Source organism: Corvus cornix, chromosome 2 (assembly GCF_000738735.6).
Source record: "Corvus cornix cornix isolate S_Up_H32 chromosome 2, ASM73873v5, whole genome shotgun sequence".
In the NCBI taxonomy this organism is placed as follows: Eukaryota; Metazoa; Chordata; class Aves; order Passeriformes; family Corvidae; genus Corvus; species Corvus cornix.
The window spans coordinates 126969900-127112994 of NC_046333.1; the positions used below are offsets into that span (position 1 = coordinate 126969900).

A 143095-nucleotide genomic window follows, 5' to 3' on the forward strand; every position below is an offset into this window, starting at 1 on the left:
GAGCTCTAAAAAACAACAAATTCCCCCCAACACGCCCCCGACAAAAATTCAAAGCAGTCCGGTCTGTAGACCAGGCCCCTTCCTGGGCCGATGGGTAAGAAGCGGCAGGGAGCGGCAGGAAGCGGCAGGAAGCGGCAGGAATCGGCAGGAAGCGGCAGGGAGCGGCAGGGAGCGGCAGGAAGCGGCAGGGAAACCAGCGGAGGCAGGGGCCGTCCCCACGCTGGCCCGCGCTGCGCGGGGCTCCGGCAGCGCCGCCTCCCCGCGGCCGCGCCCGCCCGCGGCGGGAGCGGGAAGCGGCGGGAGCGGAGCGCGGCGGCGCGGCCGTGAGGCGTTTGTGTCCCGGCCGTGAGGCGTTTGTGTCCCCGGCCGTGAGGCGTTTGTGTCCCCGCCGTAAGGCATTTGTGTCCCGGCCGTGAGGCTGGGAGCGCTGCCGGGGGAGGCGAGGGAGGTTTGAAGCGAGATGCGGCCTGCGCGGGGTCCCGGCGGGATGGCGGGGATCCCCGGCGAGCTCAGCCTCATGGATAAGGGCGTTAAGAGGTGAGTGCCGACGGGCCGGGGCTGAGGGCAGGCCGCGGCGAGGGGCGGAGCTGCCCGGCTGACGGTGGGCTCCTCTCTCCGCAGCCTGCGGGACGTGTCCCTGAGCTCGGACCTGCACACGCTCAACGCCCACTGCAACCTCATCGCCAGGATCCAAGGGCTCGACCACCTCCGGAATTTGCAGCACTTGGATCTGTCATCGAACCAGATCCGCCGCATCGAGGGGCTCAGTTCCCTGGCTAACCTGCGCACCCTGAGCTTGTCCTGTAACCTGCTAACCAAAGTGGAGGGTCTGCAATGTTTTTTATTTTTGTCCATTTAGCAAGTTACAAAGGTTTTCTAAGAGTCGTCCTAAAGTTTACTTCTGGAATGTTTGCATATAATTAAGGTTATACTAAGTTAGTATGGATTAGTATGCTAACTATTTTATAAAGTAGATTTTAAGATGCATATATAGAGTCTTTGTAAGCCTTATCATAGCAGAATGCCTTAACTTAGAAGGAAAACCTGATTTTTATATTGTGATTATGGTTTAATGTCATAATTCGTAGTTATGATCTTTAAAGGTTCATTTTTCAAGCTTTGAATTTGATGAAAGCAGAGCATTCTTTTGCAAATCATACTGTTTCTGTTTTTTCCTCATTTTTGTTTAGGACTGGAAAAACTCTTTAATTTAACTATGCTGAACTTGTCATACAATCACATACATGATCTCTCTGGTAAGTGACTTTGCCATGTGCTGTGCAATATAAAGCATTTGCCTCACTTTAATTTTGAAAAACTCGACAGAGTGTATTTTGAGAAGTTTCTAGCACTTCAAGTGCCAATTCACTGAATAATTCTAATAAAGATGGCAATTGCTGCTCCTCTCAGCTTTCAAGTTTCTATCACCAAAGATTGTTCTGAACTGGAATTTATTCTTTGTTTGGTGAGGCCAAGCTTGTTCCGAAAGTAGTACAACAAACATTTCAAACTTACTTCCAAAATATTCCTGTCTTTCAGTTTTATAGAACAAAAATGCAACTTTACGTATGATATGGAAGTTCTCTTCTATATCTCTTTGTTGAAATGGTCAGTTATTGCTTGTAAGATTTTATGCTACAAAATCAAGAGAACTTGTAATGGAAAATTAAAATAACATTTGTAACAATTTTGTTAATGAGCTGAGTTATAAAATGAAACTTAAAGGAAAATGTTTATTTTTATATGCTTTTTAGCAGTCAGAGATTAATCTGTTTCTTTAAAGTTAGTTCACATAGCTAGCTTAACTGTTGTACTTTGTGGTAGAGTAGCATAAGTAATTAACATATGTAGTCAAGGATATGGAGCAAGTGTTGTTCTCTCATTTCCAGTTATGATCTATTATTTACTGGATATTTTTCAACAAGATGCTATTTGTTCTAAACCCCATAGTCTAGGACTGTAGCAGAAAACATTACTTTGTGGTTGTTTGGGTTTTTCTCTGAAATTTACAGGATTTCGATCCCTTCATGGAACCAGGCATAAGATTAGCCACATTGACCTTCACAGCAACTGTGTAAGCAATATTAATCACTTACTTCAGTGTGCAAAGGGGCTGCGCTGTTTGACAATCCTCACACTGGAAAAAAATGGAAAAGCCAATCCAGTGTGTCACACAGCAGGTATGGATCTTATCTTACGTAGATATTTTGTGCTCATTAGGTCAGTAATTTCCCTTAAGCTGTGAGCCATTTTCTGAAGCTTGCAAATTCATTCATAAACTGGCCAGCCTGCAGAAATCTAAATTCTGTCAAAATTAATTCATTTTCCATTTAAAAAAATCTTTTTTTTTCCCCATGGCATATTCTCAAAATTGTAACTTGTATGCTTTGATAAGGCTCAACATTTTCACTTGTGAGTCCAGAGGAGGGCCACCAAGATGTTTAGAGGGATGGAGCACTTTTGTGAGGAAAGACTGAGAGAATTGGGATTGTTCAGCCTGGAGAAGAGAAAGCTTCAGGGTGACCTAATTGTGTCTTCGCAGAACCTGAGAGGAGTCTACAAGAGTCCTGTCCTAGTGTCCTAGTGACAGGACAAGGAGGAATGGCTTCAAACTGGAATAGATTTAGATAAGATATTAGGAAAAAATTCTTTACTGTGAAGTGTGATGAGGTACTGGAACAGGTTGCCCAGAGCGGTTGTGGATGCCCCATCCCTGGAAGTTTTCAAAGCCAGGTTGGATGGAGCTCTGAGCCACATGGCCTGAAGGAAGGAGTATTAATATTATAAGCTGGATAGGTGGAGAATTCAAAGAATGTACGAAGAGTTATTGAACTGTATAGATAGAGGGCAGGCACAGGAAGTAGATAGTCTGCTACTGATAGAGAACACAAAAGAAAGATCAGTAGCACTGTTAGCTTTTCCTTCTTTTCCCCCTGCTTTGGTTAGCAGTGACAGACTCTAGGAACCTCTGCATTTGTTAGCATTTTCATCCCAATAGGTGGCAGGTGTTTCACTAGGCAGCATGGAGACAAGTTGGAGAACGCATGTGGATACATCACTTTCAGTTGCATTATTTAGAGCTTCTGGTTTGGGGGTAGGTTTTTCAGGCCACTAAAATGTTGCGCTCTAAGTTCAAACAAGTTAAATTATAGCATCCTATATTGGTGTCGATTTGTGTGTAAGAAGGGAAAATCTCTTACAGGAAGGTAGAAATGGAGGATTGATACTTTTGGGAGAGCTCAAAGATAATTTCATTATGAAGAGTAGGACAGTAGGAATTACAACAATACAAAATAGCAACCATATCATGAGCATACAGCTGATGTAGGTGTAATATACGTACAGTTAGAAAAGAAACATCAGAGGTGCCTGCGGAAAACCAAATAAGGTTCTAAATAATCTTGTCAGGCACACCCATCATGTTTTACAAATACATTCAGGCACAACAGAAACAGTAAGAGCACTATTGAAGTTATCTGATTAACTTAGAAAATGCCACTAGTTTTCTTCTGCAAGTATTTACATACCTCTTCAAATCTATGTCTTTTGTAGCACTTTCAAAACCACAGTGTTCAGCAGCCCAAATTCCAGTAATTTAAAAATGTTAACTTCAGTGCTTTACAGTTTCATAATGGCTGACTTCATTCACTGAGAGAGGATGAAGTTGTCTAAGCCCTTTTGGAATTTGTTTTTCCATTACATTCATCTGCCCTTCCATTTGGTACAACTGTTTGGGTGCAGTAGGCTGATGTTGAAAGGTTGTCTGTGCAATTGCAGTGTGCTGATGGGGGTTGGGAAATCCTTGTGTAGATCAGGACTAGGCAGGCAGCTTCCCAGTTGATTCAATTTGTAGTGGTGTCTGTTGAAAGCCTTGGGTGGGGAAAGGTGAGACAATTGTAGATAACTCACTCCTTTTTTTCTTACATTAAAAATGCAGTGAATCATTTAAGATGATGAGGTACCTAATATACTAGACATCTCCTTAGGAGCTTGATTTCAATTTAAATGTGGTCTTTTTCTCAAGGTTATAGGGAAGCTGTTCTTCAGTCATTGCCCCAGCTAACAGCTCTAGATGGAAGAAATATTTCTGGTGAACCAGTGGACCTGGCAGAAGAAAACTGTTCAGATTTTCAGTGTTTAGAAGATATTATGGATTCTTTGGTTTCATCTGGGTGCCCTTCATCCAGAGATCAGGTGCCATAGTTTGTGTGTACTGGTTTTAAAAATGACACGTTCTATTTTTATATTGCATGCCCCATATTAATGCTACAAGGGTTGTCTTTTCTTCTGATAGAACCATGTCCCCTTACCACTGGCAACACCTCACATCGACCAGGCACTGGCTCAGTTTCGGCAGCGTACAAGGATACCAGTGCAAGGTGCCACCAGCTCCTCCACAGAGCTGGTCTCATCTTCTGAACCGGAGAAGACTGAGCTTGATAAAATACACAGTGAGATAAGGATTAAAAAAATAGAAGATCAGATTTTACAGATACTGCAAAAGGTGATTTTTTTTTTTCGGTTATTGCACAGCAAGTTTTATTTGTAAGATAAGGTGTGCCTTTCTGATAATGAAACATTTGCTGAACCAGAGTAGAGAATTTCTACTGGTATGTATGGACTGACTGTGCTAATGTATTCTTAATAATTTTGAGAAGCTGGGAATAAAATAAAACAAGTCTTTAAAACTGAAGATTGTACTTTGAATCATGACAACTTTCATACAGTATAAAAACCATAGTGTATGGGACTAGCAGATCTATTTGATCATGATATATTAGAAAATTCTTTTTATGTTTTTTATTTTACCCTGAAGCTGTCAATATCGTAGCTGAACCAGAGTAAAACATGAAATGCACCAGAGTACCTGGACAGTTGGTGAAAATTAATTTCGCCAATAGGTCTACTTGGTCTGATATGTTTGTCAGGTAATATAGTTTGTTTTATTAACATAGGTAGCTTAAGTTTGTTTGGTTTGCTTTGTGGTAGGGTTTGCATGGCTTTTTTGGCTTTAAGTGCTGTATTTGTTTTACATTTTTCACCAACTTTTTATGCCCAAGGATTTTACCAAACTTCAGGTATTTCAAAAGGAAACAACTATATGTTCGCAAGCATCCTGGGTTTACTTTAGCTTTAAAACAACAAAATATTTTAGCAGGGAGGGAAGGGATTGTAAAAGTAAAAAATTGGAAGCAATTATTTAGTTTTTATCAAAATTATTTTGTGTGAACTTTTTTAAAAATAGCTCCTGAATAAGTGTTAGAAATTAGCCAATCAGAAATTGTAACATTTCTATCTAGAACTTTGTTCTCTTCTTAGGTATCTGATAGTTCAAGACAGGAAGCTGCTCCAAGTGCTCTCAAAGCTAAGAGAGACACAGATCCAACTTCTGAGAGTGAAAATGAGAGTGGAAAAGAGAACAACAGAAAGGTCATGAAAGGAAGCAGGATCCCCACTTACCGTAAAACTACCTTATCCATGAAATGTCATGCAAGTCATCTAAAGAAGAAAGTAGCTGACAGGTATCCCAATGTTTACCATATAAAGCCAAAATGAACTAAACTGAATATTGTCAGCATGAGCAAAGTTTTAGCTTGAAACATTTCGCTGAAAGTGGTAAGCTGAGTAAATCAGTTCAGTTAAAAATGCCCTGAAAATGAGTAGCTACTGAGGCTTCATTCAGTCATTTCTCCTTATGAGCACAGTTTCTGTCTTGATGTGAGAAGGAAATAAAACTGAAGATTCCAGAACAAATATTTCCAAATTATAACAGCTTGTATTTCCATCTTTATTTTAAATTGTGGTTACAAAAGAATTCTCCACAGATGGAACTGAGTAATTAAAAAATAAAAATAAAACATACATGGTGTCAGAACAATGGTCAAGAATATGTATCCTTCATGAAGCTGAGTATGCCATAGTGATTTGTTTGATTTATATAGTAAATACCAGAAGTGATGAGTAGAAGACAATACAAATTGGAATATATTAGTTCAGTAAGCCACTGCAGCTCTACAGCTACTCTACTCTTCTAAAATTATTTCATGTCTATGTGTTCATGAGATGGTTTCAAATAGCATCTACTAGTTGTAAGTATCTTTTTAGAGCTGAATGTTTGAATTTAGCTGTTGCCGCTATGGTCTGATTGCAAATTATTTTCTAAATGATTTGAACTCTCTAGTATTCAGCTGCTGCACAGAACTGTAATTTTTTTTCATTTAAAAGCATCTGAATCTACTGTTACTGTTTAAACTCTGCATATAGGGAAGAGAAGAAGAGTTCCTCAAAGTGTCCATGCTCCAATAAGAAAGACTCTCATTTTAAAGTAGTGGGAAGAAAAGCTGAAATACTAACTGGAAGGCAGAGCAATATGGAAAAAGTAGAAGAATGTAATTCAAATCGCATAGAGGAATCAACATACCAAGTAAGTTTTGCATCATTTCAAGTTAAATAAAAGTATATCTTCACCTGAAGCCAAACATATGTCTCCTGGTCAAACTAAAACTGGAGGTGACAAAAATAATTGCATGTAGATAGTGTCAAAAGTAGTAGAGTTCTTGCAGCGTCAACTGGGAGAGGATGTATTTTTTTTCACTTTTATGGGAGTTTTTGGCCTGGTCTCTTGCACTTTCTTCTGTCATCCATGAATTCCAGAGAGATAAAAAAGTCCTGTTCTACAATTATAAATATTGTTTGTCATTTTTGGATATGCTTGAATATTTCTTAGTAAGTTGATGCTTATCACATTCTTGCTAAGGCACTGATTCAAGAACTGGATCAGGAAAAGGAAAGGAGGTGGAAAGCAGAGCAAGCAGAGAAGAAATTATTAGAGCATGTCAGTGAGCTACAGAAGCATGCAAAAGAAGAAAAGAATATTCAGAGTATGGCTGTGTACAATACAGACAGGTAGGGAAACAATGCTGTAGTCTAAGAGTTTGTTACGGGTATTTTTTTAGTTTCCAATAATTCATTTTGTAGGCTTAAAAAACAAGAACAGCTTTAAGCAATATACTTGGAAAATAAGGCATCAAGAAGTAGTGCTAGAATTTCTCTCAGTATTAACTAGTGACATTCCTTTCTGCAGCTTGCTTCTGGTTCTTGTAGAACAGGATCAGTGAGCCACTTTCCTACAGTTCTAGCTGTTACTTTCCAAACAATCTGTATCATAACTGTACCTTCAGTTCAAGCTCTAGTAGCTGTCCCATGTCATACTTCTGCCTTCTGTTTCCCAATCTCCCTTTCCACATATACCTAGAGTGTTCTTTGTTTTTTTCTGCACAGCATATTAGAAAAAAAATGTTTCTAGCAGGCCAGAGTCAGCCCATAGGCTATGTGCTGTGCAGGGCAGGCCTAGTACATCTTCAGAGAGATGGTTGTCCCCGTCCTTGTCTGTTCTGAGCAGCAGCCTTGTCTTCAAAAGATCTCCCTATTTTTGGAGATGTCTGCTCCATTTGTCTTTTTTTAACTGCATTGTATTTATCAAAACCACATTTTCTTTCTTTTAGGAAAAACCAAGCCACATGCTTCCTGAGTTACCATCCGTGACTGACTGAATATTTCCCCTTTTCCCCTTCTTGTTTTAGGTTCACCTCCCACTTTTATTTTATACCCATCTACATTTATACCATCTTCTATAAGAGGCTTATTATGTTTCTCTTCTGTTGGGATAGATCTTATATAAAAATTGATAAAATATTTAGGATATTTCAGAGTTTCTGAAGATAATTATTAAATTACAAATGGACAGTGTATGTTCGAAATTGATGTAAAGCAAAGTCATACTGGAATGTCATTTCCTAAAAGATGTATCTATGAGGTTGTCTCCACCTCAGGTTTTTTAAATTGAAGCTCCATAGAGTAATGCTACACATGACTTAAGTAATAGTTTACATCTTTTTAAACACTTTTACGTGACAGTGCTGTAAATAGTAAAATGCAGTAAAAACCAAGATATGTTGCTACAACAGTTACTAATGCCTTTTTCTCAATGTATTTGGCATCAAACTTACAGGTAAAATGTTTGTAATACAACTGCATTGCATTTATTCTCAGGTTAAAGGAATTGATATTGAAAGAGAGAGATGCCAAAGCAAGACTCCAAGCAGATGTCCAACAGTTGAAAGGTGAAACTGAAAGACTTACTAATGAACTAAATCAGGCAAGAAATAAAGAAGCAGAACATCAGAAGGCCATGCAAGCTTTAGAAGAAACACTGTCCAAGATGGAGACACAGAGATTGCAGCAGCGAGCAATAGAGGTAAATATTTTTCATGAGTAAGTTATACAGTGGCAACAGGGTGGCTACCATAGTCCTGAATACAAAGAAACACTGCATTTTACCAGCATTGAGTCTTGAGTTTTGCACAATAAAACCTGGGGCTTTTTTTCTACATAGTAGTAATTAATAACAGGTATCCATTTTAATTGTCAGTTAATATATTTTATAAATAGAAGTATGTCATGTGATGTGGTCTTAAGATACAGGAGAACAAATCCTAGGTACATAATACTGAGAGTTGATATTTTCTGAAAACAGAGTGTTACAAAGACAAGTTTTTTAAAATATTGCTAAAATCAGTAGAGATCTTACTGCTGGGATGGAAATCTGAGGGTTGTTTGTTCTGCTGATCTAAAGAATTAGATGCTTTTAATTGCAACCAGAACAAAACAGTGATTGCTGAGAACTTCAAAGATTCTGGTTAGTTTGTGTGATGTTTTGTTTTTGTTTGTTTGGGATTTTTTTGTTTTGTTTTTACAGCTAGAGAAGATAATGATGCTTTTGTAGTCAGGGCTCTTTGTTGAGGATACAAATATATAAGATCAAGATGCTGGACCAGATACTGCCACTATTTCTTTCTGAAAAATTAATTGCTGGATTTTCAGTGTCCTCCAATGTCTATTCCTTTTGTTTGTTTATATTCCTATGTTAGTCCATTCCTGTCTCACTGAACTTAAAAAAATTGACTCTTACCACATCCATGAAAAGTCAGTAAACTGACAGTGTGGTGCTCTGGGAAGTGATGTTGTTCAGGTTCCCTGGAAGGAATGAGAATCAGGGAGTGTGCTGACAGACAAACTGCAAAGCACCATTCAAGACACTCTCTACTTTAGGCTCCTGTTCGGGCACTTGAGTGGCTCTTCCATTTCTTCCTTAGCAGCAGATACCCTGGAGCTGTTAGAGAATCTAGAAGTGACCTTCGGTTTAGATCAGGTATCTGCCTGTCAGTTTGAAATGTACTAAATTTAGTGATTTAGAGAACAGAAGAGTGGGATTTGTGTGTGTGTGTTTTTTTCTATCCTATAAGAATGGATACACCTTATTGATGTATGAGGTTTTTATTTTTCCTTTAATGAGTTTGTAGAAATAAGTCATCTCTTTTGGTGGTAGTAGCATTGTTTTTATCAACTGCAAAACTTTATTAAGGGAAAGTCTTTGTTCCTGTCTTTAAGATCCTGTAGCAAATACTCTGTAATAATTATGTTTCAAAGAATAATCATGATGCTCTAGAAACTAAATAGTATTTTTGAATGTTCAGATTTAATATACATTTGGCCTATTTTATCAATTCCAAGATTAAGAAATTCTAGAATATTTCATAGAGCTTTCTCATCTACATCCTGGTAATTACCTTCAGTGGTAAATTACTCCATGTAGCCACTGTTTAAGTCAGCTTCAGTCAGCATTACTAGATGACCTCTTGAAGGGGGATTCAAGATGAGTAAGTTTACTATGCATCTAAATGTGTACCCTGTTTTCAGGTAGTCTTTAAATTTGCATGCGTTCTTGCTTGGCATTTTTTAAGTGCTTCAATTTAGGAGAGAATTGCTTCTGTTCTTCCACAAAACAAAGGAATACAGTGGGGTGTGTCTAAAAGTTACTCATTAAACTATTCATGAAAAGGCTTACCATGTAGAACATGAGAACTTAGCCTTCTGAAGTGTCCTGATTCTGAACTACCATTTAATGAGTAATCAAAATCTTTTTCATAACTTTTTTCTCATCTTTTTGCTTCATGTTGAATCAGAAAAGAGTTTTGTATTTAAAAGGCTTAAGTCTATAAAATGGAATTACTCATAAAAGCTTGCATCGAATAGAAAAAGTGGAGTATGCCATCTGGTGTTTATACTGATTGTACATTTTTTGTAAAATCATTAGAAAGCAGCTCTGTTCAGCAACTCTAAACTGTACAAATCAGAAAGATGGAGATTTTTACAAAAGTGGAGTGTTAAAAAAAGAAATTTCTGTTGAAAACATCTAAAAATGTTTTGTTTGAAACTAATACAAGTATGACAATATGAGAGTTTCTAATTGAGGAAATCATTCTGTCAATGCACTTCTGCTTCTGCAGGACACCTTTAAGTTCTTTACAAATTAAGTAAATGCCCTTGGTTCTTTATTAAGGTCACTTTTTGTGTTGTAGTAAGTTAAGTTAAGACTTTTTTTAAACATCTTGTCTTAAATTTCTTCAAGTGTTACAATATATATTAAGAAAAAACCAAAATAAAACCAAAACCAAACAAAAAAGCTCAAATAAACTCTTAGAAAGCACCTGTTCCTTTGCGTTCTAGTATAAAACATGAAGACTGGATTACAGATTTAAGAAAATCTTGTTCTTGTCTTTATGAATTCCACACAGATGAAACAGGTGCAAGAAGCAGAGCTTAAAGCATCAGCAAATGAAAGAGAAGTACAGTTACTGCGAATATCCGTCCGACAACAGAAGGAGAAGGTAAAACAACTACATGAGCTTCTTGTATTAAGAGAGCAAGAGCGAAGGTATGGGGTCATTATTTTCTTTTCACAAGTTAATAGAGATGCTTGTGTTGCCAACATGTTTTGCTTAAATGTGTTCTAAAGTACTGGTGTGGTTTTGTTTGGGTTTGTTTTGTTTGGGGTTTTTTTGATTAGTGGGAGAGATGGTCTTTGTGAAAATTTTCTTGCTCATTTAAGAATATCTTGTAGATTCCTGACTCATGAGTTCATGTAGGCAACTTCCAGCCTTTCACGTGAATGGTTCTTGTCTTATTATATGGGTGAATTCTTTATTTTAAGTACTCGATCTGTAATCCAGGAATTATCAGATAAAAATAAAATTGTATGTGAATTACTGTCTGAAGAGCTGCATATGCTACAGTAACACAGTGTTCCAAAAAACCAGTCAGCTTCTGCAGTATCTTGCTTGTGGGTGGAGGGTGAGTTACTTGCCTGGCTGTTCTCCTCTTTGAAAATTTCCCTTTTTTTGGCAAATACTTGAGGCTAAGTTCTGTGGTGTTCAGCTAATACAATCAAATATGTGTACAAACTAAAGCAAGAAGCACCGTGTGGTATAGTAATATATAACAAAGGTTATTAATAAAATAAGCTGGTTACATTTGCTGAATTTAACAAGGGAAAATGTATTCAGATACCAAGAAAATTGCAGGTTTAGATGGGAAGAATCTGATAGCTGTGTTTTGAGAACTTCCAATAATTACCTCATAAAGCTCCAAAAGATGTAATGTGAAGGACAGTGGATATTTTATTTTATATTGTTTTGATTTTAAGTAGATGAACAGAGTAGTGTTAAAGTACAGGGTAGATTTGCTTCATCATTGTCCTTTAGGTCCCTCTTGCTGCTGCTGCTTTTCAGGTTTTGGGTCTGAGTGAATAGCACCAGTTGTTGGGTGAGGGTGAAGGGAATGACTGACTGCAGAAGAGGGTGTCTGGCTGTACACGGCTTTTCTCTGATTCCAGTGTCACTTCCAGATGTTTGCTAACAGCAAAGCAAACAAGTGCTAACTAACAGGAAAAGCACAATTGAACAATTTCTACAAACGTTTGAATTAAAAAGTAAGGATATTCCTTTGGGTGTTTTAACAGTAGTCAACAGAATTTTCCTCATGCCAGGGCCATTGTCATAGAAGATTGAAAACTGTCTGTGCGATGAAGGAATTTATCCCATTTATTATGTAGTTCATTATCCTTGTTCAGTAAGGCCAAGGAAATGAATTAAAGCAGCATTGTGAGATCCTGCAGTTCATGTCTCAAGTATGCTTGACAATTTCAGGAAAGAACTTGAAACCCGAGTTGCTTTAAACGGACCTGAATTTCAAGACGCTTTGTCAAAAGTAATGGCTAAAGAGGAGCAGAGGCATGAGCAGCATGTTAGAGAATTTCAGGAGAAAATTGACATGTCAAACCAGAAGTACAGAGAGTTAGAAGATGAATTTCGTTTAGCTTTAACAATCGAAGCAAAAAAGTTTGAAGAGGTAAGACTAAGGGAACATTTCATCTCCCACTACTACTGGGGTTGTAGTTCTCTTAAGTATGCTGGGTTTGGGAGGATATTTTGGGTGTGGTTTTTGGTGTTTTGCTGGGTTGGTTTTTTATCCCTATGGTCTTTGCTCTAAGGATTCATGCAAAAATACTGGTAGAAAGATTTGAAATACCAGTGATTAGAACAATGACAGCAAATGCCAAGTCAACACTCAAAAACCCCAGCATTTTTGTTTATATGTAGAACATAATCAAAAGAAATTTTAAAAACACCTTCTGATGTTATTAATTTCCTTTAAAATATGTTGACCTTCTATTAGAATATATTCAATTACAAGTTTTACTCTTTTATGGTTTGTGTTTTGATAAGGTTATAGTTAAATACATATACAAGTGTATTTAATAATATAGTTCCTTATTGTGTAAATTTTCCAAATTGAATTTTGGATATACATTTTGAAACTCAAATTCGACACTTGCTTGCTTACTAAATTCCTTAGAGAATTTATTTCTGTGGCTAGTATGTACATTTTTTTATATGTTAAATAAAATATTAAATGCTTCACCTTAAGCTTGGTTTTCTTCGTTTTAAATCAGTTTTAAATAGATGGGAAAAGAGGGGAAAGAAAAGACAGGGGGTTTACCCTTCAAGTCTTTCTGTTGCAAGAAAAAAAGGTTTGAATGAACTTTGTTCTTCTTTTGAGATTTTAATGTCAATTTTAACAATGAGATTAAATCAAGGTATTGTTTCCAGTTACCAAGTATGGTTTTTCTGCTCTGCTTCCCATCCACCCATGGATTTTTTTTCTCTGTGTGTGGGTTTTGTTTGTTTGGGGTTTTTTTGTTATGTTTTGTTGGGTTTGGGTTTTTTCTACAAATATGTAGCTGGGTAGAATATGTAGCTGTTTTTCAAGTAGAAGTTTCACCAACAAACCAGGAGAAAACCAGTTTCAAATACTCACTAATTTCATAGACCACTGATGAATTTCTGTGTCTTCACTTAAAATTCAAATGTCACTTGTGTTTATATATGCACACTTTTTTTTGAAATGTTAGCATTTTTTAAGTCATGTCTTATAAAATTTTAGGTAAAACACGGTTTTGAAAAAGTTTCTGCTGACCTAGTTGAACACAAACAAGCCCTCTTTGAGTTGGAACAAAGGGAAAAAGACATGGCAAGTCTGATCCAAGACCTGACAAATATAGTGGAGGAACAGAAAGGAAAAATTGCAGACTTAACAAAATCAAATGAAGAAGCTACAGCAAACCTAAAGGTATTTGTTTCAAAACATTTCAACTACATGTTATTTTTTTGTAATGTTTCATCTATAAAAGTTAACGATTCCATACAAGCTTGATAAACTAAACTAAACGACACAGGTTTCCTGTTGCACCAAAACCCAGTACTGCATGTCAGCCTTTATTCTTGCATCTTGCACTTCTATTTCTCACAAACACCGCTCCCCATATAGAAAAATCTAGATTCATTCTTGTCGTCGAAAGTGCACTCTTTGCCCTTCGAGCAGTAGCAGTTTATATATAATCAGCTGGTCAATCAAAACTATGTTAATATTCCTGACCCCTTGTAAATTCAAGGAAATAGAACATGCTTCTGCATTGGTCATTGTACATGAAGTAGAAATGTAATTGAACAAATAATGCAGTGTAATTGTTAGGAGCTTAGTATCTCCTACTTGTATAATACTAGCAGTATTATTCATTATCTACTAATTGTCAAATTTTAATCTTAAACACTGTGGGCACAGTTGCTTTGTGGTAACATATTCTAGTACTATCCTATTATCCTTAATTAATTCTTAAAAATCTTAAGAACATAACTTCTAAATGGTCGTGTGATCTAGTCCAGCTTTGTGCTAAAAGTTGGGTGCAGTACAACCTCTGCACAGCTGTTTCTAATCTCCCCTCTACATGTTGCTGTCAGGGTGTCCAAACATTATGTTGTTGTACAGAATAGGATTCTGCCAGTCAGTGGTGCTTCTAAGAACAAAATTGGAAAATACCTACATTAAATAGCTGTAATCAGTAAAACAAAAAGTAGCTTGGATAACTGAAAATAAATACTTATCATTGGAAGTGAAAGTTCATCCCAGCTTCTGTCTCCTTCTGATTCAGTTTTTAATATCTTTACTTTCTCTTTTGCTTTTCTTGACTTCTGCATTTGTAATTCTAAATGGGTTTTTATAATGACATTGAGAATTTATAGTGGCTATTTAGAAACCAGCTTTACTGGTTTTTGGAATTGTATGTCTATTTGAAGCAAACATACGTGTTTCACAACTGGAACAAGATGCAGATAGAACCATGAATGCAAGTAGAATATTTCTCAGTGAACTTAATCTGCTGTATATAAGTATTACTTTCCTAATCCATTAGTACTGATTTGAAATTTTGAATGTTGTTTTAAATGATCGTACTGTCTTTTCCCAATGTTTGTTCATATAGTGTCGAACTGAAGAACTTGAAACTCTGATTGAGGAGGACAAACAAAAGGCTGTTCAAGTTGAACTTCTAAAAAAGGAAAATGGAAAACTTATTTCCCAGCTGACAGCCCAGGAATCTGTGATTGATGGACTAAAAATGGAAAGAAAAATATGGGGGCAGGAGTTGGCAGAACAGGGTAAAATAGCAGGTTATTTTTCTTTTGCAGAAGAAATGGTGGTGTTCAATATCTTATGTTTCAAATAAACACTCCAATATAGTTGTAATCATGACAGGGCCCTTGGCTGCCTTCCTGATCTTATCCAGTTGTAAAGATGATGTGCAAAAATAGGTGTTCTGTGGCACACAGGCTGGTATAGGATCTGTAACAGCATTTGTGGGAGTCAGCTGCGAATACAATATATCTGTTTCCTGAAAATGTGAAAATACCATAATGTTGAACAAAGAACTTTTAAACATGAAACTAGAAAAACAAGGATTTGTAAATAATGTTATGTATTACTTCTCATCTAGCAGGGAAGTCTAATATGAAAATTTCAGTATATATCTTAAAAGAGTGTTAAATGCTGGGAGGAAAAAAAAAAGTTTGGGCATTTTTTAATTTCATGTGACTCAGCACCACCTTGTGGTCCTTTGGGGTCTGTAAGATTTGCTGTCAACTATTTTTCAGAGAAGTTTTCAAAAAGGATAAAACACAGACCTTCAGTTCTGCATTTCCTCTTAAGTGTTATCTACCTACAGATTAAATCCCTACAGTGTTTCCATTGGACAAAATAGTCAGTACTTTGGTTTGTAAGGTTCTTACCTTTTCCTCCCCCAGCCCTATCTCCCAACATTCTACATCTTGAAATCATCTATAACATGAGTTGCTGTAATGTGAAAATCCTGTTTTGTCTAGGAGCTCATCTTGCACAAGATCGGGGGAAACTGGAGGCAAAAATTGAAGTTTTAACAAATGAGATTGACACGTTAAAAAAGCAAAAGGAACAGGACAGTGATACCATAAAAATTAAAAACAAAATAGTGGATGATCAGACAGAAACAATTAGGAGACTAAAAGAAGTAAGTGCCATATCTGACAATTTGTGTGCTTAACTTTCACTGCAAGTCTTAATTTTAGCTGTCACAAAGCCCGTGATGAAAGCTGGGTCTGCACTCGTAGTTTACCAACTCACAGATCACAGTCAGGCTGTCAGTGGCAATTCATTTCACTGAGAGCAGAAGAGGGCTTTTTATTAAATTGATGCACAGTGATGGTAGTTTGAATCTCCCACTGAACCATATTTATGTACAGACTTTCTTCTCTTTGCTTTGCTTCAATTTATTCTTGATAATGATTTTGAGAGAGGTGAAAGTAGGATAGCATAATTCTTCCTGAGTGTTTAAAAGAAAAGGAAAAACATTTATTTTACAATATAAATATTTTTTCTTTATTTGTTCTTGTAAAACAGTGTTTTGGCAGCAGAGGTACTATGTTTTGTCCCAGAATTCCATTTGTCTCATTTAGAGACTTAAGACTAGCTTATTAATCAAAATTTTGTAGCATGTTATGTCAAAGTTAGATGCATTACTCATTGTTACAGATTGTGAGCTCAGTGACTTACATATAAGTTGTTTATTCAACTCTTATGTAGAATAAGAGTTCAAAATAACTTTTTTCTTAACTTGCTTTCAACTTCAGATTTGTGTTTTGATGACTTTGCTTTTTATTCTGACTTCTTTCAGATGAAGATTAAGTAACTAAGTAACTGACTATCACTTTCTAAGTGTTCTTCATACATTCAGAAGAGTAAACTTTCACGTTCTTCTCTGCTTTATTCCATCGTAGACTAAACAAATACTCTTAAGGGGTAACAATAAAGTTTATGTGTTCTAAAATACTTGTCTTCTAAAGGGCTTACAAGAAAAAGAGAAACAAGTCAGAAAACAGCATGAAGAAAATCGGGAAGCTCAGAAATTGCTTCAAGTGCAGTTGGATGAAAAAGCTGCTGAATGTGAAAAGCTAATAGAAAAATTAGAAAGACAAAATGAAAGAAAAGACGAATTAAAGCAACTGCTAGAAGAAAAAGAAATAGAACTTGATGACATTAAGAATGCACACAGGTAATACAAATCACAATAATTCTTTGGGATCATTGTGTGCAACACAGCTCTGAAGTTATTCTATGTTCAGAGAGTACTCGCTTGCTATTAAAACTCACAGAAATGAGGAAAGATGGAAGCATGAAAAACTTTTCTGCCCTCCTAAGAAGTGGTATTTGCATTAATTGTAAATATGTGCATTTTATTTTCAGTGCACTGAAAAAGAGGTGGCAAGGTAAAGGAGAGCTGTTAAGCCAGCTGGAGGTGCAGGTTAAACAAATGAAGGAGAACTTCGATTTCAAAGAGAAGAAGTTGATTGAAGAGAGAAATAAAAGCCTTCAAAGTCAAAGGTGAACACTTTATTAGTTTATTTTGTGACTACTCAGTTACTGTAGAGTTGCACTATTAATAACTGCAGAAATGCTCAATTATGTGGTGAAAGAATGCGTTAATACCTTTTTAACTACTTGGTGAGCCCAGTTACAAACTGGGCCTAGAAGGAATTCCTGCTGTAGAGGTGACTTACTTCACGGAACTGGCATTCAGTTACAGCATTCGTTGTCTGAACTTCTTAATTTCCATTTTCTTTGAAAATAACCTCATACAATTGGCCTTGTCCCATCAATCCAATCTGTCCCAATCCTTTCTGTAGAGTCTTCCTGCCCTCCTGCAGATCAACACTCCTGCCCACCTTGGTGTCTGTTAATCACTGTTTGAGTCTGTGACAAACAGACTGTTTCTAAATTACCTGTCATTCTTTTCCCATAAAAATAGCAAGATTTTTAATATTTTCTTATTCCTCTTGTACTGTCAATTTCTTTGATCAGTTAATAGTTAAATATGAGATGATACAGAAACAAGTAGTCATAACCTGGAAAATTATTTCATATGCTTCTGGAATGATGGAGAAGTTTGTTAGACTGATGCCTGTGATAAGTTTAGATTCTTACTATAATTTTTACTTTATTCTTTGGCCCACTTCTTATGGTTTTCTTCCTTCCTCCCAACTACTCTTGAGAAAATACCAGATAGTTAATAAGACTGCATAAAAAGAAAAAAAACAGAACTACAACAAATCGACAGCAAACAACACTAACAAAAAAGCCAAACAAAACCAACCACCTCAAATAGTCAATAGTACTGGGGTTTGGAAGTGTTAGAAGAACAACAGTGAAACTAAAATTTTTGATCTAAATAATTCTGGTTTGTTTCAGAATTTTGTTGTAAATTTATTGTATAAATTTGCATTGCTTTTTGTTCCTACATACTTAAGAATTATCCCTTAAAAGCAGAATGTGCTTGGAGTTAAAGAAAATGCTTCTTTATGGTGAAGGAGGCACTTTTCTATTTCTGTGAGACAGAGGCTCACAGGCCATTCACAGGATCCCACAGTTCATTCCCTTCTTGGGAACCAAAAGCATAAGGAAATGTTTGAAAACAGGTGGAGCTCTTATCCATGTTGACAGTAGCAAGCCCTAATCTTCATATCCTTTGCTAGCGATTAAATGCCTCTCCGAAGAGAATGCCCAGAGTCCTAAACACAGTGCATAAAGCTAGAACATGTACTTGAGAAAACAGGACACCTTCTGATGCCAATATGCAATTGTCTTCATGCTTATGTTATTAAAACCTTATCAAAGGCAGAGTTGGACAAAGCAAAACACTTCAGCTGTTTGCGGGAGTGTGATTTTTTTTTTAATCGTTTTTTTAGGATTGCTGTGGAAAAGCTTCATAAAATGGATAATGCTTTCAGAAAACAGCTTGAGTCAGTGCTGGCAGCACATCAGGAAGAACTCTTGCACCTGGCAAATGAAAAGGAAAAACAAATTGAAGCAGCAAATGAAAAAGTAATTTTAGTACTCAATTTTATATTTATTATATTTGCATTTTTATTCTACAGCTGCTACAAGAGTGGTGCTTGGAAGTCTCCTGTTTCAATCTATCAGGCTGACTCTGGATGGAAACAGTCCTGGTTTAGTACTCAATCTTTGCATAGCAAGAAAATCTCTAGACTTGTTGCCATCATGAAGTTTTGAATTCAAGCAAAGTAAAGCTCCATGCTATGTAGCTACTACGAATCACTAGCTAAACATTTCCTTATCTATACAGGCAAGGGTAATGATGACTGTGCCAGATAATCCATTTAACTCACTTATGCCAACCTTAACAGTTACTGTTTCTGTTACCTACTGCATTCTTCCTTAACATGACAACTGGTGCACTTTTTTCCATAATAACTTTCTGGGTCGATACAGTACTTGCTATTTCCTAGCAGATCAATACATTCTTTTAAAGATTTTGCTACTGCATCCAGTAGCAAGAGTAGTGCATAGCATATTCAAACAGAAGCATATAAGTCTTGCATTACTTATCAGTGTTAAAATTGCCAAGATTATATGGGTTTAGGTGTATTAAGAAAAGCAAGAATTCTGTTTCTTCTCTGTGTGCTCTTTCAGGTTTACTCTGTTGAAGAAGAAATGCGGGAGCTTCTGCAAGAAATGGCAAACAATAAAAAAGCCATGGAAAATAAAATACGACGACTTACACATGCACTGAATGATATTCAACAAGACTTTGAAGATCATTAATATTTATACTAAAAATGGATATTACACAAGCAGTTTCATACACTGCAATGCACTTTGCCTTGTTTTCTAGACAACTAAGTCTGTTGTATATTTTGATAATTCAGGGAGTAGACATAAATGTTTTGACATTATTTTCATAATAAATAGTTACTTCTAATGTTTGGTTATTTTTAACTGCTGTCAAAACGGGTCACAACATGTATAGATGAAAAGCATCATATAAAATTAGGAATTGGCATGTTTAATAAGAGAAAAGGAAGTTGGAAAGTTCTAACCCAAGAGCTTGAAGCTTTGCTTCAGTGAGGTAAAGATTCTTAAAATGAGGAAACCAAGAATGTTGACTCACAGAAGGGCTTGGGTTGGAAGGGCCTTAAAGATCATCCAGTTCCAAACCCCCTGCCATGGGCAGGGACACCTTCCACTAGACCAGGTTGCTCAGAGCCCCATCCAACCTGACCTTGAGTACTTCCAGAGATGGGGCATCCACAACTTTCTGGGCAATCTATTCCAGTGCCTCACCACCTTCACAGTAAGGAATTTTTTCCTATTATCTAATTTAAACCTACTCTCAGTTTAAAACCATTCTCCCTTGTCCTGTCATAACATGCCCTTGTAAATAAACTCTCTCCATCTTTCTTGTACCTGAAAACATGTTTACTCTGCCACTGTTGGAGAATGTACAACTACTGCAACTTAGAGTGGCTTTTTTGGCAGCATAGTTTGGTTTTCTCCACAGCAATAGGCTTCCTACCAGGCTTTTGAAATAAAGGAGATAATAACCTAAGAGCTTCTTATGGAAGCAAAACATAAGCCTTATGTTAATATATTGTTACATTTATTTCTTGGTGGAGGCCTTACCATCTCCACTGTATTTGGGCATTTACTTCATGTGCTTGTTCTCCGAGGATCCTAAACTGTTACTGAACTACCCCCCATCCTCCGAAGCGTTTCATGCTGCACTAATAAAGGGAACCGTGAGTAGTAAAATCATGGAGGTACACGCTGCTACACCAGGTGGAGCTATTTCCTCCCTCCTTGCACCTCGCAGTAGCTGGAGCAGAGTCCTGTTGCTCCAGTGACGGTAGCAGCCCCTAAGCCAACTTTACCATCATTTGTTCGGAACCCAGGCTTTAGCACATTAGCACAGTGTAACTGATTGTGCATTTTTGTGCCCAGAAGCCCCATAACAGTACTTAGTGCTGGTAAAAAGCCCTGGCCTTTGGGTAACTGAGGTGCTGCATTTGTTAACAATTTGTTAATGAAAGCTTGTTATGTAAACCAGAGCTTGATACCAGCTGCCTCTTGTTACGAGGTGCAGCTAAAGCGTGGGCTGTAAAAGGCCTTGAAAACATGGGCACGACTTGAAAGTATAGGCCATGTCAGTGAAAACAACTTCCTGATGATCAGTAACTTGTCTTTGACAAAGCACAACCTTGAGAGCTAGCAGCACACCCTTCGTTTTAAGAATGGAAGTAGCAACAGCAAAGCAAAATAAAAAAAGGCCGCCCAACAACTGAATGAGACGCCTGGAACAGCCTGGGGAACAACCCCCACTGTGGGGAGGCGTGTAGGGCTGGGAATTGTCTAGAGATTGCATGGTCTTATAAAAGGGTAAAATTCCAAATTTGTGGAGGGGACAGAAAGCAGACACCTGCTTCAGCTCTGACTCCCTGCATCAAGAGTTCCTGCACCTGACCCATGAAAACACCAGGAATGAGCCATCAGCACTAACGGGGAGGTGTCTGCACTGTGGTACTCCCAGCTAAGGTAGGATAGAGCTGTTAAGGACTGTTTGTTTGGAATCTGTCCCATTTGTTTGTAATATGTAAAAATTAAGAAATAGTGGTAATGGTTAGCAAGGTGTAAGGACAAACTTTTAACTCAGTTCTCCAAAGGCAGAAGAAAATTATTTCTTGTGCTACAGTATGTGAGGAAATGCTCACCTGGAAAGCTGTTCTATAGTATTTTTACAGATATCATTGGTGCAGAAAGGTTGCACCACTTCAGAGTGCTTTTCTGTCATGTTGATCGAGTGTTTCCTGGGGCACTTCTTTTTTCTTTACTTACTCTTTGACCAAGCTACGCTTTGGGTGAAGTAATTGAATACCTGGAATGCACCAGGAAGTTAAAAGAACTTATTCTTGCCCTGATTCAATTTTTTAATATCTCCTCTGAGTTTTAACTCCAGAATTTTTGTTCTGAAACTCATTGTCTGATTTCATCATAGGGAGTTGTTAACGTTTTTAACATAAATTCTTTCTGTTCCTTGCTCTTGGCTCAGGAATTTCATATTACAGTAGTTGGGAACGTTCATGCGTTAGCAGTGCTAGGAACATTTGTTTTTCTTGCAGATAACTCTGTCTTTGGCATTGCTTCCCTCTTTATGCTTACATGGCTTCCTTAGAACTTTTTAATAAGTGTTGAAACGATTTTACCTTCAAAATGGTGAAATAATAAAGATGTGGTGCAGGTGAAAGCTGTACCAAATTTACGTATTCACAAGGATAAATTTCAACCCAGCATGACTGAAAGATAAAACTTAATAAAATAAATAAAATACACTTAATTAAATAAAAATATAAACAAAATGTGAATGCTGACCTTGTCAGATGCAACATGCTCTCGTGCATCAATCATGACAATTTAAAATCAATTCCATTTTTAGTCTTTGTTTTCATTTCCTGACTAGAGAATGATCTGTTTCAATCAATACTGAGAACGGAATGAGGAAATTGCTGTGTTACTTGAGACCAGGAGGACTGTGATTCCAGGTCCAGAGAGAGCGTGTTAGCATGCACGTTGCCCTGAACATGGGGTTGCACGTGCAGGTACAGCTCCTGTGTGCCATGGCACACCCAGGGTACAGCGCTCCACTGCCGTGTGTGATGCCTACCTGAGGGTCTGCTCTTCCTTAAGTGCATCCCCTGAATTCTTATCCAGTATGGACTTTAAAGCTTCTCTGCTTTTATCCGATGGTCACTAGGGAACGAGTTGTACCTGAATTAAGGCCAAGTATATTTGGACACAAGGGGAAGGGACTGGGTAAGCATTCAAAATTCCCTGTGCCCCTGGCCAGATCATCAACGTGTCCTGTGCCTGGCCTGGCAAGGTGTGAGAACATCGTTTGCAATTAATCTGAGTGCTTTTATATCAAATGCAAACGGTGAAATGAGCGACAAGGAGCCATCGAGGCGGGGACAGCCAGGCTCGCGGGACGTATCTCGCCGACTCCAGGCCTGCGCTACCCGTCCTGGGGGCCCTGAGCGAAAGCCGGGAGCGGCCCGCCAGCCAAGCGCAGTCCGTCTCCCGCAGGCCGCGGGCCGCGCCCCCCTGCCCCGGTCGGAGGCCGGGCCCGTCCCCCGCCCGCGGCCGCAGCCCCGCGGCGACCCCGCGGCCGGTGTCCCGCGCAACTGGGCGGCCGGCGTCACTTCCTGCCGGGCCGCCCCCGTCCCGCCGCCGAGCCGCCGGGGGCCGGGCGGCTCCCGCTCGGGCCGTTGCGGCGGTCGCCGAACACGGTGGCCCCAGCCGGCGGCATGGCCGCGGCGCGCGCCGAGGGCCGCGGGCCGGCGGCAGCAGCCCGCCCACGAGAAAGAGCCTGGGCTGCTGACCACTTCCAGGTTCGTGTCGCTGCAGCAATGGAGGGCCCAACAGGACGCGCGTGGCCTGGCACCTCAGAGCGGATGCGCGAGGGGGCGGGGGGCGGGCCCGGCGGCACCGCCGGGCCCCGGCCGGGCGCCCAGCGGCCCGCCGCGCTGCAGGGAGGCCGGGCCAGCCCGGGGGCCGGGCAGGGCCGCCCGTTCCTCCCTCCTCTCGTTCTTCCGTCCGTCCTTCCCTACCGCCCGCCGCCGGCGGTGGCTGGGGCCTCCCCGGTCGCTGACCGGGCTGTGGGTACCCGGCGATGGCTGACAGCCGTCGGGTCGGCTCAAATACGCGTTTCGGCTTTTATTAAGGGGCATAATTAATGGGTTCCGTGCGTTAAATTTAACTTATTGAGAGTGGTCTTGTTTATTATGCCCTGTTGTGGGCTTCTCAGTACAAGAAAAACAAGGAGCTACTGGAGAGGGTCCAGCAGAGGGCTACAGAGATGGTGAGGGGTCTGGAGCATCTCTTACGAGGAGAGACTGCGGGAGCTGGGCCTGTTTAGTCCAGAGAAGAAAAGACTGGGAGCAGGTCTCATCGGTGTTTATAAATATCTTATAGGTGCGTGCCAAGAGGATGCTGCCAGGCTTTGGTGGTGCACAGTGACAGGACGAGGAGCAATGGCCATAAACTAAAGTACAAGAAGTTTCACCTCAAGATGAGGAAGAACTTCTCTACGTTAAGGGAGGCAGAGCACTGGAACAGGCTGCCCAGGGGGGTCGTGGAGTCTTCTTCTCTGGAGACATTCAAAACCCACCTGCATGAGTTCCTGTGCACCTGTTTTAGGTGACCCTGCCTTGGCGGGGGTTGGACTAAATGATCTCTAGAGGTCCATTCCAGCCCTAATAATTCCGTGTATTTTTTTTACTGCCCTATGTTTCTCCCTGCACTGACTCAGTGTGTGGACTGCTGTTTAAACCTTGCCCACCCCCCTCGATGTCCTTTTAGCAAGAGAAAACGATGTTGAAAAACAGACCATTGCCACCTTATACTTTCTGTTATGTGTGAATGAAAGAAGCTGAATTGGTGTATGAGTGACAAATCATTGTCACCCAGCTCTGCAGCCAGCTCATTGCCTCCAGGGTGTGAGGGCATTGGGCAGCAGCAGCTGGAGCATCTCCAGTGATGCCCTGGGACCAGCCTACCTTGGCGTGGCCCTCATGCCAGGGGGTCACTGTGTTGCAGGAGGGATCCTTGGCACTGTGTCCTGCCAGTTCCCTGGAGCTTGCTGCTGCTCTGGCCCAGGAGCTTGGGCCCCCCAGGTTGTCAGGTGTGCAATGCATTGAGGCAAAGGTATGTTAACCTGACTGGTTAAGGTTGTCAATGAATGGCTGAGGTGTTCAGCAAAGTGCAGCAAGAGGCTGGCTTGGTGCTTTGGTTAAAGTACTTTCTGGAAAATTGACTTATTTTTTAATTACTCTTAGTAGGCCCCAGGAGGTGAATGGTGTTCTCGGAGCTTTTTTTGTGCATCCCTGTTCAGACCGGATGCACTTCAGTGATATTACTGTGGCTACTGAAACTTCAGGGTGAATAGGGAAGGACACTGATAGGTTTTATATTCCTCATTTGGTTATGCTGTGGTCTGGACAAGTTGATGAGCTCCTTATTACTAATTGCCTCTTTCTCTAGCAAAACAGAACGATGACGTTCAGATCTTTGGGATTGTTGTGCAGCTTCCTTTATTGTCTGTCATGTCCTGAGAGATGTTCCAGGTCAATCTGAGAAGCAAAACATACTCAGTTTGCAAGACATCAGGCCCAAAAGCTTGGCTTAATGTGCCAAAGAAGATTGACTTGAACAATAAAGTTGGGCTGCGTAGTGGGATGGAACAATGCTTCTTCTCTTTAGTGAGAAAGGTACCTACTCAGAAGGAATGAAAGGTTGATAGCCACGGAAAAATTAAGTAGGCACTGCAACCAATCACAGACGTTTGTGCTCGAGACCTATTGGAGACTGGTGTAAGAATTACAGGTTAGAGTTTGTTGAAAGTAAATACTAATTGCAGTGCATAAATTGTTGGTACTTTCATAAACAGTGAGTCAGAACATACATTTCTGTGACTGGTTTTCTCATATATAAGCCATATATCTAAGGAAAAATGAAGACCAGTTTGTGTGTTTGTGTTCTGTCAGTGTGCTCAGCAAACTGAAGAACAGGACAGTCTTGAAATGGAACAGAGTATTCCAAGAAATGATTCATGCAGTGAACACCTTTAAGTGTCTCTCTGCTGGCTGGTATTGACCATCTGACGTTGTGCTGCTGATCAGTATTTCTTTAGCAAAACCAGCACTAGGAAGAAAATAAAATTTGGAAACAGGTGGACTTCCAGCTTTGCAATTTAGCAATTGAGAAGGAAAATCTGTTTTATGGGACATTTTCTGGTGATCTTTAATACATCTATAATTTCAGTTTAGTAGGCTGTAAAAGGAAGCTGTGAAAATGTTTTAGTGGTGGACACTTCACTGTAACATCTGAGAAATTGTGGAAGTGAGAATTTTCTTTACTTGAAATTTGAATTTTGCATTTACTTTAAAATCAAACAGCTATTCTAAAATAATGACATACTTATCACTGAATAAGCCTTTATAAAGAAGTCTAGTCATGGAGTTAAGCTTAGAACACTAAAGGATGATATAAAACTAAGTTTCTATCTGCAGCAACCCATGAATTGCAGGGAAGAGCGAAAAAGACCAAGATGAGTGAATAAGGGATAAACCACCTGAAGGAATGCTCTTCATAGCATACAGTGCTTCTGCCTTAATTTCTTAAGTGGCCTTTGTTTCTAGCAGAATGCCATCCCTGCTCTAATGATGGTTAAGTAGTGTTTCTGATCATCAGTGCAAAACATGAGGTATTCTAAAATCTACTTGTTTTAGAAGTGTGTTGGTCAAGGTCAGATAACAGCTGCCTTACACTTGTGGCACTCCACAGAAGAAGAGCGAGCCTATCTATTAGATTTTACATTCCTTTAGTGTTTATGTTGCAATGACATTCAGCACTTTTCCATACAATTTGACAAGAGCGCCATTCAATTTAAAACTCTCACCAAACTGTTGACAACCCTCCTGGGGAGAAAATGTTGTCGTGTGGTATGGGCAGAGTTCAGAAGATGCAGGACCTCTTTCCTTTGACACGTGGAGAGAGCAAGTAGGCAGTGCTGGCCCTTGTGCTTTAAGCTTCTCAGTAGTGACTCTGTCACGGGTGCTCTATCGAGTTCCTCTGCTCTCTAGGGCTAACGCAGCACATCTGCAGCTGAGGATTTCTGCTGCCTTTGTCAGCTCCCAGGGAGCAAAGAAGTTGGGGTGGGGGGGCGGGGGGGGGGCCTACAAACTCTCAATTGCCCCTTTTCCTGGCCTTTCTTTCTTATTTCTGGGTGGGTGGGTGTGCGTGTGTGTGCGTGCCTGCAGCTGAACCTGTGCTGAACAGTGTGTTTTCGGTATTCCAAGAGCTGCACGATCGGAATGCACAGAACCATAGCTCTGTGCTTAGATATTTTATTCCAGCTCTGAACCTGTCTATGAGACACTTGTGAGTGCTTGGCTTGAATACATACTTAATCAAAGCATGAGGAGATATTAGGAGGAATAACTAGAGTTCAGCAGCTTTACATTTGAAAGATTTTATGAAAGAACTCTGAATGTGGAAGCTATGTCCACCTATGTTAGCAGAGTAATTGCTGTAGATAGGCTGAGAAATGATGAGTTTTATACAGTGTTTTTCACAACAAGAGATTTGTCTAAGAAAGCTCATTTAATTATTTAAATTATTAGTGAATGGTTTATGTGGAGGACTGAACTTAATTTCTGATCCATGTACCTGTCAGAAGGTATCACACTGATAACTGCTAGAATGTCAGGGAGGAACTTCTCAATTGCTTTTTAAATATCTGTGAAATTTTTAAAAGATAATTAGATTACAAAATCAGCACCAGAATGCTAGTGAATGTCTGGATTAAACATTTCAGTTTGGGAACTGGTCCCAGCTTGTGTAGGTACTCTTGTAAGTAGCTGAACTTCATAGCAGCGCTTGAACTGTATACAGGGTAGTCAAGCCAAATACATATGTAACTGTGTCCTTCATTTTCCTGTGAAATGAGCCCCTGTCCTGGGGATCTGGAGCTGGTAGGGGTGAATCTGCTGCTGGTGTTCATGGGAGCTGTGCTTGGGGCATACAAAATGCAGTAGCATTTAGAGTGCAACAATTACTTCAACTTTGAAACATTTGAAATTGGACACTCAGAAAAAGTGACTTTAAAAAAAAAAATCTTAAGCTTTGGTTTCGCAGCTCCAAATTTGTGTACATTGGTATCTTTTGCTACCAGTACAATTTGAAAATACATTAAGATTAGTAAAGCATTTACATTCTGTAGACAGGCCTTTGGGAAAATCTCAAGAGGTAATGAAATCTGTCTCCAGAGCAGTTTCTTCATCATTCAAGCCCTGAGTGGTAGACTAAGTCCTAGGTCAATATGTAGAGCAATGGGAAAAAAGCAGAAAGCTGAATAGCAGCTAAGTGTGTGCTGTCCATTCCTTGCACTGAATTATGTAAACAGCTTGTAGAATAACTGAAGACTGTGAGATGTATGGGGTGCTGATTAAGCATTGTGCAAGTGGCATCAACTTTGTTACTTGCTAGATTTTTATGGTTCTCTTGCAGTCATTGGAAGCAGCGTGTATGTGTGCAGCAAAAATAGCAGATTAAGATAGCAGGTGCATACCTGCTGACACAAGTGATCAAAGAGCCTGTTTTCTTGGAGAGAACTAAACTGTGCACTTTATTTGTACTTGCATGTATTTTGTTTGGTTAGATAAGAAAATATTTTAAAAGACTCATACAGAAGACCATACAAAAGATAAACGCTGCTAATGGTGTCAGTGGAAACAGTGTTTAGTGGGTACATCACTGTCAAGGAGAAAGAGCAGTGCTTATACTTCATGGCTGTAAGAGTATTTTTTTAATCTCTGTTCTTTCTTTTTATCCTTTCAACTTTACTTGAGTAGCAAAAGGTAATTGTACTCTTAAGCAAAGAAATTTTGTTTGCCTTCCAGGTTATGGTTGTCTCAAGTTCTACCTTTCTTTCATATAGGCTGCATACAAAAAGCATACATTTAGTAGATTGTTGGAACAAACTGAAATAAATGATTGTGTTCCTGTAGTAGAAATTATTTGACTTTATGTATTAGTTCAAATTCAGAAGTCTTTGCCTACCCTTCTCTTTATTTTTCTTCTCTTTTATTTAATACATACAATCCCATGTAATCATTGTATTTAAGTGTTCCAAGTAATTAGAGTCAGACTCCTTCCTCTCTGTTTTCCCTCCTTTTAGCAAATATTCTTTGAACTTGAGCTGCTTTTCAGGTGTGGAAGGCATGACTAGTTTGTTTGCTTATTTTATCTTACCCCTTTGCATCAGTTACACAAAAATCACCATGGAGAGAAAGAAGTAAGGCAGGAATTGGTTGTCTCTGCCTGACACTGCTTTGCTCAGAGTGGTGAGTTGTGACAGCCCTCAGATGTGCTGCACAGCTGGCTGTGTGTCAGCAGCAACACCCCTGGCAGCTGTACCAGGGTGCTGGTGCTCAGTGTGACAGATTGAGTATGCTGTTTGGGGCATTTGTGCGAGGACAATGGTGGCTTGAAATGCTGCAGCTCTCCTGCAGCCACTTTGTGAAATTACAGCCCTGTTGTTTCGTATCCTGGCACCACTGAATCCAAACAAAGGCTGTAATACCTCGAGTGTCAGTGGAAGGAGTGATAAATGTAGTATGTCCTTGGCTTCAGAGGCTTGCCCCACTGCAGGGTGTCACTGCCTGCCTTCCATACCTTTTCCTGCCCTCCAGAAAGAGCATGGGAAGCTCCTCCATGCAGTTGAATATGCTCCAGATACTGACCATGGTCTTTGCAACCCCTGTGAGCTCCCCTCTCTGTCAGGGGATGGCCTGCTGGCCTTCAGCCAGGGCACTGCTCCATGTGCTTTGTAGCACTACCTGCAGGTGCTGGACTTCAGAATTCATGATGGTATCTGGCTCTTGAAGAACCTTCTCCCTTTGGAATGACATTAGATGGCATTTTTCCAAGGGAGTGGTTTAACTGTCTTTTCCCTCAGCATGCAAGCTGCTGATGGTTGTTCTCTCGACAGGCTGCTGATACTCTTGCTGTGAGGCAGAAGAGAAGGATCTATGATATCACCAACGTTCTGGAGGGGATTGATCTCATTGAGAAGAAGTCAAAAAACAGCATTCAGTGGAAGTAAGTTATGTCAATTCTGCAAATTTTTGCATGCCCAAGAGCAACAAAAATTGCCTCTTTCTACTTCTTCTGACTAGGTATGACACCATAAAATTAACGTAATGCGTTTCAGTGAGCAATATGATGTTGTAGAATTACAATAAATTAACTGTATTTGTTTTCCTTTTAACTTGTGTCTTTGATACATAAAATCAAGTTTAAAGCACACAGAAGAGAAACTTTTAGAAAACTTCTAGTGCTACTTTATAACTAGCACTTGCAATTGAAAAATTCCCTGTGAATGAATCTGGGAGGGGTATCAGGGCACATGGTCTCCACCTACCTGCTCTACCACAGTCCATGCCTACTGTCTCTTAGGCCTCTGAAAGTAAAAGCTCAAGGTAAGAATTATAGGTGAAGGAGAAAGGGCCTGCAAAACAGTTCCCATGCAGAAAAAACTACACTCCGAAAGAAGATAAATTTTTGTAGAGGGAAATCTTAATTTGATCAGAGGTTAAGCATTTTCGTTTTCCTGTTAAAACACTACTGGGAGGGTAAATGCTCATTTCCTTCATATTGAATATTAGTAGATGATACTAATTTAAAAAAAAAATTCCAAATGTTGAAAATAGTCTTAAGAAATTATCAATGCATGTTTGCTTTAGATTTTCACTTGTGGTTTCATGAACCCTTTTACCTTTTTAAGAGGAGTAGGTGCTGGCTGCAATACAAAAGAAGTCATAGACAGGCTGAGATATCTGGAAGCTGAAATTGAAGATTTAGAGCTAAAAGAAAAAGAATTGGATCAGCAGAAACTGTGGCTTCAACAAAGTATCAAGAACGTCATGGATGATTCTACAAACCACCAATATCCTTTTAAATTAATTGTGTGCATTTTGGAACTAGAATTAAGGCAACACCTAAAGGTAATGGATAAAGCATAATGTAGCCCATTTTATCCTGAAGCAAGGTAAGGCAAGTATTTTTTCAGGTTTTGCTTCAACAAAAGAAGATATAAATCTTAGACACATGACTTTTTAACTTCTATGACTGTGCATAACATGAAAATAATTTAGCATATATATAGATGTACAGCAGTAACTTTTAAGTCAATAGTACAATCCTAGTGTCTTATTTGAAATTAGTTATATTGCTTCCAGAACTTGAATTTATACTTTGTTACCAGTGCTTTACATGAGTCTTTTTTGTTGCTTCATTTTGAAAAGATCAAGCTATCACCCAAAGATAAATTGATTTGACAAAGTTCTGAAGCTTGTTGGGTTTCAAACTGGAAAAAAAGATCCTGTATATAAATATCAGAGAGTTCCAGCTGCATTGCTCATCATGTGTTTAGCTGTCTTGCAAAACAGACACCTGAGATTGGGAGCAGGCAAGTGCCCTATAATACTATTGATAAGTACTTAAATTTTCTGGACAGAAACTGTTTTTGTAAAATGGATTTTGTAGCAAAGGAGATTGAAGTTAAATTTTAGGAGAAACTTTCCTTTTGGGAGAGCTAGCAATGAAATTGATCCCCCAGGGTGGAGGTGGTGGAATACCTGTCACTGGAGGTTTTGCAGAAGAGGAAGGAAAAACATCTGTCTGGAATGTCTGAACAGTGGATCAGTCCTACCTTGAGGCAGAGGAATGGGATGGCAGATGACTTCTAAAGTTCCCCCTAGCAGTATTTTTGTGTGATTCTGGGAAATGCTGGTACATACCTGAATTCTGTATTGTCAAGTTAGCAAAGTAAATGGTATTCTTCAAAACAAGATTTTACATGTTCTCCTTTTTTAGAAGAATCACTTCTCATTCAAGCTACACAACTATTTTTCTTTTTGTATTTTCTTTGCAGATACAAGTTTTTTCTTTAAAACACAGAACTCTTGTTATTTGTAACGAGCCATTCTGAAAGTCAAAAATAATGCCTTGATGACACTTCTAAGTAACTATAATAACATTATAGTTTAGGCTCAGTTTGGACAAACTTCTAAAGGGCAACATATACCAGTTTTATATTGCTTTAAGAAAAATGTTCCTTGACATAAATTACATTTTCATATGTCACCCATGAAGATATCTGCAACTGCTTCAATGGTAAGTTGCTGCTAGGCTGTATTTCTACAGTGAGGGATTTCTTGAAAAATAACTTGCTAACTAACCTGCTTTTTCCTTGCAAGTATTTTGAATTTAGAAGTACTCAATAGTGATCAGTACTAGGTAGATGTTTCATAATGTTTGTGGCTACCAAGTTCTGGTATTTTCTAGTTGTAGTCACAGATGGTGTAGAATGGAAGCTCAGCTGGAGTCCTGGTTGTGGATGTCTTTTTTGGTATTCATACTTCTCAGCAGCTTGCCACGGGCCATTAATGGAACCAGAGACAGAACATGTTGGTCCAACCCTCCAAAAGAACCAAGAAGATCCAAATTTCGTATCATTTTCTGGTGGCAACTGTGGCCAGACAGAGCTTGTGATGCTGTACAAGTGAAGGCAGCTGAAGGTCAATGATGGGGCATTGCTACTAAATCTGAAGGATTCCTCTACAGGTGGTTTGAAGAAATTGCCAAGAAATGCTGGCAGAGGTTACTTCCCTTGACATCATCTCCTGATTTTGGGCACCCAAGGGAAGATTGTTGTTCAGCCTCCAGCTAGGCTCAAACCCATCTTTTCTTTGCCACAAGGAAGATTTTTTTAAATAAAAACACAAGACTAGAAAACTACTGCAGTTTAACAAAAATGAGCTGTTACTGAAAAGAGTTAAGTCATTACAAAACATGGAGGCACGTGGCATGGCACTCCCATAATATTTCACCTACGTGTTTCTTAGGAGGCAGAGAAAGAAAAATGTTATTCCAAATTAGTTATGGACAAAGAGGAAATAATGTGCAGGTAGGCAAGTGACTTGCAGTATTGTGCCAGTGCTGTGCATGTAACTGTGGTCCCCTGACTTTACCTAACATGTCTTAATGCGCATAGTAAGCCACAGATGAGTTTGACAGCCATCTGTTACATCCCAGTTGTGCTGCGGAAGCCATGAGCTTAGATACTTGGAAATGCTGGCACTGAACATCAATACCTCTTCTTCCTTCTGTTAAACTTCTGTAGTACCACCACTCATCAAAGTCATAAAGTGAGCTAGACCAGAGAGCTGGTTTAGCTGAAATCATATGAGGAGTGGCTGAGGGAGCTGGGGTTGTTTAGCCTGGAGAAAAGGAAGCTCAAGGGAGGCTTTATCACTGTCTACAAGTACCTGAAAGGAGGGTGTAGCCAGGTGGGGGTCAGTCTCTTCTTCCAGGAAACAGCAACAGGACAAGAGGATATGGCCTCAAGCTGCACCCAGGGGAGGTTCAGGTTGGACATCAGGAAAAATTTCTTCAGAGAAAGGGCTTCTAAGCATTGGATCAGGCTGCCCAGGAAGGTGGTGGAGTCACTATCCATGGAGGTGTTCAAGAAACGACTGGATATGACACTTAGTGCTATGTCTAGTTGACAAGGTGGTGATCAGTCAAAGGCTGGACTCGATGGTCTTGGAGGTCTTTTCCAACCTAAATCATTCTTTGATTCTGTGAAAAAAGGAACTAAATATTTTCACCTTATGTTAGATATACAACTAGAAGACAAACGGGTAAAGAAAATTGTAACTCTTGCACTGTTGTGAGAAAATATTTTTGCAACTATGATCTAAGTATTGGAATTCTGTGATTTATACTATGCAATATACTTGGGTCTTATAGGGACTACATACGTCTTACCACAAGTTTATATATGCTAAATTGTGCAGTACTTTAGGTGGCCTTAGAGAATTTCCAGATCTCATTTGAGTGGATACTATACAAGACTTAAGAAAATTTCTTAAAAATTGCTGTTTAACCAGGAGATACACTTCTAGCAATTCAAGCACCTTGTGGTACACAGTTGGAAGTACCTAGACCTGAAATGGTATGTACTGGTTTCTTGTTTACCTAAGTGTTCTAGAGCAATAGTGGAAAAGAAGAGCTATTTTAGAGCAGAGGATTTCTCTCTATCCATGTGCAAGAGGAGGGGGAGAAAGGATTAGGATTGTTTCAGCTGAGAAGAGAGAGGCTGGATAGAAAAAAGTGGGTTTTGTACACTTAGACTAATGGTAACTGTGCCTTCTATTAAAACCAAGATACACAAATGGATTTCTTCTTCTCTCTTGCTTTTAAATGTTGCAACTTGAAAAATAATGCATAGTTGTCATGAATTCTCTTAAGAACTCAGTGACTTTTATGTGTCAAGTTCCTCTGTTATATTGTTAAAATGGATCTCTTAAGAAAAAGCCTTTTAGATTTAGTTTTAATTTAGATTTAGTCTCATGGTACTAGACTGGATACAGAAACAGACTGCAGTCTTGCTATAGCCAAAAGGATTAAATTGGCAAGATTAAAATAGAAGGCCGAATTATTTACTTCTGTCCATCTTTAACTTTTGTTGTTGTTGTTGTTGTTGTTGTTGCAGTGCTTGGTTTTAAATAGTTTACATAGTTGGGAGAGAGCCTTGTTTGTATGAAGCATGATAGCCACTGTGCTTAAAGAAGGCTGAAATTCACCTGAGAAGTTTCACAAGCTATTTTTAGTGAGGCTAAGCACAGTCTAATATCGTAAAAGCATCCAAGGCTAGAGCCATGAAGCTGATCAATGGTACTATCTTTGTCCGTCTCTGCTGAACTCAGTTCAGGCAATGGTAAGGTTCTCTGCAGGACCCAAGTTAGCAGCTGTGATGTTGGATTTTGTTGGGGGTTTTTTTTCATTGTGGACTAAAACAGCTGATCTTAGTCTTCATCACCTTGTACAGTTCCAATTTCTCAAGGAACAGTAACTTTTGTAATACACCACCTTTACAGGGACAGAACGGACAGAAGAAATACCAGATCAACCTTAAAAGTAGTTCAGGACCTATCCATGTGCTGCTTATAAACAAAGAGTCAAGCTCCTCCAAGCCCACGGTGTTTCCAGTTCCTCCACCTGATGACCTTGCACAGCCCCCATCTCAACCTGCAGCTCCAGCAACTCCACTTAAACCAGCCGCAGCTCCTCCAAATCCCCCAGAACAGCATGACCTGAACCAAGGACGGGAGTTACCGCAAACGGCAGTTGCGGACACACCATCAGGTGGATCCAGGGGTTTTCCTATCTCCGATGGGTGGGGGAGGAAGGCAGCTGGAGGGAAAGAAGAAACTGTTAAGATAGGTGGTAGACAAAGGAAAGATCAAGAATTTGCATAGGGTAGCAGCTGTCCATTAAAAGACTATTCCAGGGGCTTAGTAACGGCTCTCAGGAGGTTACAGAGACACCTCTTCCTCTTCTGTGTGGTGAAACAGATGCTTCCCTCAGAGCTTATCATCATACACTGAACAGGTTTTGGATGTAATCCTGTTAATTATTGAGGTGCTTCTCCAGAATGCAGTTTGGAGCAAAATTGCAAACCTCTTGACAGAGGATGTGATATGAATGTGTACCTTTTAATAAGACTGATAATACACCAGTTCCAGCTATTGTACCACAAGTCGCTTACCTTCTTCCACATAGCCACAGTGAGAGGCTCCTGAATATCAGGTGTTTTTTTCATAGTAAATTAATAGATAATAGGAAAAGATCTAAGAAAATGCTGTGAATATTATAACTGCATTTCTGAGGGGTCCTGATTACCTTCATTTATTAATCTTTAGCTAATTGACAATTAATTAAATTGTGCCTGTGACTGTGGAAGGGGAAGACTCCTCTCACCCAATCCCAGACACTGGCCATGTTCTCCTCAAAAGACAAAGCTGGGGGCAGGTGCTTTGTGTTCTGTTTCACTGTAACAGAACTTGTGACATGCCTTCCTGTCCGTGTAGGTGGCAGCACCCAGCGGGACAGTGCAGCCCCCACAGCCCCTTACTCCAGCCTGCCAGAGCCGGAGCTGTATCCCAGCCTGTCCGGGGACAGTGCCCAAGCCTCAGCCAGTTCCAGTGACTACCAGAGCTTGCTGCCTCTGGATGTCAACTGTATTCTCAAGCCAAACTCATTTGACATTGCAAAGATGGAGGAGCCTGCAGGTAGGAAGCAGTAGTTCCTGTTGAAATGTTTTTACTGGTTCCCTGAGCCCTTCTTTGTGACCAAGTTACCAATGAGTTACACAGAGGAAAAAACAGGCCTCTGTTTATCTCCTAATGAAGCCAGGGAGCCAGCTCAGAGGAGCATACTCATTTTGAGCCAAATGAGTTTCCTTGCCACCAAATAAGCTTCATGTTGTATATGGCTCTTGGGTTTTAAGGGCTAAGTGGGAAAAATGTATTGGGAGGGAAAAGCTGAGGGATACAAAGATAAATATATTTCACATGTACATGGCATACTACCTCTGCAGCTCCTAACACTGCACAAGCCATAGTGTACTTGGCAATTCAGTGGTTTAATGCAAAGAATGTGTTGACTGCTATAAACACGTGTTAAAAAATCCTACATACTTAAAGCATGTGTTCCTGTCTCACAGGAAATATCAGTGGAGATATTATTGATGAACTCATGTCTTCTGATGGTAAGTATTTAGCATCTTTTGTAATAATCACAAGTAGCAGCATAGTTTTTGTGTGAGCAGCACTTAGGAAGCATCTGTTAAATCTGATGCCAAGAGTCAGTATAAAACTACTTCTGTCCCGTGTTGCTTCCTCTGTCACTCCTGTCTTTGCTCCCCTTTCTATTCCCTGCAAGTTTTATTTAACAGTCAAAATATGAAAACCTTAATCCAACAAGCACTTACATGCATGAATAACTCACCAGTCCTTCATTTAGGGACAAAGAAAGAACAAGCTGATGACTAGTGTGCTGCCTTTAAAAAGAAAACCAAACTGGTTTAATTCTATTCTGCCTAAAGCTTTATGCAGGTGCTTTGAGTATTTCAGAACATAGTTCTGGATGCAGACTGATACGTGTCCAGCTATGATACACTAAATGTCACCCATTTCTGCTCCTGCACCTCTGTGGCCATGAGTGCAACACTGTACCACAGCTACTACAGAGCTCATGTGCTGCCTACCTCTGCCACTCTCACTGAGGTGCCAGGCAAAGAGGTGAACTCGGCTCGCTTTGTTCCTTTTGCCCTGTGATAATATATGCCTTCAAGCAGACCGCCTCAGGGCTCATCCAGAAGACGTGGTTATATAAGAGCCAAGGAGCAAGATGGGATTCTGTGAACGTGCCAGTATGTGGTTAACATGGAAACAGCCTCCACTTCTAGAGCAGGGATGGCATGCCCAGCTCATGTACACTGTGTTAAAGTTCCTACAGTGCAGTGAGGGCTGAGGCTTCTCTTCTTGGTTCTATTCACCGCACAAAGACAGCTTCGAGTCCATGCTTGAAATGCAGTCAGTGCACAGACAAACTGCTAGCCTCCATTTCCCTTCTGTAAAAACAGAGATAATGCTAACTTCCTTACTTATTTGAAGGCTGGTAGTTGCAGTATTGTAACAAGACAAAGGAATATAAATACAAATTACGGGTTTCTGGTTAAAGTTTTCAAAAGCTGCTCAGGAGCTCCTTTGCTGCAGAAGAACTTAAACTCATATTCCACAGCTATCACTCCAACAAACTGACTTAAAATAACAAGCAAAAAATGGTAGATACATCAGTTACTGCCTTAGTCTGAATGCAGTACAGGTATTCACGGTATGTATCTCAGTGAGCTTGTCAGATTATCAAGACTATTTTAATTATTAAGACTAACACTGATGACAAACATACTGAATATGATAGGGCTGATTTTCCAAAAGTGTTTTAATTTAAACTAAACTATTCCTGCTTTACAGTTTTTCCTCTCTTACGACTCTCTCCTACTCCCGGAGATGACTACAACTTTAACCTGGATGATAATGAAGGAGTCTGTGATCTCTTTGATGTGCAGATACTAAATTATTAGATATCGTGTCAACCAGACTACTTATCTACCTCTAACTATAACATTCTAGACTTCTTCATAACCTAAGTATTTGAATAATGAATGTATAACTTCTTAGTTCACTGACTCTGGGAGTATATTTCCTTTTGTTTCCTTTAACTACTTCACAAAACAAATTCAAGAACAAGAAAAAAAGGGCTCTTATCAAAAAAATCTGGCACTTTTTCACCTGAGTGTTTTTCTGTGTAATCCAATTGTTTGGAGCTTTCTTTAGTAAGAAAAGTGAAAATACCTAATAGCCTTTTGATCATTTTTTCAAAAAATGATTAGGCTTCTTGCTCACAGTTAACAGCATTTTTTTTGAAGCTTTACTGCCAAGAAGCTATAGTCTTTAACTTTTCAAACAATTTTGAAGCTTTCACTGCCAAGTTGAAATGTGAAGGGTATCAACTTGAGTTATGCTAAATTGTTTCAGTGAACCAATTTTGTGAAGTGCCTTCTGTTTTAGCACTTTAAGTTTCTCACACTGACTTCTGACATTCCACTTTCCTACATGATAGGAAAGGTCTGTTTGTAGTTTGTATTAAAGTGTGCCAATACTTGTATATTAACAAAATTTTTTTAATAAAATTGTGCAAACAAAGCCATCAGTCTCTGTGGTCTTTCATTTCTTGCAACCCCTTCATTGTCCATTTTATATTACAACTGAGATAACAGGCTTGTGGCAGCATCCACGTTTGCTGGTTCCTTTTCCAGATTTGTGGAAACCTGAAAAAAAAAAAGTTTCAGTTTAAAGTAGAAAGCAATTTCTTTTTGTTCTGCTTGAAAAAAACCCCAGACTAATAAATACCCATTGTCCAGAAGATTAGTTTGTCTTTTACGTATTTAATATAGGCTAATTTTGCAGTCATACTTCAATAATTTGGGGGGATTGCAGGATACACTGAAGTTGAGACACAAGCAGAATAAATAGGCTTTGTGCTTCAGGAGCGTCGTACCAGTAACATTAACACACATGGCCCAACTGAGACAGGCTCGGCTTTTAGTTCACAACTGCTCTCAGCAACAGTTTTGCAACTTTGTAGGCAATACTGTTACAGCCTGAGTAATCAAATACAGCAGTCATGTAGAGCCCCACTAGCACAGGAGCAGTAGTACAGTCTGAAGTCTTGGAGGAATACATAACAACCCAGCAGGGACAGGACCACTGGCTCCAACTGCCTTGAAATCCTTGCTTGGCCTCATCCTGTGCTGGCAGCACTGTCAATTGTGTTTCATTTTTCTGTCAGCCTCTCCTTAAGTATTTGACACTTGTTCTGTTGCTCCCAGCTGTACAGAAACTTGATCACCTCAGGCACACTGAGAACTCATGTCCACTTCTCCAAACTCCACCTTCCCCCAACAGCCAGGATAGATTCATCTGCACCTCATCCTGAAGGACTGCTTTTTCTCCCTGAAACTGTGCCTAGAGCATCAGTCAGCATAAGAGTTTATATGCAGGAACTTGTCAGGAATTAAACTTTGTGAATTAATTCTTGTGCAAGACTGCACGTAGGCCTGTATTAAAAAAACTAGACAAAGGCAAGTGAAACACTGTCTTGAACCCTAAATGCTGCAGGCAAAACCTGTACTACAGAAGTTGCTGTTTCAGGTGTTGGTGCTTCTGATAGGTAATATGAAGGCTTAGAATCGGGAACAGAGAGAGGTAGGACTGTTTGTTTCAAAGCACGGTCAGGTGCTTCAGGTAGGGAACAGCAAGGTTCATCCTCTCTGTGTCTATTCATGAGGAGATAAAAGTTTAAAATCAAGGGGGATTGAGCTGGAACTAACTTAAGAAACCAATTAGAAATCAGCTACAATGTACTTAAAAAATATGCTTTTGAAGCATGCTTGAGCATGGCTGCCCACCCACTTCTCTACTTTAGTAGTTACATAGCATTTGAACATGCTAACCACGTTTCAGCGTTACCACACACATGAAATTCATAAAACTGGGATGCTAGCTTTAAAGCAACTGCATGAATTCACAGATTCACAGACTATTGTGAGGTGGAAGGAACCACAAGGATCATCAAGTCCAACTCTTAAGTAAATGGCCCACACAAGGTTTGAACCCAGCACCGTGGTGTTACCAGCACCATGCTTTGACCAACTGAGCTAACTGCCTACAGTCTCAGAAACACATTATAATGCTTCAAACACACACATTCTTTTAATTCTCCTCAGATTTTTACAGAGGGAAGTTACCTGCTGAGTCTTCTGAGGTTCTGCTGTGGTACCTTTTGATAGCTGCTGTATTTCTTTCTGAACTTCAGCAAATGCTTTATTTATTGCGCTAACTTTTTCAGCATTTTTAATGTTTATCTGGGAGAGAAAAAAATACACACATTGTTATTTTTAACAAAAATTCCACTTGTGCAACTATTATGCAGACAGTGTTACATGCTTTTCAGTATGTTTTATCTGTTACCTCATTAGGTCATCTAGTTGTGTACTAATATATTTAAAATCAAGAGTTAAACTTTCTCTATTGGAATAGGAGCCCATAGTGATCCAGAAAGAGAACAGAGAGAAAACAAAAGCCAGGCTTCACAGGCGCTGCTGCACCACCCTCAGCTCCTCTTAGCTGGAGTGGAGTCCCAGGAAGGGTTCCTTCCTTCATCTCTCTGGTGGACTGATCCTGGCTGGATGCCAGTTTCCCACCAAAGCCACTCCATCACTGCCTTCTTTAGCTGGACAGGGGACAGGAAATATAATGGAAGGCTCATGGGTCAAGATAACAGCAGGGCAAGATCACTCAGTTGCCATCATGGGCAGAACAGACTCGACTTGGGGAAAATGAATTTCATTTGTTGTCAAAGGCTACAGAAGAATCTCAGCTCCAGCACCTGGAGCACCTCCTCCTCCTCCTTCTTCACTGATCTTGCTGTCTGCAGGGCTGTTTCTCTTAAAAATTCTCACTCCTCTGTTCTGACTGCTGCTGGGGGTGTGCTTCTTAACTGCATCATCCCAGAGGCACTCCCTCATGGGCTCTGCCTTGGCCAGCAGCATATCCATCCTGGACCCAGCTGGCATTGGCCCTTTCGGACATGAGGAAGCTTCTGGCAACTTTTTAGAGAAGCCACCCCTGTAGCCCCTCAAACCCAATATAACTGGTAAATGATTTCACCATTTTGAATTTCATCCAATAGCTTACCTTTCATCATCACACCTTGTGACCTAATTGTTCGTACTGTAGGTCTGGCCAACAATGTCTACCAGGTTTTGCTGCAGTATTTAAAGAAACTCTGTGGCTGTAGCAGAGAGGGATGTGTATCTCTGTGCACCTCAGCCTCCCTTTTAGCCCAAGTCTGCCTTTGCAAGTTATTTTATCGAAAATGCTTTCAAAGAGGAAGAGCTAGAATATGGACACGTGTTGCACTCTGGGGACAACTACCTGTGGCAGAGGAGGAGGCCAGATGCAAGAGGGCATAAACTCTCACCACTGCAGCAAAGTAAGATTCAGCTGATCTCAGCCCTAGCACCTGCTGCTTCCAAAATCTGGAACAGGATCCTTGCCAGGTAATGACCTATTACATCACAAACATTCCAGAAGCACGCTCACAGGTCTTCAGGCAACCCCAAATTTCAGGATACCTACTGCTGTTCCAAAGGCTACCCCTGTAACTGACCTCTCAGCAATTTAAACAGGCAGAAGCAAACTGTGAATGGTTACACGTAGTCATTTTGCTTTCAAAGCCTCCATAAGTTCAGAGCAGGTATACAGTAACAGTAATTCCATTTATTCTGAGTGACCAAGAGAACTACCAGTATTAAGAAAGCAGTGGCAATGAGGCTGATAAAACAGGCCTACTCAGATCAACATTTTAACTGGGAGAGTGACTGGAGAAATACAGCCCCATCTCCTGGCTCTGATCAGAGTGGATGGACTGTTGGTGACATGATGGACAAAGACTACGTGTTCCATCAGTGCTTGTCACCATCTTCCAGCTTCACAGGGGTGTTAGAAGGTTCCAGTTTTAATACGTGATACTGTCAGGTACTCAGGCAGGACTCCTCCACAGAAAGAGGCTCTATAGCTAGCACAGTATCTACATCAAAAGTTGTCTGAACAGTTACAATGGGCTTTTAGCTATTAATTTTAGCTATTAACAATTTTTTTTTCTGAGCATCTTCCTATACTGCTTAATGATAAGTAAATCCCATTAAGCCCAGAGGCTTAATGCATTAAACAATACAGCTTCAAACACAGAGAATAAAATTTTACTCCTAATAGGTTACTGACTTTTCATGAATATGATTTTAAACCTGTTTCTCTCTTTATTATACAGGACAGTCTAGACTAAGAGGAGATGCGACGCCAGCAACATGAAATTATTTTTTCCAAAGTTTGTTACACTCCTGTCTGTCCACCAGATTAATTCACCAAGTGGCTTTGGCTTGCAGGAGGAAATCTGAAACAGCCTTTTTTTTTTAGAGCTATTTGCTTGTGTTTGTCCAGCACACTGCAACTGCATCAAATGGAAAAAATAAGCCACTATCTGCTTTTATTACTTTTATTAACAGATGCTTTTCTAAAGGGACAGCTGAACTCTCGCAGAACACCCATCTCAGGCTGGAGGCAAGGTTTGAGAAGATACCATGTAATGACTCACTGCTACCAACAGGAAAACTTATGCTTAGATCACCCCCATTCCTCTTCCTCTGCACTGCTCCCAGCTCCATGAGCTACTCTCCCCCTCCTCTGGGCTGTGCTCCTCTAGAAACACAAAAATAACATTATTTTTGCTTCTTTGTTTTTCTATTGCTTTAGTATGTTAAATTGTCTCACAGAAGCATCTGCAGAGCATCACAGCCCATGTAAGGTGCAAGAAAGGAACAGAGAGGAATTAAGAGCAAAACACCCATCAGTGTGCACTCCTGGGCCTGTTCACTGCATCTCAGTGACAGAGCTGTACTTGACAGCTAAGGCAAATAAACAACTACTGGATCAGGAAAGGCTCCATCCTTTCTGGTTCTTCCCCACTAAAATGCTTCTCTTTGCATTCATTCATTCATAATTAAGTTTGTTCAACTCACCAACCCAGCACATAAAAATGCAAAATGTATTTTTAATAGCTTTTGCTGCTGATTTAGCAAGTTGAGTCACCTAGTGGGTGAAGAGTTCCTGAGCCAGCATCAAGGAGAGCTGTGGGAACATAGCCCAGAGCCCGGCAAAGGGATCGCCTCCTGGGACCAGGAACGTGATGGAAACCACTTCCCCTTGTTAGTTGAACTAACTATGCCCGGTGCTTCGGATCAAAGCATTTTGTTAACCTGTACTCTGAATTACACCCTCGGTGACGCTGTGAATGCAGGCCAGTGAACGCGAACTCGCTGAACTGCTGACGCGCCCTTTAGCATCGCATTCCCGAGGACAAGGCGAGATGCTATCAGGCACTTCCCAAACGATACCTCAAGCACAGCCCGATGTCCTCTATGGCATATGCCTGCAAATTAGTCAAATGAACTTCCTGTGCTTTTTGCAGATGATGACATCCGTATACAAACCTAATTTTCGGGTGAAAATCGTGCACTTTGCCGTTTTGTGCCCGGACACACACTGCCCCTAAAACAGCTCGATTTAATCAGTTCCCAGCGCTTCCTCCGCCGCGCAGCGAGGCTGAAGAGGAGGAAACCCCGCCAGGCCGAGGCCTCCCTCGGGCGCCGCAGCAGGGCCGGGGCCCTCCCCGTGGTGGGGCGCTGTCCCAGCCCGGCTAGCACCTCCTCCCGCCGCAGCACTCACCTGCTTCAGCCCGGAGGTGACGGGCCGCGCCTTGCCCTTGGCCTTGGCCCTGAGGACGCCGCTGCGGGCGATGCGGAACACGCTGCCGGCCTTGCCGGCCCCGCCGCGGCTCTTGCCCATGGCGGCAGCTCCGGGCGCGGGAGAGTGACGTCACAGGGGGCTGTGACGCGAGGAGCCGCCAATCGCCCGCAGCGCCGTCACGGGGCGGGCGCAGCGCGCGCGGAGCCGCCAGGGGGCGCGCGCCCCTCGGGTGGGCGCTGTGGAGCCGCAGCGGGGAACGCACTGGCGGAACGGCGCTGTCCCTGTCCCTGGTTCAGCCTTAGTCCCGGCTCTGCTTGCCTCTCCCGCAGCTTCGCAGCCAACTTTTGCAGCACGGGAAAGCTGAGAGCTCCTTGGCGCGCGCCCGCAGCCCAAACGCCGAGTCCCAAGCTCCACAAGCACGTGCCCACGGCAGCCCCCGGCACACGGGGCGCTTGGATAAAAGAATAAATTCCCAGTGGGTTGTGGGACACTCTTCTGCCTCACGGCCCCGCCTGGGAAAACGCGGAATCTTCCTGCAGCCGATTCCAAAGGGAATTGGGTTTACACCCCTAGGAGAAAAACGGGAGGGGGTGCAACGGTGCGCACTTGGCTTTACTTTCGGGAGTGGCGGGGGTGACCCCAGGAATGGGCACTCCCGACTTTCCCTGCCGCACAACTCGCGCTCTGGCGGAACAGGGGCTGCACCTTTCCTCTGTTGGAGCGGGCCCTTGAGAGATGGCACTGCCTATCCCGGGCCGCCCCGACGGTGCTGGGGGTAGGCTGGGGAGAAGCTGGGCGGCGAAGGGTTTGGGGCAAGAACAGGCACGGACGGCTCGGGAGGCCGGAGCGCTGCAGGTGCACTTATCAGCGCCCGAGGATCAGGGCGTCGCCGCCCGTCCCCTTCAAATCGGGCGCAGCCGCCTCTCCCGCCCCAGCCTGTCCTGTCCCATCCATCCCGTCCCGGCAGGAGAGCAGAGCCATGCTGCACTGGGGATACGACGAGCACAACGGTAGGGAACGGCGGGCGCGGCTGGGGCCGCTGCGGCGCTTCCCGCGGGGCCGTCGGGGCGGCCAGCGGGGGTCCCGCTGGGAGCACCCCCCGCGGCTGGCCTCGGCAGCTCCCTTGCCCTCGGGAGAGCTGGATGAGCTGAAATGCTTTGCAGCGTGAGAGCGAGCAGATTTTTGTCTCGGCATTCTGCAAGGCAGGTGGCTGAGAGAGGTGTCCGTGCGTGCGGCATCGCTTGCAGAGCCGGGCCGGGCTTGGCTCTGGGTCGGGTCTGTCGCATTCGCGGTTGGAATTTCGCTCGCTCGTTTAGCTGAACAGTTGCGTGCACGGATCGAGTAGACAGCCACACTGATCGGAACTGCTGTACCAGCAGTGCTTTTCTGATTCCAGCTGTGTTCTGCTTCTGTTACGTGGGAAATCCTAGTTACTTGACGGGGTTATTTAAATGTGTAACTATGCACCTAAGAGGAGATGCTTTTGGATTTTAGTTGTTCCGTGGTTTCCTTCATCTTGTCAGGCTTTGAAGTCCCAGGATGGGTTCATCAGCAGGCTTAAAGACTTTGCTCTGTTTTGCATTTTAAGTCATGCAAACGCTACTCCAATGTGCAGACGGTCTCACAAGTCATGCAAGTAGAAATGAAAGTGTTTTTGTAAATTGTAGGCTCAACTCTGATAAAACACATGGAATAACTTATATTGTCTGTACACAGAGAAATGTAACACCGTGACCGTAAAGGGAGACAGCTATATATTTGCATATACTATTGCCTATAAGAACATGCTTTGTATATAGTATTACTTAGACTTTGGAACACAGTTTGCGCAAGTACTACCTTTCCTTCCTGGCCCTCTTGTTCCATCTTTTCTGGATGGATGTACTTTTCCTGAAAAACTGGGTGGTGGTGGATCACAGGGATGTTGCAATGATTGGGTGTGCTATCTGCTGTTGTGCAGTCTACCCTACCCCTCCCCTGAAGACGTAAATGGGTCTTGTTTTTCAAACTTTTTTCTCCATAGGTTTCCATGCTTTGAGCTTCACCTGCACTGTCCAGATAAGAAGCCCACTTTCCCTCCCTTATCCTATCTCTTCATGTTTACTATTCTCAACTTCTAGAGAGGGGAGGCCACCAGAATTTCTATTGGGGTGGCCCTGGACCTGTCTTGAGGCCCCATCTCTCCTATAAAACTCTGTTTACTGCCTGCTTGTTAATGTATTTGAGGTGGAGTTTGCCTTTCACTCCTTTCTTGGAGCTCCACAGCAGCTGTGGGGTGGATAGTTCCTCATCAGTCCATCCCCTTCACCACACCTTTTACAGGAGACTAAAGGAGGGAGGCACACATTTTGAGCACTTCAGTGCTTTTCCCTAGCATTAGTTCTATTTTTCAGCTTTTTCTCTTTTAATGCAATTATTTTACTGATTTAGCCTATTTTAATTGTTTGAGTGAGTAGTAGATGGAGGAAATTGCTCTGATTCTTGAAAAATTTTGTTGTCCTTCATGGGCCTGAAAATAGTTTTCCTGAAACTAAGATTATCTTTTACAACTGAGACAGAAATAAAGTGAAATTAAATCTGGTGCAGTTATATACTGTGGTTGACTGCCTGAAGAGTTGAAAAGACATCTGTGTTCACTCTGAGGTCTGCATTTGTTACTTGCAACAGTCACAACAGAAATCATTATGTGCATAAACTGTCAAATATTAAAACATACATGTCTGCATATATGGAATATCTATGTTTAAGGGCATGGGCTCGCTGTTATATACAGTATTAAAAGTTTTAGGGACTGACCCTGGCTGAACAGGAGAGAAAATAGACTGAAAGGCTCATGGGTCAAGATAAGTATAGGGAGAGATCATGCACGAGTTTCTTTCGCAGGCAAAACAGACTCAGCTTGGGGAAATTAGTCTTATTTGTTGCTTATCAAATCAGAGTAGGGTAATGAGAAAATAAAGTAAAATATTTAAAACACCTTCCCTCCAACCCTCCCTTTATCCCAGGCCAAATTTCACTCCTGACTTTTTTCCATGTGCTCTCCTACACCAGCTGCAGTCTGTTCACCACATGTTGTTTCTGCCTCTCCCTTCTCCTCGGTGGGAGGACTCCTCACACTCTGCCCCTGCTCCAGCGTGGGGTCCCTCCCATGGGAGACAGGCCTCCATGAAGTTCTCCAATGTGAGTCCTTCCCACAGGCTGCAGTTCTCCACAAACTGCTCCAGCATGGATTCCCCATGGGGCCCCAAGTCCTGCCAGCAAACTTGCTCCAGCTTGGGCTTCCCATGGGGTCCTGCCAGGAGCCTGCTCCAGTGTAGGCTGTTCATGAGGTCACAGCTTCAAGACACATCCACCTTCTCCAGTTGTCACCCTCCATGGGCGGCAGCTGGATCTCTGCTTTACAGGGGACCTCCATGGGCTGCAGGGCACAACTGCTTCACTCTGGTCTTCACCATGGTGCAGGGAATCTCTGCTCTGGCTGTTGGAGCATGTCCTCCCCCTCCTCTTGGTGTCTGCGAGCTGCTTCTCTCACATATTCTCACTCCTCTCTTTTGGCTGCTGTTGCACAGTATTTTTTTCCCCCTTCTTAAATCTGTTATCCCAGAAGTGCTGCCACTGTTCCTGGTAGGCCCAGCCTTGTCCAGCAGTGGGTCCTGGAGCCTGCTGGCATTGGCCCCTATTGGACATGGGGGAAGCTTCAGCAGCTTCTCACAGAAGCCACACCTGCAGCCTCCCTGCTACCAGTATCTTGTCACACAAACCTAATGCAGAAGTTCTCGGTTACTTTGATGCATGTGTTTCTGAAATGCATGGAGGCATTACTTCATTTCTGTGAAAATATTTATTTTCATATTATTTAACTTTATTCATATAATAATATTTATTAACATAATAATATGATATATTATATTTATTAATATAATACTATATAATAATATTTATTAATATTTAACTTTATATAATAATATTTATTTTCATATTATTTAACTTTATTTCCTATGAAAACCTTGGCCTTTGCTTTCTTGCTGCTTTTCTTACCTCACAGTTTTGATGTTCCTTATCTGTAGAGGCATAATACTGAAATCTTGAAAACTGGCTTCAGTGTGGCACCATGCATACTTTTCACTGCTGCTCAAGGTCCCTGTCAGGAGGGTAATGTTCTCGCCCCTTCAGTCGTTTTTGGTTTACAGGGGAATCACTTCTGTTAATAGGCAAATCATAGAATGAATAAGGTTGGAAGGGACCACAGTGGAAAATCAATTGTCTTCAGTTTTCTATTTGTTTAATGAAATAGATGGAAATTATTTACATGAATTTTCTCTTACTGCAAAAATTTTCTCTTGATCTAGTTACTACTGTAATGCTGGGGCATTTTATAAATAAAAGGGATATTAATTTATAGAATCATAGAATCTTTTAGATTGCAAAAGACTTTTAAGATACTTCAGTCCAGCCATAATTTCTTATACATTTTTTCTTTCTGAGAATAATTACATCATTTCAATATCGGCATTAAAAAAAGTTGCTTAATTTTACCCATTATGAATTTTTAATTGCTTTTATTTGAGCTAATCTTACTGTAATCTAATATGCAACCAAATTACCTGCAAACATAACTTTATAAATTTAAGTACTCTGTGTTTGATAAACTGGGCAATGTATTCTCTTTAGAAATAAATGAGGATGTGATCCTGTCAAAGTCAGACTGTACTAAAATAATTAATTTTCTATATATAATAACAGGCTGTCAAAAAAAAAAAAACCCAAACCCCTTTTCACCTGTACATGCTCCATTCATGCATGTATAGAGGCTCACTGGAACTCAGCTGTATCCTGTAGTGTCTTCACTGGGCACTGTCTTCACTAGTGTCAAATTATCCTGTTGATGAAATTTGTAATCTTTAGCTTCAGCTGGATAAAAATGCAACACTGTGAGGTGCTGTAGTGAGTTCTATTTCCTGGCAAATTCCTAACTGCCTTCATTGTGAGATCTGTTTCATGAACTGGATGTGTGCATGCTGGTGAGTGGTAATATGCAGTGATAGTCTGACCTAAAAGTGTCAGACAATTCATTGCCTTTGGTAATGCTGTGTCCAAAATAAAGGCATGAAATCTTCAGAGCAGATGGTTCAGGTTTTTGTTATAAATCTCAGTCACAATGGCTTTGATTGTTAAGAGCTACTAGAAGATTGCCTCTAGCAACAGAACATTTTCCCAACAACAGGAGAGGATTTCATAACTTCAAAAATTGGTGTATTAATCACTTTCATTCAGTAATGAAAAAAATGAAGGGAGGTGAATCAATGAGTTATATTCCCTGGGTAGGTCTTAAAGTGCATATTTATAAAACTGAAGTGTGCAGTATTTTAATATGGAGGCATCTAACTCAGATCTGAATTCAGAAGAAATTTTCACCCTGGAGATCCCACTGGCTTAAATCTGATTGTATGACATGCATTTGAGCATCTCTTTCAACAGTAATGACTTTTTTACAAGTCATACACAAAGTTTGTGTTGGGGTAGGGTCATGAAATGAGCTGAAGTTTCTTGATATTTTCCTGTATATTTTGAAAAGTCAGGTGTCTGCTAGTTTGTTTTTCTGGTAGGTGTTCAATCCCCATAGCAAAACAGTGTTTTGGTCATCTGAGCCAAGAACAAGTGCAAAACCAGCAATAATGTCTTTTTAGAATTGAATATTATTGTTAAATATTAGCTAGTGACAGAATCACAGCCTTGGGTCCTCTTTTTGGCACCTTTGTATTATTTCTGAGCACAAGTCATCCATATTACTTAATTCAAATAACTATAGTTATTTCTGAGACAGAGCAATTGGACCAAGTAGTTAAGCACATAAATATATTTTTGCCTTTTCTCAGTTAAAGAATATTAGAGATACTGAAATTAAGTAGCAATAAGCTTTTTCTAAGCATTCCAAATCACAGTAGTAAGGTATAAATGATGGAGTGGTGTTTCTTACAAATAAAATTTTGCATTGCATCCCTAACTACAGGGTATTAGGATCTAAACACAATTAAAATTATATTCTAAACTGTATGTTATTAGAATATTGAATAGCTTTGATGACCATTTGTGAAGTGAGAAGAATTAAGTTTAAACAGTTTTATGTTTCAAACCAGTAAAATTTTTATCTTCTGCATTAGAATCTATTTCTTTATTGAGTTTATTTAGTGAAGTAATTAACAAAAGTACTTTTTACCAGATCAAGACTGAAGGCATTTGTTCTGAGGCTTAAGTCTTAGGCTGTTCTTTACAAGTTTTTCCCACTTCTATTTTCCAGTGCTGCTCAGAGGAGAATCATTCTCTGCCCAGGTGCTGTGCAAGCTGTGGCCCCACGGCTCTGTGGGTGCTTCCATCCCTGATTTACTGCTGGGGTGCCTGGGTGCTTTTAGCACCCGTGAGTTTCTGAGCTATGTTCACTTCTATTGAAGTCGAGGAAAGAAAAATATCTAACAGCTTTTGGTGTTTGGTTATTAACCACTGCATCATAGGTTTTTATCTTTTTTTTGTCATCATGTTTATTTAAGTGCTAAGCCATCCAGAAAAACCCAAACCCAATTTTTACACTGAGGTCAGTTGTCTTCAGTATAAGGAGTTAGTTATGAGGATTTCCAGTGATGCAGATTTTACAAGACCAGGTTCTGATGCTCATATTAAGTTTTTCTTATATCCAGTCTCTCTAAATTGATTTTTTATGCTTCTTACCAATTATAAGCCTGGAGGAAAAACAAGTGCTGTGCTCTCCTTAATACTGAAAGATCATTTGCCCTGCAGACTTTCACCTTTCTCTCCTTCCTTTCTTCTTTCCCCTTGCTTTCTCTTCCTTTCTATCCTAAACCTTATTTTCTGTCTTTACTTTGTAGAATATATTCCCCAGGCAACTTACTCATATTTTTCTTTACCGTCTTATCCAAATACGGCACATTAAGCAGTAGCACATATATTCTTATTGTGAATCATTGGGAATGCTCTGATGTTTAGTAGGTAACAACAGATTACTCACACATCTTATCAATGAAGCTTTTCTTACTATTTTAGGATGTCATTTGCCATTTTCTCATGTCCATATTATTGATTTATTAGCTTTTCAGCGGACATTTGGCTTAGTCTGCTTGGAGAGGGAAAGGTTGAGATGACTAGTATTGATTAACAGCTTCCATAGCCCTATAATTTCTACCTAAGTCTGATGAATGGGGCTGCAGCTGTGTCTGGAAGATCTACTCTCATCTGCTGAAGGCAGTAGAAATACAAACCTCATGCAGGCACCGCTGTCCTGAGTGTTCCTGTTCTTTGATTTGTCAGTGCTACACTAGTGTGTGTAAGTGTGCCTGTGTGTATGGAGACTTCATGATTAGAGGGTGACAGTCTCTCTTTGTTGTGATAGCTGGTGGGCACAGTTGGTGGGCTGGGAGGACGTGATCGGAGGTGCAGCAGTGCTTAGGTTCCAGGCACTGCCATCAGGCTCCAGAAACCACTCAGCATTTCTTGATGTCACCAATCACCTCTTTTGACATCTCCCCATCTCATTCAGAGTGATCAGTAGAAGATGTGTTCTCAGGTCTTTCGCAGGAAATGACTAAGGCATAGAAAAATCCTTAATGCAGGGATTTGCACAGAAGAGAGGTAATTCTTAAAGGCATAATGAGACATATTAGGCAAAAATGGCATGTCAAAAATTTATTGGGACATAGTGCCTGTTGGACACAGGATGCCTGATTAAATGAGCATTTGTTGTATTTGTCTTGTGCATAGCTGAGTCTTAACTGGGAATAATTAAGTATCTACATACTGCATGTGGCTTTGTTTAAAGGTACATGCAAGGTACAGGAATGGGTCCTGAGAGCTGCTGTTACAATATGATGCAGCAAAAGTAGCTGAATATTTTGATCTACGTTTTCTTGATACATCATTTTTGAATTTAAGAGATGCAGATGAAGACAATTCAAGCAGAGTTTTCTTTCATAAGAATGAGGGTGCTGTCAGCAATTTAGATTTCTCTTCCAATGCATTGCAGGGCCTGCCCACTGGAAGGAGGTTTTTCCTGTTGCTAATGGAGACCGTCAGTCACCCATCGACATCAAAACTGAGGAAACCAAGTATGATCCCTCCCTCCGTCCTCTAAATCCCAGTTATGATCCAGCTTCTGCTAAAATCATCCTTAACAACGGGCACTCCACCAGTGTGGAGTTTGATGACACCGTCAACAAATCAGGTTTGTTCCTTTACTGTTGCACTGTGACTTCCTCCACCGGCTCCTAAATAGAGTGCCTACCACCTGGGCACATCTCACTACTGGGTATGAACTCCTTATAAACAGTAAGGCTTTGCTTCTCTGGATGAGAGATTCCTTTTTCCCCTGTCTTTCAGCACGATACAGTGTCGGAACCTACTTGGACACAAGTTCAAGGTTGTGTTTCTCAGAAAGTGCTGGGATTCCCTACTCATAGGAGTGGTTTGATCCAGCTGGATAGTGCCATCCCCCTGTTGGAACACTGTTGTGTACAATTTTTCAAATGCTGCTCTCTCTCACTGCAGATGAATCCTTTATGTCTCATTACAGGTTCATTCCAACTGAATCGCTCAAATCTCTTATCTGAATTTAGCTGCAGGTTTGGTTATATGTTTTTCCCCTTTTTAAAACCTATACTCAGACTTCTTGTGTCAAGTAAGAGCCAATACAGAACAAATGAAATAGATCCCAATTAATCCCTTGTCTTCTTTGAAAAGTATTATTGCCCCAGTCTTTTCCAGGAGTATGTAGCTTCCCTTTTTGCAAACAATAATTCTTATTTAGAAGTTCTCTGGTTTATCATAGTCGTTGTGATATTAGTGCCTTCCTCTTTAAAACCTACTCTTGGATTTTGGGCAAGCCAGCATGCCTCCCCTTGAAGCTGTAGGAGTGCAGAATCTTCAAGAAATAAAATCATTTTGTGGCTGTGTGAGGCTTAGCTGAGGATCCAAGACCATATGATGCTTTCACAAGGGTCAAGGCCAGAGAGGGACCAATTTTTGATGACCCCGTCCATTAGTCTTGAGGCCTTATTAGCTCATAGAGACATAGATGGAGACACCATCATGTTTTTGTTTCCTGAACAGTCTTAGTTTCAAATTTTCTGTCAACATTGGATGTTGCCTGAAAGCCACCAGCTGACCATCAATGATCAGTCTGACCTTGTGTCAGATGCCACGGAACTTCCCAGAATTAATCTCTGCTTCGAGCCTAGTAGACGCTGGTGAACTAAAGCACATCTCTTAGAAAAATATACAGTCTTGATTTCAAATTTTCCAGCGATGATGAACCTACCACAGCCTTTGGTAAGTTGTTCTAATTGTTAATTACCCTCACAGTTTAAAAAAAAAAAAGGTAATGAATGTGAATACACCAAGAACCTCTTCCACTCTCTTAACTCCATCCATTAAGTGACAGGGCCTGACACACAGTGTTTCTCTAGGCTTCCCCTGGTACCAAAGCTATGGTAATGTGATCCTCCTCTTACTGCTTTCCTCAGGCCACATCTCCAAGGATTTAGTTCATATCATGGCAAAGCACTGACAGACACTGATCAGATAATTAAAAGATGGAATCCCCAGTCTCCTTCAGTAGACTCCATGTCTTCTGTGTGTGGACCAGATTGTTCAGTCCACAACCATAAACTGAGTAATTCACTATTTTCCCTAATATTTGTCACTGACAAGCTTTATCAGTAATGTTTTTGTTTTCTTTCAGGTCATTGCTCAAAAAATACTGAATTTTCTAGGGCTTTTGGGGCACCCCTGTGAAGTAAGAACTCCTGCCATGTGTTGGTTTCATGAAAAAAAATCAAATTAATTGGTACTAAATATATTAGCATCTTCTAATGCATTATTAACTGACTTCCACATGAACTATTTCTTCACTTTGGTCAGCATTGGAACTGGGCTGTCAAGTCTATAATTGTTTGTGTAAGTCTGTTTATGCTCTTTGGTACCACATTAGCACCATTCTTTGAAACTGTTCTATTGATCTTCTTCCAGCATTTTTCAAAATTTGAGATACTGATACTTGCCTTAAAAACTTCTCACTACCCTCTTCCTTAAGTACTGCTGGAATGAAAGGGTTTTACCATCACTGTGTGCTGTGGCACAAATATACCAACAGGCCATTTTCCACACTTTTCAGCAGAAGTATTTCGTGCTGGTGCATTTCTACATAATAGTTTTTCCTCAGCCAGTTAGAACAGTGATCATTACATGTTTCTAGGATCATTTGTCTCCAAGTTCACAGTCCTTAAAACAACGAATTTAAAAGTGCCACTGCCCCATCTCCTCTGTTGGCTAAGTTTATAGGCTGTGTAAATGTGTGGTTTTGAGTTGAAGCTTTAAGGAAAATAAATATTTTTCCCCACAGAATAAACAGTCCCAGTTCCTTTTCATTATCCAAGCTACTTGTGTTAGCAAGCAAATAGGCAACTTAAAAATTCTTCTTTCATCTTTATTTGGTGTATTTTGCTACTAAGAAAGTTTAGGTTTTGGACTAAACCTAAAAGAGAGAAAAAATTGCTATTGTCCTCCCTACTGCTCTTAATTTAAAAAACATCTGGTTAAATCTCCCATCATTTTCCCTTGAAATTTCTATAATGAGCCAGTAAACTATTCCAGACTGATTCCCAAATGCTCAGAGGACATATGGAGCTGGGAGAGTGGAGTGATTGGTTTTGCCATGAATAAGGAATCTTTCTGAGTGTAATTCACATTCAAGTCTCTGTGAAGAGATATTTTGATTCTAAGTCTGACAAGAAAATTACAAGCACTTGCAAAAGCAAAATAATGAAAAGCCCACCCATATGCATGTTAATTTGAATAGAATTAGAACAGAATAGAAATAGAACAGAACAGACTAGAATAGAATAGAGTAGACTCTTTCAGTTGGAAGGGACCTGCAACGATCATCTTGTCCAACTTCCTGAGCAATTCAGGGCTAACAAAAAGTTAAAGCATGTTGTTAAGGGCATTGTCCAAATGCCTCTTAAACTCTGATAAGCCTGGGGCTTTGACAGCCTCTCTAGGAAACTGGCTCCAGTGTTTGACCACCATCATGGTAAAGAAATGCTTCCAAGCATCCACTTTAAATCTTCCCTGGCACAGCTTTGAGCTTTGAGTTTGACACGAGTCCTGTCACTGGATACTTGGGAGAAGAGATCAGAAGCTCCCTCTCTGCTTCCCCTCCTCAGAAGTTGTATAGAGCAGTGAGGACACCCCTCAGCCTCCTTTTTTTTCCAAACTAGATAAACCCAAATACTTAGCTGCTCCTCATGGGACATGCCTTCCAGCCCTGGCTAATTGTCAGTAATATTGCAGTTGTACGTTGCATAGGTAGCATTGGCTTAATTTTATTTATGTTAGTATAAGCTGCTTTTCCTCAGACTTCAATCTGATATAACTGGATCCAGTTGCAAATGAAGGAAAGAGCCCTGAAAATTTGTTAAGGTCCACCTATTTTCCTCCAGATTTCAAAGAGGAAAAGAAATTCTGCTGACATTACATTTTTATGATCCTGCTCATTATTCATAAAACCTGTATTTTGAGCTTAATTTTTTAGTGATTCTTTTGAATATAATCAAGAGAGGAAACTCTTGAATATTGCAAAATAAAAGTATTTCCCCATTTTCTGAGAAATATCCAACCCATTGCAAGACAACCTTGACAAGAACAGCATACCCTTTAGTGGGCCATAACCCACTAATCTGCTCATAAATACAATTTTCATAGTCATATCCTTGACAGGTGAGGGTTTCTATAGTACTTCCAAGAAATGGGAAGCCTTCTGAGACAGCTTATGAGCAGGAGCAGAGGACTGTCCGAAGACTGAAGTCTGATGTGAGGTTAGAGGATGTGTGTAGAGACTCCCGTTCTCTCGGTGAAGCCTTTTCCTCTGCTTGGGTTTCCAGTGCTGACTGGGGGGCCACTCAGCGGGACCTACAGGCTGCGCCAGATTCACTTCCACTGGGGATCCAATGACGAAGCCGGCTCTGAGCACACGGTGGACGGGATGAAGTATGCAGCAGAGGTAAGGCTTTACATGGAGTCATCTGTACCTCTAAGCTTGTGACTAGTTTTCCATTGCAAAAATAATGTTGCCCCTCCTCTTCCTGCTTTTCATCTTCCCCTCATTTTATCAAAAAGACAAGCAGTCTTCCTGAAGTGTTGCATGTTTGGTCCTTTCTCAAAGGAGAACCTCTTTGAAAGCTTTGGAGAGGATTAGAAAAGGAGTACAGAAGACAAGAGCTTGATAAAAGACTTAATGTTCAAGAGTTATTTTAAACTTTGTCTTTCATTGTTTCTTCCTTGGAGAACATTTTCAAAGTCCTCTTCAGTGACAAACCACAGAATTACTGGATTTGGGGCCTGTGTAGTGTAAAGTTTATGCAAGACTTAGGAATGATGCATTTTGTGGTGCACTTAGCAATGTGGTGGTTATAACTTTGAGAACCATGCTTTAATATCTGTGAGATGCCTGCTGTCTGTGGGGTACTGTGTTTCAGTGGAGGTGGTGTGCCACAGGGAGAAGTACACCATCTGCTCTGGCATGGAGCATTCACTCCTGCTCTATCTCCTTTGGTACATTTGAGTAATCTGCAGGAAAAAGTACTCAGTACAAGATTCCTCTTTACAAATGGAAGTAACATGGAATATTTTGATGAGATTGAGATCTTTAAAAACAGATGATACAGACAGTGTCAGAATTTTCTGGGGTTAAAAAGAAGTAAAAAGTGTAAAAATAAGTGGACAAATAAAAGGCATAATACTACAGAAGAAAAAGATGTAATGTGTGCACTGTGATGTGATCAGATTTTACTGGAAATGCTATAAGAGATACTGGTCAGGAAAAAAAAGATCAGTTTTCTAACACTAATGGGGAAAAGTGACATTTGCAGTGTTTAAAGGCTTATGTTTTCCACAGGAACCAGGTGAGATGGAATATAAAGAATTAATAAAGGTGCTTTAAAACCATTAAGTACCAAACCCAAATTTCTAGCTGAGAAAATATGTATGTTTCCCATCTAAGAAACCAAATGGAAGGAGAAAATATCTCTGAATTTCTAGCCAGTCTAAAAGCCTTTCTGTTACCTGTTGGTTGGGTAACCCTCCACAAGAAGCTCTCTAGATGTCACTTTGGCTTTGGGATAAGAAACTCAGAATTAAAACCAAGGCTTCTGAATATTGTTCACAAAAAAGAAAATACCTGAGAAGGAGACATGAAGATGGTTTCAGTGCTCACCTTTTTAAGGAAGATGTGCAAGATTTCAAGGAAAAGCATTAACTGAATTGAAGAAAGAATTAATGCACAGGTAAAGAAGACTGCAAGGTTTGGCCCCTAAGCCCACCGGGAAGCAGAAGGGATCCATGGCTCCATTCTTTGTGACAACATACCATCTGGTCAAGGTCTCTTCACAAGCTGCAGTGACAGAGCGGTGGTAAGACGGGATATATTCCTTAAAGAGAAGTCTCAAGCCACTGAGAACGGGTCTGTAGCCAAAAGTGTTTCACGCTCTGTTTGTTTGGGGGTTTTGTTTTTGGGAGGGTTACCTTGTTGGGGATTTTTGGCAAAGCTATGAGGGAGTGGGCTTTTAGTAGCTGTGGGAATTTTCCTTTTTGTTCTTTGTTGGGTTGTTTTTGGTGTTTTTTTTTTTTTTTTTCCAAATCCACAATAAAAGTAATTTCTGACTGAGAGTATCTGTTTCCTTTTTGTGTATGTAAAAATGTAATTGTTTAAAAGTTGTTCAATATAGGTTCTGTGAACTTACAATAGTGAGAGGTGCAGACACTATGAGCTCCAGGATATTAATGCACTTGAGGAAGGTTTAGTGGACTATGTTCTCTGAGGAGGTATACTTACAGCTTTTTACCAGCTAGGCTAGTAGTTCAATGCCTTAGAAAGCCTCGGGCAGCCTAGAGAGGTAGCATGGGCAATCCAGCATTTCAGTAGCTCTAAAAGTGGTAAAATGGTAGCTGCAAATCTAATACCACCAGCAGAAGCAAAGAGGGAGAAATATAGCTCCCAGGTTGCCTAATTTCCCACAATTAGAAGCTTTCAAAAAGAAACAGAAGCACACAGATGTTCGAAGAAAGAGTTGCAAAGCCAAAAGAGGGCGGGCCCCCCCTTGGTCCTTTCTTTTATTCGGAGAAGGGGAAAGGGGAGGACTGGGGGTGGACCTGGGGTGACCGGCCAGTCAGACACTGCTAAAGAGTCTGAGTTACATTTGGTTTTGTCCGAGCTTGGAACAAAGGAGTTCAGAGCACATGACAGAGGCAAGTGTCTTGGGGAGGGGAAGCTCAGAACAGGCAGCAACAGTTCTCCTGGTTTAGTTTATAATATTCATAGCAACTTTCCTTCAAGGATTTCTAAAGCTGTGAGCCAGCATGTGTGTCATTGTGTCTGTATGTGTATTATTACTGACTACAGTGGGATTCCTTACTTGCTGGAAGTAATGTTTCAGCACTTTAGAGCCCAAATGCTTAACAAACATTGGTATCAAGTAAGACCAAGTAAGAGTTCCATTTTAGAGATATGGAAAATTGAAACTCATAGAGGTTAAGCAAGGATTGATACTTAGAACAAAAATCTTCGTACTCTTAGATGCCTATTTCAACCATGCAGCTATGTTGCTTCACAGAAATCCTTTAAAACAAGTTTCAGCTTTCCTAAATTGTTCTTACTTTACTTGTCTTGTAGGTGCTGTATTCCAAAAGGAAGCCTTTTTTTAATGGGTTCATTCCAGTTTAAGTCATTCAATGGAGTTGCTTTTCAGCGTTCTTAAAGTTCAACATCTGAAAAGATGGTCACCAATTTTAGAAAAGCCAATCTCATGCCCTGCTCCTGAGCATCTTTATCTAAAAACTGTGTGTAATAAGATTTACTAATCCATTGAGGATTTGTGAAAGTAATTTATGTTTGTGAAGTACTTAGACTTAAGTGCTGTGTGAGTGTGCTCTCTCCAGTTTGGCAGTCAGACCACTGCTCAAGGCTGGGACATCCTGGCACTTCCTAGGAAGGACCTCCCATCATGAAGTGTGGTCAGGAATTAGGAAATCTGGTTTAGCAGGAGGGACTTAGGTGGCATGGAAGTAGGCATCACAGGCTTTTCCCACCTGTCTGGGTAGTGTCTTTAAGCTTCTTAAGTAAATATGACAGGACACTTCCAGAATAATGCATGTTGGAAATGCAAATGCTCAAACCTGAGATAATCAAGCTGCTTGTAAGGGCGTCACTACTGGTAGTCATAGAAAATAGCATTTGAAAAGTGTCAAAAATGAAATGCTGACGTTCCCTTGAGCTAAACAAGGGAAAAAGGGTCAGTGCGAGTTTAATGTGTATTTGCCTGTTTTCTAGCTATTTATGTAGATGATTAATGTTGCTGAAAGCTTGATTAAAGAAAAAGAAGAGTAAAATACTAATGACATCCTCATTAATTTCAATCACTTTTTAAAATCAGCTGTAGTAAAAATGGATTTAAAACCTCTAGTTATATAACCATTGGCTTTTTTTGTCTTAACATCTCAGTTCAAATTCTGGAACCCAACAGCAATTTGACAGGCACTGTGGTGTGCCGATTGCTGCTGAATTTTTAATAATCCCAGCCACTGGAAATGCCCTTGCCATTTGTGTGAACTACGTATTTACTGATTTCATGAAATATCTGCATTTGGAATACTGAATGGTTCTGCATACAAGAGTGAAGTAGAGTATCAAACACAGTAAAGTTGTAATATTCATTTGCCACTGCTTGAGTTCAGCGAGAGTTGATGCTGTCTGTGTATCTTGATTTTCAGCTTCATGTGGTCCATTGGAATGCAGAGAAGTATTCCAGTTTTGTTGAGGCAGCTTCTCAGTCAGATGGATTAGCAGTCATGGCTGTATTTCTGAAGGTAAGATGAGAATGTTTTAGCCCTTGTAGTAAATCTGCCTTATAAGCCCAAAGAGATAATGGTGATAGTTGGTGTAATTATTGATACTTGTTTTATACTTATTTCCTTCATAGCATTTAGCTGCCAATGTAGGAAGCTGTGCTTCCTTTAAGAATACAAATACCAGATTAATAGATTATTCAAGACAGTCAAACTCTTCAGTTTGCCTAGTCTGCACACCCATACAACATTAGATGCGGAACTTAATTCAGCTGCCCCTATTTGGATCCCAGTAACTTGTTCTTGACTAGCAGGTTCCTTTAAAGGGACAACTTGATTTAAATGTTTCTTTAATGGCTTGTTTCTGAGCTGGTAGTTTCTTCTAGAAAATAATAATAATTTAAAAATGCAAAACCATAGACTGGAGAATTTCCTAATAGTTATTTTATACCTTTTTGCCTTTTCTACCTGTTCTAAGATTAAATTCATGCAACAGCTTCACTGACTTCTGTTTGAAGAAGCAGATGGGGAATTCAGACAATCTATGGCAAAAGATAGGGCTTTGGTCAATTCTGTGTTTTCTGGTGGCTGACACAGCTTCCTGAGCCGTTCCATGCAGCAGTTGCAGAGAACTGCTTTGGCAGTTCAGTAATTCTGTCTTTCCAGTTTGCATTACAATGACTCAAGGGAAGTATCACTGGATTTCTTAGCACACAAATTCTGTTTGGAATGTTCTTATGTAAAAACAGTGTTTTCAGTGTTATAAGCAATTTAAATTTCTGTTGTTAGTCTGTAACTTTCAATATCCCACATATTAAAACCTGAAAAATAAATGGTTTCTGTTCCCCTGTAGTGAAAAGTTTGTAATTCTTTTGTGGCTGAAATAATTACTATGGGTAGCCAGAATACTATCAGCAAGGGAGTGGATCTTTTTTATGACCAGTATTACTTCTAAGGACCAACTAGTTGCAGGCTTGTACTCACAAAATGCAACAGACCTTACAGTCACTTCAGTACAGTTATATAAAGCAGTTTCGTTATGCATTTGCTTTTTATTAATTTTTGTTGCTTTTCTCTGGAGCTCCAACGTTTCTTTGTTCTTTGGTGTTAATAGATTGGTGAATGCAACCCTCAACTGAAGAAGATTACTGACCGCTTGGACACCATCAGAGTCAAGGTGAACAAGTGCTTCTGAAAGAATACTAATACTTGTGATTGCTTTTGTTGGGGTTTTTCATTTTAGATAGGGTTTTTTATTTCTTGAAATCTGGCTGCTATTCCCTGCACCTTCATGTTTCCTAATCCCTAGCAATTTATATCTGATTTGACACAGTTTATGTGTATTCTGTTTAGGTTGAAAACTAAATAGACAAAACATATTTTTACACAGTAAAAGATCAGAGGAAAAGGCTAATTCCTCACAGAACCCAGTCTCTGATAAATATGTTGCTATGAGGATAGTAACAGGGGAAAAACATACTTTATGGAAGGTTGTAAAAAAGATGAGGGAAAGACTTCCTCTCCTGTTTTGCTGAGGTACAGAGTGAGAAATAACCTATTGTTTGTGTGAGAGAAATCAGCCAGACTCTCAACATGATGTTTCAGTCAGACAGCTCTGGCCTGGTATCACGTACAGGAAGAAGCAGTAGTAGCTCCTGGGAGGAGTGAGTGGGGAGGGAAGGAAGTGGCAGTAACCTGTGGGGTTACTCTGCCAGCCCCCAGAGACCACCTCGAAAGTCTAACACCTTCTCTCCTCTCCCCACAACTTCCATCTCATGGTCATGTGTAACTCTGGGGAGTCTGTGCTATCATGACACCTTTGATGGTGTCCTGCCGGCATCAAGGAAAGCCACAGCAAAGCTGTCACCGAGGTAAGACCTCATCAGAAGGGCACTGATGAGGACCTCCTGTCATCACCCAAGATGCTCCCAGCCCACCTGATAGTGGAACAAGCTCTACCTCCTTTGGCGTGATTTACCTTGGCCTCTTGCTTTTAAATAATATTGCCCTGGTATTTCTTTTTCTTTTATTTCTTTCCAGGGGAAAAAAGCACTATTCACAAACTTTGATCCCAGCTGTCTGCTTCCCAAGTCCCTGGACTACTGGACTTACTTTGGCTCTCTCACTGTTCCACCTCTTCTTGAGAGTGTCATCTGGATTGTTCTGAGAGAGCCCATAAGTGTTTGTTCTGAACAGGTATTTTTGGATTTTTGACTGCTATAGAAATTGCTTTTGTAAAACTTGAAATTGTAAATGCCACCCAAAATTACATTTTCTTTTGCGGGCCTTGGCACTGCAGACCTTATAAGATTTTCAAAAGGGAAAATTTGTATATCAAATTTATTCTGACTTCTTGTTGCCTTTCTTGCTGTAACAGCTATTTATTATTAATTTTTAAAAATAATCTGCATACTGTAAAAATTAATAATCAAAAATAACCCACGGGAAACTTAAAGAAAAAAAGAATTGTGTTGACACTTAGAAATTCTGGAATTCCAGTTGATTTAATTATTTGCATATCCTGCTCAAACCTCATCTTTGGCATTTTTATCTGGCAGACAAGTAGTAAATTTTTTCTTGCATTCCAAATACATAAAACTTGATGAATTTACTAGAATTGTGAAAAGTGAATACAATTGTAATAAGCTGGGGTTATGCTAGGCTGTTTTAGGAAAGCTGTGATACTACATAAAAGAGTCTATTTACATTCTTGTTAATGCTGCATGCTGTACCTTAACTTGGCAACAGTGACACCCAGCGGGCTAATCCTCTCAGGTGTAAGTAAAATTTTTCTGAGTAGAGACCACATACTCAGCAGAAATGGTGACTTCAGTCTTTGCTCAAAATGTTAAGACAGTTCCCTGAATGGGTTGCTTGTTAGGAAACCTCAAATTCTGTTTTTAACTGAAATTATTTATTTGCTTAATGAGTGTATTTTTCTCTTCTGTATCTCTTCACTCCCCTCAGTCTGGCTTTGTAAGGCTCGCTGCAATATGTATGGATGTAGGATTGAAAACTTGTGTTAAGGTATCCACTTTCCAAAGACAAGCCATTGTTCAGGTTAAAAGCTTACTATTTAGGCAAATCAATAATTAATACATTCTAAAATGTGAAGTGCTGTATACAAACAGCCATGTGTAACAGGTTCAGAGGACATGGTGTGGGAAAGTGTCAAGTATAGTGATCCTTTATTAGTCATTTTTCATAGACTTTAGCTAATATTATGTATTAAAGTAGAAATATGCTATATTCTTCTCAATATAAACATGCATGCAGCCAAAGTGTTTGTTGCCAGTAATGTCTGCTGTTGTGATTGATCAGTCAGCACTGTGACTGATACTATTCTACCATTTAATTTTATTCATCGAGTTTGCGTTTCTGTAGGGCTTTAGAGTTTACTACAGACTTCTTGTTGCACTTTTCAGGTTGAAAGGAATTAAAAATAGCTTTTAAGTTTTTAGAAACTTACAAGGAGCCTGAATTACAAATGTTAGCTTTAGAATGGGGTGAAGCAAGATAGCATTGATGTTTTTTGCTCTTAATGTCATTATGGTGCAATGTGCCATACAATTAAATGCTCTATTGTAATGGAATGCTTTCTGTGCTGCGCTACCTATGGTAACCTAGGAGGGAAGTAAGGTGATATAGAGAAATAGTAACTATTGGAAATATTAGATATTAAACAAAATTCTATACTTAGGTCAGAAATCAGGCTCAGATTTCCCAAGGTTTAGATATGGAACTCTGATAGGTGTTTCTGATGAGATCAGCATATGCTGAGTTATGCTTGTCCTGTGTCTTCACGAGGGAAGAATTTGGGATCTCTCCTGGTTTGAGTAAGTGCTAGTTGCAGAAGCTTTCTTTAGTGCCACACCTGCAATTCCAGGTTAATTCTGAATATACTCTGTGGACAAGGAAACATACATAGAATGTTTGTATGGTAAGAAACATAATCTTAATTTTTTGGCAAAAAGCATTTCAGAATCTCCAAACTATGAAATCCAACTAAAAATTATAACACCCCCTAGTATAAATCAAGTTATGGAAGACAAAATGTGAATAAAGGAAACAGGTAATCCTTATGCACAGTTTTGTGTTGACGTGTACCTTGGGATATTTCCTCAGTAGTCAACCTTTTTGATTTACAAGGATAGAAATGGTGAAATTGCCATTGCCCTCATGACTTAATACAATACAGTTCTGTTCTTCCAGGTGGAAAAAAAGTGACAAGTGTCTTTAATATTTACAAGTTTTTTCATGAGTATGGACATGAGGGTTTTCTGCTGAACATTATGTCTCTTTTGGTTACAGCTGGCCAAATTCCGCAGCCTCCTGAGCACTGCTGAAGACGAGGTCGCCTGCTGCTTGCTGAGAAACTTCCGGCCACCCCAGCCTCTAAGAGGACGAGAAGTCAGAAGAAATTAAAGGAGTAAAGCCAGTAGCCTCCCTCTGAAACCAAAGGCTGAATTAATTTTATTAGTTAGTATACTTTGTGATTTTTAATTTTTTTTTTGTGAGATGTTTAAACGAATAGGTGGTATTTTATTAGTGGTTTCCATGCAGTTATTTCTCACAGACAAGTATGTCTGGAGTTGTCACAGGTTCATCAATGTTAACAGGTCTGACTGGGTTTGAGTGCATTGGCTTGGCAGCACTGAGCCATCAGCATTGCATGCACAGAGGTCATTGCTCATCATAAGGGTCAAATGTGGTGAAGGAGTTTCCCAGATTTTGCCACCAAATTACTGAACAGGATCCCTGGTATTATTGACAGTATAGGATGTTCTGGGATTATTCTTCTAGTCTCTAACATAACTTTTAGCTTCTATATGAACCTCACACTGCAGTTCCCAAGGAAAAAATATGTCAAGGATGATGTAATGTCGTTGCTGACTTCTGCAATACCGTGCTTACTTTCCTACAAAAAGCAGTAATGACTAACAGCATTTAAGTAAAACAGATATTTATATGATCCTGTTATTCTGGCTGCTTCATAGCAGTAATCATGTACTGATGGTTTTTTTTTTTAAAGCAAATAGTAAGGATTTTGTATACTGCAAGATCATGTCAGGTGGATTAGGTATTCCTGAATTTCACAATGTGACAACATGAAATTGTCCTGAAACCTGAAACTGCAAGGTGGAAGGGCATAGAGGGAGCTGTTTGTGCCTTAATCCAGTTTGTTGTATTTGGTAAAAAAGAAGGGACTATTACAGTGTATCTGTGTAACATCAGACTTTTGCCACTTAAAATCAAGAGGCAGGGGTAGCTGTTGTTCCAGACTGTTGCATGCTGCACTGCAAACCACATGCTGCTTACCTCTCATCTTGCTGTGGAGGACAGCACTACTCAGGTATAGAATGTCTCAAGGTACTGGCTGATGTTCTGTTGTCATAGTTGAACTTCAGTGGTTGCACTTATATTCCAAGACCAAAGAGAATAGTCAGAGTGAGCCAAAGAAATCAGAATCAAGTAAACATCTAATAAAAAGCTCAGCCCTCAATAGCAGTGTGTTGAACCATCTGTCTCTATGAGTTGACTTGAGCCTGTGTTTCTCTAGGAGCTTTTGTTATCTGAATGTAATTGGGGTTTTTTACACCAAATATTTTTATTAATGAACTTGCCATAGGATGTAGCTTAGGATAGAATTAGATTTACTCTCAAACTGTGAGAAGTACATAGTGAAATCCAGTGATACCTGAAAGAGGCAGCTAGAGGTTTTACTGGCAGCAGCTAACACCATTCTCTGTAGTGCTTCTGACAAATTCATCTTCCATGACTGCTCTCCTTGAATTCATTTTTTTTTTTTATAAGTTTTATATGCTCTGTCTTTTACCTCAATGGGTCATTTGATTTTAGATGAACAAACATGAGGGAAATCACAATCAGGATTCACTTTTTATGCTGTTTTAGAAAAATAAATTAGACATAGAGATATAGGTATTTTATCTTAGTTTAAGGTAGATGGACTTTTTTGTTTTCCCCTCCCCAGAATATAGCTATTATATCCTGCAAGGCTTCCCAATGCCTTTTGAATATTTTCTGAAGAAAAGAACACAAACAGACTATTGGATAAATAAAAAGTGTTTAGCAGCACTAAAAAGAAAAGAGGGAGTGTGTTGTATGTTTTCACAGCCGTTTTTTAGACCTAGGATTGGATCTTGTATGTTTCCCTGTTATGTGAGTAGCTACAGAATGTGAAAAAAATTACAAATTGCAGGAAGGATACAAAGTTTGTTTGCCTCAGAAGAGAAAGGAATAAGGCTACTGCTTCATATTGTAAACAGAAGTGTTATGTACTTTTTACATATTGTAAACAGTGGAGTTGATCCAATGCTTTTATATTTATAAGGATTTTATCAAAATAAAAAATTGATTTTATGAATGTGTCTTGTATTTTCTATTGAAGAGCTTAAAGTTTTACAGAGAAGGCTTTATTTTTAAAATTAGCACCTGCAGCTTTAGGTTTGGAAAAAATTGTCGCCTATTATTTGAAGTCTGTCTTTGGGCAGTATAGTATTAGGTATGTCTTTATGTTCCAAATAAAATGTTTTTGGCAGTGGTAAGACATGCAGTCAATTCTGCAAGTTCCTCATAGTGCATTTTTGAACTACTGACTATTTTTATTGTTATGCTAATAAGCTTTAGAAAAAGTCATCATTCAGAGTAATTCCCCTTATGTGGAGATGCCATGTTCGTGTTACATTGGCCTAGCTGAAAGTTAGTGGTGGCATCTGAAAAAGACTAGAAATGCTCGGTTGCCTGAAATCATTTGGGAGCAGCTTCTCAGGATATTCATCCCCTGCAATTGTAAAGTGAGAATATGGACACTGTCTCAGCTCTGAGCCCTTGGTTGCACCCTCAGTCACCAATTTCCTCTATGCCCAAGATACACTGAATCTCTAACAAAAGTGCTCCCAGACAATCTTATCTCAAGTGTGAACTCCATGTTGTACCCTACAGCAAAAAAGGCTGAAATATGTCATCGCCCCCCAGCCCCCCTGCAGCCACACGTCCCTTTGATCAACTCTGAACCCTCTGACACACTTGGAGCCTTTATATTAAGAAGAATGAAATGCTCAGTGACCAAAACATAGAGTGTATTTGCTGAAAATAGTAGCTGTCAAGAACTGTGAACTGCTGGATGGTTGATCACCCATAAACTTATTCTCAGAATTAAATAAACCACAGTAGAGCCCTTGGGTCAGCTCTGCTGTTTTTGGCACAGGAGGGAAGTGGTGTGCTCTGCCATGCTTATAGCATTTGCCAGTCATCTCGTGATGTTTTTAATGTTGCATGTGTTCAACATTAGCTGGGAACTTTCTTTATGTCAAATAAAAAACCTGAGAAGTAGTGGTCTTCCCTTCTGGAGTACAGTGGGCTGAAGATACAGCACTCATCTTTTTGATGATATACACCCATTTGCTATGTACCTATGTTTTCTCTGCTGCTTCAGAGATTTTTCTCTTGGTTGCTTCCAGACATGAACCGGGATCTAAGGGAATTCTAAGAAGGAATTTGAAGAAAAAAACCCCCCATCAATTAATAAATTTCAAAATACCTTCATGGAAAAAAAAAGGGGAATACAGCATATGAATAAAATAACATAAAACAAATATATATGTTATACAGCTTCTATAAACTTAATGGAAAGGAAATTTTGGATTTAGATTCTTGTAGCTTTAAATAGGCAAGGGGCAGATTACTAGAGATAACTCTTCAGATGTTAAAAGCTGCAAATAATTGAGAAACTTGGAGCACCTGCAGGTTGTAAACTCAGCATGAAGGTATGAATACCACAGGAATCTTGCTCAAGAGATGTGGCATCTTTCTTTTACTATCTATTAATTAGTCTAAAAAAGCATGGTGACAATCTCCCTTATCACTGTGCTGCTAGATACACTGCATCTAACTTCTGACCTAGCTGTTATATTTTGTTGTTCTCCCACCCGATCTGATCTTGCTTGCTAATTATAGATGTGAAATACAAAGATTTGGTCTGTGATTTAACCTCTTAGATACTTTTATTTCCATATCTTTTATTTGTGAAGTACTTGAGGGCCTTTCTGTGTGTCTACTGTTTTTGTGAGACAGGAGATAATACTGAAGTGCTGAAACGAAAATGTCTCTAAATTCATGTTTTGTTTCCTATTTCTGTCAACCTCTCCATCATTTATGCCAAGTACAAGTTTTCACTGTGGTGAAACATTTGCATGTGTGATTTGCGTCTCTTCTCCCATGCAGCAGAATTTGAGGCCAGGGAATGTCTCTGACAGGAGAGTACTGGATTGTCATGTGAACACAAAGATTCTCTGCCTCTGCTTAACAGAACTGATGTGCTGCACTGTCAATTCCTGTGTCTGTTTCTATTTTGTCAATTTCATCCACATACTTGGGTAGATAAATTTGAATAATTTGTAGATACTACTGACAGTTTCATTTTTCAGATGAAAATCATATAGGTTACATGCAACAGGTAGAAGAAATACATATTTTTGTGAAGATCTGATTTAATTATTTTTCTGTTTCTGGTTTGTAAATATTTTGAATGAAATATCAGCTGTTTAAATGTCAATACTTTTCTTCCAGTTCTTTTCCTTTCTACAGTTGTATGAACAACAGACAGAAATGTGGTCTCAATATTTCCTTTTTTTTTTTAGCAGCACTTTGGCCATTTTAAGGAAAAAAAATTAGTCCAGTCATTCTTGGTGTTTTTCAGGGAGTTTTTCCTTTATTTCTGTTTTCCCTTTGTCCTTGTGAAGCTTCAACTTCTTTTATAGTTTATGTTTTCATTAATAAACTGGCAAATAGTGGTGATGATATAAAATCATCCCCCGTTGGAAACAGGTGAATGATTGATTGAGAAGAGGGATATTGGGTTTGAAAAGATGATAAAAGACTAAGCTATATTAAGTAATCTAAAATTCTGAACTGACCGGGAACAATTGAGTGGGGAGATGTGGAGAAGATAAAGAAAAATGCTAAAGATAGAAGAGGCACTCTAAAAGCCTTCTAATAGAAAATGAAGCCCTTTGCATATTGCTTTTGCCGATAGATGTCACTGTGAATAAGGCAATGGTCACCTGCCCAGTGACACGACATCCTGAGTAAGACCCACAGCATCCTGACGGCTCAGCCTGTGAAAGAAGAGTATGCAATATAACTCACCTATTAAGGATGTGCTGTTGATTGTAATTTACTCCCTTTCTTAAAAGTGAAACAAGATCGTGAAGAAAAAAAAATTACTTTCTGATGCATAACAAAAGATACTCAGATTTAAAAGATCATATTTAGGTGAATCTGCATGTTTTAATGCTCCCGTTTTCCATAAGCAGTTGCTGTTATATAGTTTCACACACACCTAAAAGCCACGCCAGAAACAACCACTATAGGAGCAAGGTAAGTTTTTCTGTGTTTTCTTCTATCTGAAAGTTTGCCCAAGCATTAAAAAAAGAATATCGGAGTCATTTGGGTGCAGGGGGCCTGGATGGTGCATGGCCACATCAGCACTACCAAGAAGGCTCTGTAGTTCTGGCACATTCTGGCTTAGCTGGACATCCCTGAGCTTATGGAAAGCCACTGGGCAAAGCATGGGCAGCGCTAGCACTATGCCAGTGCTTTCAGTTTTGGCTGCAAGCTCTGGGTAAGGGAAAATTCACAGCCACAGTAAATACAGCTGAGCATAGGTAATCATCATTAACCAGTTGTGAGTTTTTTAAAGGGTACAGTGAGGATTCATATGGAAAATCTGATCAGTTATTTAAACCAGTTTCTGCATCACTTTTCTGAGTCAGATGAATGGTGGTGCTCATTTCAGCCATGGCACCACTGTCACCTCACTCTCTGTGTGAGGTTCCAGAAAGGGCTTCTCTACCTGTCTTTCTCAGTTATGAGATACTTAAATATCACTGTAAGGACTCAAGGCAGGTTCCTTGGTTCACATAGGCACATTGTAAATATAAATGCCTGTTAAAAGATCTTTGTGGTATTTCAAAAGTCATGTCAGTCAGGTGAAGTCCCTGGTGTCTGGAAAAAAGGAAATATTGCACCCATTTTTAAAAAGGGTAGAAAGGAGCGCCTCAGGAACTACTGACCTGTCAGCCTCACCTCTGTTCTGGGAAGATCATGGAAGAGATCCTCTTAGAAGCTATGCTAAGGCACATGGAGGACAGGGAGGAAATCTGAGATGGCCAGCATGGCTTCACCAAGGGCAAGTCCTGCCTCACTGAACTAGTGGTCTTCTAGGTTGAAGTGACTACATCAGTGGATGAGGGACAGCCATGGATGTCATCTATCTGGACTTCTGTAAGACCTTTGACACAGTCCCCCCAACATCCTTCACTCTGAATTGGAGAGAGATTGATGGGATGGGTGGACTGTTCAGTGGATGAAGAATAGGCCACATATCATGCAGAGGGTACTGGTCAGTGGCTCAATGTCCTGATGGACATCGGTGACAAGTGGTGTCCCTCAGGTGTCCATACTGGGACCATTCCTGTTTGGTGTCTTCATCATTGACACAGACAGTGGCATCAAGTGCACCCTCAGTAAGTTTGTGAATGACACCAAGGTGAGTGGTGCAATTGACACACCTGTGGCATGGGATGCCACCCAGAGGGACCTGAAGAAGCTGGAGAAGTGGGCCCATAGGAATCTCATGAGGCTCAATAAGATCGAGTGCGAGGAGCTGCACCTGGGTCAGGGCAGCCCTCAGTATCGACACAGGCTGGGGATGAACAGATCAAGAGCAGCCTGGCTGAAAAGGACTTAGGGGTGCTGATGGATGAGAGGCTGGACATGAGCCAGCAATGTGCACTCACAGCCCAGAAAGCCAGTTGTGTCCTGGGCTGCATCTCTTTGGTTTTTTAAAAAATTTATTTGCATATCTGTCATTTTTACTGCTCTGGATTTCCTCCTTCGTGTCAGCATACAGAGGGTATACGCATGGCCCCCACCTCTGGGTTATGGCGATCAGGATGTAATCTAGTAATCTACCCCTGCAGAGCAGCCATAGCTGAGTGGGAACACCCAGGATATCAGAGCTGAGCAGCACTTGGGTAAACATCCTGCTTAGGTGTGATATTGCATAAATAATACAGAAGTCTCATGATTGTGCATCACTTTTCCCTAGTGACTGGCACATTGCATCACAACATTGTGTTCAGAGGTGCTTCTAGAGGCATTCACACTAAATTCCTGCTAAACTGGGTTGAGTAAAAAAAAAAGATTAAACTAGGGACTTTCTCTTGCATCTTGCATCCAGTAATTCATGAAGGAGGAAGACATATGACTAACTGAACTGCTTTTTATTGAAATAGAGAAAGCTTCATTTAGTTTTCTGGAGAGTGTGTATTCCTGTTTAGTTGTGCTTTACATGCTGTTATTTATATGCCAATAGTAGACTTGTTTCCTATCATGGCTTAAGGCTCTTCAGAATCAGTAGCCATCCCAGCCTGGGCACTGGGGCAACTCTTCAGCCTGCACATTTTTGACTGCTAAGATGTGCTTCACTTCCAGTACCTAGCGCTCTCACAGTGGTAGCCATTGAACAAACATGAGCTAATGCTTCTTACTGGCACTGTTGCCGTTCTCATTTGGCAGAGAAAAAGCTACCCAAACAAAGAACAAAAGCACTAACCAAGAGAGGCTCGATGGCTAAAAATAATTTAATTGCATATTCTTGTTTGCTGCCACTTTGTTTTCAGAGTTTACAGAGAGGCATGATATCACACTCACCATGTGCGTGCTACCAAGTTAGATCAGTGAAGAGCTCCTGTTTAAAAACAGTGTAGCTGGTTCAAAGGCTGCCCAACAAGGCACTTGCAGAGGTGACAGGGATGCCTCAGGCTGAGCAGGGAAGAGCCACCTACTTCTTGAATTAATGTGCTAGTTACCAATACCCCCTGCTTTTCCAGAGGGGAATTAAGCATGTCTGCTGTGCCTTGAAGTGAACTTATTATCTGTGCCTCTTGGGGTAAATAAAACAAGCCAGGACTCACTTTCTGGTCCTGGAATAAGGGCCATAACATGTCCTGAGTCTGTATAGCTGAACTTCTTGCATCTTTGATTCCATACAGTCTACTGGAAGCCATCATTTCACTTGTTTTAGTGAATTTAGGCTCTCTTGCAGAGAGTTCTAGCTGATATTTGCCAAAACCACACTGGGGAGCCTCCACTTGACCATGGCCAAAACCTTCCTTCTCCAGCTGTTAGTATGGGCACGACTAACACTTCTGGAGTGTGCTTAGAGTGCCATGTATGGCAGTGTGACCCAGGGCTTCGCCACCACCTCTCTTCTTTCTAAAACCCCCTGGAGTGGCTGTGTGACACTTTGCTTCCAGTCTGTCTGGACACTTAGGTCTCCATAAGCTGGCTGCTGTGTGGGCACCACTGCACATGGCATTCCTGCACAACGGTGGTATTTAGATGTCTCATAAATGAGAGAGGCAGCCTGGTGTCTGCTTTCTGGAGTTCTCTACTGAATTTAGCCACTGGCATTCATCCTAAGTTTCATTACAGGTGCCAAAATGCATCTTCTGGAACCTGTTTTAAGTTTTCTTGTGCCTCCCCTTATTTGCAAAATGGTGCATTACTGTTTGTTTCATTCACTGTTGTCTTATTTGTGGTCATTCATGTTGTCTTTCAGCAGAAATTCAAGATTTTTGTGACTTTTATGTCACAGAAGCCAACACTTAAGTGAATGCTGTTTAACCACTGTCTTTGTTAGGTATGCAGTCAAATTAGAACCAACTGGTCCTGTACTCTGAGCCAGGAGCATGAGGGTGGGATCAAGGATTAGAAATTGAGTCCCCTCTTCTTTCTCTTTGGGCAAAGGTTTGCAGCCTAGAAAACTGGATGTGTAGAAGGAGTTGACTATGCCAGGACAGGTCACACATCTGTTTAAGAGAGAGAGTGGAAGGTGTTTTTAGAATGCTGTGTTTTAATGGTAGGTCTGCTCTAGGGAACTGAGACATGTCTAGGATGGGAGCATTGCACAGAAACTCATTTCTGTTCCTAACTTTGCACCCCTTTTCTTTGTGGCTTTGCAGGAGTCACATTACATCAGCATTTTCAAATGGTACTTAACTCCTTGTTCAGCCATTTAAAACGAAGCTTTTAATTTCCTTGAAGTACTGACTGCCTAAAAGATCTCCTAGTTAACAGAAGCTCCAGCCCTGTGGCAAGTGGATCACTTCTGTTGTGGTGTTTAGAGATTTTAAAGCATAACCTTTAGGAACAAGAGCTCAGGAGTAGCTGCTGAGTGTTATTATTAGTCCAACCGTCTCACTGGAATAACTATATTCCTGTGTGTTTGCAGATATACAGAAGAACATGAGTAAGAGCACAATGTATGTCGCAGCCTTGAACAAAATTAAGTTTTAATATGTGGTCCTTTATACTTACAATCTTGTTCTGTTGAATAATTCATTTGAATTCTATCCGTGTTCCTTTCACAACTGACACAACTTGCTGTAGTATCACAGAAACGAGTTCAGAAACAGATCTAGAGCTTGATCTCCAGTACATAAGTGTCTGGTCTTGCAACTACTTGAGCCAAATATCTGTTCTCCACCTCCCTCTCATCAATCAGATATTCTCAAATGAGTTAAAATGTCAGTTGAGGAAAGAAATATGTCTACAGCAAATTCTTGGAAGCAGAGCTGAAAGATCACAGGATAGGACAGCAACATTCATGCCAGGGGAACCTAGGAGGGGAGGCAAGGTACAATGAGTGGAATAGGAAACAATTCTGTAGGTCTTGGCAGAGCTTTCCTTTGCAATAATTATCTAAAGCTGTCTGGAGGCTTTCCCTGGAGCCTTTCTCTCTCTCGACCCAATAACAAAAGAATCTGTGTTACAAACTGTTAGCTCTTAGCTGACAGCCTTGGGAAATTCTGCCTTAACATTAATCCTGTAGGACTTGTGCAAGGGCTGAAAGCACTCTGAATAGCTGGACTGTGGCTGTTTCAAGCATTTCTCTTAAATACATGCATTTTCACAGAGAGAAGACACAATGGATCCATGGGACCATGACTCCAAAATATGTAGCAGAAACAACCTGTATGATTCCATGAATATAATTAAGAATAAAGGGTCTTGAGAGGATATTAGACCACACTTCACAATGGTGCAGATCAATGCAAGAGCACACAGTTTGGTGAGGGACAGAGGGGGACATACAGATCTGGCATCCCCTGAGGAGTGCAGGGAAGCCCAATCACTTGCACTGAAGGGGCTGTGGATGTCCCCCTCCTTGCTCTTCCTCATGGGGAACCTCCTGATAAGACAGGGGTGGATCTATTGCATCAGTTGCTGACAGCTTTTTGCGCCACTGCTACCAAATCTGTCCTAACACATTTTTAAAGGGTAAATCTAAACATTTCCTGATGTCACATTGCTGGGGAGCCAAGGGTTAGTGTCTCCTTATCATGAGGAAGCAGTTTGGTTTCAAGGGACAGCCTGGATGACCAGATTGCCTCAGGCCTCAGCTGCCTCCTGGTTAACACCCTCCAGCTGTAGGATCGAGCTTACAGCAGGGCAGGAGAGGCTATGCTCTGAGATACCATTTCTAAAAATATTGGCAGTGCATGTCTTGCTCTTTTATATTAGAATTACAGAATTTTTTGGGTTGAAAAAGTCCTCTAAGACCATCAAGTCCAACCATTAGCGATTCACATTATTGCATTGCTCTGGATACTGAATGTCCCAAACACATATGGGATTCAATTGCATTAGATTGTCATGCCAGACACTAACTTTTGCAGTCTTTTGGCCCCATTCACTGCTTTATCCTGTTCAGCTGCAGTTAACAAGCATTTTGCTAAAGATTCCAGTGACAATAGGAGCAGGCTGAATCACCACCACACATCAGATCTGTGGCCTCAGAAAAGTATGCCTTTGTGCCACCAGGTTTCCTGTGAAGAGCTGATGCTTTTGTGACCAAAGGGTCAAAAACGGTGCTAAGGAAACTGTCTTACCTGGTGCTGAGAAAGTCAGCAGGGTGGGCCCAGCAGGCTCAGCTGTGGCTGAATTCAGTGGTGTGGGCCTGGCCTGGGTCATCATGGCTGTGTGGCAGAGCTTTAGCAGACACATGCTACTCCCCTGCCCCGCTGTATCTGGTTTGGGGCCTTTCCCAGCTCAGTCTTAAATTCCCGCCCTGGTGTGTGTATGTATATATTTATGAGAAAATTAAGCAGAAGTTACACATCACCCAGTACAGTGAATATCAGGGACATAATGGATTTCCCTGGAATTGTTTAAGGTCAGGTTGAATGGGGCCCTGAGGAACCTGGTCGTGGAAGGTGTCCCTGCTCATGGCAGGGGCATTGGAAGTAGATGATCTTTATGATCCCTTCCAACCCAGGCCATTCTACGATTCTATGATTCTACAATTCTAAGATATCCCAGCTTCTTGATTTCACAGATTTGTCAAATGTGAGAAGTAACTCCCCAAAGATAAAATGGGAAGTGAAGGTAATGGATATCTAAAAGGGGATCATCAGGTGGCAACAGATTGGTGGTGAGGGAAGTGCTCATTTCAGGCTGCAGTTTTTACAGTGTGATCTCTTGGTTATATCAGAGCATTGAAAACATGTAATGACTTAAAAAGTCAAAAAATAAATGCATTTTATTTGAGCTCTCTGATACTGCAGAAGAACTTGAATAAGGCCTGTAAGGAAGTTAGAGTGCATGATCCTAATATAGGCAGCAGTATACTGGGAATCCTGGTGGTTTCTTTTTTCTTTTTTCTTTTCTTTTCTTTTCTTTTCTTTTCTTTTCTTTTCTTTTCTTTTCTTTTCTTTTCTTTTCTTTTCTTTTTTCTTTTCTTTTCTTTTCTTTTTCTTTTCTTTTCTTTTCTTTTTTCTTTTCTTTCCTTTCCTTTTCTCTTCTCTTTCCTTTTCCTTTCCTTTTCCTTTTCCTTTTCCTTTTCCTTTTCCTTTTCCTTTTCCTTTTCCTTTTCCTTTTCCTTTTCCTTTTCCTTTTCCTTTTCCTTTTCCTTTTCTTGTTGAGAAATCACCCATTCAAATTACTACACGGTGACTTTCCTTTCCATCTCTTTTATATTGCTAGCAAGTCCTATTGAATGTCAATATATTGATAGCTTTATGTCCTAAATGGCAAGCCTGTTTGTATTTTATTATCTTTCTTTGCTATAAAGATAAGAGAACTCTCCTTCACTGGTAGTCAAAGTCTAGACATTCTGTGAAACAAGCTTGCCTTTCTTTGGTCAAGTTAAGGACATTTCCTTTTCCTTACCATTTCCTAGGCTATGAATAACTTATTCATTTTCTTGGTTGTCATAATCAGGTCTCTTTGATTTTCAAAGTTATTTCTACCTAATGTTTTTACTTGTACTTGATTAAAATTAATTTCTGAAGGAGTTACTCTAAAGGAAGAAGGGTGAAGTCTTTATGTTGGAAATGAACTTGAGACAAACCAGTAGATGTAGTTGCCCACTTTGTGTCATGCTTGTGCACACATGCAAAGGTCTTCAACTGATTGAACCCACAACTCTGCAGCTCAGGCCCACTCTAAATCTGCGAAATTACAGGACACAGCCAGTTAGAGAGATTTTTAAAGGGATTCTGAATGAAACAGTTCTGTATAGGAAGCTGTTGTTCTGCCTTAACAGATTTGTTCCCATTTCTCAATGCTGTTCCACTTGTAATCTCTTTGCAAAATTTAATTTTTTTGCCATCACAAGGAAGGTAATTCCTTTGAAACCAGTCAAAGTGATGTATCTGTGTCTCTGTTCTCTCTTTTCCCACAAGCACCATCAGCTTTTTTCTGAAGAACTGCGAGGAGTGAAAATGATTATTCTTCTGCTCATGGCAGTTAAAGGGATAACCACTAAGGCAGAGTGCTGTGGATTCAGGATTGCTCATTAAGAAGATATCAATTACCTGAGAGGATTATTGGCCTCTTCATAACTGTTTTTGCATTCTTATGAACAGAAAGAAGTCTTTTACGAGCTTTACTTAATCAGGTAATAGGATGAGGATTGGAGGAATATCTGACTAAATGTTATTTATCTGTCTTTTAATTAGCATAGAAGTGGAGAATGCTTATGAATATTGAGTTCCTCATTCCCATGTTCATGGATGAGCTCCCATTTCATTCATGATTCTGCATCAGAGATTGACATTATTAGGAAAACACACTTTTTTTTTGAGAAAAGGGAAATTTTCCTTCATCAAGGTGGAGGTCTAAGACTAAGCTGAAGTATTGCATTTTAGCTGTTATGTGCTTATCTGCAGTTCCTGCTCTCTCTTCTGCACTTCTGTTAAAAATGAACAATTTTTTTCCTTTAATTCCAAGTAAGGAGAATGAGACTAAATGATCTCTCCTTTTTTTTTTCAGGTGTAAATTGCTTGTGATATCTCAAAACCTGTTTCATATGAAAAATTATCCATAAATGTAGTGCCTGTTTTGGAATGGAATAAAGACAGGTCTTGGTATGATTTCATTGTGTTTCTTACAATTGCATTACATGGAATTAAGTTAGACTATTGACTTCTGTCATCATGCTTAACAGGCTAACGGCACAAGGCAGCAATGCTGCACAAGCCAACCACGTGTAATGTCATTTCATTCATTTCACAGGTTCTGATATACTTTTTGGTACTACATTGTGGTGGCAAGACACTCACCAAGGCCTTGGTGATCCAGTTTCTGGATACACACACTGGTTAGCTGAGAAGGTGGTCCTAGGAGTATGTCCCACTGAATAAAGCTTATTGCAGCGGAGGTGGTATTTTGTATTTAAAACAATTCAGTTTTCAAGTATGTTCGGAACAGGAATTTGAAATTTCTCTGTATTTTATAGTGGAAATGTGAAGACCTGTAAATGTTTACAGCACTGCTGTAAACACTGTACAGTCAGAGGCATGCAAATGTAAAAGAAGCAGCTCTATCTGTAGCAACATGTGCTGCAAAACCCTAACAGATAATGTTAATGTTTGCTGACATAATTTAAGGCAGGTATTCATTTCAGACAAAAACCATGTAAGTTACAGAGTGGGGTCAACTGGAAACCTGATTTCCATTCTACTGCTTCATGTTGTTCCTTGTGGAGCCTGACTTTACCTTCTTCAGATCTTTGCCACTATTAAGTAATTCAGTTGTCCTGGCTGGAGCCATTTGTAAAGCTGAGAATTCCAGTGCTTGAGAAGTAGTGAAATTGGTGCTGTAAGTGTGTGACTTAAATGTACAGCCTGACCAAGGTCCTTTATTTTTCCATGGACATATGCCAAATAATTATGTATTAGATGTGCAAGTGAAATAAAACAGCAACTATCACACAATTCCTTTTAAAACACTGATAGCATAGCACTGTTAAAATACTGTTTCATTTCAGATTCTATCTCTGGTTATCTTGTGCCTTTATGAGGGAGTTAGTGTGACTAGTCACTGCTTCACAAGACAACATAAGAAAAGTGCATTTCTGGTGTTATTTCTCCCTGTTTTTTCCTTCCTTTAACTGAGTGAAATTTCAGTATTGTGAGACTGTGCTGGTGATGAACACTAGGGTTGATTTTAAATAGACAGACAGATGGAAACACAGGATTAGGTAGGAACCAGTAACAGTGAACTCTTACTTCTACACAAAAAGCCCATATCTATCTAGAGAATGGAGCCCTAACAATACAGAATTTCTTATGGGATCCCATAAACTCATACCTAGGATCATGCTCTCAAATCTCAACAACCTCATTCAAATGAACTCCTGCATTACTTCCAAGTCTTCAAAAAGGCAGATGAGAGACAGCATAGATTTTAATTTAACTGCTCTGTGTATTATCATAATCAGGCTGTGATTATGTTTACCCTAGTCTTTACTGAATTCAAGACTGTCAAGATACCATTCAGGTTTTCATTGCATAAGCCAACCTGTAAATAAAAACACACTTTAAAATCCTAAATACATAATGATAGCTTTATTCTTACAGAACAAAAATAAGAATATGCTTTATAAGTATTGATTAGTTGAACTTTGCAAACCCATTATCAACAAGACAAAATTTAGAACTTTTGAGAAAATAACAGGAATTTTTCCTTCTGCTTTGCAGAGTAGTACAAATAGTGGTGCAAAAATAATGTGTTCAGAAGTATATGATTGCATTGATCATATGTGCTTATCCTTGAAATTCTCTTTGAAAACATTTTGCTGGTATCTTTTTTTCAATGTGCACTATGAGTAGTTACATTTTAGGAGTATTTAATAATGTATAATACTGTGTTATAATGGTTCCTTAATATAAAAAGTTCTGTAGTAATAAGGAATTATTTTTCCTGCCCCAGTTGGGTTTGAAAGTCTGTTATTCATGGATTCAAGGTTTCTTGGAGTTCTGATCTAGAATTTTCTTTTCTGATTGGTAAGACAGAAGTGCCACACATAACTCAAACAGTCTGTCTGAGAAAGTCCATGTTGTAAATGAAGTGGAAAACAAACACAAAAGCTGTGAACATTTCCTGTTACAAAAAGTGAATGAAACAACACAAGCTCACTAGCACACATTTTAAAACACAGCTCTTCTTGAAGGGTCTGTGGTTTAAATGGGCATTTGGGTAAAACATCCATCTAGAAGCATGTGCAAAGTCGGAAATATTTGCTGTATCAGGATAAGAGGAAATCATCTCCACCTACTTTACACAAGGCCTATTTTTTCTAGTCCTCATCATTGCAGTTTTGATAAGGAAAGGGAAGAGAGATATGTGTTTTCAGCACGTCAGTAACCGACCTGCAATTGTCAAACAGTGACAATTGCCAAGCTATCCCGCTTGTTGAAAGCCTCAGCTGCATTCAAAATCCTGTCTGCCTTCCAGTGAATGAGATGAAGCTAAAAACCAATGGACAGGATCAATTCTGCTGGTTCTAGTACAAAGAAATGGCACAATCAGTGAGAAATAGTAAAGGCACTCTGCACTCTTAGGGTCTGACGATGAAACTGAGAACGTTCTTGTGAATGCTTGCACATTTATGGTGATCAGCTGAGTTGCCCTGGCATTGTCAGGACTCGCTCAGGCTTTACCTTGGGTGGGCAGAACTGCACGGATTCCTGAAAGCCATTTAGGGGTAAGTACACAGACGTGCACAAGCACAGCTTGCAAAGGACATACATTTTTCTAACTCTGCTGCTAACAGTTTCCAGTGCATGCCTTTATTTCCATGTCTTTAGAAATGTAGTATATTAAATAGCATTTTGAGGAGTGTAACCAGTTTGTTACACGTGGTGCAATATTTACCCACAATAGTCCCATTTACTGCAAAACTTTGATGGTATGGCCATGAATGTCATAGAGTTTTAAGGAATTTTTGTTTAGTCTAGTGTTGCATGTTTTATCTTGAGCTTTTTTTTTCCGGTGGAATATAAACTTCCAATTTGAAAATCATAAGAATTTCTTTAAATGCCATATCTCCTATGAATATGCTTAGCAATTCTGTAGGAGCTAAGTAACTCTACAGCAAAAGACTAGTCCTGGCTTACTTGTATGATGTTTCAGCAACATCACAAACAAAAATATAAAAGCATCTTAAAATACAAGGAGGAGATTCTAAAATATAGAAACAGAACATGGAAATGATAATGTGATAATGTAATAATGTAAAGTATTAATCTTAAAATTCTGATTTCAATCCCTTTTTTTTCTAATTCCTTTTAATTTTAAATCTGAATTGCTGTGTTTTCAACTTAATATCCTTACTGGTTCAACATATTTTAAACTATTGATTCAAAGAAAACTATTAAACACTTAATCATGTGCTGCATAAACACAGCTGAAGTGCATTTTACAACTAAAAGCAATTCTAAGGGGACACCCCTTTCTCATCCTGGCTGTATCAAGTGAGATAACTACATCACTGACAGAGAAGAGGAAGATTGTTCTGGCTGTGTGTTCCTAATGCCTGGATTAAAAATGTATAATCCATCTCCATAGTTTTTCATGTTGGAATGTTCATGAAATCTAAAAAGGTGCCAAAGATAACATTACATGGATAGAAGATGAATAGTTTGTAGCATGCTGATGACTATTAGCAGGACTTTAAGGCACTGGAAAACAAATAAAATCTGTTATTTTAGAGATGGTTTTAAATTTTTGTAAATCAGACCATGCTTCATTATCTGGAGACCTTTAATGTACTGGACAGCTGCTGGGGCCCTTACTAGGTAACTTTTTTCCCTCTTTGCTTCCTTAATTTCTTTTGGGTTTCCTTCTTCTTTGCTGTCCTTGAAAAGCCAGGAGGAGCAAAACCAACAAACCCAACCACCTTGCAGTGATCAGCATGCTTGTAGCTTTGAGGAGCTCCAGCTACAATTATAGTGGGGCATCGGGTGATCAGGCTCTCTAAAAAGCACATGATGTAGTATCAAGCTCAATGTACTTGTACAGCTGACCTTTTAAACATTTACCAGAGGTTATTTACTTTTATACCTGTACCTTACAGCCCTACTTCATTATTTAAATATGGATTTAGATTATCTAAATTTAGCTCAATAAGCACTGTCAACTTAACCCAATTTGGTCTTGCAAATTCAACTTTACATATGCAGGGATGGTATTGTTTTTGTAAAATAAAATAACTCCCAATGCTATCTACATACGCTTTTTTTTAAAATTTTCCTAGGGATGATACATGTGAACAGACCTTAAAAACTTGACTTTGGCTTTTCTTTCGTTGACTCTGCCTCTGAGGCATATTTCGTTCCAGCCACTGTGTGCTCTGTGCCTTGCTCATTAGTTTGGCCTCAATGGAAATGAAACTGCTGCAACGTTTATGTTCCAGAGAGGGGTCCTCCAGTCAGCCCTGAAAATGCATGAAGTGTGGTAAAAACTTTATCAATCAGTAAAGTCTTTCTGACAGCCAAGTTAGAGATTTCAAAGATTTTTATACTGGGCAAGCAGTTTTCTCCATATTCACATCTTTTTATATGAGATTATTTTTAAGTATCTAGAGAAAAAACCTGACAGTTTAAGCAGTTAAGCCAAAGTCATTGAAAGTTTTAATTCTAGGTATGTATATGAGTGCATCAGTCATAGTAAACCTGCACGTCTCTCTTTGACACAGTTCCAAAATTCCAGTGAAATATATGTGAATACATCTTCTACTCCAGAGAGTATGACAGTATTTTAAAGGTCTATTTCTTCACAGAAGTAACAGTTACGGGTATTTGATGTTTTCTGAATTTAGAGTACGAGCTGCCCCAGGTGTACTCAGATGTTATTGACATTGCTTATTGGTCATTGTCATTAATTTCTTGCTTACTATCACATAAAATTGTATTGACTTCCATTGTAGTGATAGGCACCTCTAATTGTGCATGATGCTTAGAAATATGTACCTGAAGTTCTTACAGCATTTACAACATTACACATCAGCAGAAAGAAATCTCCTTTGCTATCAAGGTAATAAGACTCTCCGAGGGAAAAAAACCCCAAGTCCAGAGTGTTTTCATTGGGAGTAATAGTGTAATTTTTGCATATGTATAAATCTCCCACTCAAGATTAAAAAAAAAAAAAAAAAGCACAATTGAGTAGCTGTGTTTGGAAAGTCTCCTCCTACATTCTCCTCCTCAAATCAGTGAGTATCCCGGAGGTTTCCTACTGGGAAGTTACCTTTTACCATTAACACAAGAATACTTGCCAACAAGTCCTAATTTTAAAGAATGTAATTTGGATCTTCTCTGCCATTTAAAGGATGTTGCCAACTAGTATAACAGAATTAGCAAGCATATCATAATCTATATAAATACTCCTGAAAAGCAAATAGTCTTTATATATAGTTTTTTTTAAAAGAGAATGAAAAAATAAATGTCTCACATCCCCTTCTTCAGGCCCCCTTTTTACTAACCTGATGGGTTTTATTTATCCTTACGCTTAAATTTCATGTGGAATGGAAGTCCAACATTGATGATCTGTTTGCATCTGGAAGGTTTCCAATTCACTCAGAGAAGACCCAGAAACTGATCTGTTTTGTCCAGTGGTCAGGTCCCAGGTAAAACAAAAAATTGAAGTTTTCTGCTTCTAATTCTGTACCAGTAGTAAATTGATGTCACTTTCCCATGGAACTGTATACATAATAAAGACACTTGATATGTTAATAATACCTGTAGCTGATTATTTTTATAATTAAAAGAAATAAATATATTATTAAAAAATCTGTATTTCTGTTAAAGATTGCTTTTACCATTGTTGCCTTGATAACTGCAGCTCAAGCTTTCCCTTTTTTTGTCCTTGCAAGGTGCTGTCTTCTTTAAAAAAAACCCTACCGATGAAAACTGTTAAGAAAAGATCTCTGATTTGAATTTCTTCTGAATTTCTAACTTACATATGGGCTTTTATATGCCTGCTTGAACAATAAAGACATTAACATTTTCTAACCAACCTTTATTGATTCCATGTGACTTCAGAATGGCATGAAAAACAGTGCTAAGAGAAAGGGTTGTAATAAGGAAACTATGGTTCGCACAATCAAAAAGTGTTTATTTTTTGATTCAGTACATATATTAAGACAGATGTGAGTTGGATGCCAAATTAAAATATAAATCATTCTAACTGCTCAAATGTTGTCCAAAGATACACTGAAGTTGTACTACACTAAAGGTACTACAAGGTTGCACTAAATAACCCAGAGGATAATTATGGTATAAAAATGAAGACTACACAGAAAGCAATGGATGCTCAGCCTTTTTTAAAATCCTTGTCACGGATTTAAGAAATTTATATGTGGATTTTAGAACATTGATTTTGACAATCTCTAAGAAATAGTCAATCTCAGGAGCTTTTAGTGGTGGAAAACCATATCACTGTTCATGAAAATGGTCAATATATTATTAAATACTACATTAATACAACTAGCAATGCTCTCAACAAGAAAGGACGTCCAAAAGCTACTAAGTCCTACCAGCTTCAGATGTTTTGGGAATGATCTCAGGCCATTTTTGTAGTGCTAGGAATCTTCAAGGCAATCTTTTGGGGACTGATACCTGACTGTTTTGAAGCTAAATTCTGCTAACACATATGGGATTTTGCTTCGCTTAAACTCTGTCTCATACATACTTATAAGCAGGGTTGCATTTTTAGGACCTTATGCTTGACAAGTACTGCAGCATAGTTAAATAGCTGTGGTGTTATCTATATCTGTAAACATTTGAACTGCGTGTACAGAGTAATTAATTCTATATAAAATAAGGTTTAATATACATTATGTAAGTCTTGCCTTGTCATCCTGCGTTGCAAAACTGGAACCTGTTGACATTTTCCTGTTTTTCTTACAGGCTATCCTCAGTAATAGGAAACTACTGATATCTGCCTTTGCAGATGTCCACAGCTGACGTCAGGAATTTCAGACACCATTGTGCAAGTAGTGTTCTAACCTGTAAAACTCACTGCAGTGATGACGAGGGATATTACAGCTTTTAGGTACATCTCTAACATAGGTGGATTGCAATTTTTTGTTCATTTTTTTTGGTTGTTCAGAAATTATGTTTTATCAGAATAGAAAGCGTTCAAAGGGAAATTACCACCACAAACTTCTGGCTGAGAGACAGCTTCGCCTGCTTAGTCTCTGATCCCAGTCAGATTACTAAAATGATATCAGCCATTTTGTTTCAGAATGTGCTTCTTGCAGAACAGAAATTTTGACTTTTGAATAGATCTGATATCAATTATCATTGTTCCTTTGGAATAATGTAGGACATAAGTTCCTTCACTCCTATATGAGCCAGAGCACCAAATCATCTGCAGTTGTTCACACTCACAGCAAGGTGAAAGAGAGAGAGACCCGTCAGTTCCTTGTCTACCATCTACATCTGTAGTCTGTGTTGGTTACTGTGAATTACTTATATAGATAATATCAAAGACCTGTAGTCAAGAACTATCAGCTGAACCACTGAAAAAGAAAGTGACTTGTTAGATGGGACTAATGCAGAGAGATTTGAAAATGTGTTTATGGTTTGTGCGAAACAGATGGTGTATTGCAGCATGATATAGGGACAATATCATATAAAGAAATTCAGTGACAAAGAATACAGAAGAGTGGGGCAAGGTAATTTGGAATTTTCTAAGAAAAGAATGAATAGGAATAACACCAAAGGAAATATAAATCTTACCCTGTTATACAGATGCAATGGGAATGTAATTTGGAAATATTACCATAGTTTCTTTTGCTTGATCAGACAATCAATGTCAATTTTATGACTATGAAAAACGTTCTTTCTGCACAAGGTGAGCATGGCAGAGATTTGGTAAAATGATCTCTTGGAAGAGGAGCCAAGATTTCAGAACTGTGACCTTTTCACTGTCTCATCAGCCTGGCTATAAAGTAATTCTAGACTCTGGTTTAATGCAGCAGACTGTGTGTGACTGACACAACAACTGGTTTGCTTCTTGAAACCCAACACAAGTGGCTTATGATTCCGCCCATTACTGCTGTTTCTACATTCCAAAGTGTACTTCAGCTTTTAGCTGTGATCCTATCACTGTTGTTAAAATAATTAATTACTAATATTTCTTAATTAAAGTCTAACCTGCTAGTTCTTACAACTTCAAATAAAAACCTGCCAAGCCCTTCCTTCTGCTTGAATGCAGGGAGTAAGGTTAATGTTATGAAGGAGCTCTTGACCTCACGCAAAGCCTGTGAGCCAGGATTCAAAGGAAAAGTCTAGTGGTTTTTTGAATAGACTTCCCATTTTTTTTAATTCTTGAAGTTATAGTGTGGCTGTGCAATCAGCCTTTCTCCAGATGACAAAGAAATTAGGTTTAACTTTAAACAAAGTCCTAGGAAATGGAGCTTAGAAAGGGTGGCTGAAAGCTTACAGCTTGTTGCACAGCTCTTTCCATTTGGGCAACTTCTTGCAGATCCCTTATCTAGGTGACAAAACCCATTTCAAGGCTTTTTTTACAACATCTTCATGCTAGGAGGAAATACCTGGACTCAAAGAGCACTGAAATATTTTTTCCAAAATAAGAGCTTTTTGTAAATTGCAATAGGGATAGAAATAAATTATTTATAAATTTAAGTTAAAATAATACTATTTAAAGCAGTTTATCATTAATTTTGTGACTCTTGTGCATTCCTCCATTGTACTTGTGGTCCAGATGTTGTCATGTTTTTCCAATGCATTAAAACTATGGGACTAAATTGCTGAGACAGCAACCACAAAAAATGTCCCAGCATCTCAGGGCATAGGAAGGCTGAGGATAATGGATGGTAATACACTTCTTAAAACACAACCCTGTATTCCATCAACCACTGATTATTGTCTACACATTTTAGGCTACCCCACTCTGCAGGGAAAGTGTTAGCACCCTTCCAGGAAACTGGGATTAATGAAATGTGATATCCTTGGCAAAACCTTCATAGTATAAATAGAAGTGAATCCCTGGCTTTCTGGATGAATGCGTTCAAAGTTTTAATGTCTAAAGCTCTGAACCTACATTATTAATGTGTTTAAAATGTATATAAAACATTATAGAAGTGTTTAACTTTATGCATAGCAGGACACCTACTGACCTTATTTGAGATTATGAAGTGAAAAATGAACATAGCATAGGAATGCATGTAACATAGTCTTATTTTAAGGACGCTAGTCAGAAAAAAACCAGAAAGCTCTTCTGAAAAATATTATATTATAGAAACATTGAAATTATTTTTTCATTTTGTGAGTTCCAAATATGACATATCTCAATGATGAATTGATTTGTGAAAAAGACAAATGCAAATACTCTTACCAAATATTTCACTGGCTCTCATGGTGACCTTTTTATTTTCATGTTAACAAAGAATTGAGATACTGTTATTGTAATGGTCTGGTCAAAATGAAATAAGGAAATAATGTATTAGATAATCTTCCCATACAGGTATTATAAGTAAACCAGTGGGGGGAAGTTGCAAAGTCATAAAAGTTCTGGAGTGAAATAGGAGAGTGCTTCCAAACCAGCAGGCATTGCTTGATCTGAGGAAGCTCTGGCCATCCTTGTGCAAAGTATTGCAGAGGGTGCAAGAGAAAAGGATCACCTCAAAAATAAAATAAGTCATAGTAAACATTGGCCTATGGCATAAAGGTGTGAGATAGTAGGTCCCTGATGGTTATGCAAGAGCTGTTGTCTCGTATTACCTCACACCTGCTTCATGCACTGGGCTTTGCTAATGTCAGAGACACAGCTCAGTTTGTGTGTGCACAGCTGGGTATTGTGGATAGGATCAAACCTGGCTCCTCTGTGTGAGGGAAAAAGTGACTTCTTAACTGGGGAATTTTATCTGCTATGGCCTACAGTTTTAGGCTTTTAATTCTAACTGAGCATTTATTTTAAGTTGTGAAATATAGTACACCAATCTATATAAAAAGTATAGAATTGTCTGTCCTATAACTCCCTGTCCCAGTTAAAAGAACAGCCAAACCCTGAAGCAAGGGAAAAACTTGTGTCCAAATAATGAAGTAGTCATAAAAATTTCTTGTAACTGGCTAGTAGGAATATGTAATCCATATTTTCTAGCAAATACCAACAAAACTTTATATTTGTCATTTTGTACTTCATATTCAGGGAATGTATTTAATTGCACTAATATGTTTAGATACCAGAAGGGATTTGTAGGTAGACACTGAATGATAATAAAAACAAATTTTATGTTTTGCAGTTATACTGATACAACATTAAACGATCAGTAATAAAAATGATGGGGTAGTTCTGTTTTTGTCTTTTCCTTTTAACTCTGTATCTTATTATGAAAATAGCATATATAGTGGCAACAGACTCCCAGATTTATAGATACAATATACAAAAGACAAAGACATACTGCTATGTTGGTACGTTTTACTTTCTGTACATTATGGGTTTTCACCAAGCAGGCTTGCTCTTCTTGTTTGTCTTTCATGTTTAAAAGAATCCACAGACCCCAGAGTTTAGGACCAGAAGCTGAAAATCATATTTGTGTGTCAGGAGATTGCTGAAAATTGTTACTTGAATGATACATTGTCAGGATTTGCACCCTTCAGCTGGAGCTGCTGATCAGTTTGAATGTAGCTTTGCCAGGTGTGTATATATATATATATATATATATATATATATATATGTTTGTGTGTGTGTGTGTGCGTGTGTGTATATGTATCACTGCTATTGCTTGAGAATCAATATGAGCCATATCTGTGGAGCTGTATGTACGGAGCAGATGTTTGTCCAAGGTAACCAAATGTATTCAATTTTTGGAGTTCCAAAAATTTTAGCTCTTTTTTACAAGGGTGTGTGATGATAGGACAAAGAGGAATGGCTTTAAACTAAGAGAGGGTAGGTTTGTATTAGATATTAGGAGAAAATTTTTTACTGTGAGGGTGGTGAGGCACTGGAACAGGTTGTCCAAAAAGGCTGTGAATGCCCCATCTCTGGAAGTGTTCAAGGCCAGGCTGGATGTGGCCCTGAGCAACCTGGTCTAGTGAAAAGTTCCCTGCCCATGCCTATGGCAGGGAATTGGATGATCTTTAAAGTTCTTTACAAAGCATTCCATGATTCTTCAGTGATACGTGACAGCACCTTTATTCTGGAAGTTGAATTAAGCATAACTACATCTCATGATTTTTGTACAGAATTGACTGTTGAATAAATAGCATTTCAGAGGTGTCACTGACTGTTGAAACTATTGTTTTAATCAAAACGTCGTTCCTCATTGAAAACATTTTAATCGGAATGAGGCACAGTCGCACCGCCTCCTGCTTGGGACTTTCAGCAGGGAGCTGTGCCCTCTACTGTTGGTTTGAGCACAGTGAAGGCATAGCAATAAGCAGCAGCCTGAATACTTCTGACCTGAAACATGGGTAAAATGGGACAGTTCAAAGATAACTTCTAACATAACTAATTTTTATTTTTATTTTTATTTTTTATTTTTATTTTTATTTTTTAAGGTTCTTGTCCAAAACCTATTTGTGATGTTAGGATTTTTGTCAAAATGCTACCGCATATTTCATTCAAGTTTAATTGTAGGTTGCCTCTGGTGGCTAAGAATATTTTTTGCTTGCTTCTAATTTGCCTGAGAGACTCATTAGTGGAAAACAGGAGCAACAGAAGCTTTGACACAGACTTTTTTTTTTCTTTTCTCAGAGATGAAGCATTAAAATTCATGATCCATGATTTCTTCTGAAACAATGAGTAAAAAAGTGCTAACTCTTCTATCAAAACAGAAGTTAAAAACCACAAAGTTATGGTTACTGGAAAGGTTATTGTTCTTTTTATTATTGTGGTTGAACTTTTTTCATCGAATACTGCTTAAAACCCAATTCAAAGCTTATTTGTCTATATTAATGGCGGCTATTCTGCCTGTAATTTACCATACCTTTTAATTTTACTGTCCACATTGGTGATAGTCACAAAGAATAATTCCTATGAGCCAGTGAGGGATACCGTTCTCTCACAGTTTCTCAAACAGAGTTCTTAATAACAAAGGGACACGAAAAAAAAAATCATGATTTTGATTTCAACTGTTTTGCTGCTATTCTAAACTATTTTTCTTTTTGATCTACTGAGCTGCTGGAAACGTGCCTACACAAGCAACACATTAAAGTTTTGTTACAAATGTAAAATGCAGATATGTACCTGTGCAAATAAGCATATTTATGCACCACAGCAGTAGTTTAGCTGATTTCCATTCTAAAGGCTTTATTAGACAGGCGGTGTTCTCTCTTGTTATGTTCCACATTAAGCTCCATATGCATAGTGCAAGTTGCAGAAGCATCCAAACTGCAAGATGGGGACTAGGGGAGAAAAATTCCTCTCATGGTAAGAGATCAGGTTTGTGACCGCTTGAGGAACCTGAACATACTGTAGTCTATGGGATGTTGAAATCAATCCCAAAGTCCTGAGGGAACTGGCTGATGTAGTTGCCAAGCCACTCTCCATGACATTTGAAAAATCAAGACAGTCAGGTGAAGTCCTAGGTGACTGGAAAAATGGAAACATTGCACTCATTTTTCTAAAGGGTATAAAGGAAGATCTTGAGAACTACTGTCTTTTCAGCCCTACTACCTGGGAATATAATGGAACAGATCTTCATGGAAGCTATGCTAAGGCACATGGAGGACAGAGAGGTGAGTCAGAACAGTCAGCATGGCTTCACCACGGGCAAGTCCTGCCTGACAAACATAGTGGCCTTCTGTGATGGCATTGACTACATCAGTGGACAAGGGAAGAGCCACGGATGTCATCTATCTGGACTTCCGTAAGACCTTTGACACAGTCCCCTATAACATCCTTCTCTCTTAATTGAAGAGAGATGGATTTGATGGGTGGACTGTTTGGTGAATGAGGAACTGGTTGGACCATGGTACCAACCAGAGGGCAATGGTCAAGGGTTCAATGTCCTGATGTACATCAGTGACAGGTGGTGTCCCCCAGGGGTCTGTACTGGGACAGTACAGTTTAATGTTTTTTATCAGTGACATAGATGGACAAGCTTGAGAAGCCAGCCCACAAGAGCCTCAAGAGGTTCAACAAGGCCAAGGGCAAGGTCCTGTACCTGAGTCAGGGCAAACCCTGGTACTATATAAACTCAGATATGAAGGGATTGAAAGCAGCCTTGCCAAGAAAGACTTAGGGCTGCTGGTGGGTGAGAAGCTGGAAATGTCTGGGCAATCCCAGAAAACCAACCATATCCTGTGCTGCATCAGAAGAGTGGCCACCGGGTCAAGGGAGGTGATTCTACCCCTCTGTTCTCGTGAGATCCCACCTGGAGTACTGTAGCAGCTCTAGGGTTCCCAGCACAGGGAGAACACAGAGCTGTGCAAGCAAGTCTTACACAGGAGAGCCACAAAAATGAGTAGAGGGCTGGAACACATCTCCTATGGGGAAAGGCTGAGAGAGTTGTGCTTTTTCAGCCGGAAGAAGAGATGGTCTCACCACAGCTATTCAGTACTTTAAGGAGGCCTATATGAAAGATGGGGATAAACTTTTTAGTATGGTATGTCGCAATAGGACAAGGGGCAATGGTTATAACTAAAAGAGGGTAGATTCAGATTAGATACAAGGAAGAAGTTCTTTACAGTGAAAGTGTTGAAACACTGGCACAGATTGCCCAGAGAGGTGGTAGATGCCCCATCCCTGGAAACATTCAACTTAAGTTTGGACAGAGCTCTGAGAAACATGATCTAGTTGAAAATATCCCTGCTCATTGCACAGGGGTTGGAACTAGATGAGTTTTAAGGTTCCTTTCCAACCCAAAAACCACTCTATGATTTTATGATTCTTTGATAAGTGTATTCACTTGCTTGGTGGTGCATGGACAGCCTGGCACAGTGTGACTTGTTGGTACCCTTCCTTTTTCACCAGGGCATGTTTGGCACCTCCCGCATATGCGACCTAAGAATCATATTTGTTAAGAACCAGAAACAATTTCAGGAATGCCACAAAAACTCACAAGTACCTCAGAGCCATTAGACCAACTCTGTCACCTACAGACACTTTATTTCTGTATTTGCACTAAAAAAAAAATGCACCTTGGCTCTGTGTAGACTTCTTACGGATGTGCAATTAAAAGGCATCCCAAGTGGGAAATTCTAGTGGGTTAACTGAAGTATGGGAATGTGAGGAATGATCAAGATTTAATGTGAATTGTAGAGAAATTGAGAAAGGTTTTTGCAAGAAATCATACTTATTCCATAACCATCTTCAATAGTGGGCATCCCACTGGGATATGAGCAGGCTTTGTGATGCTAAACAGGAGGGGGGAATTAGTTGTTTTTAGTAGATAAATATTGATATATTTTCTATTCTTAAATGAACATCTGCTTTTAAAAATTTCTGATGAAAATATTATGTGCCTCAAAATGTCAAAAATATGGCTTGCTCACTCTGTTAGTTCCTGTTGAAGTTTAGCACATTCCATGCTCCCTGCCACCATGAAATCACACTTTGTCCTACCTAGTTATGCTACTCTTCTCACAGAGGATACAAAAAAATAAACTCTGGTGTACTGCCAAAGCATCAGAGAGAATTGTGTGAGTCCCAGGTCAACAGAGCAGGCTGCAGGTCTCCTTCCAGTTTAAAATAAGTTTTTTCATCCATTTTCTTCCCAGAGATGGCCTTGAAAACCTGAAAGAATGTAAACAGACTGGCAAGAAGCCAAGGAGTTGATCTCAGCTTGACAACAGGCAGAAAGCAAGAGAGCTACTGAGTGGAGACAAGTGCATGATGGCACACCCACGAATTCATGTTCCTACCTTTTCAGAAAAGAAGGCGGCCTGAAGAAATCTCCCTATCCCTTACCATCTCCCTGGCCATTGTCCATCCCATTTCAGGCTGACAGAGCAGGGATGTGGGAGAGCATGAAGGACTCTCCCAGCTATTTCACTTCAGCTCTGAAGAACATCTTTACCTGTCAGGACAGATAGTTAAAAAATCGGAATTATTACTTTTGTGAGGAATTCACATTCTGTCTCTTTCTTTGCAGTTTACCCCAATTTCCTGCTTCCCAGTAACAGTGTCTTGAAAAATGCCTACTTCTATTTGAAAGGACTATACCCTTGTGTTTCTTTAGTGGAAGATTAAAACCACTCAGATGATCTCAATAACATCAGTCTTTGACAGCTTCTTGAAGTGACAAGAAAACAGTTCTAAATAAAGATATTTTGGCTTCTGTGTTTTAGAAACTGAACAAAAAAAGTGTGAAGAGGAGGCTGTAAGACACAAACAAGAAGTGGAGGACTCACAGAAAAATATCTAAGATGTGTAGAACAATATGGGACCAGACTGGATCGGAAGATGTGGGAAGATGGAAAGGAAGTGTATGTTAGGACAACCTGGTGTGATAAAGTTCTAGGTTGTGGCTGCCTTACTTACACACCTTGAGTACTTCTAATGCAGATACACAGAACAAGGCTATCTTAGCTTCACTTGATGGGAGAAATAAAGTGTTTCTGTCCTTTACAATAATCAATCTGTACCTTGATGGAGATAGTAATTTTGAGTGAAGGACGGTCCTTCTTTTCCTCATCTTTGTATTGCTCTCTGCCATATACAGCAATCACTGAATTTCAGTTCACTATTTTTCTTACAGACGTATTGCTGTGGATGTTTTTTTTAAGTGGCCATATGATGCTATTGTTGCCTTTGCACTAAAACTTGCTGTCCTTGTAGGAAGGTTAATCTCATCTAATGCAAGACTTTGGACCTCAGATATATTATTTTCCCTTATCATTTCACTCTTATCTTATTGAACATCATCATATGGTGTACATTAACGGTTCGTGTACATTAACCCTACACATTTCTTGTTACACGGCCAACCATTCTGAAAGTGCATTTATTTCTTCCAGAGTTTACTGAGAACACTGGTTCTTATACTTCATTCCCAAATTTATACCAGTAAGTGAAATTGAATTTTAGCAAGCATTTTAAGAATGAATTATGAAAGCAGCTCTTATGCAAAGTAAAATTAATATATATTATTTTATTATGTTTTCTGAAATGTTTGTGTGATATTTTGAGGTTGTTATTTCTGCAGGAGGTTGGACTAGATGACTGTCTCAGGTCCCTTCCAGCCTGAGTCTTTTTATGTTTCTGTGACTGGAATGTTATAAAACATTTCTCTGTCACTATAAAAAATATTGGAACACTAGATAAGAATATTGAGTCCCTGGTTTATTCCATTTATTTTCTACGAACAGATACAGGAATCATAGATTGTGATGTCTAGAGAATATGTCCACAATTAAAGACAAGAAGAATGAGTCAGAGATGTGGGCATCGCCTTGGGAATTTTGAACCTGGATGTGCAATGGTTTTTATAATTAATTAGTTTTGGATTAGTACATACATAGATAATGGCTGTTCTCTTAATTTACATCTGTGGTGAAAATCATCTTGTGAATAAAGTAAAACAGCCAAGAGTTCAGAACTAATCACTTTGTTAAGATAAACTAATAAAATTGAGAGTTCAGATATGTGTATTTATAGGAAAAACAGAGTATCCAGTAAGTGACAGTGTGGGATGTTGCAAGATGGGGATGATCTCAGCTATTACAAACAGGAGACTAGATCTAAATTAAGGGGATTATAAAAGCTATAATTAGCTAATGCTTCCTAAAAGTCTAACCTAAACTGTTGAGTTTTTTCCATTCTAAAGTGCAATACCATACAGAGATCACATATCATGTAGTAAGTGCAGAAAGAAAAACAAATCTTCTACAAACAGCATTGTCTTCCATTATTTCAGGGCAATCTTTTAAACTTTCTGGAACAGATACTTTTCCTTTAACAATGCTGTGATTGCTGAAGGACTGTTTACTTATTACATTGGAATATAACAAATATAATTAAATGTCACCAAGTTATATTGATTTTATTTACATGTTTATAGGTGGTGCTTTAATCTCTAATTTGTGCTGTCAATTCTGAAGAAAGCAGATGGGTCGGTGAAAAAAACCAGAATCCCTTGTCTTGTAAAAGCAAGTTTACTATTCAGGAATGGTTTCAGTACTGTTTTATTTGTTTACAAGTATTCACATGTTAACATAAAAACCTGAGGAAGGATGGCTGTGTCTGTTCTGCATGAATCTATTCACTGTCCCCAGAGAGTTTTCAAAGTGTGCAAATATGCAAGAGTACAAACCCTGACTGAGAATAAGTGAAGGGGAATTTGGAGATCTTCCTTTTCACAGAGGACCAGCAAATGTGTCTTACCCTTTGCTGTCGACACATGGATAACAGAGGGAAGCACCAGAGAAGAAGGAGGACTACAAGCAATGCCAAGGCTTTTCAGAAGTGTGGTTAATGCTGTCTCACAAAGGACAGGCAGTTTATACCATCTGCTAGAGATGCAAGAGAACAAAAAGTGCCTTGGTGAGACATACATCGGCTAAACAGGGAAGCTCAGTCTTGATTCTCCCAAGTCCCCCTCAACACACCCAAAGAACATCTGGTAAGCTAATTCAGTAACAAGATCAAGTTACATTAATTTTTAAAATAAGTTCAGAGTTTTTTCAAATGCAAAATTTTATGTGACTTTAAAAACAGATGACTGCTATTTAAGATAAACCTCCAGTATCTAGAGTAACAAAAAATGTTATTTACCTGAATTGTGTCTATAAAGGGTACAAGTGCGAGCACTCCAGCTCAAAACAAAGGAACTGGTTATAAACTTTAAATTCTTCATGTGCTTAAATTCTCTGCTAGGTTGGGCTTGTGTGCTAGATAACTCAGCTGTCCAGCAGCAGTGCTTTTCTCTAATTTTGGAAGCAGAGGAAAGTCTTGCAACCATTTTGGCCTACACAGCACAAATCTGTCACTGTAACAGTGTATCAGTGGTGCATTGAACTCCTCTCTTCTCCCTCATTGCACTAAATAAATGAAAGCTTTAGTTATTATGCCATAGAAGCAAATGACTCACTGAATATTTGTCTGTCTAGTAACAGCAAGTCTTAGTCTTTCTGAGTCAGTGCTAAGAGCTATTTTCTGTTTGAGTGATCAATAAATACAGCTTATATCTGTGATCCATAAGGAGGTTTTCTCCACAGGTAACATGTCTTGCCTTCATTGAGGCACTAAAGCTGTAGTGGTGACTGTTGAAGGAAAGACATCAGTTTCTAATGCATCTTTTTTTGAAAGCCAGCAGAACTTTTGTAATACAAAATGACTCATATTTATCATCACTCTTGAAGGTGGGTTCTGTATATAAGCATGACTGACTATTAAAATATAAACTTTTTGTGGACAAACGCATCCAGAATGTCTGGTTTTCAGTATTACAGGATGCTTAGTAACCAGTGTTATAAGATGTTAGTCCATGTACTACCACCCAGAAAATTAAAGTTATAACATTGTCTAAAGCAAAAGACTGCTGCCAAAGCTGATAAATCCAGAAGGGCTTAATGAAGATGTTGTCTGTCTATGATGAAACAATGAGATTTAAGATATATTTTTATTAAAAAAAAACTTTTTGGGGATCAGATTATTGCTAGTCTACATGAGATTGCTTAAACTCTCAGAAACTGTGTTGGGTAAGGATTACTTGACTATGCATTCAGTTGTTGAAGTAAAATTCTTTGTATTTGCATGCTGTTTGGGTAGATTATCTGTTATTTTACCATACTAAATAACTGTTGGGGGTTTTTTACAAGATTACAATTTATTATTTTATTACACTCAAGGATGTTGTCAAACACAGACCTTTAATAAACTCAGAGAAGTAGAAATACAATGCACTCATCATCTCTGAATTTATAGCTAAACAAATGGTATTGGTCTTGGAATACACAGATGAAAATTGTTGGCCTGTTGCCCAATTGTGTGTGTAAGACCTATAATTGAAACACTGGGTTCACTGCCTCTCTCAAAAAAGGTATTGTGATGCAAGGTCAGAAAAATATTTTCCGTGTCTAATGCCTTAAAATACTTTGCTATAATTTCTGTAGAGAACCTTTGCAAAAAGCACGTGGTTAAAGCTGGAATGCCCATCCAGAAGCACAAGGAAGAAGACTAAATATTGAAACTAACTTTACAAACACCAGCGTTTAGGGATACAAACTGAGAAGTATTAACATGAATTTCAGGTTGTTGTGGGCACTTGATCTGCTGTTTGTTCCGTCCATCATGCTGCTTGCTGACTATAACTCTGCAAGAAAATAATGAAATAGATTGGTGATGTTCTGCAGTGGGGACACCCAGAACAGGCCAGATTTACCCCTTCAGTAAAGGTGTTCCAGTAACAAGTAGTTAGCTAACATTTAGCATTTGTGTGGCTGCTTTGATGAATAACAGAGTTTGCAAGAATCATATTATGCATCTTTAGCACAGTCCTGTGAGGTAGAGAATAGTGCTCTCTGCATGGCTACAGCAATGTGAGCACTGGCCAGGGAGTGACACCCACAGCTCCTCAGAGGACATCACTGTTTGAGATGGGCTTGATTTAACAGCTTCACATTTTTTGTCATATCCCTTTCATTACAGTTGTTCTGCCTGGAGAAATTTGGTTTTTGAATAGCTGGGAAACCTTTGCTCTGTCCATGTGGGATGTTTGAGAAATTGGCAGATGCTGATTGACTATACAAGCTGCCAGGATTGACGGGCTTGAGAATTCTTACAGGCATTTCCTGATCTGTGATTCTTCATTATCATGTATTTAATCCTTATTTCTCCATTTCAGCTCAGCATATTTCTTAAAATTAATCAGGAAGATCTACCAACTAATTAGATCTGTTTCATTTTGTGTCTGAGTTGTGCAGCAGTGAACTAGTGCATTATTCATGTCCTCAGAGAATGCACCTGTGTGAACAGTGATCACAAAGGCTACATTGATCTCAATTCTGAGGAAACCAAAAACATTTCACAAGTCTAGAATGATTGGTTGGCTATATAGAGAGTTTCTCAGCATCACTAAAATTGAGGGAATGACATCAACCCAGCACCAGGCAAATGTGAAGAATCAAAGAGAATTATTTATATTCTCAACCGCTTTCCATAGTTAAAAACATGTTCTCCTCCAATGACAGTGACTAGGACCTGTGCCTGTGACAATCTGGGGAGGATGTACAACCACCACTGCTGGGAGGGCCAAAGTCTGTAGATCCAGCATGATCTGGGGTTAGGAGTTCCAAGCTAGGATAATAAAAAGCACTTCATTGTTCACTATTACTGAACTCTTTATGTGTTGGATTACAAGCCGTGACCGTTACTGCAGTGGCAGAAATAGCAAATTTCAGAGGGCACCTCTCAGTGTCACTCCTTGGTATGATGCAGACAGTGCTTCCAAAAAAGCCCGAAGTGCAGCACAGTGCAACAGTAGTCAATGTCCTCCTCACAAGGATGAAACATAATTTCCTTATTTACCTCTAGCTTTTCACATCAAAGCCTTTTACTAATCTTCTTTGCAGACAAGTTAGGAAGATTGGAGAATTTGTGCTGGAAGATATTCCGTCCTTGCCTAGGAGGAGCAGTTCCACAATGACGTAAAAGGCTTATTAATAAAAAACCCCCTCAATCAGAATATTCAAACTGGCCTATTACATTTGACTGCTTCTATAGATAGCCCTGAAGCATCCTTAAGGTCAAGAGTAAAGAGCTTAGTTCTGAAAAAGTCTGAGTACTTTGTCCCCATACTTCATATTTCTGTACCTCAGCACTACTGTGGGTATGTGAGTAAATTCACTGAAATTACTGTGAGAATGGAAGAGTTTGATTGGATTACTTAAAATATGTCTGGCATCAATCTTAAACCAGCCATGAAATCTTGACATCTTTTCAGGTGAATAAAAAAAAGAGTAGGGTTGTGTTTTTCTTTTCAAAATACAGAATGTAAAGATGCATTAAGCAACCAATGCATTTGTAGAGAATGGGAGAGTAGCACCACAGAGAAATTTTAAAAAAGAGACTGAGGATCATGAAGACACAGAAAATAGGAATAGCAAAAATGAGCTAGCAAAACCTTTTTTTTGCACTGACAAACCACTGTGCTGAGTCATGCTAAACTGTGAGACAACAGCATTTCTGTTAGCTGCACTGGCATCTTTAAAGCACAGATGCATTTTAGAATCCATAGCCCAAGCCTGCATGTGGTTGTATTAGAGAAAGCTGAATATTGAATTGGAGCCCTTCAAGGTTCATCAGTATAAATTCAGATAAATGAGACTTAGAATGCAGAAGATGGAATCTGAGGATTTTGTCCATAAGACTGTAATGTACTACCAATTACAAAATGAGGTACTGCTCTATTACTGAATCCTCAGACAGATTTTTAAATATTAGATCTTAGGGTCACTGCACATAATTCTTTCAGTCTGTTTCTGTAGGATTTATTAAAAACACCCTCAACTTACAATAGACTGTTAATTTCTTAATTAGACTGTTAATTTTCTCTGAGAAGAACATTAACATTCCCAGCCAATACTGTATCTAAGTTATTAAAGGCTCTTTGTTACAGTTTTATTTCCCCTCTCTTCTGGTAATACCTGCTGTTCAGTATGCGTGACAAGCATGGGATCCCCAATACTGATTCCTTTTTATTACTTACTACTTACACTTGCAATGCACATGTAAATGTTTACACTTACACATATCCAGTTACCTTTTCAATATCTACAGATGATTCTTCCAAAGTTGCTTTGTGGTGTCAGAGTGGAATTTTGAGTCCATTGAAGTGAGGCACAGATATTGATAGAAATGGGATGTTATGCTCTGACCTTTCAAAGTGTACAAATGGCATGGATTCCAAAGGAGTGGCTTTCTTAGAACTTTGGGAAACACACATCTCAAGGAATTTCTGGAAAATGTCTATGAGATAAAAACTTTTCTGCCTGCAGAGATCATATTTCAAGGGCTGGAAACACATTATTTTCTTACAAGATTCTCTTTCAGGAGGATGTATCTCGCTGGAAAATATGCATGAAGTATTTCTGATTTTCTGCATTATTAATTATATGATATATTTAATTGAGATGCCCCTTATAGAACTCTTATGAACTCCTCCAGCCATGTTTGCATTTCTGTGATATAGTCAGGACTGTTCCCAGGAAAAGGCTACTGCCAGAGTATCAAGCAAGATAAAGGTCATACATAAAACTCTACCTCAATATAGAAGAGTCGCCAATCTGCCAGAATTTCCAAACAAGCACATACAGACCTTATAAAAGCAAACAGTACAGGTCAAATTCTCGTACTTGGATTATTTCAAGTCAGACTGTGCCAATGCATATAAAAGTAGATAGCCCAGCTCAGATTTGGATTTCAGTGTGAGTGCCATACAAGAAAAGCCCTATGGGAATAAAGAGAAGAGTCATATTCCTGCAGAGTTTATCTGGTTAGTTTTTCAGATCTGGAAAAAGTGTCTGAAATAGGCAGTGTATTTTTGTTGTATCAGATTTGTAAGTGATAAATAATAAATCTACTTTTTTTTTAATGCTAGCACTAGTTCTTCAATCTATGCTCATTTTACTAGACTGCTACAAGGAAAGCTTGTTCACCTTTTTGTTCCTTTTGCTAAATCTACAGTCTGGTTTATTGTTTCTATGTTTATTGTATCTCACTGACTAAATATTAAGTTTTGCAAATGGTAATGTAGCCTTAAGCCACAACAGAAGGATGATGGGATTTTGTAAGCAAGGTCCTAAAGTCTAAACTGCAGACTGCTGAGTTACACATCTTCTGAACTGGAAAGATGCATTAAAAGTCTGCCTAATATTTGGCTAGATGTGCTACACAAATAAAAGTGTTAACGCAGCTAAAAAACTCACTGTGTATAAAACCAGCAAAATCAACCCAATATGCTTCTCATTTTCCTTTGGCATATCTTCCAATAAGATCTGGCTGTCAGTGGGGGTTTGCATTCATTCCTACAATATTTTCCACAGCATGGCATCTCAGTGAAAGCATATGACAATTTGGCTTTTTGGCTATGGCATGCCACCATGGCATCCCTCAATCCAAAGCACTGAGTGGCATGCTTTTCTTGCACTGCCTGGCATGCAGTGTGCAATATGTCAAAAAACACTGCTGCCCCTTCCATATTATCAGATTCCTTTCTGTTGTACTGTTTTCTTCCACAAGCTATTAAATATAGTAGAACATATTTTATATTTAGATTGCCCACAGGCAGTGAGTAAATGCCTTTGCTCATTTAACCGTGTATTCAATGTGGGCACACTCTGCGCTCCAGCAAAGCCCTTTGCATGAAATCACCCATGGGAAATATCTCTGAGCATGGTGAAACCTGTAAAACCTTAGCTTCAAGCAGAGGCATTCTTGAATTACATCCTGCTGGCATATTTGCCTCTGTGTGTCGCCACACAGCCATTCCTAGCTGTCATGCTGGCTCCTGGAGACAGCTGGAAATTGGCATGCTGAGGTGAAAGAGTATTTTGGTTGTTCTAGTTATTTCAAGGTATGCGCCAAGTCAGTCATGGCTGGCAGAGCTCAAAACTGCTGCCAGTCACTTTTCCATGCATCATTCTCCTGTACGTGTTTTGTGTGCTCTGGGTAAGGCCATGGCTCTGAGCCATTTTCCACACTCTGCTTATTCCTTCTTTCCATTCTCAAAAAAGAAAGTCTCTATGACTTCAGGTAAGGTATTTTTGTAAGCAAGATGAGCAAGATGATGCTTCTTGGTTGTTTAGCAGAAGCAAATGCAGCATCTGAACTGCATGTCCAACAGATGGTGTTCCATAGCTATAGCATGTTGTTTGTACTGGAGCCTCTGTTTCAATCTTTCATTTGGGTGACAAATGGACAAACCCCTCTTTTGGATGAAGAGCACCTTATGTGATAGGTATCCAACAGGACCACCATGTTTTATTTATTTTGATAATCTTTTGAATAAACTGTTGTCATCAGGTACCCAACTGTAATTCTGTGACTGCATGCCAGTTTTGGGCATGAGCATGTCTGCAATTGCTGAAATCCTGAACTTTTTCATGAATGATATAAGTTGATCTTGTTATGCTCTTGCCTTGGTTGTTTCAGATGGCTGGTGGCTTTCAAAACACGTCCAAGGTTTACAAAATAGAAAGAAATCACAGTAATAAAGTTGTGAATGTACTATGTAGCACCACTCCTCTTAAATGTTTGAAGCTGTGACCTTTTAATTATAATGGCATTTCTGTGATGGAAGTGTTTACTTCCCAGAAAAAGCAAGTTTTTGCAAGTTAGATGATAATGAATTTCTGAGACAATATCAAAAGAAAAGGATAAAGGTAGATCCTAAGGAATGCAAAAATAATGTTATTCTGATTATCTCTTAATGCAGGTGAAGCTACTGCATTTGCTTTTTGCTCTACCTTTGATGAGGAAAGCAACAGGAAAAGAAAGCAGTCAGTGAGACACTGTGGAATGACTCAGCACCTGGGGCTGACTCCAGGAACCTACATTTGTCACTTGTGTGTAAGTTACTGCCTGGAAGGCACAATGTGCAGAAGCTGACAAAAAGATGCTCCTCTGGATGCAACAGGACCAGCTCACTGGAAAGTATGAAAACTTTTGCCATTGGATGGGGCTCTTTAACAGAGAAGATTGTAAAAATTCTCACATAGAGCAATGAATTTAAATACATGGGAAAGAACTGACTTGCACCTTTTTCTGTGTTCCACAACACAAATCATGTTCCTTGCCTCCACAAAGGGCTACAATAAGCCTTCTTTGTGTGTACGAAGTCGATTAAAAGTCTCTCTGAGACTTCCATGAACAAGGCCACTAAACCTGTCGGTTTATACAGACAGAAAACGAGCTGCTCCAATTAGAATTTCATGAGCTCACAAATTTTTCTCTCTAGACAGATAAGGTAGAAACCAATTCAAAAGGATTACTGCCTAAGCTTTCTGAATTAAAATTGCAACAGGTGTCAATTTTACGTCCCTGCCCTTTCAACAGATGTGACATTATCAATTTGATTGATGACAAAGAAATTTTTTTTTGTCTCAGAGTTCTCTTTTGAAAGCAAAAAGATGTAATTTTCCATACCATTGTACCTAAATCACCTCCTAGTATTTTCTTAATTGAATTCTGCCTAAAAAGATATGAGGAACTACATGTTTTGAAGGACACTTTGATGATGAACACATCTCTGTTCCTTTAAAGATAGTAAAAGGATGCCCCTTAAAATATTGTGTAAGTTCCTAAGGTTTATTGAGTTTCAATTTGATGTATCTTCTCCATGTAAAAATACTATCTACATGACTACAGACATTTTCTCAAATGCAGATTCCTAAGTGAGAGATCTTGTCCTACCTTTGTCTCAAAGGATGCAGGATATCTACTTCTGATTAAACTCAGAGCAAGACAAATTTACTAAACAAGTTAAATAAAGTCATTTTAGTTACGCTAAACAAAGGCTATATTTAGATCTTCATTAGCCTAGCTACACTGGCCACCTAGAAGGGCAACCTTTATCTTCCAGCTGGTTTTGGGACATCAAATAGCACCAAATTAGTCCTAGGCTCTGTATATTGCAGCTTCTCAACCTTTTTCCTGTACCTCACCAACATGAAAAGTAGAACCTTTCAAAGCTGCAGGTTTATTTCCATGCTGCATTACAGTGCTGATGGGTACAAGTTCGCTGCAACTGTGTTTGAAATCTCCATGGTTTGTGATGCTTCTTGACTGACTCCCAAATATTTATCTTGGAGTAGTATTTAGTTTGAGTTATGCAGTTTGAGGTAGTATTTAGCTCAAGGTAGACAGAGTTGCAGCAGTGTTAGCATGGATGGACAAAGCTATGGGAGATCGCAGCAAAGCTGGCATTTGAGAGAAAAGCTCTGAGTATTCAAAATAGATGTGCAAAGCCCACTAACACAACCATACGGTCACTAACTCCCCATCATCTGAAAACCAAATGCTTTCCTGATCAAAATACCCACTGCTAAGATGCCTAACACGAGAAAAATATTTCGTGTAAAGCTCCCTGCATGAAGGAGAACTGACTGGACATCAAACCCAGACTTGAGCTAATGGTCAGGAATGGCCTCCTTTGAGGCTGGCAGAGTCTCCCTTTGCACAATGGGATATTCCCAGGCTATGAGATATCATTTCAGGCAGACATGGGGCCTTTCTGAGCTGTTGCATGGGAGCATTTGTGAAAGCAGGGAAGCTGGAGTGGGGAAGCCTGCCCGCCCTGGGAGCTCGTCCAGAATCTCCGGGTGTGCTTCCCGCAGAGGGGAGAGTTGCGTTCCCGCCCTCCGCTCCCGGAGCTGGTGCAGCTGCTGAGCGCTCCAGGCAGCCGCTCCTCACCCGAGCCGGGACCCACGGCCCCGGGGGCTCCACCGCAACACCGGCCCGGCCGCGCCGTCGGACCCTCTGTCCGCGGGACGGGGATGAAGGGAGCCGCCGGGCCCCGCCCGCATCCCTCTGCCTCCTCCGGGGGAGAACACGGCTCTGCCCGGCGGCCGCCCCCAGCCCAGCCCTGCCCAGCCCTGCGGGGAGGACGCGAAGCCGAGGCGGTCTATAAAAAGCCCCCCGGGCCGGGAGGGAGGGGACCACCCGGGAGCCGCAGCGCAGCGAGCGGGACGGGGCGCGGGCACCATGGCCCAGTCCGTGTGGGGCTACGACAGCGACAACGGTGAGCGGGCTCGGGGCCGCGGGGGGCCGGGACGAGCCCGGCTGAGCAGGGCCGACGTCTCTTTGTCTTTGTCCCTCAGGACCCGAGCGCTGGCACGAAAACTACCCCCTGGCCAAGGGCGACAAGCAGTCGCCCATTGAGATCAACAGCAAGGACGTGCAGCACGACTCCTCTCTCTCCTCCTGGCACGCCAGCTATGACCCCGGGGCAGCGAAAACCATCCTGAACAACGGGCGCACCTGCCGCGTCGTCTTCGACGACACTTTTGATCGATCAGGTCGGTTTCTGGTTTGGATTTTCTTGATGGTTGTTAGGAATCAAGGTTTTCAAAGCACCATGTATCAAAAAGTATCCTTTAGTGTCCAGTCTGTGCAGGCCAGCAGGGAAAAGTCACTTGGGAACGTAAAAAAAGTGCTCCTGGAGTTTATTCTGGTGGATCTGCAGTGGGACAGGAAGGCTGTAGCTGCAGGAGCACCCTGAAATACAAACTCAGCTGGATGGTGGACTTCTCCCTATCTCACCTCCTTCAACAGAGACACCACATTTTCAGGTTTTGTGTAAGGGAATAGAGTGGTGCCCAGAGGGTTTAGAGCGCTCTGAGGCACTTTGTAAACAAAAAACTTGTATATACATTGCTACTGACTGTGATCTTGGTTGCTTCTGCATGGTAGTTCTTCAGGTACTTCACAGCCTGAAAAAGCAATGAAAATAGCATTTATGTAAATAACATTTTATAGTTTCTGGAAAGCTATGAAATGGCTTTGTTATTCAACTGAGAGTGAGCAATCTCATATCGCTGAATTAAATTGTTCAAAACTTGATTGCAGAGCTGCATCTTTGTAGCTCTGGATGCAGATAGGTAACAACTGTCAAAATGAATAATAAATTCCCAATATCATATAATGCAAAGACATCTCAAAAGCATGCAGTATTGATTGGTCCTTCATCAAGAAGGAAAGCTTATTAATGGAAAACAGTTACTTTTCTTCGTATTTTTCTGTATCTGCTTTGATGGCATTTGTATTGGGATTTTGTTCTTAGTAAGCTATATCACTAATTAAATATATTCATAGTACATTGAAAGATCACTCTCCTGCTTGTTTATCTTGATGAGGCCCTTGTTTCCTTGGATTTCTTCATTTACCACTACAGCTATTTGTTATTTTTCCATGTCTCTCAGATGGAATCTCAGCTATTTAGGACGGGGACTGTCTCTAAGTTATGTATTTTTATGGTCCTTTAGTATTCATTACCACAGTTTCTACACAGTGGTCTCATAAATTGCCCTTTTATCGCCGTAGAAACACAGAATGGTCTGGATTGGAAGCAACCTTAAAGATGACCTAGTTCCAACCACACCCTCATCACCACCTTCCACTCTACTAGGTTACTAAAGATGCATCCAACCTGGCCTTGAACATTTCCAGGGATGGGGCATCCACAGCCTCTCCAGGCAACCTGTTCCAGTGCCTCACCAACCTGACAGTAAAAAATTTCTTCCTAATATCCAATGTAACTGTACTCCCTTTCAGTTTGAAGACTTCTTCCTTGCCCTATCCCTACCTGCCCTTGTAACAGGTCCCATTTATAGGCCAGAATGCTCTCCAAAAGCACTGCATAAAATCAATGCCGTGACTGAAAGCATGGGAAGTAAATTGGTAATGAACATTTTCACATGGTTGTTCTGTCTTCTTCACAGCTTCCTAAAGGCTGAAATATTTTAGAAAAGCTGCTCAAGAAGTTGTCTGCCCAGGGAAGAGTGTTGGAGAAAGACCCTGATTTGCCCAAGCAAAATGCAGCCCTGGAGGCAGCCCTTCCTTTAAATCATCTTCCCTCCATTCCCTCCCTGTGTCTCCCCTCCCCATCGCCTCTGTTGTTCCTTTAGGCATCCAGAGTGTACATTTACTCCTGGCTGCCCTTACTTTCTGCAGGTTCCTGGACAGTAATTTAGGACACGAGTGTTTCATAGGCATGTGTCTGTTCAGAATCAAATACAATGTTTGACAGCTCTGAAAGACCACATGAGAAAGAATTTCATAGATATTTTATTTCCTTCATTTATTGGCTTCTGCAGTGCTAAGAGATGAGGATAAGTAGTAGCCACAGATTCCATTTTAACTGGAAAAATAAATATAGTTGAAGAAATTTTTTTTCCAACGACATGGAAAATGTTGAATATTAAAATGGTTTTGTTTTATGCTAGAGAGATTTGTATACTCTTATGAAGTGCTGTTTTCAAGTGCTTCACAGTCTTTGAGTTCTGTAAAGGACCACCTGTAAGAAACGAGTGATGAATGAGTCTCCAACTCTGACACTGACTTAGCTTCTAAATGTAGACAGGTCACATCAATTCAGCTCCTGCAAGTCCCTGCCTCCCATTGATTCCCGTGTGAAATGGCAAGCAAATACTTCAGAGGAGTTGAGCCTTAGAGTCTATGCCTTTTTTGTCCTATATTTGAAAGTGAAATAATATTAATAATAATAATAAATATTTTCCATTGAAGGCTTTTACAGAAGGTTTACTCAATATTACTCAATAGTATACTGAGTTATGATTATTTATGTATGAACAAAGCAAGAAAAGCAAGAGGAACTACATGCGTAAGTCTCAACAGTGCTGTTTTTCTGGCTCTCCCCTTGGTGGTTGTGACTCCTACCACCTAAAAAGAGAAACTGCAAAATTAAACCTCTTGCTCTGTGGAAGTATTCCAACATATATGATATCAAGAATTCATTTGAGACCATTGGGCAAAAGAGGATTTATTATTTCAATGTTAACTTTGAACTTTAAAGCTATTGGTAGAAGTTCAAAATTGAATGCTATTTAAACAAGGTCTTCTGGCACTGCAGTTGTGAACTACATTATCAGCTTTCTGTGTAAGGAAACACGACTCATTCCAACCTTAGGTAATGAATGAAAAATACATTTGAGAGCTTATCCTCTAAACAGTCCCTGCTCCAAAGAATCTCCAGGCTGAAAGAGGAGGTGTGATGTTTTGAAAGTCAGAGTTGATGTCAAGCGCCAGACTGATGCATGGTCAGCATTAGTTGGCTAAGCACAGCAGAAGTAACAGCATCGTAATTTCTTTCGTTGGTGGCTCAAGAACAATTTTCTAACTCATTTTACCTAAACTTTATTGTCTTCCCTCACTTCCAAGAAATAGATCTTTTTTTAATTTTTCTTTTTTTAGAAGCAGCTAACCATCTGTAACCATTGTTTAGTTGTCTGACCTGTAAAAAGTATGCCAGTCATGGACTAGAGTTAACTTAACAGCCCTAACTCCCATCTTGGCAAAACAGACCCTTTCTAGACAAGAATCACCTGTGAACACCTCTCTTCTCTCTCCATACCAGGAACTGTAGTGTGTCCACTTGCCAGGAGAAAAGAGGCTTGTTGGGCAACTGGGGTTTGATCCCGTGCTTGACTCACAGCAGCTTCCACAGTTTTCACATCAAACAGAGCTCCTGACAACACAATTCAGCCCCAGCCATGTAAACTGGCGAGTGTTGTGGGCTCCTTGCGATGAGCTGGCTTTAGGAGAGGAGCTGTGGTGGGTCCCCACGGGGGGAAGGCGTGTGTGGGTGTCGTGGGGGTGCTGATGCAGTGTCCTTGCAGTGCTGAGAGGGGGGCCGCTCACCGGCGCCTACCGCCTGCGCCAGCTGCACCTCCACTGGGGCTCCTCCGACGACCACGGCTCCGAGCACGTCATAGACGGCGTGAAACACGCGGCAGAGGTAGGACGGATGTTTGATAGTGGCATTCAGTGCTAACTGGAGTTTGACTGATTTTCCATCTGAACAGATTAACCGTTCTCCCTCTTGCAAGTATTTAGCTATCAATTTTTGTCTGTCTGTGAAACTTGTGAGCATCGGTTAACATGCAGTGGGATAAGTTGTATCTGCCAACAAATGTATCCCTGCAAGTATATTACTAACATGGATTTCTTTTCTTCATGCCAGAGTTTTTGCTGGTATCTTGGACTGTTTCAAAAATATTTGCGACAAAGCAATCTGTTATTTCCAAATAGGAAGATCTACTGATGTTTTTTGGCTTTTAGTCATTTCTGGTGTGTCTTGAGTTACCAAGTTAATTCAGGAAGAACAGAAAAACTCACTAAAAGCACATTTGATAAGCTGGCATTCAAAATTAGATCCATCTTAAAACTGATTGAGAGTATGTTTTAGTTTCTGAACATCTCTGCTTCAAAATAGCTGGGTTTGTTTTCAGGAACCATGGAAAATATGATGTTTGGGTTTTGTTTGGGTTTTTTAATGTAAACTACTGCAGGACTGTTATCCTAGTTTGCTAAAATTCATGAATGCTTTAGGCCTTGAAGACTTCTTCAAGTCCTAAATATAAGTGAATTAACTATTGATGCTAGAGAATTGCTAGGAGAGGTTACCTCCTTCCTCCATCTTATTTGAGAGTAAGTTCAAAATACATAACTATGCCCACAAAAATCCTTCAGTAGTATTTTCCTGCCTTCCACCTAAACTCTCAGGGCCCAGAGCTTGGAGGAGTTTGCCCACCTCTCCCAGGACAAAATCAAGGCAGACATTTTCAGGGTCAATGTGCACAAACATTGCAGAGATGACTGTGGGTGATGGCTTAGGAATTTTTTCCCCCATTCCTTAACCAAAGCCAATCTTTGCTAGTGTTCTGCTTTCTGTGGCCAACTCAACAGGAAAAATCTGCTTCCTCAAACTATTTCTTGGCTAGTTCAAGCACAGACTTTTTATGTTACTTTTGTTAGCAATACTTGTGTATTTATGGACAGGAGAAGAAAGCCTGGAATATATGTACTTTTGCTGCATTGCAACCAAAGATATATGGTTGCTCCAACTTTATCCTTAGCAATAAAACCCTTACCCTCAAGAGAAAAGAAACAGACAATAGAGTAATTTATATTCAGGACAAATTTTTTTGTTGTTATTTTACGTAATCTTTAAAAAAGAAGACTTTTATTTCCCCCCTGTATAACTCTGTTCTAGATGCTACTTAACCTGAGACTGCACATGGCTGGTTGCAGCATTTGTAGAGATTTTGCATGAGCTAGAGATTTTCTGGATAGAGATACAAAAATTTGAAATACATCCTGAAAATACAGCATTGCTGAAAGTAGATATGAGAAAGAAGTGTCAGATTATATCCCACAGTAGATATGAGAAGGAAATGTCAGATTATATCCCCACTCCCATCTGGTGCAATGTGCTGAGAGTAATAAGAGATACAAACCAATAATGTATGAACTACATACAACCCCGTGTAAATCCTTGAGCTGACATTTGCATAACCTGAAGATCTAAAAATGTACTTGAGATGAAGTGCATGTCAGTAGGTGTTTTATGCACTGCATGAGTGAATGTCATGTGTTTGGATTAAACTATTTATAGTTGTATTGTCTGATATTGTGTGGTAAACACCATTTTCTTTGTCCTATGCTTCAGTTAAATGCAAAGCAATGCTTTTGGGAAAATGTGAGCATAGAAAAGCATGGGAACAGCAGTAGGAAATACTTACATACAGTTTTCTTTTTGATATCCATTCCTTTACTTACTGTGTAATGGAATCTTTACTCAATTTAATTTAAAGTGAAGATTGTGCTGTTGGCAATTTCTTGTATTTATAACTGAGGTTTAATTGATTTTTTAGTTACATATGGTGCACTGGAATCCAAAACACGGTAATTTTGCTGGAGCTTTAAAACAACCTGATGGTGTAGCTGTTGTGGGCATTTTTCTGAAAGTAAGTGGCATATATTCAGTCTTTATAATTTTCTGTATTTTTCATCTTTCTCTAGTGCCAGGGGAAAAGTTACCATTGTTTTTTCCTGCACTGCAGCCCTTTCCTGTGGTGTGCACTGGGTGAGGAGGAGGGTCTGCATAGGCTGAGTGTTTCCTCTTGTCTGTTGTCTGCTAGCAGGTGTTGTATCTGCCTGTCAGCAAGGTTATGTTGACTGATTGCCTTCTCTGGTCTCTTGTTGATTCCCACACGAGCTGGGAATCAAAATGAGTTCAACAAACCTACTCCAAAAAGAAAGAATTCATGGTAAAATATCACTCAACATTTTAACACTGGAATACAGAAACTTTTTAACAAAATAATACTGTACCAGTATTTTCAGATTGATTTTTTTGTAAACTTAACAGAAAGAAAGCAATCCTGGTATCAAACCTGTATGTGGTCTAGGACATTGAGAAATGGTAACAGGCACACAGCCTAATAGTGATAAATTACACAAACTTCAGTCCTTTTAGCTGCAGGTGGGCATTTCAGCTTGAACACACCATCAGGGAATAGATATCCTTTTATTGTTTTATCACTAGGAAGTGGCTTTTGTACAAGCAAGAGCAAGTGGATGTAATTAATTTTGCTAATGTCCCTGGACAGACTAGATCCAGTGTCATTTTAATTCTATTACACTGTGAGCCAACCTGACCTTTTCTCTTGTGGTTAGTTTAAACTGAAGGTCAGCACCTGTCCAGATTCTCCCCTATGACTATGTCCTTCAATTATTCTTCCTTTTTCATTCCTTTTGGTCTATTTTAGGCTAAAATTTATATAACTTACAAAGCACACTACTATGCTCCTATTAACCATGCTATGGTCAGCTAAAAGGTCTAGAAAAGTAAGTAGTATCATTATATCTTCTGGCCCTCTTTCCCTGCTTCCTTCTTGCTTTTTGATGAAGGAGCTATTGTTTATTCTCTGAATTTGTCATGTTCCATTACTGGGTTTTGGGATACTACTAAAACAGGATTGAATTATCTTCTGAGGAATTGAAGTTAATCTATTCTGGAACAAAACATGGCAATAACAGTACATCTTATCCATACTGCCTTTATTCTTCTGGGATGTCAAAGCTTTTGGAAGTGCTGAATGTCATGGACACAAGCAATAAAGTGACCCCATAGCTTGAGGTCATCTAGACATGAATTCATCACATGTCTCACATCAAGTCTGACCTGACTGCATATGTGCTGCAGAATGAAGTGTCCGCAGAGCTACAGCCCTTCAGGCCATCAAGACTTTGCCAAGTGCCAAGTGCTCAGACAGCTCAGAGTGGCTGTGGGTTGCTTTTGAAGCAGGAGCCAAGGGTTAGGCCCTGGGTAGTGACACTGAGTGTGCAGTTCATTCCTCAGACAGGTGTGATGCCTTCTAGGGTCCTTCAACACATGTTCAAATTGCAAAGCCAGTTACTGGAGTTTGCTATTTCGGATGTTTTTTAAATGCACATAATATTCTGTCAGTCTCTACTGGATTCTCTGAGACTGCTGTTGCCTGATGTGACAGATGGGATGTGCTGAGTTTCTTTAAAATACTGTGGAACATGATGAAAAAGATACAGTATTTGTGCTTTGCGTTACAGGTTGGAAAAACTCCCAAACCAGAGATGAAGAGAATTCTTGAAGAAATTGAAAACATTAAGACCAAGGTATCGAAACAATTTTTGTGACCTAACATAGCTGGAAAGCTGCAGAAGCAGGAATCAGTAGTTCAGATTCATACTTTGGCATCATTTTGATGCCAAACAGTAGCATCAGAGATGATACATTGGACTGTGGAGCAGGATACTTTCTTTTGCTTAATTAAATACTTAACTCCTCACTTCTGCAAGTATTCTTGTTAAACAGGATTTTTTAATTAATCCTTGCATACACAATTGATAGTCTTATTGATACTGCTCTGTAAAAAATACGCAAGTGGGCCAATACCAAGAAGAAATCAAAAGCTTTTTGAATTTGAGGACAACAGTGGCCAAAACAGATGCATATAGCAGAGTCAGAAATTTAGTTAGCCTAAAATGAGAAGAAATTAGTAGGACTGATGGAGCAGGCTCCCAGTCAGTGTAAGGGAGATTAAAAATGTTACTAGCTTTAAGAAGGAACTGTATTTATTTATAAAAGGAATTACATGGTGCAGTTTCTGCACCAGTCCTGAGTTATCTCTTCCTATGATACTAGCACAAATAGCATTGCAAATATATTCTAAACTGTTTTTCAGTTTAATTAATGATCTAAGGCACCCGTCCATACCTACTGCATAGATGCAGCTGCTGAAGGGAGCTATTTCCAGAGAACTGCAATATTGCATCTATTGTCATTTAGCATTAATATTTAACATAAACTTAATCTCTAGGTATACTTTAGGAATTCTACTTCATGATAAACTTTATGATTCTAATAATGCTAAAAGTCCTTTTCTTTATGTCACCTTGAACATGCCACCAGATCACCAAATTTGTAGGCATTTTCTTGAAAATTTAGCAGAATTCCTTGCATTTAATGTTCATATGTGTTAGTACTGCCATTGATGTGCAGGTCTGAGCCTGAAAGCTCCTCTCTCCTTTGTACCATTGTAAGAGTCATACTAATTTTATTTTTTCAACTCATTCTTCAAAGGCAGTTAAGTTCTTTCTGCTGAGGGAACTGAAGGTTATTTTTTTCACCCTATCCATGCCCCAGCCTGCTGTGTCAGTGGTATCTGTTTTGATGGCTTTCTCTCATAATGCCTGTATCATTTTTTGGCCATTTACATACAGCAGTTCTGGAAAAAGCAACAGTTGAAGTAAAGCAGAGAAAGATAGGTGCATATGCAATAAACCACATATTGTATATTATCTCTTAACTTCTTTTCTGTCATCACATACATTTTCCCAAGATTACTTATTTTTCGGAAAGATTAGTGGGTGGCATCACTGGTGTATTTATCACACATGCAGTTTCAATTGCTCTGAGTTTCTTGGACACCATACTGTGTTTACTGAAAAAGCACAATTTTGTGAAGTTATTTCCAAGCCCATATTGAACTTACAGAACAGTATTTTCAGGAAGATATAACTGCAGTCTTGATGTTACTCTTTCTATTCTTAATCTGTGCAAGGATGCTTGGAAACGATTTCAGCTCCTGCCATTCACTTTGTTCTAATCTAGAGAAGATTCTCCATGATAGAAAAAGGAAATAGGAATAATATATCTTGCTTTCCAGAACTGCATCCAAAGTACCAATAGAGAAGTGAACGGAATTTCCTTGGTTAGTTTTTGTTGCCCAGAGGGAACAAGGAATACTCATCACAGTCCTGTGGAGATACTATCCTATTCAGTGGCAGACTAATCAGGAAATGTTGTCTGGTGTCTCCTTTCTCCCTTGTCTTGTGGTAATCACCTCTAATTCTAAGATACTTAGGACCTAGTACTCTTACAGGAAATATTTTAATTTTTTACACTAAGTGTAATAGACAAAAAGACTGAGAGTGCCACCATGAATATATAATTAGAGCACAATCTTGGTAGGAGAAAGGTGCAGATTTCAGTTCCTTCAGGTAGAAGAGAAGAATGTAATGAATCTGGGATAAATGCTTGGCCACTATCCTATTGGATAAAAAGGGTAACAGTACCAGCAGTGCCACAGGCTTCAACTTTTATCCCAAGTGGCCCAAAATAAAAACCAATTTTGATAATTCCAGAATAGAAAAATGTAAAAATGAATTTGCTTTGATCCCACACAATTCAGTTTGTAATTTCTTTTAATTTATTAATGTAATCAAAATGTCAGGTATTATTAATTGCTGGGAATGTGCTTGACAGGAAGAAAAGGAGATTGATTTCTTGCATGAATCTTGGTATTTAATTAGTTCCTTTATAATAACATAGATACTGCTGTCTTTTAAGATGCATATCTCTAGAGTTACTGCAGAGAATTTTTTTGTTTCCCTAAGGGAAAAGAGGCTCCTTTTCAGCACTTTGATCCTTCAATTCTTTTCCCCAAATCTCGGGACTACTGGACCTACCACGGTTCGTTCACCACACCCCCCTGTGAGGAGTGCATCACTTGGATTCTCCTAAGGGAGCCTATTGAAGTCAGCTCAGACCAGGTAAACTCCAGCCAGTTCTGCTACTCCTTTACCAGTTGTCAGCAGTGTCTCAGTATGTCAGTGTGATGATTTGCAAGCCCTGTGTTACCTTGCACTTTTTGGTAGGGCAAGCTTTAGCTGTGGACAGTGAGAAATTGCCTGCAGAATGGACTGCTGGAATGGGCTGTAAAACTGACCCTGAGAATCAGGCCCTCTTGCATGACACCTCCTGGAACAGCCTCAGCAGGGGTGTTCTTGGGACCCTGAAAACCTGCTAAGGCAGAAGTGCCCCCGAGCCACAAAATTCAGCCATCACAGCAGCCTCTGTTCATTCTGTGTGTTTGACCATTAAGTGGCAAGCGTGAGTAATATTTTGATGGTTTCCTGGTTTAAGAAATTGCTGGTCCAGATCTTGACTTCTTAAAAGCTGTCAGTGAGGAAAATCAAACTACCTAGAACCCGCAAATCTAAATGTTCATACAAATTAACGTACCACTTGTATTCACATAGCTCAAATGTGCATTTACAGAGGGGAAAAAAAGAGCCAGTCTGGATAAGGTGACTTTTTTAGTTCTTGTGTCAAAAATTTGGTCAGCAATACAAGTCAGGGTATATCCTTTTTACTGAAATGGCTGTTTTCAGAATAGATTTATTTTTCATTTGGATGAAAGGGTAACAATTAATAAAGCAACATTGAAATTAAGTTGATTTGAAGAACAGCAGCTGAGTGCTGAATTCATGATTCAGCTTAATAATCCAGTTGGCGGATCTCTGCCTTACAGCAAAAAAATACAAACTTCTGCACCAGCTTTTTCTATCAGACTGCCTTGCACCGACATAGGTGCATCCTCCTTCACAGATAGCTGTATTTTAACAAGAGCCTGTAGTCCAGCTCCAGCAGGGTCACAGTAAGGCCCTATTCTTTTTCCACACTGTGGATGTGAATCAGAGAAGAATCCAGAAGAAGCCCATGCAAGGGTCAGATGATGCACTGTTCTGTGGATGAAGAGTGTGGAGATCCATAGAAACAGTGCTAGCTGCTGGGCTGCAGTGATCTTTATCACCAATCTCTACCAGTATTGTTAGAGACTGTCATTGTCACTCTGTGCTTATCATTATATAAGAAAGTTCCTTTTTCATCTCAGAGTTTGTTCTAGGCAGTAAGGTCCACAGTGCTTCCACATGGACACTTTAATTTTTTTTCCTTGCAGATGGCAAAGCTCCGCAGCCTTTCCAAGAACAATGAGAATGAACCCATGAGCCCTCTTGTTGACAACTGGCGCCCACCTCAGCCTCTGAAGGGCAGGATAGTGAGAGCCTCATTCAAGTGAAATCTCAAGTCTCACTCTGCTGAACCTGAGTGAGAAAATCCCTGCATCCCAAAGTGTAGTTAGTTTTTGCTGTCTACTGCTTTTCCTCTGGATCCAGGTCTGTGTTTCTCAGTTTGGAATTCTGAATGGTAAAAGTGAATCTGTTTTGAAAAGCAGAAAAATACTGTATGCAAATATTAAGCACAATAAGCAAATGTGAGATGCTACGATTCTTGACCACAAATGCCTTAGCATTTATGATCACTTCTCTGCCTTGTGGTCTTGTAAGAAAAATAGGCTCAGTTTCAACATTTAAAATTAATTTCAAAGGACATATAGTAAGGCAGAAAAATGAACCAGTAGTTCAGGAAAGCAGAAGTAACAGTAGATGAACAGGAGGGAAATGCCTGTCTCTACACTGTGATCTTGCTCAGACACCCCACCCTCAGAGGAGACATCCAAAGAATAAGTACCCCTTTAACATACCAGATTTTCCCTTCCCTGTCTTGTTCGTAGTTTTTTGTCCAAGATTACATTAGTGTTCTGAGGGTAAAATCAGGCATACTCAGTTTCTGTGTGAAGAAGAAAAGATACCTTGCTGTCATTTCAGCATTTGCTGTCTTTGCCATATCCTGCTGCTGCCATTGTTGATCTTTTCTTCTTTCACTGCTGCTGTTACTTCACCCATCCAGTGTAGAGTCCTGCTGGTATCATATTGCCCTGTATTTAGTATAGCAGCTTTAGTATTGCTGAGGGGGAAGTGCCTTTCTTCTGCTGCTCTATGTTATCTCCCAGAATGATGGATTTTTGATGCTCTCCCTGCTTTTTAGTTTTGACACCTTAATGGTTTCACCTATTAGGGATTTTGTTGCATATGGAAAGGATCTTTCTGGATGATTCATACGTGTCGTTTGTCATTCCCACTACTGAAAAATCCAGGCTAAGTCACCTAAGTGTGTGTTTATTTGACTCTGTAGCTGGAGAATATACGTGGATTCTGTTTGGCTCTGTTCCTTTCTGGGGAGACACATCAGCTTGCAAATACGATCCAAGCAAGGAATCGCTGGCAGACAGAAACTTCTAAATCAACTTCCCCTGTCCTTCACCATGTAAACTTTGTCATTTCAGTGTAACACAAGTACCATCTAGGTTGAGCCCACATACAGATCATGTGAATAAAGATCTACATTATATTCAACACCCAGGTGATTATTCAGTATTGGACATAGAGGAGATTGGTCAAAGGTGGTGCATAAATCCTGCTGCACAGGAAGCTTCTGGGCTCTCTGTGTTCCTGTAACTCATCAGTGGGTAGCAGTGGGTGTTCTTCTGCAGATGTTGCCACAAACATGTTCACAGCAGCATTTATAAGGGATATGTCAACGTCTGAGAAAAGCAGGGTTACAAATAGGCATTTCCAAGTTCTCCTTAACTATTTCACTTTCCACCCTTACTAGAAAAATGGTGCTCCAACAGGAAGTAATGAATGGGCGACACTGGGCAAATTCTGCTGTTATTACCAGCAAGATTCAGTGAGAATTCAGAAATGAAACTGAGGGCAGATTTTGATCCTTTTTATTAATTTAGAAATGTTCTAAGTATTGCTGAATTTCCATTGAAAGTTAGTGTTTTAGTCTATTAGGAATGTATTTTGCTCAGTATAAAGCAGTTTCTTTTTTAAAACTGAGTTCATGTGAGTAGAAGCTAAACTACTGATTGAATCCTGTTTACAGATGTTTCAGCACTGGCTTAATTTTATCAGAAGATCAGCTTTTGATACCATGAGTGCAGAACTTGCAAGGGTATTGATTTTAGGAGTCCCTTAGATCTTCTTTCAAATCCTGAGTCTGTATATCTTCTCAACACATAAAAATGTTACTACAGAAAGCTCATAAGCAACCATTTTTTTCTACTGTACTATGTCTTACGTGTAAAATTTCTTCTCATATGCATATGCAGTTGGTCTTGGTGAGGAGAAAATTTTAACACAAATAACTGAGACGAGGGTTTGAGTCTTTCTACCTAAAAGCCATTGACTGTGATGTTTTAATCTCTTGTTACTGGGGCAGTAAAACAAGATTAGTTGTCTGCACTTGAAATAACTGCTTTTATGTCTTCAGAGAGCCAATAAATTGACTTGCATAAAAAATAAATTGATTGCTGTTTTTATGCAAAGTGGTGATTGAAAGTACCAAGAACTTACTAGAAAACCTTGCTGCTCCTTTCTTTGATACATATGCTTGTACTACAAGGGGGACAAACACTTGAGTACTTTTTAGGTGTTGGAGTTTAGTTTAATAGCTCATCCAGGTTTCCGTTTGTCCAGTCAAATAGATCCTCAAAAATTTGAGGATCATACAGAATCACTTATTCTCTGTTTTCAGGTACAAAAAAAAGGTGTTTATTTCTTGCCTGCACACAAACATTCTATCTTCCCAAAGTTCATACATGCCTATCTGGTCTTGAGTATCTCTAATTTGGACAGGAATTTTTTTTTTTTGCACGAAGCACATTGATCAGTTAGTTGAAATGCTACATAATTCTGAAAATTCATGATTAGTTTATACTTTTGAAGGAGACAAACTTGTTAAAGAATAATTGCCTGCAAATCAGACAATGAGTGCACTTTGCTTTGTTTGCATGTTTCCTCTACTGCTTTTGAAAGGTAGAATAGACAGAAGTTTATGAACTACTGAAATGGTTTGGTTCCAACACCAAACACATGATTTGTATGTTGCCAAAAGGAAAATAACAGTCTGAAATTTATATTGCTTCCTCATGCACCTCCTCTGATTCCATTCAGTTTTCGGACTATTATTACACAAAAGCATCAGCCTCAGGGCAAATATGCTTTAAAGTTTTGTTTTTCCCTTGAAGAATAAAGTGCACACAGTTTTGTTCCACTGCCTTTCTTCCTTTGATGAATAGTGTAGCTCAGCATTGATTACCTTGGTAACAAACTCCAAATATGTGGATTCTAATCCTGCTGCCTCATGTATCTTAGAGAAAAAAAAAAACCAACCAGTAAAAATTACCCAAATCTTTCTGGGACCCTAAATCCTTATGAATTTAGTGCATATAATGTATATATTAATTACAGCAGGGCAGCCCTGTGATTCAAGTAATTACTGCCTATTAGGTTTTGACAAACACTTAAAGCTTCCCAGTTTCCCACACCTCACAAGAGAAATTACTAGAAAAATCAAAATCTTATTCCTATAGTTTGAAAGCTTTTCTTTATTAACTGAAACTGGTGTCACCACCTTTCAGTCATGTGTAAATTCGTAGCAACTGTGAATTCCAGGTATGACCCTCAGTGTACAACCAGCTATGATTCTGCATTTCTACTGCAAAATGAAAAGAACAGGTATCCTTTTTTCCCCCCATATCTTAAAGAAAGATGCTCCTGGATGTCTTTGCAGATGTTTTTCTTTTCAGTAATCGGCGTTGAAGGACGTTCATATTGTCAGAGAGTTGAACAAAATAGAACAGTATCTGTTTCTTCCTGAGGCATTTTGTCCCATGCCTCAGCAATGGGAGCAGCTGTACGGTGTGTGTTCCACCTCGTCTATCTACCTTTCATCTCAATGAATTCTGGCATTTATCTTTGTCAATACTGGAGCACAAAGCATGTATTCAGGAATTATCTTATTTCCAAGCCTAAGAATTTAATAGAGCTTTTATAACATTCCTCACTCCCCCAAAAGGTAATGTACAACCAATGATGAATTAGAGATCAAATCAAACTCACATTCTTTTTTAAGAATGTATTTTTTAAAGCATCTTCTTTTCAGTTTACAGCTGCTGTACATGTTGATTTTCAAAAAAGTGCAATAAAATTAAAATATTCAGAGCCATTTGTGAGGGAGAGACCAAAAAACTAGAGTTTTGTGTTCATTAAAACACACAAACAGATTTGAATACAGATGGGGAACTTGTGATATTACTGGGAAAATAAACACCAACGGAGTACTGCTATTACAGAAAATTTTAACTTTGTATATTTGGACTGGATAGCACAATACTTGCAAGAATGTTCGTGCACTTAAATAAGCAAAACACTTGTAGAATCATAGGCCTGAGTTGGAAGGGACCTTAAAGATCATCTAGTTCCAACCCCCATACCATGGGCAGGGACACACACCTTCCACTACACCATTATTTGGGAAAAAAAATACGTAGTAGATGGAAAATTTCTGTAAAACAGGAGGATGGAGAAGAAAGAAATGCTGTTCATACTGCAAACTGATGAAGATAAAAGTCCACAGTCTAAATTAATACCTTGCTTTCAATAAGGATGACTGTGAAGAATGTGTGCAAGTGAAGAAGGATTAATAGGAATCTATAAATATATGTATGAGAGAATAAAAACTATCATTAAGTGAGATGGTAAATTGAGTAGGACAGTAGAGCAAACTTCATACAGATGGAGTTGTCTCTGTTTCAGAAAACAAAAAGATTGGCATAATAAATTGCAACACTTCTGTTGAGAACTCTCTTTAACAATCTCCCTGGAGACAGCACCCTGCCTCTCTATGGGAAAATCCAACAGGAAGGTTGGAAGCAATGATGCCATCAGGTATGCAGAAGAAAGGTTTCAGTCACTACTGAACCACACCTGTACTTAGCACAAGCAGGAGCATTGACACAGAATGTTATCTGCGTGGGAATTCTCAAAGTAAGTCTCATTGATTCTGCCACTAATTCTTTAAGTCAGAGGCTGACATTAACTCATGCTTTTGCAGTTATGTCATGCCATCAGTAAGTAGAATATGCAGTAGGTGTTAGGATAAAAACATGCCTTTGGTAAATTTGAATAGCACACTGTCACTCTTTTACTATCTTGCAAAAGATCTGTCAGAAAAGTGTTGAAGAACTTGAGACTCCTTCCTGGAGTTAGAGCAGCTTCCTCACTGCACTAGACCAGCAAGACCATGGGCCAGTTGTCTCAGACCTTGATAACAAATAACAGACCTTTACTAGACTAAGATTTTTAATTTTTCCAATTCCCATTAATTTTTTTTTTAACTGACGTTCCCACTGTTCATCCTGCCTTCATCCCACAGACAACACAAACATCCTTGCTGAAAACTGAAGTGAAGGATGCTGCTTCTTGCTTGGCTTGTAATGGTCATTTTCCGGAGCCCACACGGTGGAGCCAGTTCTTCAACAGTCACCTTCCTGACACGACTTTCAGCTAACAGGAGGCCTGAGCAGTGCAGATGCCTCTAGTCCAGCACAAGTAACTAAGCATTGAAACAAATGCAGTTTATGCAAGTTATCCTTAAGCAATAAGATATGATGTTTAAATAAATATTGATAGTAATGGACTGGTATTCATTTCTATCTAAAAAACTTCTGTATTTTGTCTGCATGTTTATTCATGCAAAGTCTAAGTATGTAAGTGCTTTTGCTTCTATAGGTTGAGAATAGTCTAGATAATTCCATTTCTAAAGCTCCAAAGAACCCCACCGCAAGGCAGAAGGAGTTACACGTGAAAATCTCCCACTGGTATGTTCTGAGCTGGTTGCTGATTTGAGTACTTACGAGACCAGGACTGCAGGACACGTTACCCTGCAAACTAGCAATGCCCTGGCTGAATAGCAATTTCAGTCTACATAGCCCTTTTCTCTCTGCACATGTCTCAGTCATCCTTCGAGGTTATGATAATTTCTACGCTGAATTAAAAAACAAAGACATTTCCATTAATGTTTGCTTATTTCAGAGAACAGTGACTTTTTTTTCTTAACACTGCAGGCTGCCAGCCATTAAGCCCTAATTTAAGAGCTCCCACAATGTTGTGAATTGTCTGTGTAATAAATCTCTGCTGGAGAAAGAGTATAATCATGAAATATTTTTTCTTGTCAGACATCATTGAGAAACAAATGGCAACAGTGTCAGCAGCCTATCTAAATTTACAGCTAAACAAATGCTACTGACTCTTGAATAAACAGATGAAAGTTGATTTGTTGCCCAGTAGTGTGTAAGACCTATAATTGAAACACTGATTTCATTGTCTCTTTTGGGAAAGGTAGGGAATATAAGTTTAGAAACAATACTTTCCATGCCTAATGTCTTAGAGCATTTTGCTGTAACTTCCACCACTGAAAAATTATGCAAAAGGCATAGAGTCAGTGTAATCTAAATAAAGCTGAGGCTATGGAGTATTTCTTCTGCCTTTAAGGTAATAATTGTGCCAGGACTTACATTAAATTGCATGCAATAAATATGGTATAGTATTAATTAACAGCGAAAATAATTATGTTCTTGTGCTGATTAACATCATCAGACTATTTTAATGCCACTTTAAGAAAGTCCCATAAAATATTTTGAACATTTCCAATGAGATTTCCCATACGTTCTTTCCATAGCCTCAAAACCCCAAATTCATAATATCTGCTGTGTTGCAGGTATCTTCTCCTCGTCTTAAAGGTGATGGGGAGTAAAAGTCCACTGCAAACAATCTTGATTGGCAGTTCTCTGTAAAAGCATCTCCTTGCTGGACTCTGATTGTGATCTTTTACCCTGGATATGATCTGGGTTATAGTGAGGTTTGCTTTCTGGTTTATGTTTCAATCAATTTGATCTTTTAATGGTTAATATTTAATAGTATACAACAATTAAAATTGTATTAGTTAAATTTAATAAAAGTAAGCATTGACATTTCACAGTCATTTTTGGAATCCTGACAAAATCTGCTGCTTATGCTACTGTGCTGAGCTTGGCTGTCCTATTTAGTCTCTGTCATCCTTGCTGGAAGCACAGTGTTCCCTTTTCACAGGATCTGACTGAAGGGTTTGCCATTCTTACCCTAAGTTTTTGGTGTTCACTTGCTCCAAATGCTGAACCAAAAGCAACACTAGATTAGAGATCTTTTTTTTTTTTTTTCTTACTGTATTGAAATGTCTTTAATCAGGAAATAAAGTCCCATGATTTGGAAAAGATCTGCCCAGAACTTCACAGTACCATCTAGGCAACACTATGCATAGAACCATAAAACTTCAAGTTAAACAGTGAATCCATTGCTTGTATTTGTATCTTCACATCACAGGATGTAAGGTCCAGTTCCTGATGCACCTGTTCAAGTGAGTGATCTCCTCACTTGCCAATATTTACTGTGACTGAGCTGTTGAATAAAAGACATGCACGCACTAAAATTTGTTGCCTGGACAGACTTCATGAATGTGGGTGCACATATTTCCATGTCAGCGAGGGAACTCAAGGAGTAGATGAATTTCCTTTATGCAAGTATGGAGAAATATTTATGACCAGTAAATAAGCATCATAGCAGTGCCTGGTTATAACCAGACAGAAGAAGACAAGCTGTTGAACACCTCTTTGCCCCAGCTTCTGATTCACTGTGTGGTCTATCTCATGCACAAAAATGTCAAGCTTCCCCAGTTGGAACTGGTGAAAGAAATGTGTGAGAACATTCACATAATCTTAAAGTAGGATGTGGAGTTTTGCCAAACAGCCCAGATGGAGAGGGCACAAGGCAGAATTACCTGCAGAAGCTTTCCCGTCTGTGCCTTGTCACAGGGAATCTCTGTATAATCCATCTACCCTGTTAGCAGTTGCTGCAATTTATGATCTGGTTGTAATTTTCCCATCACTGCATGGACACTTAATTAAAGCATGCAAATTATTTATTTACACTTATTTCACTTGGAAAACACCCCTGGTTGCAGCTGGGGAAGGAAATGGCATAGTCTTCACCATAAAGCTAAACCCATCTCCATATACATATACAGCCAGGGCTGTCTCCAGCAGCAGGGTCTCTTCTAGAGTTCACCTCATGGATGCAGGAGTCTGGGGGGACACTTCTATGTTTCTCCTGGTGATGCTTTCTTGCTTATCCATGTCCGGTCTCCAGAACAGACTGCTTCTCTTTGCATGGGAGATGGTACTGCAGGCTGCAAACTGAACTGGAATAGCCAATGTGGACTTCCAGGATTTTTTGTCCTAGCAGGCAGACAGAGTTGCAAAAGTTCCTGGAGTTCTTTAGGAGTGTGGTGGTTTGGACAAATTTGGAGGAAAATATCCTCTGATAGAAGGCAGGTTACAACCATCCCTCCCCCACCAGTTTCGGGAAAAAAGAAATTTTCCTCAGAGGAAAGTGAAAGAGATAAAAAACCTATTTATTATGAACACACAGGAAAAGGATAATAATGCTAAATAATAAAACCTCTCGCTGTGGAGAGAAACCTGGGAAGATTTCAGAGTCCTTCTGTAGGTGTGGTCTCTCTCCTCCTCCTCCTCAGAGCTGGGTCGTGGGCCCACCTCCGGGGCCTTGGTGGAAAATTCTCCCGATGTGTTCTGATGTTGAAACAGTCCAGAGGAGAAGAAGGGAAAAACCGAAGTCCCGGGAAAACAAAGTTCAACTCTCTGTCTCCCTCCAGAGAAAAGGAGCCGAAAGCTGGCTGGAAAGCACAAAGGGTGCTTCCTCCGCTCTTGCTACCGCAGCAGAAGGACGCAGAGGAGTGGGTGTCTGTGTCCTCGGACAACTGCTTTGAAAACTTCGCTCGGTTTTTCTCTCTCCCCCCTCTCAGGCTCAGCTTAAAGGCACAGAAAGGCAAAAAATTAATTTCTGGGCATAGAGCAGCAATAGGGGATACACATCGTCATAAAGAACAAGGAGTTCCCTGCACTAGGCATTTCTCTGGTTGACCCATCTCATCAGCATCTGATAGACTTTTGCAGGTGCAATCTTCCTACAGAAGTGCATGTTTCTGGTTTATCCTGCATTGCTATCTCCACTGTACCAATGGTGCAAGCTGTTACTCCTAAGATGGTTACCCACCCATCTAGTAACACGCTTCTTGAGCATGTTGCAGTTGTTCCACCTAAACTGCTGTAGAGTCAGTGCAGTAAACCTGTTGGCTCCACAATTAAACATGGGTGATGTGTGTGTGTGCATGAAGAAGCAAGCATTTTTCCAGGGCTTTGAAAGGAATTGAAAGGTAGCAGGCAAAACAATGCAGTTGACAGAAATGCCTGGATGGCATTCAGAAAGTATCCAAATGAGCTCACAATTATGTGTCGTAGCCGCACTGCATTGCAAAGTGGGTAGATGGGAACACATGCTGAAATAGGCCAAGTATTTTACCCACATTCCAGCCAAGAGTGCCAACACATTTTTAACATTCACCTGGATAGGTTTACTTGGGCTTTTATTTCTAGCTTATCCCTGTATAAAAATTTTTACCTAAAAATGTGGCAAAATTACCTATACTAACAAAATATGCTCTTTTTTTTTCTTGTTTCAGTATAGATTTTTGTCCTTGTGGACTTTTAAATAATGTAAGGGGGGGAGCAGAGCATGCCATAGCAGCTCTTTGATTTTGTAGATGAATAGCAATGAAACCATAATAAATCCTGGCAGAAAGATATTTTATAGATGTATCAACTCCTTGTCTGCAAGTATCAGTTCCTTGACAACAGAAACTGTGAGGAAAAATTGGGGATTGTGACATAATAGCAAAGTAATTCAACTCAGTATGTTGTTTTTCTTATTTTGGCAGACAAAGATCTCACTGTTGATAAGTTTCCATTCATGCCTACCATGTTTTCCATAGCCTGGCACAAATTTCAGTGAGGTGGAAGGCATATGACAAACTGGCTTCTTGGCTGTAACATGCCACACCAACTACGGCATGCCCAATGAAAAGCACTGTGTGAATGTCTTTGCACAGTGCCAGGCACGCTATGCACAACCCGCTGCAAAACAATATGGTGCTTTCTGCAGCTTCTTCTTTTGGTTTATTATTTTCCACAAATTCCTTATTAAAATAGAAGGTAGATTATATTAATATTTGCATTGAATAGGCACAAAACAATAATTCCAAAACAGTTCTGTAATTTGGTGCAGCTGCTCTGCAGTCTGGCACTGCCCTGAAACAGAGTTAAAGCAGGCACATGGAGTGCTCTACCGATGGAGTGAATCTAGCAAGCTCTGCTTCTCCTTGCCTGTGGTGCTCCAGCCCACTGTCTTTCTGGCCCTCCACTGCACCTGCAATGCTTATTCAACGTCTTTCTTGCAATAGCAGGCTCAAAATTGGATTCTAGAACCACTTGTACAAGTGTTGAAGATGGAAATTATTATTCCTGCCAACCTGCTGGCTACGCTCTTGTTAGTGCAGCTCAGTGTGCACCACAGCAAGGGCACACTGCTGACTCAACTCATTTGTTGTCCACCAGGATCTCCACGTCTTTTTCGGCAAAGGTGCCTGCTGGCCAGACAGCCCCAGCCCATCCTCCCCACGTGCAGGACTTTGCACTGCCTTTGTTGAACTGCTTCAGGCTCCTGTCAGCCAATTTCTTCAGCCTGTCTGGGCTCCTCTGGATAGCAGTTTGTGATTTCATCCTTGAACTTGCTGAGGGTATATTTTGTGCCATTGTTCAGGTCATTAAAGTTCGGCCAGTAATAAGACAAATGAGTCATGATAATAATAATGGATACTCCGGTGGACCAAATCTTGTTCATCATATCTGAATAAAGTTAATCTAAATTGTCATTACCTCTTTGACTTGTCTCTTTTTGATCATAGGTGTACAAAATTTCAAGGATGGGGACTCAGTTTATAGTGGAACATTTTACCAATGCATCACTGCTTTTACAGGATGTATTTATTGACGTCGCCATCTGGTCTCGTCACTTCTCCACTCACAGACATCGTAATCTGCCTTCATTTTCTCCTCTCTGTTTTATTGACTCCTGGCAACCAGCCTATCTTCTGTCATGCAAACAATTCTTGTACCACAAACCTTTTTCCATTTTTTTAATTCACTGCTGTTCCTTACCACTTGGCCCCCTTTCTCTTTTCTGCCTGCCCCAAGGATTTATACCAGTCTCAGTAATCCCCTTACCATGCTTAGTTCCCATTTTCCTTACACGAAGAGCTCCATATGTCCCTTGTCCAGGCTATTCTCCTTATGACACAATAGAGGCTTCATGTCCCTCTTCCTCCCTTTATTTACTTCTTCTGTCTTACCGCTTGGCCAAGAAATCACTCAGTGACTTATCAGTAAATATGCCTAACTGGGAAGATGAATAGGGAAGACACTCAGCTTGTAGCTGGGCAGAACAATAATAACTGGTGTGACCAGCTGGCTGTTTATTTGATCTGCAGAAAACTGCAGAGTTATTTAGGCTACTGGAGTGCTATGGTGCTGCCCATTCCACTGTTATCACATTACTTCCAAGCAGAGAAAAATGTCATCAACATGATGTCATAGCACTCAGCCAACTGGCTTATGTGATGCTGATCCTAACACATTTTTGAAATATGCTACAGTTCTGAGGTTGGATCTTTCTAGGTCAGTTTTAGGCAAGCTTATTGCAAGTGCATTGCATGTACTAAAATGCCTCCCGTTTGTCAGCACAACATTTACCTCATATTTTTATTCTATTGCATATGCATATTTCTCAGATTGAATAGCACACCTACTGTAGCACTGCAACTGACCACCAGTTCAGTAAGAACTAACAATAATGGGATTTTATTCTAACTGGTTGCCTTTCACATATAGATGCAAGACTAAAACGTCACTTTCTGAGTACATCCTTTTGAAAAGTGGTGTTTCATTCACCTCCTTGAAAGATCATGTAATTGTCAGCAGCGATATTCCAATGTGTTGATTCATAATAATGAAATGACAAATGTCTGCTTAGTATTTTTTAAGCCAATTGCTCTTCTGGCTGTGACCAGCTAATTTTCAAGTTTTTGCACGTTTATATTCAACAATGGCCAAACAATTGAAGAATTTCTGCACCTTCCTTTCTTTGAGTAAAACTATAGATAACTTTGCCAGCTTCCTTTAGAAGCAGCTGATATCCAATCTTGTGAAGTGGAACTTCATTCCTTTCTCCTGGTGATATATTAATTATGACTTTATTGCTATCTCCTGGTGATCCACAAAATATTCAGAGGACTTTTGGCTCCTAAATTCCCTCTACTTAAGCTGTTATATGTATTAATCCCCAAACTTAACATTGAAGGGCTCTGGATGCAATCTCTGAAGATACTGTGAAATCCTTGCTGTAGCCTCATTATTTGCAATTTGGGAACCACAGTTCTCTTCTCTGTTCCTTCTACTCGGTGTTCCATTTTGTAAATACTATATTAAGAGCTTATTTTGAGGCTGAAACAGATGTAAAAGGGTGAGCTGGCATTCTCCATTTCTTGCAGAAATAAGTCTAAAGAAGCAAGCATGGCCTTAGTAAGCAGAGCCTTTTGGCAAAGGCTCATCCTCTGAGATCAATGCTTTTCCACTGCTTTGTTCTCCCTTGTACAAACAACGTAGGATGAGGAGGAAGAGGCAAAGAAAAAAAAAATACTGTTTGGGAGAGAATGCTTGAATTAATGAAACAGTTTGGATGAGTGTTTTTATGAATAAGCCAAAACTGGGGTTGGGTGTGCTACATAAATGGCAGCATGTGATGAGAAATAGGTCTGATTTTACTTGCAATTGCTGTTGATCTGCCTTGTAATGGAACAAGGAATTTTTCTGTTTTAATAGTGGACTTTTTCAATCTTCACTTAGTTCTAAATAAAAAACATGCAAGGAACAAGATTCTTTGGATGAGAATCGTGTAATAACTTAATGCAGCAGGAGCTGATTCTTCCTAGACCTCGTAACAGAAATTACAAAAGTACCACAGATCTTTCCTAAACTTTACTCTTTGTTATGCAAGAAGGTGGCTGGCATTTGCATTAACCTCTATGGTTACACACTAAAAGTCTTTTCACTGACTCTATAACTTGACCCCTGTGTAGCTAGCTTGTGTCAGAGCTTGTCTCTTTTTTTCTCATTTTCTCAGCAAAATGACAGTATGTGGAATTTTTGTAGATAGAGATGAAAGTACCGTAGTTGCTGAGATGTCTGGGAAATACAGAGATAACTTGAAAGAATAAATTTACCTTTATGTGTATGATAAAAGCAAAATTTACACATTCTGATCCGATGAGTTTTGGAATTGCCCATGTCTAAATCCAGGAATGATGACACAATTGCACTACAGAGAAATACAGTCGTTCTTAGATTGATGAATGCATCAATCTGATTTGAATAAATAGCCTGTTATTAAAGCGTATTTGTCTATGCCCTGTACCTAAATTCAGAATAAGCTTCAAAACATTTCTCCATCCCCACTGACAAATCTCTAGTTTTAAAGGTGATTAGTATTATGTGGAAAAATATCTATCTGAACTGTAAAGTCCAAGCATATGTCTGAGAAGTAAATATAACTGCCCAACCTAAACCTCCTGGCCAACTATGTGCCTTTGCCTCTTTGAACAGGAATTATCCTTGTACTTGTTCAAAATGAGACTATAGGCTCTTGGGTTCATGATCTTTTGTTTTATGCCTCTGAAACGGGAAGTGAATAATCATAAGGGATGGAAACAATATATAGAGGTGATAGTCTGCTAATCAGTCAAGGATCTTGCATTAATTCATGGTCCCTTGAGCAAAGCCTAAATAAAGTCACTTGGGAGGAATCGCTATGTCAGGATTGCTAGAAATAGCAACCTCCTCCACTCTCTGGAAGTGAGTTATGAAACACGAGCAAACACAACCTCTTCATCTATTTCTGGAAGTAATTTTTGTATCTTTGTCCCCGCACCATCAGTAGTATCAAGGCTTTGGCTGATGGATCCCCACAATTGCAAATCTACCCTCCCACCATGTTCCTCAGAGTTTTTAGCTTACTGACACAGAAGAAGCTTTTGTGAGCACTTCTCCATGACATGTAAGGAAAGGGGACTCACGGTGCACTTTCAGTCCTAGGACTTTGTCTCTCACTAGCTACACTGCAGAACTATTTAAGTTCTGATCTATTTCAGCCCTTCTAATAAAGGTAGGTAACATGCAGGATCTGGACCATAATCTTAAAGTGCTGGGGTTCATCTTACATCAAAACCATTTCATGGAATATTTAATGGCATTTGAACCATAAACATCTTCTGATAAAGACATGCTACAGTGAATATGGTCAGAGGAAGAGCAAGAGCTGGGGCATTTTAGACTGGGAAGTGGGACTGCTGTTTAAGTTTATAAAGATTGTGGGTTTCTCTTCCAGACCTTCCTTTTGTGTGTTTGGATCTTAAAATTAAGAATTTTATCACATCAGTTACTACCAAAGATTGAGAGCTGAGGTTTATATAAGCTTTAGAAAATTATCTTGATGAACTTAATCACCTGTTTAACACTGGACTAGTCCTTTTCACTTCCAACTCACAGTTTAAATTCAATGCAAATTAATATAAACTATACCTAAGTGAACAGGAGTGACCAAATTGTGGGATTTTCATAGCAGACATGCAGATTTTGCTTTTATGAAGCGATGACATCATTCTTACTGTTGTAAGCCTAGTGCCAAGAGCACACATGAGCAGATTGATCCACTCTTAAACAGAGATTTGCATTTCAGCATATATGCCATGTGGGTAATGCTCACAGCAATACCACAATGGCTAACTAGAAATGTCCTAGGATTCTGTGTATTGAATTTTTGTGTTTATTTTTTCATGGATAGATGCTGTCTGGTGAATTTTAATCTCACTTCCTGAATGCTTTTAATTTCTGAACTCAATGATTATCCTTTAAATCAATTTAAAAATAGATGCCAAGCATGTCTTAATTTTTTTTGATAAATCTGATTTTAACATTATCTAAACCAGCAGTAGATTTATTAGTTACAACACAGAGAGGGGATCCACCAAATTATGACCTGTGGTCTGCCCTGAAATAACTTTCTGTATCTCATCAAGGTACAAGAACAACAAAACTTGTTGGAAGTCACAGTTCTAGGGATTTTTGTGCATGGGGTGGACCATAAGAATGCTGGAATCCTATTTCTAACTCTCTCATTATTCTGCTTTGTAAACATGACCTACTCCCAGTGTTCCTGACTACCTATCTGCTTCCCTTCTCTTTTTAGACCACCTCTGCTTGAGACCAAATTCAATCTTGGCCGTTGTCTTCTACACCATCGGCACACCTTCTTAGAATGCTTCTCTTGTCCAGACCATGTTCAACAATGAAGATCCCAGAAAAGAACTTTTAAAGGCCTTCTTTTACTGGCAGAGAAGAACAATGTTTTTAACGGATTCTACACAGGCCTTTCGTAGAATGAAGTGAGTGACTCTTTCATCTGGAGAGAGGTGTTGATGGACACAGCATCCTCAGGCTTAGGGAAAGGAGTGAAATCCAGAGGGAAGGGGTAAGAACACTGTCTTGGATAAGGAAGAAGATCAAAGTGGAAATAGCCAGAAGAAAGCCTCCAGTCTCACTCTGTCCTCTTGATGACCCTCAAGTCTTAGAGAAAAAGAGCTCAGTGAAAGCAGACACACAAAAGACTTTTTTTTCCCTCAGAAATACCTTATTTATTTGATTTAAAAGTCTAAATTGAAGTGTCTAATGTTAAAATGTTTTCTTAGATTGCTTCTTCCTTCTTTCCACAGTCATTTTCAGGTTATCTAAATGCCAAGGAGTTCAGAACAAACACTGACTCTGAAAAATTGCTATGTGCCTGAGAGCTCAGGACAGAAATTTCAGTATCTACTGAGTCTTCCTACTGAGGCAGTAAAGTACAACCTCAAATCTGTCCATTAAAGTAGGTTTAAAAGACACAGTGCTTTTATCTCACATGTTCATGATCTGGAAATTTGTCTGTGGGTCATGGCAGTGAGAAGATGCTCAGAAATGGAAGTGAAAATTCAGGAAGGGGTGGGAAATAGTATGAGCTCTGTCAGGCATAAATACAAAGCTCCTGTGTACCTTGTTCATGTCTCCACTTTTAATATTGCAAAGTCACTGGAATACTTTGGGTGGTTCCAAACCTTGATCTGTTATCTTGACTCAAATTGTTCATGGCAAAGTTATACATAACTGTTCATTGGCTAACAGTGCTCTATAGCTTCAATAACTCTTATAATTTGTTGGTGTTTACCTCTCTGATGAAGCATATATAAAGACAGCTGTCACTTATCCTCTTGCCTTTTGTTTGCTATGCAAAGCACACTAAGCTTTTATAGTCTCATCTTATAAAAGAGGCTCTTTAATGGGCTTGTCTCCCCTGCACCTGCTGCAATTCGTCATAATTCAGCTTCGTGAGGCCAACAGACCTGTCTCAGAGGAGGTCATCTCCAGCTCCAGTGACATGTCCTTGGTTCATTCCTGGGTTTTTCTGTGAGCATTTCCTGCCTGGTGATGCTTACTGACGTGTTATCACCAGCAGACCCACTCTTCTCTTTCACTTCCTCTTCACATCAGAAAAAATCTATCAGCCAGGACTATGATTCAAGACCACCATGTTGCACTTTCTGCTACTAAATTCACCCACTGTAGTTTACACAACATTTGGGAATCTGAATTTTTCTGAATGATGACTCCACACTTCCATCCTGTGTCACTTGCATTTTCCTTCAACCAACTTGTACTTTTTTCCCCCCACTTCATTACTAGCAAGTAAAATAAGATCACTCCTTCTTATACAGAAAGTCTTCTAAAATTTAAATCAGAAATCCACCTTTCAGTCCAGTGTTTTGTCTTCTACTTAGTCAGTCCCTCACTTTTACTCCATCAGTGCTAACCTCTGTCTGCTCTATCTTATCTGGCAAGTCCGTGTGTGTCAGAATAACAAATATTTTTAGAAGTAATTTGATTTCTGTGTGTCACATAAGGAACACATGCCTGCTAGCAAACATGCTTACAATTTTAAGTGCAATCTGATGCATGACATCCTGCTAAATGAAGGAGAATTAGAGCTGAAGCAAAACAAACAAATCCTGTGCTTAATTTGATAATAACGATTTTATCTGGAGCTGGCAGGAGCTGGATCTTCAGCTAGTGTAATGATTTCCATTTTCCAAGAAACCTTGGGGTAGAGGAAGCAGCACCTTTTTAAAGGCTGCAGCAATTAATGCCACCGAAGTTTTGCAGGGAAGCTGTTTATGAAGGCGACGGGAAACCGCACAGCAGGGAGCAGCGCTGGAACCCAAGGGAATACACGGGAATTTCATAGGGAAGGGTGCGAACCTGTGATAGCCATTTGAACGGAGAAGCTGTTGGACTCGTCCTCTCACCCCCTGCTGGCCCCTGGATCAGGGCTATGTCACACACCCAGGAGGGAAACACGTCTCCAACACGGTGTCCTGGGGAGGGACTCAGCCTCTCCGAACCGGACAGGCCTTACGCCAAAGAGGCTTTCTGCAAACAGCCATAAAAAGCCCCGCCAGCCTGCCTGTGACCTGCACATTTCATTTCAGCAGCCAGCCAGGCTAAGGCTTCCTGGTTGATCCGGCTGTGTGTCCGCGCATGCATGCGTACACATCTCACTTGAATTTGAAAACTATTCCTACACTGCCTGTGCCTAGTGCTGGACATCCGTGCTTTTCTACATTCCCATCTCCTCGGCGCCGGGGCAGGCGGTGGCAGCCCTTTGCCCTCTCTGGGCATTCCCGGCACGGTCCCGGGCCAGCTCCTTCCCCCGCATTCCCGGGGGGACAGCGGGAGCCGGGCGGGCGGTGCGAAGCAGCGCGGCTCTCCCCGCCCCCGGCTCCCGGGGCCGTCCCGGCCCTCGCGCGGCGGGGACGGGCATGGATTTGGCGGGAGTCTATAAAAAGCCGCCGTGAGACGAGGCCACCGTCCTGCCAGAGCCGCCGGCACCGCACCATGATCAACCCCAACTACTATCCCTGGGGCTACGACAGCGACAACGGTGAGCGCGGGGCCGCGCCCGGCCCGCTCCTGCTGGCACCGAAGCCCGGGCAGAACGGGGGCCCCGCTTCCCGAGGGAGCATGGCGGGGGATGCGGGCTTCAGGCGGGCCCGGGGCTGTGCAGGTGGCGTGGCCGAGGCCGCTTGGTTGTCGCTCACAGGCGCGGAAGAGGCGAAGCTGGTGGAAGGAGAGGTCAATGGCAGGGGGTCTCTAAGTTAAATAAAGTCAGATTTCCTACTGTTGATGTAAATTAAAATTTGACATAGCAATAAAATCCGGCTTTAAGCTAGCCCTAATGCAGGAAGAGCAGCGCTGGGCTGCAGGCCCCTCCTGCCTGCAGAGGTTGGGGATATTGGTGGTCTCTTGTTCCTGCTCTCTCCTCTGCTGCAGGAAGAACAGCTCAGTGTTGGTCAGGCGTTTTCCACATGAACTTCTTGGTAAAACCGTGATGATAATTAAATCCATGTTTCAAATTCCTGGCATGTCCAGGGATCAGTGGCCTTTTCTCTTTCCATATGAGTACATGGTGCCACGTTTTAATCATTTGGGTATATCCCATCATATTTCTAGCCACTGCTGGACTTGGAGTATATACCTCCGGTTTTCTTCCTTGGCATATTATCAGTCTCCTAGTAGTCAGTCTTGAGGTTGCTGTAAGAGTTTAGGTTCAGTTGAGTGACTTGAAGTATCCAGTATTCCAGCTAGAAATCAACCAGTCAATTGCTTTTAATATAGTGAAACTCTTGGTAAGGCATGAGTAACAACCACGCAATTAGTAACCTACTTATTAATACACTTAAATGATGTTCTGTACTCAAGCAGAGCCAAGCTTGTGTTAATTGTAACAAGTATAATGCATACCTGTCTGGAAAAGATTTTCATGATACTTCTCTGTACTTTTTTCTAGGACCAGATCAGTGGCACAAAAATTATCCTTTTGCAAAAGGACGCCATCAGTCACCGATTGAAATCAATAATAAAGAGGTGCATTATGATAGTTCTCTACTACCATGGTTTGCTAGTTATGATCCCGGGTCAGCTAAGACCATCCTCAATAATGGAAAAACCTGCAGAGTTGTATTTGATGATTCATTTGATAGATCAGGTCGGTTTTGTTTTCATCTCTCATTGCATCATATATAAGTGACTGTTTCAATTTGTGTGGAAGAGCCTGCTTTGACTGTTCAGGCTGTTAGAAGGTCTCTGTGTACTGCCTGTGTGTGATGTACAGGTTTCTGTGACTGCTACTCTAGGCTGCTGCTGGGAAAGGTCTGGGACTCCTTCTAAAGTCCATAGGTAAAATCCTGGGGAATGGAGAGAGCCGCAAAGAAACTTGGTACAGGGTGAATTAAGGTATAAGATAAATTTTTGGGGTTGTAAAAAGCCATTGCAGTTGTGTTGCCTTCCAGGAGGAAGGAGTCCAGGCTTTATCTGTGAGAACTGAATTCCATTTTAGCTACTTGAGATGCCCAGCAGAACATCTTAAGTTACAATATTTAAAAATTCTATCCATGTAATTTCTGATAAATGAAGTAACAAACCAGATGTTGCCACAATGTCACGGTATTTAATCAGTTAAAGCTCTTCTTGGCATTCATGAGGTTTTGTCTTAATGAAGATTATGGGGCTGATAAATTTAATTTTGCCAGGTTTAATGTCCAAAATCTTTTATCCACTTGCAGCTCTGAGAGCATACAGTGTACAGACTTATTTCTCACGTGCATTAAAACTTCCACTTCCCATTACAATATAAGTAGGATTGACAGCATAATTACTAAGAGAAATTTTACTAATAGATTGTTTCAAGTTAACTATATATGGACATAGATTTAATTTAATGGATTTTTAACAAATTACTTGGGTTTCATGAAAACTGAGGATCAAAATGTATGTAAGATGGACTAGTTAATATACTATCAAAACTCACAAATTACTATGCAGTCAAGAGTTTTGTTGCTTTTCTAGCAAAGTGGGAATTTTTAAAGTTATTTAAACAAAAATGTTATTAGTGTCAGATCAAATGACACACAAGTAAAGAGATGTAGCTGTGGCATGAGATCTCCATGACTATTATCATTTTTTACCATCTGATGTATTTGTTAGAACAGCATCAGATATACCAATAGTTGCATCTTCTGCATAAAAGTAAAAGTAATTATTGTTAGAATAACTCAGATTTTGAATGGGAGGGAGTATCCAGGCACAGCAATCTACAGCATGGATGCAATACTTGCCACAAAGAGCAGAAAGTTTCGGAATGTTCTGAATATTTTTTCAGATGAACTGCTCAGTAACTTGTGTTTTGATCTCAGAAATAAAAAGTGACTCACTGCAAAAAAAGTAGGTGTATATCTCAGCTCTTTGAAGTCAAGAAACATTCAGTGTTTGTTGTTATGTCTCCTTTGTTATACCATTGCCTGCAGAGTCTGTGGGTGGTGTTCTTTCTCTAATATAATGCTAATTGCAGGACGAATTCCACTGTGCATACTCCTACTGACTTGAATACATTTTAAGTTTTTTAGGATATGTACAGTGGCTTATTTTTTATGTAAAAGAACCACCAGCTGCACAAAACATACATATGCAATAGCAATCATATAGGAATGAAGCTTTTATTCCTTTGGAACAAAGACATTAATTCTCTCATATCTATCTATGTATCTGTCACTCTGTCTATCTGAATTATTTCTGAGTTAACCAGAAAACTAAGGGCTTCATTTATTTTCCTGACTCTTTTCAGTTATAGTGGTCATACCCATATCTGTACTTCTGTCTTCATTTGTTTGGATAAAATAGATTGATGAACAAATTGCCAAGGTGAGTGATAAAATTAATTACTTTGGATGTCTCCAAGTTTTACATCCATTGTGTATTCTGCCAAGAACACCTGGAGCATTCACAGTTCGGGACAGTTTCTTAAATTCAAGCAATTAGAGTGCCATCCAATGTAATTCAGGTATTATGTTGAAAAAGGCCTTATTACTTTTATGTTTGGTGTTAGCCTAGTGGAAGGACTTTGAGAATTCCAGCTACTTATAAAGTCTAGTTGACTTTGAGAATCTGCTATAGAGTTGAAAGCTTTGCTGGCAGATAAAGCTGCTACAGGAGCAGTATCGTGCCTCTGCTGCCTGTCCATACAAGTTAATGGATTCTTGCGGACTCAGTTCCCTGCCTTACTGTACCAATGTAGATGGACCTTATGCACTATAAAATGATTGCAGGTGGAGGCTGGAGTCTCAAAATGCAGGAAAGAACTGGGAGCTGAAATCAAGCCTTCTAGGTGGCTGGGCCCAGTAAAACACATACCTGAACTTGGGTACTTTGGCAGCCTGCCACTTCTGTGGTTTTTTGGCATGACTGGCAATTCAGATACTCTTTTAGATCCAGCAGTGACCCAGTTTTGGTTTGAATTAGGGCTGAAATCTTATTTCCACTAGCAGAATCCATTTATTTCTAAAATTTGAAAAAAATCATGCCAGAGAAATGTCCTGAGAGCTTCTAACTGGTGGAACTATTGTCATGATGCTGTGTGAGATATATAACTTCTTTACAATTAATGACTCTTCAGCTTTTGTTGTAATAGCTTGGTTAAATGCTTACACCAAGATGTTTGATTGTTTGAGAAACAATAAAGATACAAAAGTCTGGTAATGGAACTCAGACAGAGTAGGTGAGGAGAGATACACTAAGGCTACATCAAATGAATGCCTTCCTTCATCTTCTGTCTTTGTCTGTTGTTTTTGTTGGCACTTTCTATGGGTGTTCATCAACCAACCAAATTCCTACTTCTTCTTTTACTGGCTTTCAGATGGATGATATTTAAGGGCTTGGAGTACCTCAGTGCAGGCACACATTCTTACAGGGTTACCTTGTTGCTGCTTTCAGAATCTTTCCTATCAAAGAAATGGGTGGCTCTGAAAGTGGATGATGCAAAAAAAAAAAAAAATTAGAGACAGTTACTGTAAGAAGTTGGAGCTTGTTGCTAATCAATTCTTTCAGCATGACTAGGGCTTGTGGCCAGCATTTCCTCAAATAACCCTTTGTGGGAAATCTCATTTATTTTTGCAAATGAATTTTTGATTATCAACTTTTGGTAAATAAAACATTCATTTGTTGACTGGTTATTAAAGAGAGAGGATGGACCCCAGTAACTTTAATTAAACCAAGGGGAAGTCTGTCTATAGACATTCCAGTTTTGGTTGATTCCTGCAAAATATTATTTAACATTTTGTCTGCTGAATTTACACTGGAGAAAACCAGTAGCTGTTACAAGAATAGCACCACTAAATCCCAGTACTTTTGTAGCTGTGGTACATACATACCACTCAATGGTTGTAGTGCATAAGGCAAAAGGCAGCAAAGTTAAATTCTTCCTTCACTGTAACAACACATCTGTCTACATGAAGGTATTGAGAACTCCTGTACTTGGGTACAGGGAATTTAGGATTTGAGCTCCTGTTAACTTTCAATTTCCATTGTTAGAATTAAAAGTGCTTGGCTTTTAATTCTAGTCAAGGGCCTGCTGAGGCTACAGTTACACAGAGGACTGTCAGTTTTCCACCCCTGGAGGTGGGGCGGCCACCTATTCAGCCCTACACAGATCACAAACAAAGATGATTTGGGAGCTCCCTGATGAACAGGCTGTGATCAATGGGCACAAAACTGGCAAAGATGAGTTACAGTGTAGGTGAGGGTGAGTGGCAGGCTGACAGGCTTCTATCTGACACTTTTCTTTCCCACTCTGTCCCTAAAAGAGTACAAAGTTCAAACAGAAGCAAAAGTAATCCTTCTGCATATCTATTCAGTGCTTGCTTGAAGAAAATTTCAGTGAGAACTGAAATTTGAGTTCCAAAAGCTTTTCCGAAACATATTACATCCCTGCAGTTAGCCAGACAGTTTCAGTACAGAGATCCTCTTGTGAGCAGAGGCTTTTTTATGACTTTCAAAATGTGACACTGATGTGAAGCAGCTGTGGTTTCTGTACTGCACTGTTAGATTCTATGATGAAGCAGTATAACAAAGGTAATACGTCTTTTCAATTGTCATACAGTAGTACATTACTAATTTAATTTCATTGTGGTTTGCCATTTCATTTTATGGATATGACAGGATGCGAGATCATAAATCTTCCTATAACAGTCATTCCTTCTCATGTTCATAAACACGACTCATCTCATGAGTCTGTTTTGTTCTCCGTGGGTTTTTCCACCTGGCTTTCATGGTGTGCCTTTACTGCAAACAGGGAAGGCATTTGTGTAGGCATAACCATGCCAGTTTTACCTTAGTGAGGGCAAATGACAATTGACTAGCACAGATTAACAACCAGACCCCTACAGAAGCTGCTCAGCAAGTGGATGCACATATTCGAAAAGCTTCTTGTCACTTTTCTGTTGTCAAGGACACCCAGCTAGCTAAAGTAAAGTGACTGGAGCAGCCATCTCCACTCAACTGCATGACAGCTTCATTTTGCTGTGTCACAGAATGAGAGACAGGGTTTTCTTGCCTTAGTAACATCCTTCTGTGCAACACTTGCCCTAGAGATTACATTGAAAGTCAAAAAAAGCCCATTCTTTTATTAGCCTGTTTTGTCTCATGCTGCTCAGCTGATGACAGATCAAATAAAAGGTGAGCTTTTTTCCAGAACAGATGTCTACGTGTGTGTCCATGTAGGATTGTTCTGTGATAGATCATTCTTCAAGTGTGGATGTGTGAGGGGCACAGAATTTGGGCAAGACTGACGTGACATTTTTATGTCTGGTATCAGGCACTAATGGTGGTGTACAAACCCATTTAGAGTCAGTCAGTGTGCAGTGGGATTAAAGTTTGCAACAATAAGGCACCAAAAAAGGAATGAGCTGGTTTGTATATTCCTGCACCTGGGCCATGTTACTTTAATGACAGCAAGTTTAAGGGAGTTACATTTTGGTAATTCTGCTGTGACTCAGATATTTAAGGTGAACATTTCCTGTGTAATAATTGTCAGAAAAATTCCCTATTACATGTAAGTATTATATACTAACATTGCTGAAAAATAATGTCAAGATACCATCTCTTGTTTTATAAACTTTTGTTTTATATATTCTTTTTCTGTTATGTGTTTGTGCATTTTTATTTGTGTAGTATTGAAAACAAAAGCCCTAGAGGATAAAGATATGTTTAGAATTTAGGTTCCAAAGCACATGCTTTAAAAAAAAAAATATCTTACTCATTTTGGGATTTTAAATGTTTTAAATATTGAAGACCTTTATTTTTGTAATGGTTTTGTTTACTTTTCCTTTTTTAAAATGCAGGAAAACTTCATTTACTTACATTGTCATTTCATGTATTTATATGTTTAATACTACACACTTGTAATTAAAAGAAAGGAAACACCTTTTTGTCCTTCAGGAGCTGTGGCTGGCATCATTCTGTCTGCTTAAAGTGTGCTAGGTAAAAGTTACTGTCTATTTATAGATGAGTGAAGCTGGAATATGTTGGCAGGAGATGATGCAGAGCTTCACGTAATGCCCAATCAAAAATGTCTGCTGATGGCCCATCAGTGGAAATAATGACATGTTTTTGCCTAAAGAGGATTATTTGGCCTTACAGATCTATTTTGATGGAGAATTGATGGCCTCATCTACTCTTACCCTGACTGTGTTGACTAGAGTTCAGAATGTCTGTGGGAAGAAGTAAAAGGAATTTGTTGAGAATAACAGCTTGCTCTACTCTTAGTGCTGTATGTCTTGAGACAATAATGGATTTAATTATTTTCTTTTCATATTGAAGGATATTTTTCTCTGGCATGTAAAGACCTGTTCTTGAGAACTGCTGCATGTTTTATAGGAATGCTGTAAATTCTATCCTCAAAAAACATGAATGAGAATTGAGTATCTTTCAGTATTTGGTGAATGTAAATACATTCTTTCTATTTTATTGATCCTTTCAAATACACCACCTCCATTTACAATTTTATTTATAAATGTTAAGATTATTTAGAATACTAGATATCATTCATCACAGGCTGAACTTTTCATTAGTAAAATAGCTTGCATTCTCAGTGATTGCTTTTCTGGTTTATTTGCTGCTTTCTTACTCCTCTTCCATAACCGGAGGGAGCAGCCATTAGAGCAGAAGCAGCATCAGTAATTTCATAACTTTTTAAACAAATAAGTCATAGCTTGCAGTAAGACACACAATTTTGTTGTGTTTTGTGGAAATTTGTTTATCATCACGTTAGTAGTTGATCTTAATCGTGGTTATGTTTATGTACTTCTGCATAGATAAATCCTAGATTCAAGTCAGGGGGAGATTAAGACATCTAAATTTAGGTGTATTATTGTGGGATTTTAACAGTTGGTGGGTTATATCTAAACTGCTGTTTGAGGCAACAGAGTTGGAGTTCAAGGAGTCCAGAGAGCAATCCAGGTCACTGTCTGTTGAGTGTCTACCTTAAGGCAAGCAGAATTACTCTAGAGGCTTGACTGTTCTGCTGAGGGTATACTTCAGTTACCCAAACACAGGCATCCTGTGACATGTTTGATAACCTAATCCGTTTCCCCTTGCCTCCAGATACTGCTTTAGAAATGTACAGTTCTTCCACAGATCCTGGACCACGTTTCTCAGTCCTGTCAAGATGTCTCTGGAATATTCCAGAGAGTACTAGGTGCACATTTATGCAGCTGAATTAAATCAGTGATCTCTAGTGACTGTAATGGAAGCCTAGATACTAAAGTTCTCTGCCTGTAAGTGCATATAGCTGAAGATGGTTGCCTGACATGTGGCTAAAATCAGTGCAGATTTTCAGAACACAGAGCATCTGTACAGTAAATATGTAAATACGTGTGTAAATATTGTAGATACATATGTATTTCATTTTAAAGAATTGGGAGATACTTCAGTCTGATGCTGTTGCAGATTATCAATTGCAGTGCTGAGAGGTGGGCCACTTCCACAAGTCTACAGGCTACGGCAGCTGCACTTCCACTGGGGCTCGTCTGACGACCACGGCTCGGAGCATGTTGTGAATGGAGTGAGGTATGCAGGAGAGGTAAGGCTCACCACTTTTTACTTTAAAACAGGGTGTAAAATAAAATTTGTCACTATTGTTCTGGTGGGACAAAATTTGTCATTTGTCTGCTTTTCAGGGAGTTCTTTCTATTTATTTATCTGTGCATTTTTATTCTTACTCCCATCGATTCTTATAAATGTGAATCAGGTTGAAGTAACTCACACCACGAGAAAAGAAAAATACTGTGTGAAACAAAGGTTTCCATGTTCTCAAACCAATTTGGTGTGATACAGCACAAGAAGACTGAATTACTCAGAAGCAATCCAAACTTACTAAAACAGTATTCTGAAAATACAGAATTATAGTAAAAGTGTAAAATTGCAGTGATAGAAAGGGGGAAGAATGAATTACCTTGGTTCTTTACCACTTTAGGATTGTAAAGAAAACGAGAAATGTAGACTAATGATATACATGAATGACATTCATACGGCTTCTTTGACAGAATTGCTGTAATTTCAATGCCAAATAGAAATGAATCACATATCAGTAGATGATGTCTGAACTGCATGTTCTACCTGCTTACTTAAGCAGCTTTTCTTCAGCTTTAAGATGAGATTCCAGTTAATTTTTTCCCATTTCTTATTAAGATATTTATAGTTTATTTTAAAGCAAATGGTAGTATAATTAATAATGTATGACAGATATAACTAATATATGACTTTGCTGTCCCTTTTTCTTTTCTCTTTTTTGCAAGGCCTCATTATCATTCTTTGTTGCCTCAAACTCACGCAGTTATGTGAATCACTGTAAATTCAGCCTGTGATGGCTTGCTGTCGAGTAATGGGTTTTTTTACATTTTTCTTTGTTTCCAGCTACATTTGTTACACTGGAATCCCAAATACAGTAATTATCTTGATGCTAGGAGAAGAACTGATGGGATAGCTGCTCTGGCCATATTTTTGCAAGTAAGTAGAACCATGCAACCCTTCTTTGCACTGATGCTATGGAGTTTCTATTCTTAGAGGGTTGAAAAAAAGCAAAATTCTCTGAGTATATTTTCTAGGGATCCTACCACATTGAAGGGGTTGACTTTCAGTAATGTATCCTTTTCAAGTTATAGAGCATGAGTCATATTATGTCAAGTGGTATCCAGTACTACACACACTTGTGCCTGCAGCTATTGTGTCACTATGTGGCTCATGGAATGGGGACACGTGTCAGAAGTGCCCTCTGACCAACAGCAGTCAGCTGTGTTTTTGCTGATTGGGGACGGATTTCAAGGACATGTATCTCTTCTAGGTTCTTCATGAACTTTCTCTCAAACAGAACTATCTCACAGGCAATGCATATAACTCATCCTTTTTTATAAATCCTTTTGGGGGCATACAACCTTAGCCCTGAAGTATTAGCTGTTGCCCTCTCCTGTTTAATTCATATTCACTAGAGATAGCACTAGAGGTAGAAAGATGGATGTCTTTTTTGAGATCAGCAATTGCAAACAATATATCTGACCATGAAATCTGTGTTGTGAAATTACCTGTTATGAAAAAATTTCTATACTGATACAATTTCCCCCTGTGTATCATAATACCTGTTGGGGTATGGACAGAGGTAACAGACAGAAGACATAGCTTACCAAGCTGGTAGGTGTGATAGGTTGGGTTAATGCATTATAATTTTATAGTTTATATATGTTTAGATGCTCATATGGAAAAGTAGGAGGAAGAAGAAAGCTGGTCAAGCAGAACTCCTTGCTTAGCTCATGCTCTCTTCTTTACAGGTAGGGGAAACTCCCAAACCAGAGATGAAGAGAATTCTTGAAGAAATAAATGCAATCAAAACAAAGGTAATGATGTTGGGCTTTCATTATAGGAAGACTGCTCAAAGTCTCAGGACAAAAAAAACCCCAGTATCACGATGTCTGACTTTCTAGTTTTCGAATTCTGCTCTGCAACATTTCCAGAATATATTTGGGAATAAAACCGTGCATAGCTTTTCATTACCATGAAAAGTCCTTTCTCTTCCATTTACATATGAGCCTTCTTTGACTTTAGTGGGGCTTAAGAGTTTGGGAAAACGAGTCATTTCGCCAATTTTTACTCACCTAAAAACTAGGCATGGAACCTTATTGCCTCAGTGCCAAATAAAAGGCATCTTTGGAAATCAGTCCATTTGGTCTTAATATATAGGCTGCCTAATGGATCTCTGGAAATGCCACTGAGTAGACATTTGTGTCTTAGATAGCATTATGTAGTAATTCTCACATTTCATAGGCTGTCTTGCTTGTTATTAGCACAAATACTATGAAAGTAGTACCTGTCTCACTTTTTTATATGGTGACATAATCCAATATTCAATAGATAGAAACAATTTCCATAAGAAAGGAGGCCAGAAGAGGAGTATTTCTGCACAGAAGTGAGTGAAACACATTGGTACTGGACACCACTTCACATGAGTTAGCTCTGGTACAAGAAGTAGCACCATGAAGTTTTATGTTTTGTCATGCTTCTCTGGGCCCATCTGTAAGGGTCATTCAGTCCACTTATCTTCACATTGCATCATTATATCTCATGTAGATCTGTGCTTACTTTCCTCAGTTCATACATTTGAAGTATCTGAGTCACTTCCTGTTTCTTAAAATAAGAGAGCTGCAAACTAATCTTGACTAGATTTGTTGGTTTTCTGTTTGGTTTTGTTGTGTTTTTGTTTTTATTTTAAAGGGGAAAATGGTTCCTTTTCCAAACTTCGATCCTTCAATTCTTTTCCCTAAATCTCATGACTACTGGACATACCATGGGTCTTTCACTACTCCACCTTGTGAAGAGTGTGTTACCTGGATTATTCTTAGAGAGCCTATCATAGTCAGTTCAGACCAGGTAAACTTCCTCCTTCTTTTTACTTATGTGCCATAACCTGAATTTATTCTTTTGACAAGGAAAACACTCACTGCATTTGTGAGAAATTACAGGATTAAAAGGAGAGTGAAGAACTAGCCCACATCCAACACCATGGTAGTTCAAGCCCACAGACATCAAAGAGTGTTTTAAATCAGTAAAAGCATACCACAGTGTACATGGTAAGGGTTTTCTTTCAAAAACATCATTTATCAGAATACAAATGTAATGGGATTGGTGATTCTGCCTGCCCTGTATTGCAGATGGGAGTGTAAATTGGAAGTGTTGAATCATGTGCTTGATACCCGTGTTTCTGGAAGGCACACCAGCTAAATTTTCATAAACTGGAGCAACATTAGATAACTCTAATTTATTGGTAATGTCAAAAACTCCTTTGGTCACTTACTGTAAAGAAGTATTTCTTGTTAATTTCCCCTCCTAATTTCCCCT

General features: G+C 39.7%; 6 protein-coding genes and 1 long non-coding RNA gene across 10 annotated transcripts in view; 6 read left to right on the forward strand and 1 right to left on the reverse strand.

Moving 5' to 3' along the window:
* Window positions 1-272: 272 nt before the first annotated feature.
* On the forward strand, window positions 273-19543 carry LRRCC1 (leucine rich repeat and coiled-coil centrosomal protein 1). 3 transcript variants are annotated; one of them, XM_010405027.4, is made up of 19 exons: window positions 273-537; window positions 622-827; window positions 1191-1256; window positions 2013-2180; window positions 4025-4194; window positions 4295-4504; window positions 5320-5522; window positions 6265-6424; window positions 6758-6906; window positions 8053-8257; window positions 10638-10777; window positions 12048-12249; window positions 13345-13530; window positions 14720-14894; window positions 15615-15778; window positions 16611-16819; window positions 17011-17148; window positions 18510-18645; window positions 19255-19543. In XM_010405027.4, exons 1-19 carry the CDS (start codon window positions 461-463, stop codon window positions 19384-19386), a joined length of 3096 nt encoding a protein of 1031 aa, XP_010403329.3. In that variant the 5' UTR covers window positions 273-460; the 3' UTR covers window positions 19387-19543. The 3 variants fall into 3 exon arrangements, with proteins under 3 accessions (XP_010403329.3, XP_010403330.3, XP_039405454.1); XM_010405028.4 differs by lacking the exon at window positions 18510-18645; XM_039549520.1 differs by lacking the exons at window positions 273-537; window positions 622-827; window positions 1191-1256; ... (1 more) ...; window positions 4025-4194; window positions 4295-4504 and adding an exon at window positions 4518-4928.
* Window positions 19544-23265: 3722 nt separating this feature from the next.
* Window positions 23266-37794, forward strand: E2F5 (E2F transcription factor 5). Its single transcript, XM_039548855.1, has 9 exons — window positions 23266-23586; window positions 29165-29274; window positions 29960-30121; window positions 31307-31350; window positions 33129-33193; window positions 34119-34386; window positions 35112-35312; window positions 35747-35791; window positions 37059-37794. Exons 3-9 carry the CDS (start codon window positions 30099-30101, stop codon window positions 37166-37168), a joined length of 756 nt encoding a protein of 251 aa, XP_039404789.1. The 5' UTR covers window positions 23266-23586; window positions 29165-29274; window positions 29960-30098; the 3' UTR covers window positions 37169-37794.
* Window positions 37748-43076, reverse strand: RBIS (ribosomal biogenesis factor). Its single transcript, XM_039548856.1, has 3 exons — window positions 42933-43076; window positions 39395-39511; window positions 37748-37915 (listed from the first exon to the last, which is right to left on the reverse strand). Exons 1-3 carry the CDS (start codon window positions 43050-43052, stop codon window positions 37847-37849), a joined length of 306 nt encoding a protein of 101 aa, XP_039404790.1. The 5' UTR covers window positions 43053-43076; the 3' UTR covers window positions 37748-37846.
* Window positions 43077-43872: 796 nt separating this feature from the next.
* On the forward strand, window positions 43873-65245 carry CA13 (carbonic anhydrase 13). Of its 2 annotated transcripts, XM_039549944.1 has the most exons (7): window positions 43873-43963; window positions 50986-51183; window positions 54899-55017; window positions 58782-58877; window positions 59971-60033; window positions 60897-61052; window positions 63168-65245. In XM_039549944.1, exons 1-7 carry the CDS (start codon window positions 43933-43935, stop codon window positions 63279-63281), a joined length of 777 nt encoding a protein of 258 aa, XP_039405878.1. In that variant the 5' UTR covers window positions 43873-43932; the 3' UTR covers window positions 63282-65245. The 2 variants fall into 2 exon arrangements, with proteins under 2 accessions (XP_039405878.1, XP_019144869.1); XM_019289324.3 differs by lacking the exons at window positions 43873-43963; window positions 50986-51183 and adding an exon at window positions 51212-52913.
* A 13304-nt stretch (window positions 65246-78549) lies between these two features.
* On the forward strand, window positions 78550-83258 carry LOC109145391. The gene is made up of 3 exons (XR_002046750.3): window positions 78550-78933; window positions 81758-81852; window positions 83135-83258. It is a non-coding gene; the product is annotated as an uncharacterized LOC109145391 (long non-coding RNA).
* Window positions 83259-102771: 19513 nt separating this feature from the next.
* On the forward strand, window positions 102772-116193 carry LOC104692902 (carbonic anhydrase 3-like). Its single transcript, XM_039550091.1, has 7 exons — window positions 102772-102876; window positions 102956-103153; window positions 106493-106611; window positions 108530-108622; window positions 110247-110312; window positions 112596-112751; window positions 113942-116193. The coding sequence occupies exons 1-7, from the start codon at window positions 102840-102842 to the stop codon at window positions 114059-114061; spliced, it is 789 nt and encodes a 262-aa protein (XP_039406025.1). The 5' UTR covers window positions 102772-102839; the 3' UTR covers window positions 114062-116193.
* A 15133-nt stretch (window positions 116194-131326) lies between these two features.
* The window catches only part of LOC104692775 (carbonic anhydrase 3-like), a 15145-nt gene continuing 3376 nt past the window's right edge, over window positions 131327-143095 (forward strand). Inside the window, exons 1-6 of the mRNA XM_010405022.3 lie at window positions 131327-131762; window positions 132669-132866; window positions 139672-139790; window positions 140624-140716; window positions 141532-141597; window positions 142472-142627. Of these exons, the coding sequence (XP_010403324.2) occupies window positions 131360-131762; window positions 132669-132866; window positions 139672-139790; window positions 140624-140716; window positions 141532-141597; window positions 142472-142627 (1035 nt within the window). The 5' untranslated portion in view covers window positions 131327-131359. The remainder of the gene's footprint in view (window positions 131763-132668; window positions 132867-139671; window positions 139791-140623; window positions 140717-141531; window positions 141598-142471; window positions 142628-143095) is intronic.

Bases quoted from the DNA above. Each gene is read 5' to 3' on its own strand.
- E2F5 (XM_039548855.1), top strand. From the start codon at position 30,099: ATGGATGATTCTACAAACCACCA. The intron at 31,351-33,128 runs GTAAGTTGCTGC...CTGTTTAACCAG, and splicing joins TATCTGCAACTGCTTCAATG to GAGATACACTTCTAGCAATT. The intron at 34,387-35,111 runs GTGGATCCAGGG...CTGTCCGTGTAG, and splicing joins AGTTGCGGACACACCATCAG to GTGGCAGCACCCAGCGGGAC.
- LRRCC1 (XM_010405027.4), top strand. From the start codon at position 461: ATGCGGCCTGCGCGGGGTCCCGGCGGGATGGCGGGGATCCCCGGCGAG. The intron at 8,258-10,637 runs GTAAATATTTTT...AATTCCACACAG, and splicing joins TGCAGCAGCGAGCAATAGAG to ATGAAACAGGTGCAAGAAGC. The intron at 18,646-19,254 runs GTAATTTTAGTA...GTGCTCTTTCAG, and splicing joins TTGAAGCAGCAAATGAAAAA to GTTTACTCTGTTGAAGAAGA.
- LOC104692902 (XM_039550091.1), top strand. From the start codon at position 102,840: ATGGCCCAGTCCGTGTGGGGCTACGACAGCGACAACG. The intron at 102,877-102,955 runs GTGAGCGGGCTC...TTTGTCCCTCAG, and splicing joins GGGCTACGACAGCGACAACG to GACCCGAGCGCTGGCACGAA. The intron at 112,752-113,941 runs GTAAACTCCAGC...TTTTCCTTGCAG, and splicing joins TTGAAGTCAGCTCAGACCAG to ATGGCAAAGCTCCGCAGCCT.
- RBIS (XM_039548856.1), bottom strand. From the start codon at position 43,052: ATGGGCAAGAGCCGCGGCGGGGCCGGCAAGGCCGGCAGCGTGTTCCGC. The intron at 39,512-42,932 runs GTGAGTGCTGCG...TTTCTCTCCCAG, and splicing joins TCACCTCCGGGCTGAAGCAG to ATAAACATTAAAAATGCTGA. The intron at 37,916-39,394 runs GTAACTTCCCTC...TTTTTTTTTCAG, and splicing joins AACCTCAGAAGACTCAGCAG to GTTTCCACAAATCTGGAAAA.
- CA13 (XM_039549944.1), top strand. From the start codon at position 43,933: ATGCTGCACTGGGGATACGACGAGCACAACG. The intron at 43,964-50,985 runs GTAGGGAACGGC...AATGCATTGCAG, and splicing joins GGGATACGACGAGCACAACG to GGCCTGCCCACTGGAAGGAG. The intron at 51,184-54,898 runs GTTTGTTCCTTT...TTGGGTTTCCAG, and splicing joins TGACACCGTCAACAAATCAG to TGCTGACTGGGGGGCCACTC.